General features: G+C 43.4%; 4 protein-coding genes and 1 long non-coding RNA gene across 6 annotated transcripts; 2 read left to right on the top strand and 3 right to left on the bottom strand.

Annotated features, from left to right (window-relative positions):
• Positions 1-5,869: 5,869 nt before the first annotated feature.
• RAB33B (RAB33B, member RAS oncogene family) lies at positions 5,870-11,729 on the bottom strand (the record flags this gene model as incomplete). Its single annotated transcript, XM_084262691.1, has 2 exons — positions 5,870-6,539; positions 11,481-11,729. The coding sequence occupies 2 exons, from the start codon at positions 11,727-11,729 to the stop codon at positions 6,096-6,098; spliced, it is 693 nt and encodes a 230-aa protein (XP_084118817.1). The 3' UTR covers positions 5,870-6,095.
• Positions 11,730-18,596: 6,867 nt separating this feature from the next.
• LOC311191487 lies at positions 18,597-20,739 on the bottom strand. 2 transcript variants are annotated; one of them, XR_014617284.1, is made up of 4 exons: positions 20,683-20,739; positions 20,318-20,564; positions 19,715-19,882; positions 18,597-18,803 (listed from the first exon to the last, which is right to left on the bottom strand). It is a non-coding gene; the product is annotated as an uncharacterized lncRNA (long non-coding RNA). The 2 variants fall into 2 exon arrangements; XR_014617285.1 differs by having other exon boundaries at positions 20,318-20,715.
• Positions 20,740-24,562: 3,823 nt separating this feature from the next.
• NAA15 (N-alpha-acetyltransferase 15, NatA auxiliary subunit) lies at positions 24,563-62,401 on the bottom strand. The gene is made up of 20 exons (XM_084263570.1): positions 62,343-62,401; positions 49,658-49,742; positions 48,652-48,756; positions 47,813-47,970; positions 45,194-45,328; positions 44,872-45,025; positions 43,470-43,589; positions 42,719-42,814; positions 42,475-42,581; positions 42,062-42,134; positions 41,121-41,290; positions 40,234-40,386; positions 38,030-38,158; positions 35,657-35,870; positions 34,323-34,516; positions 32,133-32,241; positions 31,468-31,566; positions 30,589-30,732; positions 29,467-29,564; positions 24,563-26,345 (listed from the first exon to the last, which is right to left on the bottom strand). Exons 1-20 carry the CDS (start codon positions 62,394-62,396, stop codon positions 26,145-26,147), a joined length of 2,598 nt encoding a protein of 865 aa, XP_084119696.1. The 5' UTR covers positions 62,397-62,401; the 3' UTR covers positions 24,563-26,144.
• A 452-nt stretch (positions 62,402-62,853) lies between these two features.
• NDUFC1 (NADH:ubiquinone oxidoreductase subunit C1) lies at positions 62,854-65,501 on the top strand. The gene is made up of 4 exons (XM_084262721.1): positions 62,854-63,193; positions 63,801-63,904; positions 64,538-64,620; positions 65,356-65,501. Coding segments are annotated over exons 1-4 (243 nt in total). The 5' UTR covers positions 62,854-63,138; the 3' UTR covers positions 65,357-65,501.
• Positions 65,502-67,229: 1,728 nt separating this feature from the next.
• On the top strand, positions 67,230-93,263 carry MGARP (mitochondria localized glutamic acid rich protein). The gene is made up of 7 exons (XM_084263642.1): positions 67,230-67,414; positions 69,141-69,244; positions 70,285-70,387; positions 74,942-75,154; positions 88,252-88,410; positions 89,116-89,164; positions 91,675-93,263. Exons 1-6 carry the CDS (start codon positions 67,330-67,332, stop codon positions 89,160-89,162), a joined length of 711 nt encoding a protein of 236 aa, XP_084119768.1. The 5' UTR covers positions 67,230-67,329; the 3' UTR covers positions 89,163-89,164; positions 91,675-93,263.
• Positions 93,264-101,581: the final 8,318 nt, after the last annotated feature.

The following is a 101,581-nucleotide window of genomic DNA, read 5'->3' as shown; positions in this document are numbered from 1 at the left end:
GTTTTTTCTTCCCCCTTAATGAAGGCTGAAGATGAAGGTTTAGAGTGCATTCAGCAGCCTGCACATCACCAACAGCCTGCTGCCTGCAGGAGAGGGAGGAAGAAGAGAGCTGAAGGAAACCTCCCCAGCTCCGGGGGTCTGTATTCAAAGTGGCAGCCAAGATTTGGGCCACATACCACTGGAGAGGAAAAAACGGTGCTCAACCACAGCCTCTGCTTTGCAAGGCATGATTTAGCTGCACAGTATGATGTTTTTAAAAGTAAATAGCTAAAAAAAATTTCATTAAGAGGGAGTTGACTCTATTGCCTCACAGCAGAGCCTTTTGCCTGCCCATGACCTTTCCAAATTGGCAATGCAACCAGAGAAAAATAAAATAAAAAAGGAAGTACCGAGCTAAGATCATGGTCTTATGACTCTTACATATGCTCACATTGACACTAGTTGTCGCTTCCTTTTTATTTAATAGATACCTCTGTGGGTGGGGGGTGTGGGGTGTGTGGTGGTGGGGGTGTGTGCGAGGATGTGTGTGTGAAAACTACAGGCAAGCTCTTTGCCGTGCTTCAACGTTCGTTCCTTGTTTTGAGGCAGGACCTGATGTGAATTTCCTGTACAGAAAGGTGGATTATGATGGGCAGGTAAAAGAAGAGTGGGGGCCCCTTGAGCTCTGTGGTGCTATCAAATGCAGTTGCTTTTCCTTTATCCTGTGGGAGCAAGTAACTACCTGAAGATTCAGGGAGGGGTGGTTGGTTTTAAAAGTGCAAGCCAAGTCTGTTTTCCAGCTCCATCTCTTAGTGGAAACAGACTGTGAGACCCAAGTGCACCCTGCAGGTTTCACAAGAAGATGCAAGGAGACAGGAAGCAAAAGCGTGCATCCCCTCGACGTTTTTTGGTTTAAAACTGGCCTATTTGTGTCAAAACCAAGCTTATAATTAATTTTGGGAGGGGACAGAACAGGCTATTTCTTTCTGAATGTTTGATACTGGAGATCCAAGGTCTCCTACAGGTGATGGTAAAGTGAGTTGCAAGTTCTGCTACTCAAAACAACCCCAACAGCAAAAAAAGAGGGAAAGGAGCTCAGCAGCACATTTTTGAGCTGGAGGCAGCTGAAGCTGCTGTCGCTGCTGTACCACGGGGCTCTGAATAGTGGGCATAGCCTGGACCGCTTCTGCCAGCACTGATCAGCGGTCACCACTCAGTCGCCAGGCCCCAGCGATGTTACGTCAGTTTCAGGGTGCTTTTCAAGGGTGTGAAGAAGAGGATGGTGAGAGGACTATGAGTTTCTTGAAATGATTATTGGTATTGCCAGGAAATTTGCTTTTCATGCACTTTAAATGATTAGCTAAGTAATGTGTCATTCAAGATGCTCATTAACCAGAGGTGATTCAGCGAAGGCAGAGAACAATACATGTAGATAATACCAGCACTGAGCAGGATTATGCTCCTCAGTGAACATCCCCCAGGTGGTAGCGGGTTTTACAGACCTTCCTTTGGGCTCTGGAAATCCCTCCCTGGACTGCCAGGAGCTGCCTTCAGCAAGGGCTTCTATAGGTGTCAGTCTCTGCGATGCTGATTTTGCAGCTGGGAGGCTGTACAGAGCTCAGCAAGTCCCGGGGCATCACTGCAAACCAGGATCAGTTGTTGCCCTTGCCATGCTGCTTCACAGCCCTCCCTGTGTTGCTGCTGATGCCATTCAGCTGGATGACTTCAGGCATCCAGTGTCAACAGAAGGGAAAAAACCCAACCCACCTCAAACTCAAATCGGCATTTCTTGATGAGTCTTAGGATAATGGTGGCTTCTAACATTATTTACAACTGCACATTTGCAAAACCAGACTGCTGCTTTGAAATGACATATGACTGTTTTTTTTATCTGGGAGTTGAGATGTTGTGGAACATCAGTCAACAGCCTTGAAAAACAGCACTAAAAAAAAAAAACCACAAAGCCAAACTAAACCCACTTGTTAGAATTATGTATTCTGGTGGAAGTGAAACTATTCACCAGGAGGAGAGAATATGCCTTCCCAATGAATTTAATACAAGGAGGAACTCAGTACATGGTCCGTCAGGGAAACTATTAGTGCAGGGTTACGATTTAAAGACAATTGTGCTGCATCATACAGGATGGAGCAGGTAACAAGAGCCTACCACCAGCTGCAAAATGGAGGAGTTGTCCTATTGTGTGGTTATGGGACACAAAAAAAATCCCCAAAATCCAGCAATTTTTGGTCCAAGAGTGTTGCAAGGCATAGGCCAGTGTTACACTGAGGAGGCTTGTCTTTGGGCAAAGCTCTGGTGTTTGAGGGAAACCTGTTACTGATGTTTCTTTCTGCGGCCCCATTTTGGCAATACAGGGTGGGAAAGTCCCCATGAGTCACAGGTAAATACAGTGAAGGTCAGAGGGAGGTCTGCCTCCTCCTTGCTGAACTGTCCTTTGGGCTCCCAGCTTACTCTATCAGTCAGAGGGTAACTAATGTTTAGATCACTGAGCCTTATTTTAGAGATGACGTAAGACTGAAGTGAAAGCTATTACCTTCATTAAGGGACCTCGCCTGTTCTCCCTACACCTGGAAAGCTGCCCTTTACAATTACCCATTAATGAAGCTGGAAAAAAGTTACAAAGGTGGAGCTCTGTCATCTTTCAGATTCCTTAATGACTCTGTACTTCACACCCTGTGCTGGATCAGCAATGGTTTTTTTGCTTTGGGGAAATTACAGTACACAGACACCCACTCCCCCCCAAATTTTGATGCCCCTCAGCTACAGCATCATGAGGAGTACTAGGACATACGTAGCATTTGTATGCTGGCCTCTCGCCTTCCTGGGCTGGGAGTCTCGTCCTTGCAGCTAGTGCCTGGTGAGGACCGGGGCTCACAACTGTGTGGTGCCAGTGATAGTGTCATCCACAGGGTCCCACAGCACGAGGTAGACACACTCCACAGACACCTTCAGGAGAAGTACCAGCCTGTGTGAGCAGCGATGACCACAATGGTGCAAAAACATCTCCCAAGGTGATGTTTGTAATATGAAACAGTAAATAACACAAGTGATGTGCGAGGTCCTTTGTGGGGAGAGGGCTCAAGAGTTACACAACAGCCAGTGAACTGCAATTGAAGCCATGCTCTGCGTGTGTGCACAAGCGTAGGCACGTGTAGGCACACATACAGAAACCCCCAGTGTTACCCAGTGAGGTAACAAGGTCCTGCCTGCGTGTGAAGTTAACAACTTTTACTTCTGACCACGAGGGGAGACGGGAGAAGAGGAATGGAGAAGATTGCCATGCATTCAAGGGTCAGCAATTCCTAGTTTTATAGCTGTTGTATCACTTCCCCTTCTTCTGGAACCTGAAATGAATGCTGAGCATGCCTCTGAGGCATCGGGGGGTGGGGGTGTGCTTCAGATGCTCCAAAGCAACTCAGAGCCCTCAAAAGAAAGCACTGCCAGCAGTCCAACTATTGTGACAGTTTTTTCACAAAATTGTCACCCACACGTACAGAAACTAGAAACCTTCTCCTCCCTGGGTTTTTTGTTGGGTTTTTTTTTGGGGGGGAGGGGGGGAGTTCTTTGTTTTTTAAATGCATAAGAAATTATGTCATCCTTCTCAGTGTAATCATGGACAACAAGTGATAACAGTCTGGGGCAAAGCCGGTTTATTAGGGTTTTGAGACTGTGTCTTGCCCTCCCCCCGACACATACAAAATAATCCAACTTTACAATTTGGTAAGGTGAAAATACATATACAAAGTATTCAGTACTTTTGACATCAACTCTGTGGGAGAACATCACCACTGAAAGCCAGGAAGCATACCGAGTCCTGTGTTAAGGATCATATTACTTTTATGGCTGAACCATTAAAACATGCTTTGTGCTGAAGACAAGATCACACGCTTAAACATTGGTTACACACGAGTTTCATGACATGAGGGCCCTTATTTACAGGTTGTGAATAACTCAAAGCTTAACAGATCTGCAGATGTTTGATACAAAAATCTAACAGTAACATTGTAGCTAGATAATTTCCTTACCTGAACCCCCAACCTGACTGACTTTGGAATTCTTCACTCTGATTTAAACAAAAAAAAAAAAAAAGGAATGCTTGCCGACATACTTATTATACAAATAATTAAGAGGGAGCCTTCTGACAGAAAGGATTAAGGACATGAGTGAAAAACAAACTGTCCAAGAGGACTGTAAACCATGCTTATTTACAATAGTATACACATATATTTAATTTCTTTAAAAAAAAAATCATTAAGGACACTAGTGTTAAAAAGCTGATTGTTTCTGAAAGGACTGTAAACCAAATCCTAGTCATGTAAGGTTCAGAGTGAATACAAAAGTTCCCTTTAACAAAGGCTACCTAAGCAAAATTACTGTCACAGTTGTAGCAGCTTTATACAGGAAAAAATATAAAACAATTACATTTTGTTTAGATTCTTTTTAAATATCGTAATCACATTAGACCAAACCAAATGCTCCTTCTACATGTAGGAGGAGACCGACGCATTTTTCTTTTGTCATTATAATTTGCAATATAATTACGTGTTATTAATCACCACAGTTCACAGAGTATTAGTTCTTTCGTTTCAATAATCTGTTTCTAACGGGATCACTAGGGTGGCAGCTTCCGCACCGGCCCTTCCCTTTAGTTTCCAGTCAGCATCACATGCTACCTACAGGCTGCAGATCAAACTCCTTCACTTTTACTCCAATGCCTTCAACAGCTAAGTCACCAAACACTGGCACGCCGTATGAATGAAGTCACAGATCGTGTTCTACGGCTTCCGTTTCGCGGTACGTAACGGCGTGCAACCCAGCACCATTTTTATTACTGTGACCTTCAGGCAGAACTGAAATAGCACGGTTGTGAATGCAAGAACACAGGAGATGGTTCTAGAGGGGTAATTTCCCACCTGACCCAGCCAACTCACGTTAGTCATGCCAAGGATGCCCAACAGAACAGCCATGACACAACACAAGCGGGTTTTAGCTCAAAAACCTGTGACAGATGGCGTATTTGTGAGGTTTTCTCCATATTTCGAGATCTAATTTACCTTGTACTCAGAGGTATTTTAAAGAAGTCCCATATTCCTAACATTTCATCGTAAGCATTTCCATCCCTGAAATATGAAGTTGGTTGCAAAAAGCCTTTTCAAGGTATCTGAAAAACATTCAGCATCAGTGAGAGCCTCAGAACCCCCTCCCGTTGAAAACCAGCCCGCTTCTGCCAACCTCACCTTCCGTTCACCTCAACGCATTCCCTACCCGCGCACACTTGACTCGAAGGCAGCGTCCTTAGAAACAGGCTGAAGTTTTAAGTAAGGTCAGAGGAGTTACAGTCCCAAGTTCACCCCACATCCTGCGCTACAGTACTTTCCATAAGGAGGAATGCATAGTTTAGTTTTACATGCTAACTGTTAAAAATTAATGAAGTTACAAGTATCAAATAATGGTCCAGAGGTAGGGACAAGTTTGTTAATTCTCTTCCCGATGCCATGAAGAAACAGACAAAGTTTACAGCAGAACAACAGGCCAAAAGCTAGCAGTTTGCACCTGCACTGACAGCCCAAACTTTATCTGACAGTCCTGGGGTTTCTTTTTAAAATAAGGACGCGCTCAATTAGCGATTTGCTAGTGGTCACAAAATATTCCTTCATGAACCAAAAATCTCCCCACTCGCTAACCCAAAAATCAAGCTAACCAGCTGTCACATGACATTTCTCCTACAATATTCCAATGCAAGTAGCAACCAAGAATGACAGCAAACTGGCTTACTATTGATGACCTTAACACAAGTAACGAAAACGATCTCAGGCAGCAAGAGCTTGAGTGGAATTGCTTTGTCAAAACTTCACTTGAAAGTTCACTTCCTCCCCCCCCCCCATATTTATAGTGAAACTTGAGTAATTCAGAAAGTACGATTACAAAGTGCAAGGACATGAGATGGGCACATCTACACCAGAATAAAAAATAAAATAACCACATTAAAGTGCCAAAGAGATTTCGTTCTAATTGCTACCAAAACCTGGAGCTTTGCCAAGACTGTAATTTTGAATTGTTTGCAAACAAGACAAGGTGACAGCTGATAACAGCGTGGTTTAACACCAGCAGGTCATGGCAGGTTTTGGTGCAGGCATTATATGTATTTCATTGCGATCTGGGGGTTGACTAAGCATTAACGGCTTGTGACTTTTAAGCTTGTGAGCCAGTGTCATAAATATGGCCTCCACATGGTCATTGTCATTGGGGTTTTTGGCAGAGGTTTCGAATAACGGCATACTGTGAGTATCAGCAAACTTCTGGGCCAAGTCCGTAGGAACCTGAATAGCGCTCCTCAGGTCACACTTATTCCCAACAAGAATCCGTGGTATATCGTTGGCAAGGAGGTGTTGTTTGCACTCCTCTATCCAGGACGGCAGACTGTGAAAGCTGGCAATGTTTGTCATGTCATACACAAACACAACGGCGTGGACATTCCTGTAGTAGTGCTGCACCATGCTCTTCCTGAAGCGCTCCTGGCCTGCCGTATCCCATAGCTGGATCTGAAAAGGGAAAGACAATGAGAGAAGAAAAAAAAGAAAGTTTTATTATTCATGTTGGGAAATAATATGAATTACCTGTAGCTAGGGGAGTCACACAATCACAGAAACCCACTCTGCTGAATTAATCATAAACTGTGCTGAGAAAACTGTTGCTTTTATACAATTTCAGAAACTTTTCCTTTCAAAACTGCTCACTGTTGAAGCCAGGAGGAAATTATGAATCACAAGCCTGAATTTCTGAAAGTTTATCGGAGCATGTATTCTCTAAGATTTTTTTACAAAAGCAAACACCGAAATCTTGGCAACAGTGCTTTTATTTGGAAAAAAAAAAATGTATTTCACAGCACAACTCTTAGCTGACACCAGGTTTTTTATTGCCAAAAATAATGTCATCTTCCCCAAAGTGCTGTTCCTAGCATGAAGTTAACTGCCTACTGTGGCACTACATAAAGGTAGCAAGAAGTCAAATCACCCAGGAACAACAACAACATCAACAAAAGCAGGACAAAAGAAGCCTTCCTCTTAGTGGAGCTATTGGAAGCAAACCCTCTGGTGATGAATCTCTCTACCTTAAGCTCATTTAACGCTTAAACTGGGACCATCCTGTGGTTTGTGGTACCAAAACATGCATAAAAGGGGGCAGAGGAAAAAAACAAAGCAACCTAAAACATAACCCCCCTGTTAGCTGAACACGACACTATTGTTTGCTGGCACGCATCATTCTACCCCAAACTGAAGCCTCCTCAGTGCAAGGGACCAGAAAACATCTGGGAGGACCGAAATGCCCTCAAACTTCTCAGGTGTGGGTTAGGACGAAACAAAACAAGCCCTGAGGCACAAGGAGATGTAAACAACAGTGAACACAAGTTTTAAATGTGCCCACCATCCCAGTACAACGGCATCCTGGGAGTCTCAGATGCACGCAGCATGCTGCAGAGTTGTGCACTTGCTGGGCACAGTGGTATTTTAACAAGCTTGGTCTCCAGGAGACATGGGACTGCAGTACCCAGCAGTCAGACCCAACTCACCTACAAGGCTAAATTAAGGCGCCTCCTATAAGTAGGAAATTCATCAGTTTGGAAATTGTTAAAATGGATGACGATCCAGATTCACAAGTCATTCATAGGACATTATGAATCACTAGTGTGACAGAGTGAAGAGGGAAAACAAGCAAGTGCTGTTTCAGGGTGATGTGCCTTTTCCTGAAATAACCTGGTCACCCATCCTCAAGAAAGACTCTGATCAGAGCAGATGGAAATGGCAGTTACGAGTTTGACCAGGGAAACTGAGAATTTACAGAGGAACAACAGAACAGTCTAGTGCAGGTATCTGCAGTTTGGTCCACAGACTTAGGAAGATCCATGTGCTGCTTCTAAAAGGGTCACTCAGATTATTAAGAAAAACAAGGCAAGTTGCCCTAGCCTCTGAACAGTAGTCAGCTGCAATCCATCTCATTTCAGAGCATATACCCATTTCTCATTGCCATGGTCTGTTGAGAGAGATTAAATATAGGCACTTAAGTTTGGGTAAGATTAATTTGCCTACCCAGATGAGAGATACTATTAGTTCTATGCACTTACACAACACGATAAAGTCAGAAGACTCATTGGAAATTTCCATTAATTTGGAATTTGACAGCTTTAGAGAGAAGAAAGCAGCACAGACTGAAGTAATCCTTGTGTTCGACAACACGATATTAAGGAATCACTATAAATTATCTTAGAAGATGCCATATCAAATAAATTTAAAGAGAGAGCTCATTTTCACAGGCAGCTCTGAGTTCACACTTCTCTCCCCACCTCATTTGCAAAGCAGAAATCAGTTATGCTTCACTTAAGCACAGATCCACAAGTGTACTGCCAGCCTCTGGTGCAGAAGGGGAAATTAAAGGTTTGCATATTCTCCAAGTTAAGCTTCAATTACAGTTCCTCCTACATTTTATTTATGCAGCCTTCGAGATTGCTGGGTATTATCTCAAATTAAATATGTTAATACCCTTGCCATGGAATCATTTGCACTGAGCGGCAAATCCTTCCCCAAAGATTGGTAATTTCACACTTTAGGAGGTCTTTTTCCTCTAACCAGGTGAGCTTGAAGAGACCGTTTCATTTCTGGACACCAAAAAAATACTTGCTCTACTGAAAATATTCACATTAATAGACATGTGTTAATGAATTAAGATTACTACTTCATCATTAGTTCAATACTGTCTATCTTCAAGAGAGCACATGATTTATAATACAGAATTAAAATGTGCAATTTGAAAGTCTGGTTTAGCAGCATAATTTAGCTAATAAAACCATGGACAGGATCACTTTGTCACACTCCCTAGGAAAGGCAAACAGCACTTAAATACATCGGCTCAGCTATCACCTCACACCTCCTGACTCCTTTTTGTGGATCCAGAAAGGCTGTTTTCTAAACAAGGGCTCCCTTAGCATGCACGGTTTATATGATGCTGCTAAAAACATAAAGGTAAAATGGCAAACTGTGTCTTGTTTTACAAGATGCAGGGAAACAAACCCTTGAAGGGTTCAAAGGCACGAGCATGAAGTTCAGACTTTCCTCTTTGAATTTCATTTTCATCCTTTGCTCTTTTAACGTAGGTCAGTGAAGAGTAACATCAGTTTCTTCCATTTTCAATGCTTGGGGCAATTTTTGAAGAGAAAAATTTAGAACGCAAAAGATTCATTTGTTGAAAAGGTTAATTTGTACATCACATCTAGGCATTAGCCTACCATACGAGCTACAAAGGAATACACTCGTCCCCCTGTCTTGGAATTCTACACAATTCCTGTGCGGGAGACCCCGGCGGGAAGAACTGTGCTTGTGTTCCTGTCAATGACACTGCATTTTTCCAGCTGCGAGGGAAGCCTCAGTCCTGAAGCAGAACAAGAATGACCATCCAGCTGGCTGGGGGAAGGGAGACAGAAAGAGAAGCCACTATTTTATGCCCTCCTGCAACACAAAGAGGAAAAACGCCTCTGCTCAGCAAGCCCTTCGGCGCACAGCAAGAACAGCACCGCTTCGCTTCAGCCGAGCTTCTCTCTTTCCTGGATCAATAGGCGCTGCTGGAGCTTATCGCTCCCAGCTCAAAGGGTGACGACGACTGAGTAGAGGTGGCAAAAACCAAAAACTGGTGCGTACTTGGTGACAAACAGCATAATCCAAATCCAGACATAAAGCTCATCCCTTCTAAAGCAGAAACAGAACTTCCCAGAAAGCGTGTCTCCACAGAGCCTCCTTCAGTTCTCCGTCTCCCTCAGCCAGAACCACTAGATTCGACAGGTACCACAGCAAAACAACCTCCCACAACACGTGGGCACAACAACCTATGTGAAGCATCTCAGAATTGTGGTTAAGGCGATATTCCTCCTCACTTCTCCCCATCAAAGGCCAGGCATAATCCAGGGGTGGTGAAAACGCCAGTCAGGAAGATGGTGCTGGGGGGGTTCTCTCTTACGCCATGGACAGCAACAGACCAGGGAGTACTGAATTCCAGCTAGCAGCCAAAAAAGTGCTACTTGGTGGTTTTATAAAGGGAAAAAAAAAGAGGAATGCTCTTACTAATTTTTCTTTTGAGTTGAAAAGAAGGACATGAAGTGAAAAAGAAAAAACCCATGGATTTATGTGCTCTCTGCAATTTCTTGAGTCAGGAAGTAAGCAAGGATAAACCATAGCTTTCAGCTACATGACTGTAAGCTGCAACTACAAAGCCTGGTGATAACAAATGTGAAAATACAACTACAAGAGTACTGTTACTCATTTTCTACGTATCATTTATTAACTTCGCTCACAGAAACAAACTATACCACAGAAGTAGAAGGGGATTCTGTTTAAAACCACGGTACTCCTAGAAAACAGACTGCATCTGAAAGCAGCTAGGAGGCTAATCTGCAAATGAGATCACCGCTAATACGTATGTATATATCAAGGAGATTAGATATATTTCATATACTTTTAAAATTTGCTTTACAGCACAAAGAAGGCAAGAGAGCATTTTCCATTCCATCCAATTTTTCACTAAAAACCAATGGTGAAATGTGAGCTAGGTATTCAACCTGTTACTGTCCAGTTCTATATATACCACATTTGCCTAAAAACCGCCCTAATCTGTACAGAAGCCAAAAAAAAAATGAAGGTAAAAATCCAAATGACAATTTGTTGCAGTCACTGATGCAGCGGCTCACTGCTGAACAGAGTTCGACTTCTTATTGGGGCATTTTAAAAGCAGAACACTCCTAACGGCAGAAGTTAAAGCCAATTAAGTGTGACCCTTGATAAAAGCCGGAGCAGAAATTCTGGGAGGTGAGGAGCTGCTGAGACCAGGAAGAGCCAACACTGAGTCGCTGGCAGGTAAGAGATCTCCCTGTCTAGCGGTCTGTTTTGAGGAGAAACTGTTGGTTAGGAGGCTGTGCCAAGGTCTGACCCACGGCAAGAAGATTTCCTCGCCGCAGAACCTCGCGCGGTAATTACACTTCCAAAGGCAGGAGGAGCTCCGAACAACGCTGCGGGGCAGGTAGGGCCGAGGCTACGGGCTGCATGCGCCGCACGATCGCATCGCACTCCTAGGGTACGGCGGTGCGACACGGGAGCCCAGCAACCCCACCGCCCGGAGGGCTGGGGCGCCCGCCCGCTCCTCGGGGCGGGTGGCCGCGCACGGCTGCCCGGGCCTTGGGAGGGAGGGAGGGAGGCCCACCGGCCGCAGCCCGTCAGCGCCCGCGATGCCGGAGCCGGGGAGCAGGCCTGTCAGTTCCCTTCCGCCAGCAGCCGGGTCGGGGGCCGAAGGCAGCTGCCCAGAGGGCGGCGGGGGACCGGCACCAGGCCGCGGCGGGCAGCGCTCCCGGCGCCAGCGGCTCTGCCCGGGGCTCGCAGAGCGGCGCACGGGGGCGGGGAGGGCAGCGGCCCCCCCGCCCTCGCCCCGTCCCGTCTCGGCGGTACCTTGATGCGCTCGCCGTCGATGGTGACGGCGCGCTCGCGGAAATCCACGCCGATGGTGGCCTCGGTGCGCTGGGGGAAGCGGCCGGCGCAGAAGCGGTAGGTGAGGCACGTCTTCCCCACGTTGGAGTCCCCAATGACGATGATCTTGAAGATGCGGGAGCGCGCGGGGGGCAGCCCTCCCGGGAGCGCGCCGCTGCCCGTCAGGCTCAGCTCCAGCGAGGACTCCAGGTCGCCCGCAGCGGCCATCATCGCTCCGGGGGGGGAGAGGGGAGGGGGACGGGACCCGGGCGGGCCGCCTCGGGATGGGGACGGGGACGCGGCCGCCCCGCTCTCCTGCTGCTGCTGCTGCTGCTGCTGCTGCTGCTGCTGCTGCTGCTGCTCCTCCTCCCGCTCCTCCAGCTGCTGCCGCTCCTCCCTCCCGCGTGCCACACGGGCGCGCGCCCCGCTAATCGCCGCCCCGGGGAGAAGCCACCGGGCAGGGCGCGCGCTGCCGGTCAGCGCCCCGCCGCGCCTCGACACGTCACGGCGCCTCGCACCGCTCTCTCCCGTCGGCTGGGAGCGGCGGCGCGAGCAGCTCTCGCGAGAGCGCGGCACCGACCGCCCCTCCGCCAATCCCCGGCCGCGAGGCCGGCTCTGCGAGGTCCCCCTCAGCCACGGGGGAACCGCTCGCCCGGGCCTGAGGGGAGGAGCGGGGCGGGGCGGGGCCGGGCCGAAGGAGCAGGGCCAGGCCCGTGCCGCTGCTGCCCCTTTTGTAGCGGCAGTTCGGGCCTGGAGTAGCGGGGTGCGCCTGCACGCCCGGCCAGGCGCTTGGGGAGGGCGCTGGGGCGGCGCGGCCTGGCGCGGACGGAGGTTGGCGAAGCGGTTACGTCGATGGCGAAGGGACGGAGGCGGGAAGGCCTGCGATGAGAGGAGGGCTGCGGGCAGAAGGCTTTGGGTTCTCTGCGAGAGAATCGCCAGGCGGCCTGTGGTGCGTGGCACAGCACCTCAGCCCTCTGGCATCCCTGAGCTGCCCGGTTCCTCGGCCCGAGGCTGCCGCGGGGTGGCTGCACTGCTTGGCAGGCTGGCTGTGGAGCTGGCTGTGGCATGGCAATGGGGAGGCAGGTCTTGGCCAGCCCCAGTGCCACTGCCGCACTCCAGCCTGACATCGTTCTGCTGTCGTTCACAGCAATGAGACGGCAGCAAGTTCCATCCCTGAACGGAGAGACCAAAAGTGATTGATGCATCTCATAGTAAGAAGGGAGGCATGGTGTTGCCTTAAGAATCCGTCAATAAACTTGCCCAGCCTAAGAGAGGGAGGGTGTAGGCATCAGGTTTAAGTAGCATTGACCAGCAAAATGTTTTAAGAGATTAACTCTGACACTGTAAACAAAATGTCGATGTGGTGGTAATTGAGAGAACTGCAACCCTAATGGTGGCTCTGTCCTGCAAACTGATAGCTGAGCCAGGAATCTTAAGGTTTGGATCATGTTCCTAGAAATAGCCCTTGCGACCCCTCCTCTGCCAGCTTGGGAGGTCTGCCCACACAGATTAAGAAATGGTCCTTGGATCATTGCTCCCTTACACAGCAGCTGTCATGTGGTTGAAGGCTGGGGCTTTGAGCAGCCTGTTATTGCTCATATATAAAACCAATATTCTAGATTAAATAATTAAACTAAAGAAGCCCTGAATTCAGAGCAACTTTAATTATAATGCCCATCTTTGTTGTTATTCCTTTTCCCCCTCCTTGGACCAACCTAATCAAAGACTGCAGAGAAGTGGCTTTACCCTTTAGTCCTCTTCTGAGACAAGATGCCATCATTCACACTGTCAAATAATTTATTCTGTTAAAGAGGAGTAGTGATTTTGTTTGGTGTGAAAGACTAGGGGAAGGCGAGGGGGTTGTGCCACCCTGGAGTTGCTACTCTCCCTTCTACTGAATTGCTCTTTGCAACCAGAATATAAAATACATTTGGCAGAGGAGCAAGCAAGCAAGTGCACATCTGTAGCCTAAAGGTTCAAGAAGTAGAGAAATCCTAATTCTAGTGGGGAACGCTCCGGTTTGAGCTCTGACTGGCGCACTAAAAGAAGAGCTTAACCAGCTGTTTGGCAGGGCCCACCAACAGCTCGTTTAACGGAGTTTGGGTAACGCCAGGAGGGCCAGACTGAGTTATAATTAGATCTGAGCTCTTAGGATCCTTATTTCGGCAGCCAAGGCTTCAGGCAGCAGGACCCACACTCCATCTGGTGGCTGAAGGCACGCTCACCCGTTGGGTGTGTACACTGATGCCCCAACACCTGGCCTGTGAACTTGCCTGTTGATACTGTTGACAGCCAGCCCAGTTCCTGTTTCGTTAGCTGAGAGAGAGTCAGAACAACCTTCCTGGGGATGTTCTACACCACAACTGGCTCCTGACAGAATGGACTTGAAGTAAATACCTTCTGAGAGTCACCACTGGCTAGTGCTTCCCATTGGAGAGTGACTGTCCTGGGGGAATCCAGCTTCAGAAAGCCCTTCGCTGCCATGGTGTGGGCTGGGCAGAGTTTAAATCGCAGCCCAGACATGGACAGTACATAAAGGCTTTTGCTCAGGGTTTCTGGGTACAGAACTAAAATACTCTGTACTGACAAAGCACGCTTTGCTTCAGAGAACATCCAGGGGATAAAATTTAAAGAAAAAAATAAAACAGCCTGTGTGACAAAATTCCAGTTTGTCAAAATTGTATTCTTTCTGATGGGAATGCATCTTCAGTGACTAAAATTCTCCCAGGAGAGTGTTCTGTGGTTCAGAGTGGTGTGTCTGGTCAGACTCGGAGCAGGGAAGGAGGACTAGCCGATGGCATTAGATCCAAAACCCCCTAATTTCAGTGTTCAGTGCCCTCCCAGGGACCCAGCCCGGAGCCTCCTGCAGAACGGGAAGCAGAACACGCAGCGTTTTCACGCCTGGCTGAGGCTGGCACGTACCCGCCCCACAGTGACCAGGGGTTGGTCCATTGCTAGCCCCACGCTTCAGCTGAGGGGTAGCAGGACATGTACTGGGTGTGCTGCACGTCCCGTAGCGGTGAAGGCCCACAGTTCCCGTTCTGCAGCCCAGCAGTACAGGGCGCCTGGTCCCTCCTGCAGTAGCGCCACAGGAGGACACCCTGTGTTTCTGGCTGGTATAGCCTGAGCGGTGTGAAGAGCTTCATCAAAACAACTGCTTCCAGTTGGCAGCCTGCTGAATTTTGGGTATGTGAACCCATGCAATACTGACACAGTGTTGTTTTGGTATGACAACTGTAACACTTCCAGCTTGGCTGGAGCAAAAATCCAGCTAGTGTGCTCTCCTGCCTGCGGTGGGGAGAGCAAACTTCAGGCTACAGGTGCAAGGGGAGGATGGAGCCTGCCTTTCCACACTCAGGACTTCTGCTGGTCTGTGGTGAGGGATTTCACAAACACTGACAATCTGCCTTTGCGCAAGTACAAATACTCCCGATACACTTCACCTGTAAATTAAAAACAATCTCAAGACTTACTTTAAATTTGATCCTGTGACTGGTTTAAAAGGCTCTACCAGCAGCTGTAGAGTAGAAAATCTGGTTTTAAAGCATTTTGAACTTAAAAGTGTATCACAAAATTGCAGGATTCTCTTTTTGAATGATTGTTATTTTGCTGTGCCTACCTAAGAGCAGCTTACAACTACACTTAATAGTTCAAAGGGTTTTTAGATCAACCTGTGCAGCTCTTCCACAGAGTTCAGTCGGAAGTACACCAGTACAGGCCACTCTTGCTTTTTGAGTGAGACAAAAAATAAAAATTGAAAAGGCTTTTGGTTTTCTTCTTTGGCAAGGACAAGTGCTTTTAATAGGCTGTTCAGATGTGCTCAGTGACTGAGTGTACAAGAGCCTGAGTTCACAGCTATTTTTATTCAGCAGGTGTGCAAGTTTCTGAAGGAAATGGATTCTGAAAATAGTTGCGAGTCTCTGGGCTCGCTCAGCATTTCAAGACCGGGTATTTCTGTCTCCCCTTGGAGACGTATTTTTAACTTGACAGTCCCACGACAATGCAAACTCTTCAATATCTCAAAATTGTGTCTGCTGGGTTTTAAGTTAATGAATAAACTAGGAAAGAATTGTAAGTATAAGACTGTGTCATGCTGCTTTTCTCTGAAGGGATAAAAAGTTTCCAGGATCATCCTGGTGGTTTACTGAGGGGCAGTTTAAAAACGCTTTTAATTTTTCTGCAGAGTTACTGTAGCCCTGACATCACAGTTTCTCTGGGGCCTTTGTCCTTTTGGGAGAGGCCTTGCGTCCTCCACTTTGTCAGGGAAAAGTCCCATGGCCTTGCAAGGAAAAACTCTGCTATTGTAAGGCTTGGCTATGCCTAAGAAGAGTTTGACCTCCCATAAACATATTCCCTTATGTGATAAAATACGGATGGCAGAGATGTCACAGCAACAAAGGGAGATGGGATTTAAGGAACAAAGGGAGATGGGATTTAAGGACCCTGTATGGCAGGTTCTTAAAGCAGATCAAAAAAACAAGTATTAACACACCCCCTTGAAATCGCAAAGCCAAACATCTCACCAGTCTTTGCAGTGACATGAAGTTTTGACACAGCTGCTTTTACTGCCAGCTCCTGGAATGTGACCTTCTCATTGGCTTCCGTGCCCTTGTTCTCATCAAAAACTATGAGCCTTGAAGGAAATAGAAAAAAAAAAGAAGAGTTTTTCCATTTCGGGGTTGCACCTGGATTTGATCCTCATTGCGTGCCCGGTGAGAGATCGGGGCTCTGATGGTCAGGGCAGTGCACGCTTGAGGCTGCGCGGGTGACAGTAAGTGACCTCCTCTGCTGGTCGCACCATCACAGCTGCTGTCTGGCAGCATCCTTACATCCCCCACCGTGAGGAGCCCCTGCCCAGCGCGGGCAGAGAACACCCAGGCCCTTAGAGTTAAAGGCAGTGCCGGCGGCTTGGCGGGTGATGGTGTAATTAGGAGCACCCACTCAACATCCCTGTCCATGGGAACTGGAGCTCCCGTGGGATGGCGTCTTCAGTGCTTGAAGCACTGCCTGGGCCTGTGTGGAAACGTAACCTCGTGCCGCTCCTGGATACCAGCAGCTGAAATAACAGGTCATTTGGCCCGTTACTCAGTGGTTATCACCGAAACGTGGGCTGTGCGCGCCCCAAACCCATAGAAGCGCTGGCTACCCGTGCCCACTCCCCCTGCTCTGCCTCAACCAAGGGGGGCACAGCACCTAACGGGGGGCATCTCGACAGCACCAGCTCTTCTGAAGCGTTGTGATGCGCCAAACCATGCGTTAAGCCAGCAGCCGCGTCCCTGCTTTCTCCCTCCCTGCAAGCGTACGTGCCGTGCTCAAGGGCTTTTCGCGTGTCCCGAAGCAGCACTGCAGAAGGTTCATCAAATGTCACGAAGCTGCTATATTTACTTGTCCGTGCCACGGCCTCTGATTAGTCATTCCCGAGCAGCGAGCAAATCCAGCCGAACTGCGCCCTGCCAGCGCTGTGCCCGCCTGCGTAAGCTCCAGGTTGGAGCCCCTGAGCCCCACTTTGGACGCGAGGATATATTGTGTGTTTTAGTTCCTGGCAACAGGTTTTACTTCAAAGAGGATGATAGGAGAGTGCAGTTTTGTTACTTCCCCAAGAATACGCTTGCCCTCTTGCCAGGCTCTCTTTTGTTATCGAGGGCATCGTCCTCCTTCTGTTTTAATTAAAACACCGAATAAACAATCCAACCTATGAACAAAACTGGAAACTGTCCCCAATTCAGTGGTAAAATCCCACTTACATCAGCAACATCAGTTTTATTCTCAGCAAGAATAAGATTGGGGGTTCCAGTAAAATTGACATTACCTTTATAAATAGTGAGCCCTTTCTCTGCTCCTCCCCTTTCCTCCAAGAACACCCCAAAGCATCCCCCAAAACATTGCACCTAGCTTTGGTTTCCATACAGAGGCTGGAAAACTCAACGGGCTGTGCTGACTAACCTGATTCTTTACCAGGAACGTGGTTGCACAGCTGTGCTGAAGGATTCCATTCCGGGATGTGTCCTCTGAGGGAACAGCAGTCATTGGGGTGTCAGCCGCACACATCTGCTTCCCAAGAGGACTACATATGAAAGGATGCTAGAAAACAAATGCCATAATGTATTCGTGTTACCGAAAATACTATCATCTCACCAGGAAGACTAATTTATAACGTACACAGGGAAAGGAAAAAAAACCAGAGATGGAGCCCATGCAGCTGGCAATACTGTTAAAGCAAACTTGTCCTTTTCCCAGTGGCTTCCTGAGATGTCTCTTCCGCTATCAGGTGTTTACATTTCTTACTGCGTTCGGGGTTCCTCTTTGTATTTATTCCTGTGGTACTAGGCTCTTCCACCCTTTTTCAGATCCAGGCAGAGCCAGGCCTGCAGCTGCACCCTCACATTGCTGCTCCCTCAGCCTGAACCTAGCTGTGGTGCACGGCTTCTCCTCTCCTTCTCTTCCAGGGTTCTGTGTGAAGGCAAACTTAGGTGACTGTATGGTATCGTGTGCATTTTATGTACCTGTCAATGACTTCCAAAAGGGAGAACGACTTTACTCCCAGGTCTCTTTTCAGTGCAACAAAACCACTCTCAAGTTCATTCACTGGGTTGGGTTTTTTTTGTGTCAAAACCAGTGTCCTGCATCCTTTTGTGCTCTCTGCCAGCAGATTTCCCCCCTTAGCCACATGTACCCCCTTGCACAGCGACTCCAGCTCACCTCTGTCAAGGGCATCCCCCACCCTGGGAAGCAGATCTCCAGCAAAGGGAATGGAGAGAGCTGGAGGAATACGAGAGCAGCTGCTCACAGAATCACACAATAACTAGGTTGGAAAAGACCTTTAAGATCATTGAGTCCAACCATTCCTGTTCTCTACTAAGTACCTCATTTACCCGTCTTTTAAACACATCCAGGGATGGTGACTCAACCCCCTCCCTGGGCAGCCTGTTCCAGGCCCTGACAACTCTTTCAGTGAAGAATTTTTTCCTAACATCTAATCTGAACCTGCCCTTGGGGCAGCTTAAGGCCATTAAGTTCCCTGGACCCCGTAAACTTGGTTTTCCTCTCCCCCCACGGCTTTGGTTGCAGTGGAAACCATAGAATAAAACAATGAGAAGAGACATTCTTCCTGTGCTTTATTTTGGAGCGGGGTAGGTGTCAAGCCCACTGCATTTGAACCGCCGCATGGTGGGTGGGTGGCTCCCAGGACAGCCCACCATGCTGCTGCATGTGACACTCGGCAGCACAAAGCAGTCTTGGCCCAGTTCTGTCAAACAGCTTAAAAATGTAAACGAAGGGAGTAGCCATCCTTCCATCACTGAGGTCCTGCAAAATTAAAGGGAAGGTAAAGGATGTGTGGTGGAAAAGATGCTCATCGAGGGACGAAATAGGAACTGAAAAGCACAAACACGTTTACTTCGCAGTAAGGTCAAGGCTGTTTTCCCAGTGCAAATGTGTAAATACAGTTCCCAGTTACATCTCTTTAAGACACGTATTGATATAGCAAGTGAGATGCAGAATTATGAACATCTGATGGTTCCTAGGAGTAAAAAAATACCCCAAAGCTTGAAATGCAAACACCCAGAAGCCAACACTTTCCTAAGACTTCACAAAAGCACTCCTGGATGAAAGAGACAACCGCAGGAAAAAACAGCACGTAATTAATAAAAGCAGGTTAATGTATTATGAGGGGTGTTTAAGGGTTTAAACACCATGTTTGTGTGAGGAAACAGTACAAAGTACATCTGGTGAAAGGGAGCTGTTCCTACGCTCGGGGCAGATAGGACATCTCTGTGGGGCTCCTCAAAGAACAGAGCCTCGGTTTTGAGAAGGTCAGGAGAAAAAGCCCTCACGAGCCCACAGTCTGCACTTAGTTACCATGAAGGTGCCAGTCTTACTGCACGAGCTGCTCGACAGTCTCGTCTCTGCTCACCTTTCCTTCCTCCCAAATAAAAAGCATTTACACAGCCCGTGGGGTCAGCTGCAGGAAGGGGAGATGTAGGAGCCAAGTCCACTGACTGCTTCATCTGCGTCACAGCTAAGGCACAGACCAGGTGGGATGCCTCCTTCCCCTGCTTCACAACATCTTAGGCATCACAGAAGTGATCCAAACAAGAACGTAACTTACATACGACATATTAAATAATTAAAAATAGAGAGCAGAACCCTGACCTTGCTTTGCCAACTGTACAACGAGCCAAACAGTTTCCTTTGGCTTCAGATGAATATTTATTTACCTCCAGCAGCACCCGGTGCAGTGTGACAGCTGCGGGAAGGGGCAATTAACACACCCCCCTGCAGTGCTTTGAGGGACAGTGTGACTGCAGAGAGGTGCTGTTTTCCTGGTGTTGCTTGTTGACCTTCAGAAGTTTCCAGAAGCATGATGGTAGGAAGATCCTTTACACCTGAATGGAATGGAGAGGCGCTGATGAAAAGTCAGTCCTGACAGATGTACAGAGATAAAATAATGAACTGCCAGGCTGCCTTGGCTCCTCCCATCTTCTGCACTTGGAAGTCCTCTTCCAGACAATCGTGAGGTGCTGTTCCCAGAATGGAAGGGTAAACCTTGGAAGTATTGGAAGTTCAAGGGCCGTTCCCAATGGGTAACGGCCCTTTCCTCTCACAAAAGAAACATGAAATTACCAAGGACACGTATAAGGAAAACATGCTCTTTTTTAGGGGATGCTGTTTTTCAGTAGGGCCTGATGTGTGCCAAGCAGCCCTTAGCACAACAAGGTCCCCTTGCATGCCCACAGGGGTGAGTGTGAGAATATTGCTGGAATCACTCCAGAATCTCAATGTCCAATGCTCCCTGTCCCACCCCCCTGCCCAGCACTTACAGCAAAATGCAGACCCTGCAAGCCCTGGAGCCCTTCATGCTCACTGCAGACAGTGTTAATCCGAGCTGCTCTTCATTACACACAGCAGATACACCATTTTTCTCCAGGTAATCTTGACAGGCACACGTTCACCACGGAGTATCACAATGCCGCGTCAGCTGCTAGCTGGGCACTCCTGTTCGGCTCATCAGCGTTACCGTATTGCTGTGTCTGCTGACCAGTCATAACCCCGAGGTATCCAGGGATCCTGGGTCAGGAAAACTTTGTGGGCTTAAGGATAAGGAAGAGGCAGCTAACGAAGTTTATTATTCTTCCTCCCACATCAGACCTGAGGTAAATAGCAAATGCTTCTTCACCCAGCTCACCTCTTGCACTTCTATTCAATCCTTCGGTAAGAGCATTTCCTAACTCCCTAGACTGGCCCTTTGTAGCCTGAAAGAGCAAAGGGTATTTCTGTATTTACAGATCAGTTTGTTGGGTAGGAAAAACAGCTCCTTGCCAAGGTGGCTCTTTTCCAGCCGAACTCAAAGGAAGCCACAGCCTTTCCCTACGGATCTTTCTCCCTTTCACAAGACACCCCTCACCCCACCCCAATTTACAACCCATCAGCATGGAAGGGGACAACGGGGAATTAAGGGAACTAGTCAAAGGCTTGGTTACTACAAAGCTGTAGGCACCTAAGGAAGACACAAGCCTACAAGGAAACACTAGCACTCATTTACAAACAGAACTCAACGTTTTTATTCATCGATTGACTTCCTGCCAGTTTCGATATTCACTACCACCAGAGAAGAGCGTAAAAACACAGTACAACATTGTGAACCAGTTCGGAAGGCTGGAAGGGAAAGCAAATCCCAGTACAATTGCAAGTAACTTGGTGGAGTTTATAATTAAAGATTTATTTTTGTTCTTGAACGGATCAGCAATGAAGCAATAAATTATGCTGCTGCACCGAACCAACAACAGGACTTTCACTAAGTTTGTGGTTTATTGCGTTACAGTTTAAAACTAAACGTTACCCATCGTCATACATTTGTTCACCAACCAGGTAAATGACACTTTTTTCCGTTATGTTCTATGCTAAATGGCTAAAATTATGCAGTAGCTGAACTAGACTAGGACTAGTAGAGGTAGATATTGAATGGGCAGTGCCAGGCAGAAATACCTTGGAGAAGTACTTTTTGTCTTTTGTCGTTAACCGTTAGCAGATACTACATTTTCAATTAAAACAACAAACATCTTAGGAAAGCTTTTCTAAGATGCTTTGGGTTTTCTAGTCATATTTCTCTCAATAGTCTTACAAACCCTTTGATATGGTCCCTTGTAAACTGGACAACCTTTGTCCTCAGATTTCTGCCACGATTTACTTGAAGACCAACATACAAAGCTAGAATCTTTGTGAACGTACTACTATTTGCTTGTACCACTCTAGAAGTAATACACGTTTACAGCTTCCTTGGCATGGGAAGGCTGCATTTACAATATTTACAGCTTCAGTAATCTTTCTAGTAGTAAAAAAGCTATTTTATACTTAATCTAAAATGGAATTCCTACTATGCCACCTCCCAGCAACTCACTCCAGTCTCCTTTCACGGAGCTGCTCTATCAGCTGCTCCTTGCCCGTCTCACCACTGGCTCTGGGGAAGAGGAGTCTCTGCCTGGAAGAGGCATTAAAACTGGGGTTTGGAGACTGCAGCTTTGATTTCTAGGAAATACAATCATGATGACACGACCGTGAGTCTTGCAAGAGCATACACCCTTTACTCCCTGTAACATCCAACAACTGTTCATAGCCAGAACGCTCCCAGAAGCAAATCTCTCCCCAAGCTCAGCAACCTTTTTCCCCCCATCTGGAACTTTATAATTTTCATTAATGAGCTTACAGGCAGCCTGATTTCTGACTGACAGGGCTGTTTAATCATACCACACTTGCAGCACTTTCCTCCACAGGAGCCCAAAGCAGCACGTTACCAGGCAAGGGTAAACTCCTACTTCCACATAGTTCAAGCTATTTTACATTAGCACTTAATGCAAACTGCACCTTCAGAGCAAACTTTCCCAGGGAGAAAGGCAAGGGAAGGATCTCAAAGCTAGCCAGCACGGAACACGTACAACTGATCGTGGAAAGGGAAAAGGGAAACCATTTTACTTCTGGTATGTTGAGCTGGATTGTTCTGCCAAGTGTTTTGTTGGCATCAGTGGCACACGGGCAAAGCGCGACAGGAAGCCAGTGCTGCGGGGAGGACGGCACCGCTGCTCGAACCCCCAGAGGCATCGTGTTAGAGCTCAAGTCGTCCTATCTGAACTTGCTCATGTGATACTGAAATGCCTGCACCTCTGGTTTCTCAGGCCTGATCTCACCCTGCTCTCTGACAATGACAATTCAGTCTGACTGAAGAGTCAGGTGCTACACCAACTTCCAGGGTCTACTGGAGCACCTCCGGATCTGGAAAAACAAAGCAAACACCAGAGGAAGACTTAATCAGCTAATAATATGTATCTCATCGAGCCCTAGAGAGCTCCCTGGGGAACTCGGCCTTTTCTCCCTGTGCTAGGTGAAACACTGGGCAACAGACTTCATTCTGTATTCTGGCTGACAACACCACACTCGATTCCTCCCCTATGTACACGGAATTATTAAGACCTCTACTGAAAACTAGGTAACTGTAGAATACAGAGACTTTTAAGGCATTTATGATGCAAAGAAACGAGCTAGTGAATGGGTCTTTTTGAGACTATTTTACCAGTTTGTTCACACATGTCTGAACACTCTGGTCTCCAACTGGAAGAAGCATTGAGTGAGTAACCTCACCTTGGGGCAACCAAGCACTTCCAATCACTTACAATTTCTGCCCACTTCTGACTCTGGCATTGCTTCATGCAGTGTGCACTTGCACCATCTACAGTCTCTACCTAGGGAAGATTTGTTGTTTGAATGTTCCCCCCACAGAGACACCCAGGGCCTGTCACCACCAGCGGCGCCGATGGCGAGAACATCTTTCTCCATTGAAACTCGTGAAGAATCGAAACAAACCATGTCACGTAGGCTGACATTCCAGGTCCCTCTGACCACAACTGCAATCCCTGCTCACCTGCACTGGCAGCCAAGTGCCAACAATTACAATTTTGGATCTCAGCATGCAAAGGAAAGTTTCCAGTGTAGCATGGCTTGTTGCGTACTGATTCACAAGAGTCCTTGCACTGGATTGTAATTTCACTTCCATCTCTTAACAGCTCTTCCTCAGAAGTTAGCACTGCATCTAATGGGAGAGATGTGAAGGCAAAGGACTAGCACTTCCTTTGCCAATTAAAGAACCATCTTCTTCAGGTGAAGCCTTAAGTTCATTTCCTGGGACTGCAGTCTTCTGGAAGGGGATGAAGGAACCTCTTCAATCTGAAAGCATCGTCTCTGAAGCACTACAGATGCCTTTCAGCAAGGTTATGTCTTTGGGGAAATCACCATAGATGTGTGGATGGAGGTTTCTGGAAGGCCCACAGAAATAGCCTCTCACTTGCATAATGGAAGATAACAAGTAACTTGCTTTTAGTTTCAATCTATTTCAATGCAAAAACAGGCGGTGAAAAAGGAAATAATCCCATTTATAGGCAGCACCCAAAAAACAGAATTTGGAGGGGAAAAAAGTAAAAACTGCTTGATGAAATTCACAATCTGTTAAAAAGAGTGAGCACTCGACTGCCTCCAGCTAAGCATCAGAAGCCAAGAAAACGGCAGCAATACTCAGAGGCAAGGCCAAAAGCTCATAGCTTGTGTAGGCAAGATTGAACCATCTCCAGTAGTTGCAGAAGGCATGCAGTCCAAGTATCTCAGGCTGCAGAAAAGATTGAGATCTAGACGTAAATACCAGAGTCAATGAAAGGCTCTATAGGTACCCCTAGTCCCTAAAAGCCCAGCAGATTAAATACACGAATATAGCAATACAACTTATATTTTGACATGAACTACATCGCAAACATACACAACGATAGCCTAACCATGAAAAGAAAGTGGTGCTGAATAAACAAGGAACAAAAACACCTGCTCTTCTGACAGCTAGAAAACTGCAAACCCCAGCAAGTCTTCCTGGATTTCTTAACTGTACGTGTCAATCACCGATTTCCGTGACGTGGAAAAGGCAGGCCGTGTATCCACGCAACAGATACTCTGCAACTGAACTCCTGCAGCAAAGAAGGCACTCACTTTATAAGCTGTAGTTTATTTTCTGCTCTGCTTTATATGATGAGCCTATAAAAAAACCAAACATTTGAGCACTTATCTATAGTATTAACACGGTAAGTAGACTTGGAGACTGAAGCTTGACGCAGAAAGTAAAATTCAGCGTAACATCCGCGGAACTTAAAAGCCAAGTAGTAATGCATTCTGTGATATAGGACTTCCCAGACATTCAGTATTTACATATAATGCATTTGCACTTTATACTCGACAACCACCCGTCAGCAGTGACATCATTAGCATAACTGGACAGCACAGTAAGCCAACCCTGAGCTGCGCTCGAGCAAACCCATTCGTTTTCAAAGTACAACAGAGATTGGTTTAAATATTCACACAATTGTTTTTCAAAACGTTTTATTGCATTATATTTGGTACCTTATGTTTGACAAAGGAAATTACATCTGTAACTGCAGGAATAAGAAGCTGGTCTGTTATTGAAAAAAAATCTTGGGCCCCTTAAAAGTTACAAAGTCTTGGGCTTGCCTGAAACAACTGAGCAAGAAATATATTCTTAGAAATGTAGGGCTTCAAGTATTACAAACCTGTGACACTGTGGAAAAGTTCCAGAGGTATCTAAACTGCAGCACTTTTTTTTTTTCTGCATAACGTGAACAAGGCCTGCTGAGGTTTTAAACTATTAGTCTCTTGATCAGTCAAAATGGTAGTCAGGAGTTCTCCTCTTTGCAACTTCAAGCCATAGTATGTTCTCATTTTGTTTTCACTCGGTGTGAAAAATGCATGCTATCTTTCTAATTAGTTGGTGCCACATCACAGTGCATAATTTTATTTGGTTCTTGCATTACAGTTTTAAAAAGTTTGGCCAACCTAATGCTGATAGGCTCATCTCAAGAACGGCGACATTGATTCTCCCCACCCCCCCCAAGTTAATTCAAAGAGAGACAGAGCTGTAACTGGTTCCTTCAGTTAAAAACTGTGGTGCAAGAACACCGAACTGATCGTGTACAGTGAATTTCAGAGACACAACAAGCTTATTGAACACACTATGTTTCTTAATTTTGCTTGATTATTCGTATGTCCCAGCATCCGCAACGCGGCGGGTACGTTGCGGGTTTCTCTGTATATTCTGATTCACATTGCATACTTCCTACGGACAGAATCATCCCCGTATCAAAATCAGTCAGATGCTAAAGCCCCAACAACTCTTTGTGCTCAGTGAAAGAATCCAGTGCTAAAACAGCATTTCTGCTGTCTGAGATAACAGTAATCTCACAAGACAAATTTAAAGTAATATTTCTGCCACACACCTGCTCCGAGGGCTTTACCCCTCCAGATTCCATATAAATTAGTTTAAAAACATGGGTAGGTAGGTAAGGAGAAGGGTTGTTTTTTTTTTTCTCTTCAATTTTAGCAGCTTTTAATTTTTAAGAAACTGAACCACCTCTATCCAGTAATATGTTAGATATTTTATATATATACTTTGTCAGCAGGATAAAAAAAAAAGTAAAACTATTTGAAGGCAACATTTTATTTTTTTTCCTTCTGTTCTCTGTGTAAGTTAGAACAATTCAGCAGGTGCGTGACAAAAATATTATACACCAGATATGGTCCAATGTCATTTTTTTCCAATAAAGTTGTTCATATTTCATTGGCCAGTTCTTCAGGTTCTGCAGAACTATCTCCATTAACTGTGATCTTCATATCCTCTTCATATCCAGGGGGCATGAAAGCCAAAGCATAAGGGAAAAGCTTATGACAATTTGCTCTGTAAGTTTCAGATGCTTCTTTACAGTCTCCAAGGCTACCGTCACATAAAGCTTCTAATACCTCCATACAAGTCTAATTAAAGGGAAAAATAAAAGAAGTGTTATGGTTTCTTAAACATTCATCTCAACACACACACACAACAAACACAATACTACGACAAAAAACTCCAAGTATTATTTCCAGGTTCCTATCAATAACAAGTTCCTTTTTCTTAGCTAGGCACAGCATGAAATACCATGTAGTCCGACTCAGAATAATGCCGTTTAAAAACGGGATTTAAAAAACAGCTACAAATTTTGACTGAAAATTAAGATACATGTTCCTTGTTATCCTAAAACATATTTCACAGAATCACAGAACTGTAGGGGTTGGAAGGGACCTCAAGAGATCATCGGGTCCAAGCCCCCTTCCAAAGCAGGTTCCCTAGGACAGGTTGCACAGATAGGCATCCAGACGGGTCTTCAGTATCTCCAGAGAAGGAGACTCCACAAGCCCCCTGGGCAGCCTGTCCCAGGGCTATGTCACCCTCACTGTGTGAAAGTTCTTCCCCATATTGGTGTGGAACTTCTTGTGCTCCAACCTGAGGCCATTGTCCTTTATCCTGTCTCCACAGACAACTGAAAAGAGGCTGGCCCTTTCCCCGTGTCCCACACTTCAGATATTTATAAACACTGATCAAATCTCCTCTTAGTCTTCTTTTCTCAAGGCTGAAATTTGATTCTTACTGGTTGACAACCGAGAAGCAGGTTTACTCGCAATCAAATGTAGTTTTTGGGTTCGTCGTGCCCCCTCCCCCCAATCTTGGGACACACTGAACATTCCAATGCCACAAAACATCCATCTGAATTTTAGCGTCTGCAAATAAAACAACGGATCCAGAGTATATCCTGGCAATTCTCTGATAATGACTTTTGTGAACATGCTTTCAGATACAGTTAGAAGAATTGTGGAATATAATTAGAATGTAAAAGTAGCAACAGCTGAGTAACTGCAATCAGACACGAGAACATTTCCAGTAGGAAAAGCAAACCATTTACATTTCAGGATTTGGGACTTACTGAGGTGTGTCTGCAACTAACAAATCAAATCACTCAAGATACTAGCACATCCTTCAGATGCATCTGCAGTTTCATATCCACTTCTGTTCATGGTTTAGAAGAGAGAAAGGTGGTTTCCTGTTGTGTTGTGGGGTTGTTTTTTTTTTTTTTTAAACTGGCATTCCAGACACCTACTGAGCTGAGCTAAAGCCCGGCAGCATTTAACATCCCTCCACGTTGTGTATGTAAGCATTAGGATAGGTGAGCTAGTCTTTTTCTACTCCTCTGACATTTACTGTAGCTTTTATTTGTTCTGTGTATTGAGATTAACTGCTCTGTCCTCCTGCTACAGGGGTTACAAAGTTCTCTTCCACAACCCTCACATCACCTCTTCGCAACACCAGCATCCACAGAAGCTCAAATATATCTAGATTAACGCCTGCGACGTGCCCCGAGACAGCCAGTCTTTACTAAAATGAAATGCAATAAATTCTGATCTCTTTGCACACAAGAATGCCTTTCAATGAATGCTGGGGGGCTCCTTCAGATTCTCATTTTTCAGGGTACTTTCAAATCCCCACCGATGAGTTCAGCAGAACTCCAACTCTCTGTGCTGGCACCAAGAAGGCTTTGAGTGAACTTCCTCTGTTGCACCACCACGCTGCCTATCTCGTTCTGCACTGCTGAGCTAGCAAAGGCTTCTTGTGGTCCTACCAAGATAACACCTCTGAAACCACCAGCCATTTCTGGTTACATTTTCACCTTTACCCAGTCCGATTTCCCAGAATCTCACCCTCCCACGAGACCCACAGCTACAAGGCAATTCAATGTCTGCCTTACGAATCGGATACTCCAGCTCCAGCTCTTTCAGATCACCTGAACAGTAACACAAACAAAACTTGTGTCCCATAACCAGATCAGCTAGAGACGATCTGAACCTGTGACATCCTAAGCAAGCTTATAAATTGTGGCAAATAGTCTGTTCTGGTCTTCTCCCCCTGCCCTTGTTTCATACAAAAATACTGCGAACTGAAAATCCTTCCCAATTAAATTTCTGTTGAACCCAGTGTATTCCCAAAGGGAAGGTTTTCGGGATTTTTTTGCTCATGAAAGAAAATTTTTTGAAGAAAATTAACCAACTTTCACTTGCAATAGATAAGAAAAAATAATTGAGTCTGCAGACATAAAAAGCCCAGTAAGAAGTGAAGTGCCAGGGAACTGAGAGTAACAAAACGTCCTGAAGTTTGCACAGCCTGCCAAGGAATCTCTCTAACACTTAATTAAATGTCCTGGACACTCTCACAGCGATGCCAAAGGGAACTGTTGGACTGGGATACGGAAAGAGTTTATAAAAGACTAGAAATAAAGGACATTTTATTTCTTCTTTGCTTTGTGCTGTCAGCATGTGGTCATAGGAAGAAAATAAACTCCAAAATACTTTTATTACTTCTTTATAAGAAACATTTGAAGCTACTACACCCTCCCCCTCCAGTTTGCCTTCTCTCGAAAGCTTGGAATCACAACTCAGAACTGATAGTCTTCCCAGATGGATGGGAGAGAGGGAACAGAGAAAGGGCCTGGGTGGCAGTGGCATCAGGAGATTATTCTGTGACTACCAGAATGGAGCAGAATTTCAAAATTTGGTGGGTCTTTTACTTAGCTACGTGCCACGGCCAAAATGTGCACGTGCACCTTTTGTTAAAGCTAAGATAATCCACACAGCTTGGAGAAGGATGAATACAGAAAGTTTCCATGGAGTTTGAATCAATCCTAGATTGGTATTTTTCTTGTGAGCAGTCACCTGTGTATCAGCTAAAGCTCAGAGAGACTACAGTAGTTTCTTACTGGGAAGCATCAGCATCTTTGCCATGTGAATTCTCTTGTGTTGAATCAGCTTTCACAATACCTGTGGCAATAACGTAATTTCTGCTGCCAGCTAACTGTTTTCATATTATGACAAAGACAAGTTAAACATGCAACAAAAGACATTAAACATTTCAGTTCAGATGAACCTGATATCCCTTTTTCTCACACAACAATCCAACCTCCCTATCATAAGGCACAGCTACTGTTTCAGCTTCCTCTTACCTCCATCATTTGCCTAAAGCTTCCATGGATATACTAGAAGTTACTTAGAACTTATAAGTATCTGTTACCTGAAGATTTCTGTTAATGAGGGATTCATCCAGGGTCATTGCCAGCTCCACTGCCCTTTTCTGACTTGAAGGATCTAAATAGTACATCATTTTGGCAGCTGTGGGAGAAAAAACAAGCCTTATCACCCAGTGGATGACCAAAACAGTTTTACACAAACATAAAACAGAGATCACATGGCTAACATAGGATACTTGAGACTACATCAGCAGTTCAAAACAGGAGCACTTGGAGCACTGAAGCTCAACGCCCGAGCAAGTAGAAGAGTTGCTTTAGGGCAATTCAATGCTATGCGAGGCACTGAACCATACAGGCACTGTCCACACTGTAGGGTAGGAGCATTCTGTAGCATAGCATGGAATCCCAGGCAGTGAGGCACACCACAGTTCCCTCTGGCACCACTGCCCACATCTCCTTCACACAGAAACCGGGGCGCAGAGGAGATGTGCACATGCAGCTCTTGTTAGAATATGCTGTCAAGGCCAGCTCCGAGTCCCAGGGCACAGATGTAGCTGAAGGGACTTGATGCCAGAGAAGATGCAAGAGTAAGCTGACTGCTTTTTCTGGCCAGGTCTGAGCCCAGACTGAGCCACAACAGTAATGCTGCTCCCCTAGATGCCTCACAACCCACTTCCCACGTGGTACCCACTGCACTATGGGATCACTACTGATGGATCGACTTTTGTAACTGATAACCAGCACCACCTAAGCTCCTCTTGGGAGGCACACCAATAGCTCTGGGCATTACCTGGCTTGCTGAGCACTCAGCACACTTCTCTTGGCAGTCAGCCTCTTGAAACACATATATCAAAAAAACCTGTGCAACTTGGCAATATGTATGAACTATTTCACTGATGCACTAAAAACAGTTAAAGTCTTATGACCCATCCATCATGCATCAGAAAACAGGGCAGAGGGGTCCCAAAATTTGTGTTTTAGCAGCATATAGAAAAAAATTAAAAACCCTGGACAACCTGGTGCTCGTGTTGTCTCAAAAACCGCAAGAAAAGAAAAACATTCCTGATGGAAAAAGTGGTTCTTACATCACTCGTGCCGATACTGAGGTGCCACTGCTTGATAAGTACAGAAGATACAGAAGCAGGGAAAGGATAAAGGCGAAATACCTGATAACCTATGTGGTAGTGAGTCATAGTTCTTTTTAAGGAAAGCTTCATTGAAGTTCTTTGGATTAGTCGCTCCAAAAAGCCGATTCATTTCTTGGTTTAACACTGTTCTAACCGCATCAGGCAGATCCTTACTTTCAGACACTATTGAATTGGAAGAAAAGGTTAACAGAGGTCAGCACGAGTAATCACAGTACAATCTACTTCATGCATTTACTTCTCACATTTACATTATTAATGTAATTGGGGAAAAAATCTTGAAGGAATACGTATGAAATTCAGAAAGGTAAATAACTGGATCTGGCTGGAAAAAGCTTTCTCATGCTAACAAAAAGCCAAAGCCTTTTACCTCAATACACTCTCTCCCCTACTGATTAAAATTTATTAGGCTCAAAGATTGAGGTCATACAAGCCTTTCCTTAAACGTATCGAGTCTGTAGTTATCAAAAGGAAGGGTGCCCCTTTGGGGCAATGGAAGGCAGAGAATCCTTCCAACCTTCTAAAAAAAAGGACCTAATTTTAAGCCCTCTCCTCGCAGGCTGACACAGGCTGTAGATAGAAACGCCAAATTCCTCACTCTGCAGCTCCTATTTCTTCACTCACTCTTTCAGGGATTCACTGTACTACTCACAGTCTTAAAAAGACTTACTAATATTTGTTGGAGTAACTTCTAAATCCTGGTGTAGTCGTAACAAACATACTTAATTTTAGCATGAATCAGTTGTTCATAAAGCTTACTAATATGTGCATTAAACTATGTTGAATTAATTGTGCTAACAGTTAAAAAAGATAAAGCTAAACTCAAGATCAATGACTGTATGTGGGTTAGACACCATTTAGAAGCAGGTATGGATGAAGTCATATCAAACAGCTACGTACCACTGCTGAAGAGATGAATCATACACTCGTGAAGCCAAGGATGACTAGAGTCAATAGCAAAGGCTCTCTTCACAGACTGAAGCATCAGAAGGAACTTCTCTGGAAAAGAAAGCATCGGAAAATGGTGAAAACCCTATGACTGGAGCTCAGGGCATTATGTTGCAGGAGTATTAAGTGTTTGAAATTGGAATGATGGGAAGAAATGAAAGCCGAGTGTGGAGCAATAGCTGGTTTTTCTAACACGCTTTTCTTTAACCAGTGACTTAATCCCGTTAAACGGGTAAGTAAATGTGAACATAAGTAGTTCTGAAAGCGTAATATTTCACTGGCAGAAGACTTCAAGAGTGTTTCAAAAGACCTGTTCTCATTAGCAACTGCACACCAATTCTTTAGGGTGTAGTTCTGCATACTGTTGATACAAAGAACTGGGGCAAATGCAAGCTGGGAGGACGAACTACATCCTCATTATTTCAGCACAGCCAAGAAAGCAGATAATTATCAAACGTTCAGACATTGTTTTTTCACAGGCAGCTCCTGGATGGGTTGTTGTGCAATGCAATGTTGTGTGTCTCAGCAAGGACTGCCTCCTCCTCTCTCATCAATTTTTGCATGAATTCTAATACACGTTTTTATGAACTGAAAATGGCTTTCATGAGTTCACCTACCTTTTCGAAAATAAATCTCAAAGGCAAAAAGATGTGTCTCTATTTTGTTCTTCACTAAATTCTTCAGGGGGGTTAAAAATTTAATGGCTTCTTCCAAAGGTGCTTCAACCTACAGATTCAAGGAAATGGCACACAGGTAAGTCATGAAGTTTGAACCCAATAACTCTACAACAGAATTAGCTGTTTCTGAGTCGCATCAGAGTTCCTCTCATAAGGCAATGTGTAAGATGCTCAGAACCTTTTATGTTACAAGCTTTGCATCTTCCCTCAATTTTAAGTGTCTCATTGCAGACTGTCAAGCCTTTAAAACTGCTTTGTGACGATTACAACTCACATTTTCCTACAGATACAAGTCTTTGCCTTCTGTGGCACCATAGTGGTAAACACAACTACAGCTGAATTGTTACGGGCAGTATGTGTCTGTGTGCTGATCTGCACACACAGCCCCGGGACCTTGGTAAGCAACTACTTTAAGTCATGACAGTCTGTCTGTTCACGTGAGCTTCAGAGTCGTTCCCAAAAGCTGCCAGGTCATGGTGATATTCCCAGCCAAGATACTAACAGCAAGCTCAAGGTAACAAGACACTGACTGTGGCCTTCGGGTCTTAGCTAGCATAATCCAGTAAAAGGACAGCTTTAACACAAATTAATTCTGTGCCAGGATTCTTTACAGACAGATTTCTTGCATCTAGATGCAAGGGGTGATTTGAACAAGACCTGTTTGTTATCCTTCAGATTTGTGTTTTTATGAATATAGGCTACTCTAAGAATCAGGCACGAAATTTAATCGTTGCCTGTCAGTAGCAATGTAGTGATGCTGAAGCAATATACTTCACTGCAAAAAACCAAGTTAAGCACAGTGAGAGACACCTTATAGAGCTCCTGCTAACCCTATACTACAGAAGCTTAAAATAAAAAAAAAAAAAGTGCACCAGTTGTACATGCTGTCATGAGTTTGCATACATCAGTCACAACCGTGCACTTAAACTATTTGGAACCTACAGTAAGTCAGATTTCAAAGCGATGACTCTAACGGCAAAGCTACATATCCAGCAGAGAAGTACAGGGTCAGCTGTTTCAGGAAAACCCTTTGCCAGACACCAGCTATGTCAGAAATGGTGTTCTGACACTAGGAACCAACTGGATTTGGAAGCACTTCTATCACACTTCTGATACTAAGTTTGGAACATAATTAGGAAAGACGTGCCAAAGGAATGCAACTGTGCCCTATAGTCTTGGGGACTGCACCATGATATTCCTCTAGTGTGTAACTCAGTTTCAGGACCTGCCACTGCGACCATTTCAATCTTGACCAGCACTGCAATTAGCGTGCTGCTTCTTGTGACCAGTGAGCTAAACAAATGGGAGTAACGACAAAAATCCTCAATGACTCAGCCAGTTTTTAAAGGCACTTGCTTCCTGCCCACAGAGCCTTCACTGTCTCAAGCTTTCACCTATCATCTCCCCAGGAGCCAATAACATTCACTGTACATGTAATGTGAAAAACAGCCTATCAGTGCCTTGGATACTACACTGCTATTACTGGAAATTAATTTTTCCAGCCTGTACTTTTTCATTACCTTTCCCCACATTTTTTGAATGTTTTCCTGCTCCTTGCATGTACAGCTTTTAGCACAGGAAGAGTCTTCCAGGCCACCTCCCCTGAATATCTCTCTACACATCCAGACCACAAACTCCACCTCAGTCTAGCCTACTGCTATTTCAAAACAGCTGCTTCATCCTTCCCCCTCCCAACTCCCCTTCAAAACAAATGCAAACAAATGCTGTTAAAGCATTAAATATTTGAAGGTCTTCTTTCACAGGTTGTCTACACTTAATAAATACAGAAGTGTTACGGGAGAAAGAGCAAATGACCTTACATACAGAATAGAAAGGCTTCCATCTGATCAACTAGAAATAGGGTATATCAACAAGTTAGTGTAACATACATGTAGATAATTCCACCTGCAGCAAACGTCTATGACTTCAATCACAGCTGTGATTTCATCACATTACTGACAGTGTATCTAACAAACTATCGCTGGAAAAAGAACTCTTTGTAAAATGCTGCCTGTGAAGAGAAGCCATACAAAAGATAAATGAGTTCTCTGAATGGCTTTCAAATTGTATACATGCTCACTGTAGCTTTTCTAGGAATTTCTACGACTTTATTATTACATTAGTAAGCACCTTTGCCAATTTCTCAGGGATAAGTTCTTCTTTCGGTCCTCCAATTTCTTCATCGTCATCATCTTTCTTCTTTTTCTGATTCCTCTGTTGCTTCTCCTTCTCAGCATTCTTCTTCTCCTCCTCCAGCTGTGCTTTCTTCTGCGCTCTTCTCTGCTTATTTCGTAGCTTCTTTAGCTCCTTGTCAGACATATTTGCTGTACACACGCAAAGGGCAAAACCAGACAACATTGATGTCTAATACTAGCAGTCGCAATCAGCTGTCAGATACCATCATCTTTTTTACACCTTACCTACCAGCTAGTAATGCTGCTGCCACATTTGTAAAAGTTTATTTACTATTTGGTCTAGAATTGATTATTTTGCAGTCTACAATGCTGCTTCATAATTCACAAATTCCTCTGTGAAATCAGGGCAACAGGAATTAGAACGACAGGGTTACATGCTGAAGGCGGGACAAAGTAATTACTCTGCATGACTGCAAATCCAGTGCCAGGAGTAGGAGTGCACACCAATACACACCGATTTATTCCTCAGGCATTACAGAAGTTATGTTCAACATTGTAATTAAATGGTGTAACAAAAATCAGGCGAAGCCGTTACATTTTGGACTAGACAGTTCTGGCTTTGCCTATGATGCTGCCCTACACAGATCCAGATCCTCGCCTCCTTCCAACCACAGCACGGAGAATTAATTTAACACATCAGAAAGTGGCTACAAGAAATTCCATCACACTTCTACTCGTCTTAAGCCTGAAGCCACACCAATTAACTGATGAGAAATATTAAAGCTTGACAAATAACTTTTGAAGGATTCCATAGCCTCTCTTCATACCATTTGAGATGCCCCAAGCCATAATCACTTAAGTTGCTCTCCAATCAGAGATGAGAGGGGAAAAAAGAAACACAGAAGTTGATGGATTTAAACATTTTTTACATCAGAAGCAAGAAATTATAAAATTGAAGTTGTTACCTAGTCAAATTTTTGCGGACTAATAAAATGCTTAGAAAGAGCTACCACCAAGCATAGCTACTTTGGTGTTATCTCAGAGACCAACAATTATGAGAATTCTGTTTTCTTGGACATTTCATATTCTGAAGTAAAATTTTGCTTGTGTTAACAACTGTACCAACAAAATCCATCACAGTTTTATAATAACCAGAACAAAAACAAATCTTAGCTGACTTTTCAGCATGCATGTCAAGGCACAATTTGCCGACTTTGAGTTGTGACAAAACCATTTTTGGCTACTAGAGTACACAGCTGTAAAGAATGCTAGGTCTTCATAAAACATCCACTAATCAGTGACATTTAATAAATCCTGAGGGTTAAATACCTGTATCTGCCTCATGTTCTTTATTTTCATCCGTTAAGGGATTATCATGAAGTTTCAAATATATCTCTATGGCAATTCGTGCTGCTTTGAAGTAGAAGGGATGTTGTCGAAGTACATCTTCTAGTTTTAACAAGTCCACATAAGACCTAAGGGTAATCTTCCTCATGCAGTAAGTGTGAAAGTCAAACTGGTCATCCGTGATTTCTACAAAATGCTAACACAACACAGGATAACATTATTTAGCAAGTATTAACAATCAGATACTAACTTTGCCTTTTTTTAATACACTCTGCCCGAAGGAATAATTTACTGAGCACCTGCTGCTTGACAAACGCACCCTAAGTTTTAGAAGTGTGAGCTAGCAAAGCCCTACAAAAATGAAGTCATGGCGAAAAGATCAGGAAGTATCTTGGGTCCGAAACAAAATTCATCCTCTTCACAACCTCTGACCAGTAACTACCCTCTGGCAATTTGCAGTTTAAGGGATAAAGGTTTTACATTGGTTGTATTTAATAGCACTTGAAGAATTTTTCCTCTATCAACGTCTCTATTTTTTTTCAGTCAAGTCTAATTTTGATTTCCATTACATACTGTGGCAATGAATTCCACACTTATATCACCTGTGGTGTGGGAAAGTACTTCTTTTTGTTCAAGATCTGCTTTCCTCACTGTCACCTGATGCCCCCTTGCTTTTGTTTGAGCAGCAGTAAAAAGTCACTCCCTCTTCAACTTCTCCATGTACTTAATGATCTCATACGACTTCACCCTAAACTCAGCTGTTGCTTGTCAAGGCTGAGGATAAAATAGTAAGCATGGCAAGCTAATTGCAATCTCTTCATAGCATGTATTTTACTAGCACATTTTTAAGTAGGTGTGACAATCAGATATAAACAGTATGACAGATTTATATAATGGAAGAAAGAGTACTACTTCTCTAGTCCCTTAATTCCCAACACTGTCCTTTTGACTACTGCTCCACACTGAGACAGAGTTTTGAAACAGTCTGCAACAGTTCTGAGATTTCTTTCCTGAAGAGCAGTAAATTCATGTGGGGCCTTCTGCTACTTATGCATGGGCAAAGAATTCTTCATCTCCCTCCTTCACTGACTATAATATTGAAGATCACATTTCATGTGCCATTTTATCATTTAGTATGGAGCCAGGTCAAGTTTTGTCCTTGCACTGTTCACACCCTTTCTGTGAGCGATTATGGATATATCGAACAATGGAGACCCTAGAGACACGCCTTTGTAATCCCCATGATAAAGTCCTGTTCTTGTAAAGGCTGACTGTTTGCTCCTACTGTTTTCCCAGCTATGAGCCAGCTATTAAATCCATGAGATCAGCTTCCTTTTTCTGAGACAGTTTAGATCCATTACAGCATGAAGGATGACATTGAACGTGTTTCTGAAATACAAAACACCATTTCATCAACTAGATTGCCATAGGCAGAACTGGCACCTCAAAAATACTTGAGGCACTGCTTTTTCTTGCAAAACTTTGTTGATAGTTTCTGAATACAACATCTTTGTCTTATTTAGACCATTACTACCCTCTTCAATCAATGAAGCCAACAAATAAACTTAGGGACTTAATTCCTTTCATATGTGTTTTTAGGGTGGCCTAAGTCAGCTCTTCATATGACAAGCTCTTCTGGTATCCAAGACAATCCATAAGACTTGCAGTTTCTCACACAAATTCTTTAAAATGTCTTTTTCAGAAGTTTATTTAAAGGATTTGTGCAAACAGAGTATGGTCCTGCCAATTCACTTTGTTGATTTGTTCTGAGAACACTGCACAGATTAGTGTCCTCTCCAGAAAAGCATCAGTGTTAAGATCAATTCCCTCTTTTTAGATATAATTTCTACTTTAAGAAGTCTGTATATTTATAATAGCTACTTTTAAACTGTATCTTAATTTATCTTTTTCCCCAAGGAGCAGCTCTTTACTATTTTGATAGGGTTTTTTTACATTTATTTTCTCCCTCTAAAAGAGTGGCTTAACAATAACCAAGCCAACACTTCTCCCTTCAGGCTTGTCAGCTCAGCCTCGGTTTTTTTGGAATTAAAGTACACATACTTTTTGTTTGTACCCAAAAACATGTGTTTATGTAAAAAATAAGATTATTCCGAGAGTTTTCTTTTCTTTCCTGGATCTTCAAATTACTTTATAGAATATCTTTATAATACACAGTTCCCAACGGCATTTTTAGCAGGAAATGTAAATTTAATCAACTTGCCAATAGCTAGCATGAAACAAAATCTCTCCAGAAGCTACCTGAAGTACACTCTTACTGCTCAGAAAGGAAACAACATTATCACAGTAGTCTTAAGTTAGCATTTCCCAACCTAGGCAGATTAACTAGATACCTACTCTCTCAATTTCATGGCATTTCTTAAGTGCTTCTCCAAATTTGTTCATTGCTTTGTAAGCTTGTGCACACTCTGTCTGAAACCACATGCACTGCATTTCATTCAAGTTCTCTACTGCCGAGGTTCCTTCCTAAAAGCAAAAACATTATAGGAAAAAAAAAGGTATAATTAAATTTGTTAACTGCCATTTCTCTTATCTCATTCTAATTAAAAAGCACAACTAAAGAGGCTATCAATATAATGCTACATTTCAAAACTGGCATCCTGAAAGTCAGGAACACCACATTTACCATGGACTTGCTTTGTTCATTAATAAAAAAATCCCCAACATACTCCTCTATGTTCCACTTGCTGGAAGAGCCAGAAATACACAAGGAAAAGCCAGGTAGTGACCATTTAATCATGACAATTCCTCATCTTTAGAATAAAACCCACATTCATTCATTACTTTTCATACTGTGTGCATGAGTAACACATTGCAGCAGGATGAAAAATGGCAGAAGAGTTCTAGCATGCAGCATGGCACCCCAAGGGATTTTATTTTCTTTTTAAACTAAAACTGCCTCCTGTGCCTTCTGGAGACCTCCTGATGAGCTAAGCATAGTCACTGACTGTAGTAATAGGTTATTACATGAGCAGTGCTAGAGACCAGTGGCAAAGCAAAACTGGCCCCTTTGGCACCTTCTGATTCCGAAAAAGGAGATCACAGTTGTCTTTCAAATCTGGGATGTATAGACACTTGCATGGATGTCACAACCTATAATATGCCTTTCAAGCTTTATGTCTGTGCAGGGTGGATGCAGCCATTCTGGCTACTCCATTCTTGCAAAAACCAGGCTACTGAAGAATAAAAGAGCCAAAGTGACACATAATGTTCAAAAGGCAGGGTGTAAAGGGAAGAAATGCAGACTTCAAACCAGCCTCATGCAGGCAGCAAAAAAAAAAAAAAAAAATCAGAAAAATTGTTAGTTCCTTTTACATTATGCTGAATTTAGGTCTTCTTTAATTATTGCTTTTTAATTAAGAAGCCTGTATCGGAGTACTAGACATAAGTTGAAAAAGAGTACATGGTTTAAACAGTTCAGTTTTAAGCAACTGGTATTCTTGCTTTTTCAACATCATCTTAAAGTTGCCGGAGGCATTGAGAAGAGAGGTCATTAACCTCGATTCACAGCAGTTTGGCATCAAAAACTCAGCATAAATATATGCTATGCTTACATAAAACAATTTCCCCTCCCTCTGTGTTCATATGCACACAGCCTCCAATTCATAAAAATCCTTCAGCTTCTCTAATAACCCTCCTCTTAATTCAAGCTACTTTACTCCCAAGTTTCTCCTGCAAAAGAGGGACAACCAAAAAGGACTACTTCCACAGGTAGTCCCAATACCTTGTTGCCCCCTCTCACTGACAGCACAAAAATTGTATTGCCAGTATTCTAAAACGATTGTTTGACAGATATTCTGGGAAGACTACATCGAGCTGTTTGGACTTTCAGTTATGGAATAACAGCAGCAAAAGAAGTCAATTTAAAAAAAACCCCTAACCTGTGAGACCAAACCTATCAAAACTGGTTACTGCAGGACGAAAAAAAGATGCATGAAATTAAGCAATCTGAATGATGCACATTTGCTGCCAGCTAACTAGTCATGGGTAAGCAGCCAGGGAAAAAACACAACCAAAACCCCCCAAAAACCAATACGCAGCTTCCCTTCATCACTGCTACATGTGGCCTTAGGGGTGAAAGCTTGTTTGCAAAAGGAAGACATTTCACCTTGCAGTCACACAGAAATTTTGATCCAAGAAAAGCCTTTCTTACTTACTGCCATTAGAAAATAAAAGAAAAAAGAAAAGCAGACATGGGCAACTTTATCAGCTCTTTCAAGGATCTTACAGAATCAGTATTAACCCAAAGACTACTTGAAAAAATATTTTCCTGAGAACTTATCTCTAAAACAGACATGCTGTGTTTTTCCTACCTGGTAAAAACCATCAAATCCAAGCTTTAGAGTTTTCACTTACTACTATGGAATTCTGCTTATCCAAGATTAATTCAGACCCTGATACTGGCTACCATGAGTGAAGCAAGCAATCAGAGTAAGTCTGACACAGAACTTAAAGATATAGAGTGGAGAGTTAACACAAAAAAGTATTTCACAAGGATTAGGCCCACGATGTTTAAAAAAGCGAAGTTAAATGCAACAAACCCTCGTAAACTTAGAGCACATTTCTTCTGCTTCTTTAATGGAGTTTGCTTTCAACATATATTTTGCACATTTGGAGTTGATAAATCTGTCTGCTGTGTCCAAAGCCTGAGCCTCATCCATCCACCTCGCAGCTTCTTTAATATTTCCAGCATGCTTAGAGAGACAGAAATTCAAGTTAGATTCAGTAATTATAGAACATGTGTTTTACCTACTCTCATTAATATAATTAATTTAGCGTTCTTTTTGGTTGGTTTTTTGTTTGGTTTTTTTTTTTTTGTTTTTTGTGTTTGTTTGTTTGTTTTTTTTTTTTTTAAATAATAGACAGGTCTCTTCAGGAAAGCCAGAGATTAAGAAAAAAAAAAAACCACAAAAACCCAAAAAATACTTTCCCTCCTTACGGAATTACAGGTTTTTTGGCACTAGACTTTTTCTGAGAATGCTTAAAGGACACTTTGAATAATCCTCTTCTGAAACAATACCATAGCAGATATGAGAATTGTTTTAAGAAGCTTAAAAAACCCCAGGAGTTAAGAACAAGATGAAGACATTTAAAATATCAACTAAACTTGTTAGCATGAATTTTATTATGAAAAAATGTAATTGTTAACTGAGAATTAACATATTGCTGTCTGTATGTCCCCTACTGGCTTTATCTTCATAGGGGCTTATTCATGTGTGATAAAAAAAACTAGCCAAACAACCTCATCTAGCAACTCAATAAAATTCACTAAGCAATCTCCCATGGAGTTTCCATGTGTCCTACTTAATACAAACTTAACACTTCAATATTCACATGACAAACATTACAGCAAAGTATAAGCATATATAAAGGTCTTCCATCACAACAAATTAATAACCTCTGGCCACTAAGAGTTAGCCAAACTTACCTTATAGATTTTTGCCTTCACAAGGAAGAGTTCTATCAAAGTTGGAGTACTTTCTATAGCAGCATTTATATATTCTAAAGCCAGGGATGGCTGTCCAATTTTATCATAATGTTGAGCCAAATAATACTGGACCCAGAGTAAAGTGGTTGGAGGTTCTTCTTTACCATCATCTGGAGAGAGAAAAATGAAGGGATGCTTTTTGTGTGTGTTGAGTTTATTAAGACACCATGCTAGAAGCTAGCATGATAGACATTGCCACTGAAGTCAATTCTGCCTCTGTGTCAGGCCTTCGCACCAGGCCTGTGAGTGCTCCCAAACACTCGGGCCCAGTTAAGTCCATTAACTTCTAACTCTTCGTTTTGACAAGACCTGAACACACACTGTTCCCTTCACATACTGGTGTTTCAAGGAAAAATGAGTTAGTGGCTCAGAAAGGCATTACATTTTGTTCCAAGTAGTCCCTTAATCAGGGAAGCCAGATGCACAAGATGGCAGTGCATGATGTCAAGTTCTTATTTAAAACATTTTTCGATTAAAAGCATAACAAGGAGTCCTGCTAAACAAGAAGTGTTGCACAGTTACAATGTAAAAGATTACAGCACACTCAGCATTTACAGGTTTTCCACCCATAGACTTAAATATTTTTAAACAGAACAGGCTGTCTGTTCCACACCACAGCTTTAAAGCCTTTGACAAATTTATCATCACTGTTCGCCTGGGCATATCCAAGAAACACTTCTTATACACAAATCAGATTGAAAGTTAGAGCTCTGCTTGAAATCCAAAATACTATTGAAGTCTTAAGTGTTAAACTCACTACTCAATTTTGACTATGGGGCATAGCGTTTCATCTCAATGTCTTCAGTCCCCACTGATTCCCACCCTCTGAACGCTAACATAATGCTTACACCAGCTACTTCCATGACAGTTTTAGCACTTACCATTTGGGTTAAATAACCTGCAGCTTCTTAGAGAGGTTTCATAACCTATCACAAGCTCTTCTATGATTGCCACCTACACATGCAAGACAAAACACAAAAAAATCTGTGGGCAAGATGGTATTTTAGTTCAGCCTGAATTACCTGGTGTTATCCAAACTAGTAATTTTTGGTAAGAGAATTCTATAATATCCTGAATTACAGTATGTGTAAGAATGCATTCAATCTCTCCTCTGTTTTTCAACAAAGAAAGACCAAGCAAGCCACCCTCAGTTAATACTTATGCAGCTTTTAATGAGTAAACCTTAGTTTTCTGTATTTACCAACTTGACATGAGATTATGTAAGCTTATACTTGATTTTTTTTCTAGATATAGTAGGCTGTAACACGTAAGATGTTTTGGGGAAGAAGCCTACCTTCTCCTTGTCTTTATATAATGATCTCAAAGTATTGAAGACTGGTGGACAACCTTTGCTGAAATTCATCCTTAGAAACTTGTCCAGACATTCCTTAAACTTGTCACCTTGAGAGGAAAAAGACCTGTTGATTTTGTTTTACCACACATTACTTATCAATTGCAGCCTGTTTATCCTGTTAAAACATGAGTATCTAAGAAATATAATTGTTGATTCCTACCTGGCTCAGCAAAAATGCACTTACCGGACAAAAAGTTTAACGGTAATCTTCTTGGAACTAGTCCCCTTGGGTATTTAGTCCAGGCCTCTTCATAGATCTTTAGCCTCTCCATCATATTAGCTGGAACAGAATTTTACAGCTTACTTTTACTTTCCTTTTTGTCAAGAAGGGAAAGGGGGAGGGAAGCAATTTATATCTGGTTAAAAAAAGAGTATTTAGCAACTAACAGCTATACATATCTTAGAAGAACATTAATTTCCATTTTATTATTTTTAAATCTATCACACTAAATGATTTCAAGTACTCAGTATCTGTAAATTCCTCTTCCAGCAGTGGAAGAGCAACTGGTTATCTTTCATCTTAAAAAGAGTTCCTGCCTTATCACCATGCTAAAATTTTCAACAACGAAACACATTCAAAGAAGAATTATGCCTGTTTTTCCAAAACCTGTACCACAATCTAAGATTAAGAAAGCAGAGGCAGTGAAAGAAAAATTCTAAATGAAAACTGTCTTCTATGAAATAATGATTTTTCATCCACACATAAAGATTGCTGCATTTTGTTGTTGTTTTGGTTCAGTAAAACCAGGTAAACAACAATAAAAGAAATACTTCTAGCCTTTCTTAAAGTGAACAGACATTGTATGACAGTAAGTAAAGACTATGACTAAAAGGCAACTTAAATGGGGACATTTTTAAACAATAATTCTATTTAAGCAAAAGCAACTTTTGATATATCAATAAATTCTAAATGTGCAGACATATCAAATCATTACCTGGCTTAAGTGCCTTTTCTAGGCCTTTGTAGTAGGCCCAGTTTTCAGGATTTCTTTCTTGCAGTCCTCTGTAGACTTCAACTGCTTCTTCAAGTTTGCCAAGCTGAAGCAGGAGTTCTCCTGCGTGAAATACAAGAAGTTTTAAATTAAGGTAACAAGACACTGAAGCAGTGTAATATTAATCGCTCTACAGTAAAAGATTAGGTAATCCTTAACTCCATACAGATTCTGAATTTTTAGAAAAAGCGATCACAGTGGCTTTTACTGCAACAACAGCTGCAGTTATGGTAAGATTCTACAACTCAGCCAGTACTCCTGAAACTTACTTGAAAATTTAACATTAAAAGCAAGATGCATGTGGGGTTTTTTTTTTCCCCTCACTTACTGATGCAACTGGTTACTTTCAGCAGTTTTTACTACAGAAGGCAATTAAAAGCAGTACACAGTATTTCATCTATATAGCATCTTGAAAACCCCATTGAAATTGCAGGGCTGTAAATAAAAGAGTGGTTCTTCAATCTGGCATTTCATAAAACTAACTTAAGTGTTTTAAATCAAGCCATTTGGTCTGATTAACGAATTCTCAGGGTTCTGCAAGCAATGTTCTTTGTTCACATTCTTCCTGTGAATGATACTTCATGGTAAGATACAACTGTTAAAGTGAAGTCTAGATCTAACAACTGTAGAGAGCATCTTTTCTGATGCTGAAGTGGCAAAAAAAAAAGTCCATTTCCCATTTCACAATGGGAGCCTGTATTTTAAAGCTTTGCTACTGGCAAACGTTACGTAGGTACTAGAAGTATTACTGGAGGTAATACTATGTCATTCTAGATTAAGGTAAGATTTTCTCATCCAGTTTCAAGAGGAAAATGTGAGTCAGCATTACCTCTGTCCTTCCCTGTGTCACACAACTGACAAGTAATTTTGTCAAGAGATGCTGCTTCCCCCACAGACAGGATAACTTGAAGACTACACGCAGTATCTAATGCCAGGGAAAACATCAACTCAGTAAGAGGCCTGTGTTGGGTTCCTCAGCTACAGGGTGTATTTGTCATACACTGCAAGAGTGACCAAGTGTAATTAAAAACCTTCTACTTCACCAAAGATGATTCTGTCCTTTCAGTGGTCTCCCTGTCAGAACCACTATCAAAGCTGTAACAAAATGTGTCTGGGTACACTACTCAAAGAGAATTTCAGGTCATCAGCTCAGAACAACCTGTCTGAAATGCCCATCAGCTCAAAAGTTTTAAAACAGTTTGTCTGTACTCTACTGATGTCTCATCAGCCACATAAGTACATAAATAAATCTAAAAACAAAATCAGAGATGAAATTCCAAGAGATATGAAAAGCTGACAGTACAGGCATTCCACATACTTAAGTCTACCTTCAAAAAGTCATTACCTTTAGTTTCTTCGACAGCCAGTTTATCACAGATCTGCTTTTCATAGGTACAAAGATGCTCCAATGCTTCTTTGTATAGTCCCGCCTCCCGGAGGACTTGATTTTGATACAGCAGCAGCTCGCTGTACTCATAGTCCACTTTATCAGGTGATGTCTACACAGGAAAGCAAGACACATGACAAAGTTCAGCCTTCTAGAGTGCTTTTGGGATTTAATTAATTTCACTAAAGAAACCGCACAGTTTTCACATCACAAAAAGAAAAACTGTTTTCTCTGCGGCTCATGCAGCAATCCACAGAGGAATTCCACGTTTTCCTCTTACCTGCTGTGTCTTCCTAAATTCCTCTAAAATTTTTGCTGCCATTTCATAGTCTTCCAGCAGATGGTAAGCAATGGCATAACCAATCCATGATGCTCGCTGTGCAGGTCGGAGCTGAAGCAACTGGTATCTTGTTTCCTGAAAAAAAGTAGCTACTGACTTTTCTGACTTTATTCTGGTGCTCTGTAGAATCCATTATGTAATGTTCTGCCTCCAGTATTGTAATATTTAAGGAACATTACAAAGAAGTCATTTTCCATAGGCAAATGTTTTTGGTTTTGTTTGTTTGTTTTTAACCAAAAGAAAGAATAAATTTTAAGACACTTGACCAAGTAACATCCCCTCCAAATAACATGTCATGTCCAGCTGAATACTGATGAGTCAGGGTAACTCTGCTAATGTATGACAGGTGCGCTTTTCCTGTCATACCGCTTGTGAACACAAGGCAGTTAAGGACACTTTGGTTTGAGCTCTAGAAGCATCTCTATACACTGGTGTTTCAAATTCACCTTGCAAGTACATACACATTACATCATTACAAGTGCTGTTAGGAAAAGTAGGTCATGCAAGTGCATCCCTGTTCTTTGGCACAAAGATAATTACAGCTGGAAGATGCAACAGATTTGTTTGGTATCCTGCTGTTTTAATCTGAGGGAAACATTACTGGCTTTGTTACAGACTTCTGAAAGGCATCTTCTAGTAATTTAAAATAAAGGAAAAAAAGTCACTAACTACTGAAAGAGCCCAAAAAGTTAGAAGTAGGGGTTAACAAAGAACTAAAACCAGTGACAGCAGTTTGACTAGCATGAAGTCAAACTCAAAATACAAAGAAGTAGGAGACGGTGGAAGTTAAAGCAAAAATAAACCCAAAACACAGCCTTATTCCTGGTATTGAGAGTAAACTCACATTCTTCAGAAACCAGCATATGATCAGTCATGAATTGCTGGCTTCAAAGCACATTAACATTTAATCCTCAACACATTCTGTAACCACGTGTTCATTGTATGTTTAGCAATTACACATCTGCATTCACATTTATCCAGAGGCCAAGAGGACATACATTTGCAGATGAATTTTGGCACCTATGCTAAGTTTCGGCTATCTTGTCTCAGCAAGAGAAGAGTCACATTTCTAAATGACTAACATAGAAAGAACAGTGATTAAGAAATGTCCTAACTCAGGAATAAGGTGCTGGAGGACCCACGTCAGCTGACAGTTCCACAGGATTCTGAGAAGGAAGCTTGTTCTCACCATACTAACATGACCCTAACTTGAAAAGGAAATAATCTGTGAAGAGATCACCTAGTGTGTTTTAAGAAACACATTTGAAAGGTGTAAGAAAAACCTGAAAAGATGAAAAATAGACATATTATCCAAGGTGTCTCACATAAAAAAATCTCAATCATTTCTTTCTTCCCAGCAAAAAGGAATACCTTATTGCACCAGTACATGTCCACTGCCACACACACAAGTTTCCAGCCACAGAAAAAATTCTTTGATTGAGGGGTTACCCCCACCCTAATTATTGTTTGAATTATAAATACTTCAGGTGACCACTGTTATCTTACCCTTAGATGGCACAATAGGAAACAGTCCTTCTGTAGTCACTGTTCTGTCTAATCCTAAAGTGAGCCATACATAGATCACAGGCAGCAACTACAATTTAGCTTAAACCACATAAGTACCTCTGCAATGTGCATACTGAACAGAAGCTGTTACTTCTTAAGAAATAAAGGTATTGGCAAACGAGAGTCTCACACTTCAAGATGACAGAGAAGAAATCTAACTACATTAGAAACATCACACAGAGAAGACAACAGAGAGTTTGTACTCCTTACAGAAGCTGTGACGCTACCACTTCGCAATGGCTGGTTGGCATGAAACATTTCTCACGTGAGAAACACAGATAAATCACACAAGACAGCAAGTAACTGGGTGCTGCAGTCACAGGCAGAAAGAGGGTTCCATGTAAGTTACCAGCTTTACAGCAAAAGTTCAGCTTTACTAAAAAAATTAACAGGAAAAACCCCAAGATTGTAATTTGGTATTAAATCAAGACAGATGAACATTCAGGAGTTCTGATTCATGGTCTTGTAGCTCACAGGAAACATAAGGACTCAAAGCAGCTGTCTGTCACCAATGTCCAGGCTGGCTAGGAAGCAAAATATGCTTCATGCAGCATACTGCTTGCTTTGTATTGCTTACCCACTGGTGGCCACTGGCTTAAAGGAAGAGGGATATATGGTAAAAAGTTATTAAAAAATAGAAACATTGTTCCTGAATAAGTAATCTTCTGGTGACCTTGTCTTTTACCTGCAGAAATTCTTCCAAGAATAAAAAGACCAGAAATTGTCTATAGCTGGATTATATAGCATTAAGAAAAACCCCACCTGAACAGTTCTACACTGAGCTGAAGAAGTATCATTTAATATGCCACTAAATCTGTCTGCTTTATGGAAAGCACTCTGTAGCATGCCTGCTTTTACTTTCATAGAGTACTGACTAGCACAGTTTGAACAGTCTGGATCCAACTCAGTGTCTTTTTAAAATTTCATTAAAACACATACCACCTTTGCTGCAGAGCTCTGAAATCCAGCAATAAACGCAGCATGTATACTTACCCTGTAACCTTCAAGATCCCTCATTTGAATCTGCAGCAGAGAAAGATCTCTCAAGATTTGAAGATTGTCTTTGTCCCATTTCAGTGCATTTCTGTAGCATTTGATAGCTTCGTCATACTTCTTGTCTGACCTCTGAAGGAGGCCGTAGACATGCCAACCTGGAAGAGTCTGTTAAGGATTCTACTGTATTTGAGCAGGGAGATCTAATGTGACAGCAACAGAACGGTTAGTAAAAAGCTCTTTGGCTGTTTCAGAAAGGACAGTGCTGTTATCACAGTCACTGCAATTCTTTCCTCAGCTGTTTGCAGGTTATACCTATAGGGTGCATACAATACGCTGTGAACTGTGCTTTTCACAGACTGGGGGAGGAAATTGAGTAACAGGATCTCCAAAAAGACCACCAGGCTTACTCCAGCACATTTGAGTAAGATCTTGTATTAGACAACTGAACAGCTTGCACCTCCTGCATACCAAGTATATGACAAGCCCTTATCAATGTAATGGCAGCCACTAATGTTTTTAAAGCAAACCACATGTTTAAATGCCTAGTTCAGCCCACCACAAGTTTAGATTTGCAGCTTAATGATAAAAAATAAACAATGCAAGCCAAAATAATATTTGAGTTAAACAACTGCAGCAACAGATGCAACACATCCGCCCTCTGGACAGCTTAGGCAAAATATTCTTATGTACTGGGTGGGGGGGAAAAAAAGACTAAATTCTGAACTTCCAGTTTGAAGGCTAATGGTACTGGCTGTCGTGGCAATTCTATAAATCAAGTGGCTGCAGAAATAACCTTTTTCCATTTATAAGCATAAGCCTTATTTCAAAAAGGATACAGACATGACTTTTCAAGTCATTCCTTAGGCCTCTACGCACAAGTTCATAAGCTTCCTCTTTCTTCCCTAGACAGTTTAATGTCAGTCCTTTCATTGCCAAGGTTTCTGAAAGAAAAACACAAAAAGAAAAAAAGTTATTAATTTCCATAGGTTTTTAAGCTTATTGAAAATTTAGACTCAGTTAACAGCATCAGGATTTTGTATTCTTTTTTTTTTTCACTTGGAAACCAATCCTGGCAGGCTCCTCACTTAACTGTATCATACATCGTGTTAAAATTTTATGAACTACTTCCGCCAGAAGGTGAAGCAGCATATTAATTTAAAGGCACTAAAAACTCTGCTCTGCCAACATTTTGAAGAGAGTTTTGTTGTTTGTTTGTGTTTTTTTTTTACTGTAAAGGAGCATTATAACTATTTAAGTATTTATTCAAAACACTGAGACTTCCATACATCCACCCATGCCAAACTAGTTGGCAAAGAAAACAAAACATTTCTGGACAGTGGAATGAAACTCTCAACTCAGTACTAAGAACCAACTGAAAATACAGCAAGACACACAGACACCTTTTACAGCAAGACCTCAGAAAAAGCAGCAGATCAGAGAGCTGACAGACATCCAGTGCTGAGTAACATTCAATCTCTTCCTTTAGTCTTTCAAGTCTACATGAATGAATATCAATTTCCCCTGAGAAGTGACGTAAACAATGTACATGTGCATTAAGAAACTTGCACCATGCTATAATGAATATTAGACTTGCAGCCTGAAGATGAAGAACTGCAAGCTTTGACTGCTAACTACCAGTAATACCAGTCTTTAAAATGACAAACCTTACCAACACTAAGTGCTCAACATGGTGCAGGTTTCTGGGAATTCTTACTGGTTTATGGGCAAAAGGTATAAATAAAACTTAAATTATTACTCTACCCTAAAGTATGGGGCAGGGGGGGGACAAGGCACACACGACGGGGGGAAGGGGAAACGAACACATGCCATCAGAGAACTTACCTCCATGTTCGGCAAATTTTGGGTTAGAAAGGATCTGCTTACAGAACTTCAGCCCATTTCTATACTGCTTATGTTCATAACACCTCTGTTGAGAAAAGCAGAGTACATTTATTAAAAAAATCTAAAGTATTTCTGCACCCCAAAATTAAGAATCAGTACAGGGTTAGGCTTTTACAAAATGTACTCATATTTCATTAAACCCTGTTTAATGAACTTCCTGTGATTTAAAAAGTCTTTCCATCAACAGAAAAGACACTGTATATGAGTAAGAACATTAATTTAAATGTGTAACTGAAGACACATTATCACTCAGCAATTTCTCAGATAAGATACCACAGGAAGCACATGTGCCTACAGAGAATTGACTTTCCTTTAACATAAAGGCAAACCTTATGTCCTAACGTATCTTGGTAAGCAGTCAACTCACTCTGCCTCAATTATTTTTCACCGAAATACCACCAGACAACCTCCAACACCCATGCTGTCAGGAAAGGCAATTATATCACTGGAACTCGGTTTAAACTATCTCTGAAAGCAACCTCTCATGATCAATCTGAATACCACCTATAGCTCACATAGACACAACCTTTCAAAAGCAGTATACTCTAACATTATCCTGCCACACTGGAAATTAAAACAGCTCTCTACATTTTTATTAAATCCAACTTTATCAATTCTCTTGTGTCCAGTTTTCTCTTCCAAAGCACAGATGGAAACACTGGTATACCACTGAGCGGATGTATTATTTTCTAGGTACTAAAGTCACACAGCTAAAATACTAACGCTGAAGACCAAGAGGCATCACAAACCTTGCTCCCCCTAACCTGTCAGCACCCTTATGGAAAGGGAATCATGGGAAAGGAAAGAGTAGGAGAAGCAAGATGGACTCATCTTCAGAGTCCATCAACAGAATGCATCAAGAGAAGAATTACAGAATGGTTTGGATTGAAGGGACTATCAAAGATCTCTGCCACAGGCAGAGGCATCTTTTACTACATCAGGTTGCTCACAGCCCTACCCAATCTCGACTTTGTACACTTCCAAAAGACAACTCCCTCTATCGTTAAGGACAGGAAAAGTCAGCAGGACAACCACCCAGCAAAGGAAGATTAAGGGTTAGGCAAGAGGAAATCTGTATAGGCGTCTGTTTGTTGGTTGGGGTTTTTTTGCTATTAGACTTGGCTGGTTATTATTTACACCTTTTAGTCATCATCTGCTTTCAAGTAGCTGGCTGAGTCACTTTAATCAGCCACCGGTCAGAGCTGACAGAGGGCTTACAGGTGACAACACAACAGGAGCAAGCCTTTTTTTTTTTTTTTTAATTTGAAATCATCAGTCACAAGAGTCACCGCCCAGGCCTCCTCCCTGAAAGCAGGGCTGCCATTTGCTCCCACCTAGGTAGGTGTGAAAGCAGCAAAACCTGTCACAAAAGCAGTGCAGCCACAGGAACTTCAGAACACATCTCCAGTATAATGAAGGCACTGTCACAAGCAGATGGGGTAACTTTGGGGCTTCCCAATTTGCCTTTGAGTACAGCTGCTCAGATACTGACCATGAACATGAAATCTTATCTCCAAACAGTCCTGTTTTACATACTCTAATAACCAGTCTTCCACCTTGAAGTTTAAGGGAAGTCAGCCAAGATGGTACGCACGCTGGAGACAAGAGATATCTACACATAGGTTTTTCTGAGTCACACAGAGCTTACAATGCAAGGTAGTTTGCAACAGAGCAAACTCACTGAGACTTCCCCCTTTAGGCTGCAGCCAGGAAAACTTTACAAATTTATATTCACTTATGTCTACAGAAAAGTTCCCATCAATACGGAGAACACTGGGTAGGGCCAATAAATTATCAGGAACTGATGGTGTACTTGCATCACCTGAAGTACCAAGCGAAGAACTAGCCATAGCTGCATATATCATCCCCAGCAAAGCATCACAGGTCTCCACTTCCCAGTGTTCTGAGATCAAGGCAAACTTGAGTGATTTCCTCTACACAATTTCTCCACTGGTTCAGGTTAATACTTTGAGCCTGTTTCATTCTGTTAACTGCAACGTTTTAAATTCTGTCATTCTGTGTACTTCCTCATTCTATATATATATGTATTTGATCTACACCTTGTATGTTTTCAGCAGTGGAAGGAAGTGAACAAATGAAATCCAGGTCACGTTTTGCCCTGCTTCAGAAAAGGAGGATAGTTATTTCATCAAAGTGGGTCCAACAGCATCACTGAGATTCCACTGCTTTAAGGCACATGTATCTCCTCCTCTGAAGAGGATATGGACTAACAAGCTTAAATAAAGGTGTGAATGAGAGAGAAGGAAGTCTGGAGTACAGCGTATGTCACCATGTCTGGTACAAACCTTGGTGAATCGGTGGCTTCAAGGAACAGAAACATGAAAGTAAAATCTTTTAAGAAAAAGGAGGCAGTAAACATTGAAAAGGATAAAGGAAGTTAAGGATGAGTTAATACACAGCCTTGAAGAGAAAATCCTTAAGGGAGTAAGTTGTTTCTCAGAAAGAGGAAAAATACCCCACAGTAACAAAATAAATACATAAATAACAGAAGCAGAAATGGTCACATCTCAAGTGTTCTTGGGACATGAAGACATAGGCTTGCTGGAGGCAGAAATGGTCTGAATAATTTGTTTCCTCCCAGATGAATAGCCTGCAGTAGTCATTCCCAGGCCTCCAACACTTACTCTGGGACAGCTGTTCTGCACTAATAATATATTTCTCTGTTTCAGAGACAGCTAGAAGAGCATAGTTCCCTCCTCTAACACTTCCAAAACCAGCAGTCAGAGCCTGCTTCTGATGCTTGACAGACAAGTGCTCCAGCTACGGCTTGTGACATCATGCAATGAGAAAACATAAAAGCTAAACTTCTAAAAAGTGAGGTTAAGACAAATGCTTTACAAGAAAACAATCTGATTATCAGCACTGAATCTCTAACACAACTTCGCTGCCCTTCAAAGCTTTTCCTTTAATAAGTTACCAGATGTTTGAAGGCATCTACCAAGCTTTTCTATACATGCTGTGACCAGAATTACAGTCTACTCCAAACACACCAAGATTCTTCTTAAGACCCTTTAATTCATTTTCTATTTTTATAGCAAGGAAACAGCACCTGATTTAATACAATTCTACAAAGAATTAATAAGATGAGGCAGACTGAGTATGACTCCTCAAAGTCATGCAAGACCACAGCAGGTAGGAGAGAATTTGCATTTCCACTGCTCCCCCACCACCTACTTATTCACTGGATTTGAATGCATGGCGATTACTAGACAAGAGACTGACAGTGAAATTGTAACAAGCCCGTATTCTCTAGAATCTCAAATCTGAGGTGGAAGGAGGGTTCCTGTTCTAGTGTTGGTACCCCTGGCCTGCCCTGGGGCGCTTGTGCAGAATCACTCTTAGGCCAGAAGGTATCTTAGGCACATGCCCAGCATGCCAAGTGTGAATGAATCCTCTGTGTGCCTCCCTTGAAGGCTGCCATGAAGAAAGGCAAACAAACCTTGCTGTTTGAAGCTCACCTTCATCTAGGCAGCTAACTGCTGGATGGAGCTTGCGTCCCCCTCACTCCACTCTTCCAGCCTTGAATCTTCCCTCTCTAATGCATCTACTTTCTAAACCTTGTCAGCAAACCTACTGCCAGCAAGACTTACTTGGATCCTTAAGCAACTGCTCTAGTTACTCAAGGCTATCCCAAAGGCTGTGCTACAGATTACAGCTGCACTCCTAAGGGCTGCTGACAATAGCACTGAGATTACTTTTATCCAACCTTAATTCAGCATTGTTTTCTTTACATACATTTTCACAACTGCGTTTTAGAAATGCTACAGCTGCAAGTTTGAAACGTTCCAAGGTAGGCTCTCAAATTGTTTGCTACTTGTAAGAGGGCAGCACATTTTACCTCTAACATACTCATCCCTCCCAAAATAGACATTTTAATGGTCAAGTGCAAGGGCAATAGTCGAGTGCAGCATTTCACCATGCAGAAGTGTACCTCAGCATCAAACACACTGCGCACGCAGACCAAATCCTGCCATGACACATGAAGTATGTTGTGCATATTCATCTCCAGAAGCGCAGATCCTCTTTATCCAAAAGCAGCCTTCGTGTTCTGCAAGCATTCAGTATCTAAAGTAGATAATTTAATAGCTGTCCCAACTTAAATTTGCTACTTGTAAGACGTTTTATCATCACCGCACCGCAAAGTGTCCTGTGTGTTCAGTAACACGAACAGCAGCTCTAACAGCACAACCCCAGGGTTGCTGCAGGTCTCACTAGAAGCTTCACAGCGCAATGAATGTACACTGCCACCAAGCAGGACTCAACCTAAGCAAAGAATCACCTAGACCACAACACAGAAAGCAGAAGACTTCCTTTCTAGCAGGGGCGTTTGAGAAGATGTCGATGTCCAATCTAGCTAATTCAAGAGTGCCTTAAAACCACTTTGCAGTGGTAAAAAACCCAAACAAAAAACAAGCCTCACGGGAGTCCATGCAAGTTAGATTCTGCACCTGATTAAAAAGGTGAGAAGCAGACCCAAGTGTGTCTCATGAGTGAGCTGAAGTCATAGGAGAACAATACAGAGAAGCTGCCTTCTGTCTTCTTAAGTGGAAACATGCAAAACCAGCGGTTTTTCCTCAAAAGTACCAAAGCAAAGAAGGTACTGGTTACTCCCTAAGCTCACAAGTGGGAGCACTGAGGTGCTACTGACTGCTTTCTTCTTTTCTTACTTGGAGGAGCACAGCTGGTTACACAGAGGAGTGGGGTGAGCCTATAAAAGGATATAGCAGACCCAAGTGTGTGGAATGGGACCACATTCTCAATCCTGATGGTCTCTGAACTGGAACAGTAATAAAACAATAGTGTAAAAAGAGAGAATTTTGGAAAGGAAAAAAAGTATTAAACACTTTCAGCTGTTTTCTCTTAAAAGATGACGTATTTTCCTGGGTCACAATTTTAGCTTCAACTTAAAGCCATTTTTTTAAAAAACTCCAATATCTGCAAATTAATTGAATTAAAACAAATACACAATTGAGTACTTTAAAAAACAACCCAAACCAACACCTAAACCCCCACAGGAAATCACTTCTCACTGACAGTGACTCCATTAAAGCAAGCTTCCTAATTTAGTCAACGCTAGGTTGGACTAGCCAAAGAATATAATTTTCTTCACTAAATGAGTGCCAAAATTCGTTTCAGCCCCAAGATACAGTGGAGATGCAAGCTTAACTTCTCATCACTGGGCCACTGTGCCTAGCCTCTTCCTTAGCAGGTGACATGGCCTATGTTATCATCAAAGGCAATACACTGCAGACTATTCCCCATTGTATACAAGGACTACCAGATGAGGCAACACATGGACACAGGTCAACTTTTTACTTGCATCTGAAGGCCCCCAGGAGAAAGTACAATGGAGAATGGGCTGCATCACCAGAACAATTCATGGATTCAACACACTGCTGTACTATCTCCTGAGGGTTTGTGAGGCTTGAGCAGAAACAAGGTGGTCAAATCCTGTCAGCTACAGCAACATGTTCCTTAGCGGACTCCCTGGTTTCTCCCAGTGGCAGCCAGGAACAAGTGCACTTGTGGCACTGCTCAACAACGATGGACACTACCATGCCCTGAGACCTTTGGCAGCAGAACATGTCAGCATACTTGGCCTTAGCATTAACTAAGGTGTGTGCTTACAATGCATGATATGCACGCCTGCCCCTGAGATGCTATCTGTTTCTTCCAGCACAGTTCAGATGCAGCAATGTAAAAGGCAGCAAGTCCCAGCGCCGCGCAGCTCAAGGCTGTTTTCCAGCACAGTTACTCTCTCTACAGCTCGGCTACATCAGATCAAGTCACTGCACTGCACTAATTCAAGCTAAACGTAGTAAAGAAGATTCTGAAAGGTACAAGCATGGAGCAACTACTCACCATGAATTAGTGGGTCTTTGGAGCACTAACCATATCAAACAGCTTAACAGCTCTGGGCAAAAGCTTCTACCACACTGAATACAAAATGTATAAACCCAAGGACTGAAAAAAGATGAACCTTACAGACACATTCATGCTGAAATCAAAACTCTGGGGCACAATTTTTTGCTGTCAAATCAAAACCAACCAAACCAATTGCTCTGCACTGTTAATGAACAGAACTGTTTTGTATATGAAACAACTTTAGCAATTGTTTAATTTAAGGGACTAAGACATGGTCCCTTCCCTTTTTGGAGATCAATACCTTCAGAACTAGCACCGCTTGATAAAGTATAACCAGAGGAATAGAACAGGTTCAAACTGAAATTAGTTAGGAAGAAAAGAAAAAGGTGCACCTTTCCATTTAATACCAAGGCAGGCAATAAATCCGTATGTGCTTGTGAACTGGCCTCATTCCTGCATTCGACAAAAACGCAGTCAGAAAGAACTGCGCACCAATAGTTACAGCTTTTCTAGAGGCGAAACTAGAAACCCTCAGTCACTGAAGCAAGACTTGCTGAAAAAAATCCATTATTCAACACCAGTTCTGTTGGCAATTACTTTAATCTCTCCTTCTTGGGGACAACTGTCATGAGTTTGGCCATGACAACTAAATTCAGCTGACTTCCATCCATTACTCTGGAACCCCTATGTTCAGGCTTCAGCTCTGGATATAGCATTAAACTGACCACACCTCATAAAAGAACCAGTATGCACAGGTTGCATTTGGGTTTTAGTGATCATCTGAAACAGCTAAATAAATCAAATTCCAAGATACGGCAAGAAAAAGGGTAAAGCAGCCCACACAATGGGTTGTTATGGACTCACATGGACATTAAATCAGCTGGATCTCACAATATAGACCAAGACATGCGATGGGGCTACTGACTGTTATGTCCAGAGGACTCTTCACCCTTAGCTGTGATGAGAGATGTTGTCTTGCAGAACCATTGCGAAATAGTTAAGTGTGGTTAGTGAGATAAGAAAAGTTGTTCTTCAACATTACAAGGTTTGCTAGCTTGATTGTGTGGTATCGGAGAAGCCACAGAAATCTGTGTAACAAACCTCACTACTCTCAGCATTAAGGGTGGAAATGAATAATTCTTCATGTTCTCTAACCCTCCATCAGCAAAATCAGAAGAGACGTAACTCCTTTATCATCGCTCGTCTCGTGTGGACACAGTACTGCTGCGGACAAGACATTTAAACTTGAGATGCCCAGAAAAAGCAATCAGCACAAACTCATTAGGAAAACCTTTGAAAAAAAGGAATGAATAAACACAACTCAACCAAATTCTAACCAAAATAAAAGGTAGTATCATATAAGAGGACAAAGCTCACTGTCCCAAATAAGACTGGTTTCATCATTTCAAAAACCACTTTGTGTTCAGCTAAGACTATCTGTAGCTGTAACAACACAAATCTATCCACGATCTTACAACTGTGCAGAAATTAGGATGTGTTGCTATTAATATGCCTTGTATTTTTATAACTGAAGCAGGTAAGGATCAAGATTATGCTGCTCCTTGGAAATTTACAGCAGGGAATCCTGTTTCTAAAATTTCAGACAGCCCCAATGACAACAAACGCCCTAATTTGGTGAGCAGGCTTTAGTAACAGCAGCATTGCTCAAGTGATTCCTTAATGGCATCCTAGAGTCTCAAACAGTAATTAATTTCTTTAGCAAGTTTGAGAAATATTTCAGAAAAACAAGAACAGTGACTCTGCTGAAAGCAGCAGGTCTGGTCTGGTCTTTACTTCTATTCCAATGTTTCAACGAAGACATCATTTTTATTACTACTTTTGGCAGGGCCAAGTGGGCATTCCTTCTGGCAAAGGAAATATGAGTGATTGCTATCTCAACAGCCAAGATACTGGGACAGCCTTGTTAGCAATTCCACGTTTCAAATGAGATAGTATGTGGTGAAACTCCTGTGGCGAGCAGACCTGGTTGCTGTACAGTCATGCAAATGCAACAAGTGCACACAAAATGTGCTAATTTATTTGGTCACTGATAACAGTCAAATTCTGGAAATCAATTTTTAATCTTGAATCAAGATTGCTTAAGCGACCTCTGCCACCTCAGCAACCTTAAAGTCAGCACCTGAACTTCTATTAGACAGAACTTTAGAGGCCCAGTGCTGGTAAGAGTACAGGTGAAGGAGCAGCACAGGTCTGGCTGGTTTGAAGTAGAGGGGCAGGGAACAGATTCCAGAATGAAGAAACAGGAAGATGGCCCAGCAGGAGGGACTTGGCATATTTACAGCAGAGGCATTGAAGAGACGCTGTTCAACAGGCTTTTTCATCATTAGGAAGTTCCTACATCCTTTAGTAGGACACTTATCAAAGCCAGCCAGCGTGGAAGATAAGACAACCAGCTCAAACAGAAATACCCTTAAGCACACCAGTGTTACCTTAGAAATGACCACCTAAAGGTGAAATTCAACCCCTCTCCCCCCCCTTCCGCCCCCCATATCAGGCGCCACGGTTATTGTAATGTCCCACTGGGAGATACGAGTCCTGGCCATGCCAAATCAAGCCTGCCTAGCACATAAGGTATCTGATATGGAGATGGTAGGTGTATGGCTCTCCAGACATCACGAACACCACGTATCATCAGAGAAACTCTGACGTGCCTGCAATGTCACATACACAAGCCCTGACAGGCATGGCACCTTGCTGCTTCAGCACGCTACTTCTACAGTAGGTACTAGAGCTATGAATCAGTAACACTACTTAAGCCAGGCCTGAACACATCTAGTTCCTCACTTGAATTGTTTGTTTGCAGCATGAAATACAGTGTTTCACTTCTTAAATACTTGGACTTTCTTTCTTCCTGCTCAAACCCTATTCAGGCTAAGCCTGCTACCCTGAGAAGTATTTACAGCATCTTAGCCTGTCAGAACACCGTGACTCCAAGAACTTTATCCTCTGCTGCTTAAAAGAACTGAAAAAACTCTTCCACATAACATATGGCACCTCTAGTAGCTCTGTATGTAATATTTCTTCAATACATTTTCAATACATTTTTCTCCATCCAAACAAAAGCTAACTGAATAGTCTTCGGGATTTGTGAGATAAAATATTAACACATTTGATGAATCATATCTGCCCGGATATGATGGCAAAATGCCAGGAAAGTTCATCAATTATACTTCATTAAGAAGAAGAAAAAATGTCACTCCCACTTCCTGTAACTACTAGTCTTGCACTTGTTGTTAAGGGGAGGGAAAAAAATAATGGAGTAAACACCTTTTTCTATTACTTCTCAGTGCATCCGGTCTCCTGGGTGCCAAAAAATTTAACTTCTCCATTCCTTCAACCTCTGTGTTGACTAATCAACCCTCTGTCTCCACCTGAATTCTTCTCAAGTAATCTCTGGACTGCCTAGAGTTTACCGGTGTCCAAAAGAATAATACTGACTCAATTGTAGATGTTCAAATAGATCGAAAACAAAACCCAAAAAACTTAAGAGATCCACTTTTCTTCTGAATTCAGCAGAACAGGAATATCCACCTGCAGGCTTCACAGCAAATAGTTATAACTATAAGATCAATATAAGCTAAAAAGTTTCTTTTTAATGGGAGTGCAAGTTTAGGCCAAACAGTGATTGATAATCCTGTGGGTGGTTATTTTTATTCAAGCTACTCATGCTGGTCCCTTCCCTCTGCACCACAGGAAGGCTAAACTGTAAAAATGCCTTTCAAATGGAAAAATGTTCTAGTAGAACCTCCACATACCTGTAAAGTGACTCGAAGAGGTTAGTCTAGTTAGTGTGTTGCAACATGCAAAGGCAAAGTGCACACGCTTCTGAACTCAGAATTTGTCAGTTGGGTGGAAATGCTGGCTTGCAAGCAAATCCATAAGCAAAATAAATTCACTGATCATGTAAGATGTTTATGACAAAATGAACAAAAACCCCCTGAAAGCTTAATTACTGCCTTTTGCTACGAAAAGCAGGGCAGCTTGGTATAGTTTTTGCAAGACTGTAGCGTCCAACATTTGTGTTACAGGCACAATTCTTAAATACGGCCAAGAAACGAGGCCTCAGGAACTTAAAGCACCCACAAAACAGGTCTGCTTTTTTTTTTCCTCCCCATGTTACGCCTCACTTACAAAAATACAAGGCCGTTACCCATGGGACTCCTGTGTTTACTACCTCTATGAAAATGAGAATGCGAATGACCTGATATTTCTGTAGACAGCCCGGGAACCAGCAATTAATTACATATTTGAAGGGTAATATATCCTTTCAATACCATTTGGGCTGGTTCCCAAAGCATCTGCTGAAAAACATCTCATCCAGGCACGCTCAACAGAACAACTGCAGGGCCTGCCCAGGGGGCCAGGAGACAGCAGGTGCCCACCTAGGGCCAGGCAATCAGCCCACCCTGTGAGCCAGCCAGGGGCTCGGAGGTTCCAGCGGGGAGCCGGCTGCCCAGGCAAGACTCAAACTCCTCATGCTGCTTGTTCAGCCACCCATGGGCCAAAAGGAAGAGGCAGCAGAGGATACAGCATAATGAAGGGTTACAGTCTCCTGAAAAGAAGGTGTAGACTGAAGAGAGGCTGCTGGAAGAGACAGGCAGAGTGAAGGCACAGGAATACGGAAGCAACATGTCTTTGGACTTGCACTGATACATGGGGCTTCCTAGAAGATGTCTAACTAATTCAAGTCAAACACGAAATCTAAACTTCACAGAGTAAGGTCATTATCCATAACAAGGCAGACAAGTGTTTCATTAGGCAAATTTTCAGTGTGATGAAAACTAACTTCAAGCCTTTCCTATTGAGCACACTTTACAAAGATGCCTGATCACTGGTCAGTCTTAGCACCTGACTACATAGAGATCACAGACTCATCCCTCCACAATACAGGTCAATATCAAAAATGCCTGAATAACTTTTAGCCTACCCAGTACCTTAAGCACTTTTATTTTTATTAAAGATTTTCAGTTTTTAAAAAAGGAGAAATTAAAATTACTTCAGCCCACAAAAATCTGCTTGGACTGGAGCACGCCCTTCTCTCTCCTGATCTGAACCAAGCTGCGAAGCTTTATCCATCTCACACGTACTGAGCCAGCATTTTCTCCAAACTGTTATTCTTCCCTCATTCCTGCCCTCCATACAAACACTCGAGACAGCCACGCACCAAGCCCAGGAAAGAAAAACACCGAAGTCAAAATCAAAATCCCAGTCGGTTTTAAACACAGAGAGGCTCCTTGATTCAGTTTACCTCATAACTATATAAGCCAACCTCAATGGAAAGGAGGATGAGTGAATGAACGACGAGGCTACTACTTCCCAGCTTGTAACACGTCAAAAATCACACTTAGTACAAGGTCGTACAGCCCCAAAGCAGGGCTGGATCTTTCAGACGAGAAATTTTACAGTTCACTTCACCCGCTTTCTAACCCAAACTGAAGCTGCCTATCTTATGGTAAGATGCCCGTACACAGGGATTTTTACTTTTATAGATTTATCCCACTTTCAAAACACATTTTTAAAAAACAAATGACAGAAGATTATATGCATATTTCCTTCCTGCCTTTAAATGGCAGACATTTATAGTGCTTTTACTCCAAGAGGAGTATTCATCTTACTTCTGATCTCTGGAGGGGTCCAAAACACTAGTCTAAGCCTCTTTGGAAGAAGACAGAGAATTTTTAGACAAAACGGACTTTTTTTGAAAGAAAACAATACAGTGCTTGACCCAGATAGGAGAATCTTCTAAATAAAACCACTGATTTAATACAAACGTTAGTTGCTCACTAAGATCATTTTGCCATTTTCAGTTCACCCCAGCTCCTTAGAAACACAAGGTCCCTGCAACACCACATCAAAGCTGAAACAAGTTCCTTCAGATGCAAGCAAACCGTGCACACTTTGGCGGTCCTCGGGATTGCACCCTACCTTCACCTTATTCTAAACAACAGGTTTTCGGCCTCAACTCCACTGCAGTTTCTTTCATCTGCATGCCGATTACCACCCAGAAAACGGGTTGTCGGGCTTTAACGAGCGCTAGCTATGAGCTACGCTTCAGAAAGACTTCAAAAACCTTCGCCCTTCTCCACTTCCTCCTTCGAAAGGCATCACCCCCGCCGACCAACAAGCCTAGCTACCAGCTACGACAACAGCCCGAGCTGTTGGAATTGAAAAAAAAGAAGGAAAAAGAAAAGAGAAAAGCAAGGGAGGGTGCTGAGTGGCAGCAGACGAGGGAGGGAGGCTGAGCAGAGCGGCAGTAGGCAGCCAGCCGATGAATGAAGCTGCCACAGGGGTCTTTTCACGGAGCCGCTGCCGAGCCGCGGGCAACGCCGGCCGGCCCCAGGGGCCTCTCGCAGAACCTCCGGAAGGTCGCGGGACGCCGGGGAACAGGGCAGCCCCTCCGGCCCGGGCGCGGCCCCGCCCGGGAGCAGGAACCGGCTGGAGGAGGCAAGCGGGGAGACGCGTCCGGCCGCGCGGGGACCGCGCCCGGGCGGGACAGGGAGCGGGTGACAGGCGCCCCTCGGCCCGGCCTGCCCGGGCAGGAAAGAGCGGGCGGCCAGAGCACGGCGAGGGCCGGGGTGGCGGCGTTAGGCCCGCGGGGCCGCGTCGGGGCTCCGCTCCCCGCCATCCCGGGGGAGGAGAGGGGACAGGGGCCGCCGCCTCTCCCCCCGCCTCCGCGGCCCGCCTCGGCCGAGCCCGGGCCTCCCGCCCCGCCACTCACCAGGATGCGCTTGAAGAGCGCGTTCTCCTTGGGCGGCAGGCTCACCGACGGCATCCTCCCTGCCGCTCCCGCTCCCGCCGCTGGCTCCGGCGCCGCCGAGGGGCTTCAGGGAGGGGGGCGGGCGAGCGGGCTGCGTCCCGTCCCCGCCGCTCGGTCGCCGCTGCCGGGAGCCTCCCCGCCGGAACCTGGCTGCTGCTGCTGCTGCCGCCGCCGCCGCCTCCCCACCCCTCCCCAGCTCTCCCGCCCTCCCTCAAACGGAGGCACTCTCGCCGGCCGCAGAGCCCGGCCCCTCCCGGCCGCCGTCTGCGCGCCGGGCTGCCCCGCGCCGCGCCGAGCCCCGGGCGGCGGCTCACGTGGTAACTGAGCAGGCCGGAGAGAGGCACCGCCAAAATGGCCACCGCGAAGGGCTTCCCCAGCCGGGTCACGGCGGCCCGTGCGCATGCGCCGCGACCCCGCGCGGTCCCCGCCCTGCCCGCGCCCCCGCTAGGTGTGCCGGGCCGGGGAGGGAAGCGGCGTCCCGGTCCGCCCCGCCCTCTGAGTCAGGGCCCGGCGCGCTGCTGCCCGCAACCCGCTGCTTGTGCTGCAGGCCGCGCGGCGGCTGGCTCGCCTTGCGGGGCGCAGCGGGGGAGCGGGCGGCGTATTACCCGCGCCCGCAGCGCCAGCCCGGCCTCGCGGGGCCGGCTCCACGGGGGGCAGGCAGCGCCGCGCCGACAGCACACGCGTTGAAGGGGGGAGCGGGGCAGCGCGACCCCTCGCGGCGCTTGGGGAAGGGGCGGGGCCCGGACGAGCTGGCAAGATGGCGCTGGCGGCCGTCAAGGGCGTGCGGCTGGTAGCGCGGACACCGGGCCTCGGTGAGCGGCGTAGTCAGAGTGGGAACCGGGGTAGCGGCGAACCCGCGTTGGCTCGGGCCGGCCGGTCGCGCTCTGTCAGCGGGCTGGCGCCGGGCGTCGCGGCCGGGGCTCCAGCAGGCTGCGGTGGGCGGTTTCCTCCGTCTCGTGGGCTGGGGGGCTGGTTGGGGCTTTGAAAGGCGAGCGAATTGGTCCCGTAATTCCGCTTTTGCGTTAAGCTGGTGCTGGTTCCAGACCGGGGGAAGGGCCCGCCGGGGCTGAGCTGCCGGCTGGCCTCGGGAAGGCCGTGCCGTGCATGGGGTGGGCTGGGAAGGCCTGGCCGGAGCGGGGAGCTTGCCGAAGGGCAGATTTAGCAGAGGATGCGGTAAGGGCATGCATGGGCTGTGCGGTCAGAGCAGAGGGGAGAGGTGCTGCGTTCAGCAGTGTGCAGTGCCCCGCGGCCCCTCTCCCTCCCCCTCAGATTTGTGCATGCCGCGGTGTGTGTACAGGCAGGTGAGCTATATCGGTGTTACGGGCTGTGTGGTAACCGGGCTTGTTTGGGATGAGTGTCAGGAATTGACTTGGTGGACCCGAGGAACGTTAACATGTTTGTGATCTTCTGCCCTTTTAGCTTTTACTCGTTCTGCGTTTGTTGCCAGAAAACGTAATTATGACCAACCAAACTGGTTTGGAGTCGGCTTGGCTTTCAGCACCAGTGCTGCCTTGTGGGCTTTTGTAAGTGTTTTCATTTGGGTTTTGTTGAATTTAACTATTCCCAAACCATGGTGATCTGAAAGCAGTAACTGCCATTTATTTAGTTGATGGGGGTGATGGATAGTCATACCAGATGCCAAGATTGAAGCACAATATGCTGATTAGTTTGTTTCCCCAAATCTGTGGTGGTCTTTATAAAAATGGACAACCGATTCAGCTTCTCTCCCTTGCAAACTTGAAACAGCCACAACAGAAGAATTAATTCTTCAAGCCTGTTGGTTTAAGGCCTTAATGTTATTTTCCCCAGTGTTGATACTACACCTTACTTGCTCTCACAAAGAAATGTGTGGGATAAGCACTGCAACCAGGATGACAGCACCTCTCAAGGTGGGGTGCCATCACTGTGAGGCTTTCCCTGTTTCTGTGTGGTTGATTGACAGTGGGAACCTCCCTCTCTCCCTCAGCCAGCCAGCAGAATATACTTGAGAAAGCTGTAGTAAAAATGCCTCTCTGGACAATTGATAATTTACAGAGTGTTTACTTTGCATTGTCCCAGTTACACATTCCAAGAATGTGAATGCTGCACAAATCTTTTTGCTGTCTGGTTCCAGCTGTGCATTTTATAGCTGTTTATTGCATACTGCTATTTTATAGCTTTTCAAGCAACATAATGAAGATGTAATGGAATATGAAAGAAGAAAACAAGAGCGAGGACATAAGTGCACGGGATGTTCATAGTAAGTGTGTACATACTGATGCCTTGGACTGAGCTGAACACAAATTCTGCAGAGCCTTGGTTTCTGTTAGCGATCGGGATTTTGGAAGGACTTATTTTCTTCCCTTCTTTTCCTTAATACTTCACATCTTGGCTCTTGCTATTCTTCTAACTCATTCCCAGTTTTAAAGTGACAAGGGGACTGGTTGGTATTTTCATATGTTCATTTGTGTGCATAATCACCCACAGCTTTCTGTCTCTGACACGCAGACTTTTGGAAAATAACACATCTTTTATAATGTCTGTAGTAGATTTAGGCCACAGAGAGAATACAAGTGCCTTAGTGGCAAGGAGATCAAGGTCATGAAACAAATTATGGAAAAAAGGCAATGATAAGCTATTTTTAGAGGTTTGTACAGGGAAGCGCTCTTCTTCTTTTTCACTCGTGTACGACACGTAAGAGTGGTATAAAGTCAGAGCCCTTAGACGTGCACTGTAGCACAAATCATGTGTGGTGGGTGTCCTCTTCTGTGTAAAAACACGTGTTTGTGTTCCTGCTGGGTAGAAATTCTCTGTGGCCTCAGAGCAACTAACGTGCCACATGAAAGAACTGCTTAAAATAGGTATAGAAAAACTTGTAGTGCTGTGGTTATCTTTCCCACAAATACTCCCTTCTGGCTAAATATACAGCAGGTTCTGAGGTGCTTCTAATCTAATTCCTTGTTGCTGAAGCTTTTTTTTTTTCCTTTTTCCTTAGGCTGGCAGCACACTTGGTAAGAAGCAGCACAATCACCAGTTGACCTACAAATAAGTGACCACAGCAGAAGTACAAAGTATCTAAATACTTCCATGTTCATACATTTCATGTGCAGAGTTAGGAAATAAATTATAACCCCTGGAAGAAACTTACAAAGACTTCTCTTGCTGTTTATACCTCATTCTACTGGTCTTGAGACTCTTACGTGGTGTTTGTTTCACAGTTTATCGATGTTACTTTTCAGAACTCTTTCAGAAGGTGTATTAGGAAATTAGACGTCAGTTCAGAGAGAGTTCCAACAAATTTTCCAGAAGTTAAGTGTATTTGTGCCCTGCCATCATTCCCATTGCCAAATTTATAAAGTAAGAAAAGAATAGGATTCACGGGAAACATCATAAAACTCATCTGCACAAATTGCCAAAATGTGTTTGCTACTTCACACATCAAAGAAGCAGCTTTCAACTTAGCCTTGACTGGGTAGGCTTTAAAAGCTTGACCTAGTGACTTTTTGAGATGGCAAGTCACAGACATCTGTTCCCAAGCTCGATCCACTCCCGGAGTGCCGTTGTCCTCAGTCCGATGTAGTCCAAACTAATGACTTATTTTTTTCCCCTCTCTAGAGCAGGAATGAAGCTTTGTCAGGGACAACAAAACTCAGAGGTGGCTGGCTCTGCGTAGTTCTTAATTATTTTTCCTTGCCAGGAAGTTTGCTTTGCTTTTGCTACGGCACTTAAATTGCATTCTGTATTTTCATAAAGCAAAGGGGACATCTTCATCTTGAGTTTGGAGGCAGCTTAACTGACCCGCAGCCCATTAGTGTGTCCCTTTTTTGGTGGCTATTGGACGCACCTTTGAGCTCTATGGTGTCACAGGGAGGAGTATCCTCCGTCCTTCAGGGATCTGTTCCTTGGAAATGCAGGAGTTGAGAGCTGATGGAATAGTACCAGGTTTTCGCTGCTTGTTAGGGTAGTAAGAGGGGGACTCTGCAGCTGTACCCTGGGCTGTGCGTGGTGTGGAGGAGAGGCTGGCTGTCCCCTGCCTGCTTTTTTGGAATCCTCACTGCCTAAGCCCTGCCCACAACCTCGGTGCTGTGCTGTAGTGTGAGCACTGCCTCCTCAGTATGGCTCAAGGTCAGTCAAGGTCAAAAGGCACAGTGACAGTGGGCAGAACATCATGAAGTAATCACCCAAGAGAGCATCAAAGCTGTGTATGGGGAAGGGATGGGTAAGGGGGCAACTGCCTGTTGAGGTGGAGAGAAGAGTGGTGGCACAGGTCTGGCCATGAGATGCCCATGGCTTTCACAGGCAATGTGATCCCATGGGAGTTCTTCTTCACGCATTCTCCTACCAGCATCACGCTCCTTTGTCCCAGTGTTCCACCTCCGTGCCCTCTGCTGTGGATTTAATTTCTTCGGAGCTCTTCCCGGGATTTGTTGGCAAAGGAAGAGGGAGACCTTTTGCTTTAATAGAACTGCCGTGCGTTCCTCACCCCGGTAACTGCCCCCCCCCGCTGGCTAACGCAATCCCGGTGTTTTTCCTCATAGCCTGGGCCTTTACAGGGCCGCAATCCCTGCCCCCGCCGCCTGCGTGAGGCGGAGTGCCCGCACCCCATTCCCCGGCCAGCGCTGCAGCGGCAGGTATGGCTGCCTCCCGCGCAGGGCCCCGGGGAAGTTCGGTGCCCCCTCCCTTCGCGGCGCGGGCTCCGCGTCCCGAGCAAGCCCGGCCGCTCCCCCCCGGCTTCGCCGCGGCCCCTGCCGGGAGCGGCACCCAGGTGCGCCGGCACGCGGCCCGGGGGCGGGGCTAGCGCCGGCCCCGCCCGCTTCGCCGCGGCCCCGCCCCGCCGCGCAGGGGAGGGGAGGGGAGGGGCGGGGCGGGGGCGCGAGGAGGCCGGTGTCCTCTGCGGCGGCCGCAGGAGCTTCGCGCTGTCAGGCGGTTCGCGGTGCTCGGCGCGCTGCGCTCACCGATTCTCGCCACCATGTATCTCTGCAGGGCCGCCTCGCAGGCGCTGGCCTCTCGCCTGAGCAGGGCTCCCGCTGCTGCGAGTCGCCTCAAGCAGCGCGGTACGCGGGGGGCACACCCGGGAGCCGGGCCCGGGGCCGGGGCTGGTAGAGGTCAATGGGACGGCGCGGGGGGACGCGCGGGGCGGGCCGGGATGGGACGGGGAGGGTAGAGGTGACGCGCTGCCGCCTGTCTGCAGCGGGTGTGGGACACGGGGACGCGCGAAGGTCGCGGGCCGGGGGCTGTGGCGGCGTGGGGGGGGGGGGAGAGCGGGGCCGGGAGAGGCGCGGTGGGCTCGGGGCGCAGCCGCGGTGTGAGGGGGCGGCGGGAACCGAGGGCGGCTGCTCGCTCATCCCCCGCCGCCGCTGGGAACCGGCTGCCTTGGAGCCTCCGTCGCGTTCCGGCGGGGAAGCCCGTGGCTCCGCCGGGCGGGGTACGGCTCCGCTGGCCGCCTCGCCCTTGGGAGAAGCGGCGGTGCCGTCCCCGTGTCCCGTGAGCCCCCCCTTCCCTGGAAGCAGGCTCGGTGACTGGCAGGTGCAACCCCCCTCCCTCAGCGAGGCGGCCGCCGGTGTCTCCGCTCCCGCCCCAGCGCCGGCAGCGCAGAAGGGTTAAGCCCCGTTCCCGAGACGGGTACCCCTCAGCGGCTTCCTCCGTGGGCTGCGAGCACCGGGAGGGAGCGTGAATCAGCCCGGCGCGGTGCAGCCATGGCTCTTGGCGCGTCACGAATTGTGTAACCGGCACCCAAAGCATCCCTCGGCCCCGCTGGGGGATGATTGCAGGCGCGCAGAGCGCTCTCCTGACTGTAAGGCGCAGCCTTTGCAAGGAAGGCGTTCATGAGAACCTTCTGTAGGAACGCAAGAAGACCCATTAGGCTGCCTGACTATCGCAGTCTGCAAAGCGTGTCACGCGGCAGATGCTGCTAAACATAATCTGGCACCCGATGGCAATATCCTGATACCGAGACTGTTCTGCAGCTACCGACTGCAACGCTCAGAGCCCCATTTTGTGTCTAACGAGCAGCCTTTCGATAGGAGTTTCGCATCTGTGCTGCTCGTCTGGGATGAAGTCACGAGAGTCTGCTGAAAGCTTTCTCGATTAACAGCGTTCTGTGTTGCTTTTTGTGGCATCTCTGAGATGTACAGAAGAATCCGAGGCTATAGCAGGCGTCGGAGTGCAGAGATGGTGACAGAACGGAAATGGCAAACGCTGCTGTTCCAGGGAATGCCTGTTCGATCAGGGGTAAAATTGTGTAATCCTGCCTGGCTGCCCTGTTGGCCAATACTTGAGGCTATGGGTGTATATCTATGTGTCAGCACTCTGATTGACAATGAAAGACTGTGAATTCAAAGGAAAAGGTGGAGTTTTTTTGTTGGGTTTTTTTTGTGTTCTCTTATTAAGCTGAAGAGGATTTATGATAATGACTTCAGCAAAACTGAATGAGGACAGTTTAATTTGGTTTTTTTGTGGGCTTTTTGTTGGCTTTTTTTTCCCCCATTCCTTAAGTAGTTCCTTCACCTGTATAGCCTCCATCTAGTACTCAGAAGTTGCAGGCAGCATAGCTTGCAGAAAATCTTGCACCCTTCAGAAGAGCTCAGCTATGTACCTGTTTCAGTCAAGCACCACGTCCTGCATTACTCAGCTGTACTAAACATTGCTAAGCTGAACATCTCCATGTTGCTGCAGCTAGTTAAATCGTCTCTTCCCCTACCGAGCTCAGCTTCCATCATTCTGTTTTGTGATGGTATTTTAGCAGCACTTTCCATCAATGTCAATAATGTTTTTTTATAGCACCTCATCGCCCGATGTCATCTGGGAGCGTTCCTGGCTCTTCTGGAGAGAGCATGATTTACTACGTCCTTGCTGGCGTTGCTGCGTTCGGCGGTTTGTTCTATGTAAGTGTTTGGGAGCGGAGCTGTTTGTGCTGTCTGAGTCTACATGGTGTGTTCTGGGTTAAAGAATACGGCCAAGACACAAACCCTCAATTGAACGTGGATGTCGTACCATATAATCAAATACAGCCAAACTTTAATTTCACATAGTTTTAGACAGATGTGTTTTCCATTAAGAATGACCATGGCACTGGATGTCAGTTAACAGTAAAACAGGCAAGTGATAGGCTTGAGTTTCACTGGTTCTCTTGAGCTGATTTTGTGTATCCAAAGATGGGGAAAGGCACCCTTGCCTCCTCTTATCAACCACAAACATTAAGAATATATCAAAGCGGGTGAGATGGATGTGAAGTTGTCTGAAGCCACGAGGGGAAGATTACGAACCCCATTAACTGGGGCACAAAGAACATTAATGACTTAAAGCATGTTAAAGTTTTGTAAAGATCTACTTTTGTCAAGTTTCTAGGTAATCATTCTCTTCCTTGCATTTAAATGTATCAGACCCTGTGCATCACCTCCCTAAAGTCTCCCATTTCATAGCTTCCTCTCACCCCCACTAAAACTTGATAGTCACTAGCACATCCCAGAGGGATACACATTTCCCTCTCCCACAGAATAATTCTCTTGAGTGGCAAGTAGCTTCTGCTTGTTCCATGTATCAAACTTGTGTGATTGCCTATCTGAAGGAATAACACATTCTCTTGCTGTCACCTTTTTACTGTAGTTTTGTGGGGTTTAGGAATTTTTTTAAAATTTTATTTAAAGAAATAACCTGCCTGCAATTGTCTTTTAAAATGCCTTGTTCAGTTCCTCAAACATTGCAGCATTCCAAAAGCTTGCTTTCTAACAGTGAAGAAATGTATAGATGTGTTAGTGTAACAGATGTGTTAGTGGTGGGGTTGTGTTTTTAGCCTTGCTTAGCATAATTTGGTATGCTTTACAGCACGAGCAGTAGGACGTGCTTAAAAACCCTTCTCTCCCTTCTTTTTGTTTGGTAACTTTGATGGGATGTGGCAATAAGTTCAGGTATGATTTCCTTTCAGGCCTACAGAGTAGTCAGCACATCCCGCAGCAACTACATTGAACACATGAATATTCTTCATGAGAGAGCTGAGGGCCGGAAAAACAAACCTTGGTCAAGCAGGGGTGAGTTGCGCTCTTCTCTCTTGTTCCCCGGGTACGTGAGGATCTGGAATGGATTTCTACATTGCCTAATGAGGCCTCGACCCCATCCAAGTCCTTGTCTGAGCTCTGCGTGTGGGAGTAAAGACAAAGGTCTCGTGCAGTGTTCTATTAGAAAGCCACTTCTGCACAAATTTTGGGAATGGGCTTAGTGTTTAGGCAGCGAATCTGGCCTGTGATCAACCCGCAGGAGTCTCCTGGGATGGGGGGAGTCGATGTGTGAACCATTAATTGTATATTGGGTATTTGCATTTGATTTACTGGAAGCTTAATGAAACTTGACTGAATGCATAATGCTGTCAAAATCACTTCTGTTCTTTTGTTTGTTGAGGGGAGGAGATAATATCTTTTTCTCACTCAACAGTTTGGCTCCAGGCCACATGCCAACAGGGAACACACAGTTCCATACCAAAACCTATTTTTGTTTTTTAAAAAAACCCCTGTAAACTGGACCCATTTCCTATCTGACAACTTTGATTTTGCCCTTTTTTTGGGTTCTAATTTAGCGTAAAATAAAAAGCAGACACCACCTGAATGTATGGCAAATCCTTATGTAGCTTTGCCATGCCTAAATAATTAGACCATGTTTGTTCAGATACTCGCAATGGAATGTGGTCTCTGTCTACATCAATTAGTGTTATGGCAGTGTTAATATAAAAGATGGAACTTTGGCAAGTGGGGCCTTGCTAGGAACAGCAATTAGAAAAAATAGCTTTTTAAGGATCTTTATATTTTTATTTAGTTGTTATTTAAAAAATAAAGGAATTCATGAATCCGTAGCACTTGAAGCTCTTCTGTATTTTTTCTGACACTGATGTCTAGAGAATTAATTTAATATATTTGCATGCACAGGAAGAATACATTTAAATGAAGTATGTTGATCTTAAATTTTGTTTCCAACATGATAACATGCTTTGAATTGTCTGCCTCTAAAGTGCTTTACTTTGAAAGTTGTTAGTCTGAAGTTCCACAACATATCCTCTAGTTTTAGAACTTTAAAATTACAGGTTTTAAGGTTTAAAATGGAAGAACACCTTCATTTTCTTGTTCTTAAGCAGCTGAAAGCCATGCCATTTTTAAACTTAATTCTTTAAATGCTGAGAGTTTGCCCACAATTTTAACGTAATCCTTTCTTGTCCTTGAAATAAAAGAATCTAACCAGGACCAAAATAGGTATTTTCTCCTAGTGACCCGGTCATCTCCTGCTTGGGGAAGAAATGAGGGTTGTGTTCATTGTGTTCTGACTAAGGTGTTCAAAGGAACCTGGTAGAAAGGAAAGCATTAAGCAAACCTTCTAGGGCACTCAAAATGATGCCAGTTATGTATATATTCCCTCTTTTCTCTTAAGGATCCCTTCTGCAAGGTACTGAATTTTAACCCTAGTCTACCAAAATGTTTGGGTGGGATACCTGCAGAGTCAGTGGTGCTGTTGACCACCCAGGGCTATACCTGTGTTGCCCAGTACTGGGGTAAGAGTACTCAAGTGCTCTGTAATTTATCTCATTCTGACTTTGGGTACTCTCTAGGCATCCTATAATCTTGTGCTGCTTAATAATTTATGTCAGTGTCTCACAACCAACGGCAGGTGATTGCTGCCTCCCTTACTGTTGACAGTAAGAAGTCCCAAACATTTGTAGGGCTATACGGTGAACACAGTTGAAACTTGTTTCCAGTATTATTTCCAATATTGGAACTCTGAGTAAATGCTCAACCCAGAGTTTGTAATTGGACTTCCAAGTAGCTAATTCCAATTCACAATGCAAAACTACTGTTGAATCAGCTCTCTCTAAAATCCTCCCTCGTTCCCAACTGTACCCTCCCAAAAGAGGTTTCTGTTCTTACTTTTCCTGTGGAATCCTCTGTGTGCTTTCTCAAAGGAATTGACATTTCTCTTTCTCCCCATTTTTTCCTGCTGCCTGCATAGTCATATATTTGTGTGTACCTTGTCACAGAGTGTTACCATAGTTTTGCTTTCCCCAGAGGCGCCGCTGCTCTTTCCCCACACATTCTTTAGAGTCAGGTAACCCTGATGCTTTTCTTCACAGTAAGCATTGCTGATAAGGGCAATTAAAAATTCTGTTCTCAGAGTAATCCAGTAGTGAAGGTGACATAAAATCAAGCTTAAGAGGAAGATCTAAACCAGTGCTGGTAACAGTGTGAAGTGGTGGCTAAAAAACCAGCAGTCCATACAACACATTCATGGCATACATACTTACTGTGTGTCCTGTCATAAGAGAAGAACTTTATAGCAGGGAGAACTTAATACGAGGGAGCAGCTGATCAGAGAGAAACTTTCCTGATCCACATGATTTTTAGCTTTTCTTATCCCAAGGATAGTTCTCCCCTTATGCCCAAACCCAAAATGTCTGTAAAGAACTACATGTAGCAAACAATGCTGTCAAAACAAGAGAAACAATCAAATGCTATTCTATGCTTGCTTGTTTATCAGAGTTTAAATGATACTCAATGGTATAAGATGATTTAAAACAGATCTAATAGCAAATTTTTTGGTAGTTCTTCATAAGTGAAAGCTACTCTCAAATCTAGGGAGGGATTTAAAAAAGCCCCTGGCAGAAGCCTGACTTGAAGTACCAGTAGGGAATCTGGGACATCATTTGAACTGTAAAATGATGTTTGCCCCGCAGAACATTCTACTTGCTTATTTAGAAAGTACTAAATAATGTCTTCCATTTGCATGTGTCTTCTTTAAATTTGATCCTGACTTCCTTCATTTTTTAGCAATGACTTTTCTTTTTAACTTGATGCAAGCTGATTCAATCTTTCTAATCTATACTCTGCTTTTACACTTTCCAGACTAAAATACAAGGGAAATCTCTTTCCAAACCTGAGGAAGTTAAATAGAAACAAAGGACAGTCGTTCACCATTGCGTACCTTGCAGCCTACCTTGGGATGACTTTATACCTTCTATTGTAAAACTCCTTACTTGTGAGACTTTATAAGAGCTATCTATGTTTGCAAGGCCAAACCATATTGAGCTTATTACTGAATCTGCTTTGTAGAAGGCAGTTCTGAGATGGAGAAGCTGGCTGTTCTGAATGAATGCACTCTATACTTGACTGTCCAATAAAGTGTACTGAATGCTGAGCTTGGCTGTTAGTCTGTTCTTTGTGTGATCACTGTAGTTTTTTGAAATATAGCTTTCTCTTAAAGGGACATGATCAGGTTGCATGATACAAACCTTTGGTTTTTACTGGGTGATGAATAGACTTGTGTTTAAACCCGAATGCAAAAAGATAAGCTTGCACTAGCATAAGAAAACCAAGATTTAAAATTGATCTGGTTTAGTTTTTAAACATATAAAAGAATAAAGTAGATTCTGACTATGTCTCTTTAAGCTCTGTCCTTTCTATTCTCACTTAGTTTACACTGTATTACAAACTTTATTTCCAGTTCTATTTTTCACGTGGCGTGTTGGTTCTAGTGGTAACGTTGCAGCGGACACTCGGTGTACACCTTTCTCTGTTAACGTGGTCCCAGTGCATGTTTGCATGGTGGTTGTGCACCTGGGCTGCTCTGTGCTGTTAGTTTTTAATGACTTGTCTCAGCTGGGTCGGGAGTAACGCATGGATGGGAAGCGGTGGGGTTTTCAGGTTCTACAGAGTCCCACCCACAGCAGCACCAACAAGTCTTTAAAAAACAGCAAGAACTTGTAAGAAGAAAACGGTCAGTCATAAGTTGATCATACCTCCAGTTAAGTGTGCTGTGACTGCCTAAAATTAGCAAGTTATTTTCCTCCTTATTTACAGATAGTTTCAGACAGAGCCCCCTGCTTCATTCTGCCTCCCAGATCTTGCCATTCTTACTTGAGTACTGTGGCTCTTGTGGGGTCACAGTGCGTTCAGCGTAGCTTTAAAGAAAGCAGGGTGAATAGGAATAGCGGGAGTACCAGTGGCAGCATAGAGCTGAGAGATGGCACCCAATCCACCTGAAAACTAATCCCTCCTTGGGCCTGGCACAGCTGTAGCTGTTGCCAGCCGAGTTAGCCACCTTGGGAATAGCCCTGTGCAAAGGGAAGGTGCATCTTGGCTTGCAGCACTTCTAAGCTGTGAGTCTACTGGGTGATTAACTCCATTGGAGCTTCAGTATGGGAGCAAAGGTTTTATTCCCAGTGTGGTAACTCCACTGCTGGGCACAAGCATTGTCACTGGCCCTTTCAGCACAGTGGGTTTGAAACAGCGCTTATTTATCCTTCCCTGCACTCCCACCTCTTGCAGTCACTTGCTTTAAGCCACAGTTTCTTTTCTTACTGCAGTGAAGCGGTTATGAGACTCGGTAATTAAGAATATGGTTTCCTCTTCTTGTAAACATCCTTTTTGGTGCCACATTAGACAATATGGGGGGGTTAATTATCGGTTTCTTGACTTTGTAAATTCTGATCGCAAAGCTTAGCTTTCCATTTTAAATTTGAAGGAGACCAGTGGTAAAAAGTATTTGGTGACTTTGTGTTGCATGCATGCGCTTTACTCTCTTTATTGTATTAAATAAATTCTTAAAAGGTGATGAAGAAGAGATGGCTGAAGTCACCGAAGCCGAGACAGCTACGGAAGAGGCCGATGCAGCAGCTGCTGCTGGACCTGCAGCACGGGATGAGAGTGCTGCGGTGACCCCAGCAACCGGAGGGGAGAATGACTTACCGGCTCCCGATGCATCCCCTCTTGTGGAGGAAGCACAGCAGGACACTGCTGCTAATTCAGAAGCTGCAGCACAAGGTTAACTTACCGGTGTGGGTTTTACATGCGTGTGCTGTGCCTTGTAAAACTGCCTCTTAGTGCAGGACATTGAGAAGGAATGTAGGTATTCCTAGTGGAGTTTGTCCCACAGTGAAAGCTAATTCAGGTCTTCCCTGATGGGAGCATAAGTGAATTAAGTTGGTTTTGAATCGGAGTCTCTCAGGGCATCCTGCCTCTGGCACCAGAGTCTAAAACCAGGAGGATGAAAGGTTTATTTTACTACCCCATTCTGTTTCTCTTCCTTTATGTGAGAGAATGATCTTAATGCAAGATCTTTAAGATCCTACTTTAAGCTGTGTAATATGATCAGTTAATCATTTGTTTCAGTGACCTGGTTCTTATAAGGGTTCGTTAAGGAATCTGAATGTTTTATTGCACTGCCTGTTCCTAAGGTACTCACACTAGATAATCACGGCTGTTCGGCCAAAGTAACTTCAGCAGAATCTTGCATAGCAACCAAAATGTTGTCATGATCTCAGTTTTAAGGATATACTGGGCTAAAACTTAAAAATTCCATACAATTTCAAATTGGTGTTAAACACTTAAATTGATTAGTGGCTACATACTGAGCATATTTCACTGTCAGGGTATTTTAAATACTTTTGTTTACTGCACTTTAAAAAAAAATCACAAGAATACAAATGTAAACCTATCCATAAGTTGCACAAAATACAGGATTTTAATTTAACTTGACTTTTTTTTAATGCTCTTTTTTCCCTGCTAGCCTGTAAGGATAGATCAATGGCTTATTCCCTTTTGATTTGTTCAGCTGCAAGTGGAAGGGACACACATAAAGCAATTGGTGTTTCTCAATGGATAGGAAAGCTTTTCAGCTTGACTTAAAACATGGAATCTTTACTTCACATGTGGGTTTGACTTACTCTGAGAAAACAAACAGCTGCTGGAGAGCATATATCTAAACCACAGGTCAGACTGTGATTAAAGGTATTTTGCCTGCTAGTCCATGAGGGGCAATCACAATACCTTGAGAAGTATTAGCAGGTTCTGGAATTGGTTTTGCCTTTTTCCTTGGTGACTCCAGTAAGGAAAAGACGCATCTTAATTGCCTTTTTAACAAATGAACTTGAGAAATGGTGCAGCACTTCAAATGGCTGACTTTTGTGAAAGGTCTAGCTACAAAGGCAACTTTAATTCATGGGTGACTAGCTCCTGTGCTTGTCTGCAAAAGAATCCATAACAAATAACATTTTAAAACAATACTGGGTCCAATCTGTACAAGTAAGTACATTTGTAGTGGCTATTACAGAATCACAGAATTGTAGGGGTTGGAAGGGACCTCCAGAGATCATCGGGTCCAACCCCACTGCCAAAGCAGCTCCCTAGCTCATATTGCACAGATAGGCATCCAGAGGGGTCTTGAATATCTCCAGAGAAGGAGACTCCACCACCTCCCTGGGCAGCCTGTCCCAGGGCTCTGTCACCCTCACTGTGAAAAAGTTCTTCCGCATGTTGGTGCGGAACTTCCTGTGCTCCAACTTGCAGCCATTGCCCCTTGTCCTATTACTTGTCCTATTACTGTCCACATAGACAATATATTTATGATGTAGTTGTTAAAATACCTAGAGCTATAAAAAACTCCATTTCTATGGAATATTTAAACCGTTTGTTTAGAAGGGAAGTAGGCTGATGTATGTTAACATTAGTGAATTAGTGCTGTTAAGAGATATAGATATTTTGAAGTGTCTTCCCTGTTGCTCTACAGAGCAATAGCAAAATTTCACTTTAAGGAGTGGGCACTTGGCTTTCATCTTGAAGGGGTTGAATATTCCTTTTACAATGGTTATCTAGGAATGTTTGTCAATTGTTGGATCTTCCATACGGTAAATATTGCTGCCACTCAGTTGAAGAGGACATAGCTAGGATCTTCCCTGAGAAATGTTGTGTGTAAGTGGATTAAGTCTGAGGATCTAATTCTGGATGTGGTGACTTGATGTAGTCAGTGGTCACTATTTGTAAAAGGAAATATGTCTTGTAACTTGTAGTTACTGCTGGTGTTGGCTGGAAGTGGGCATGATGATTTAAAAATCACTGATTTCTTAGATCTGTTTCCTATGGCAATGTACGTACCAAAGAAAACAGCACTAGAACAGCACTTCTGTTACGACTTCACTCACTAGCTAAAGCATTTCATATCAAGCAGCAGCAGCTGTACTTCCCCTCGGTAAGTACTAATTTCTGGAACAAAGGAGTGTTCTTCCTGATGCAGCATTGCCTGATCTCCTTGGAGTTCAGCTGGTCCTCTCCTCCAGACCGATCTGCAGGAGGGCAGCACCACCGCTGAAGGGTTTTTCCTCTCAGACCTCTGAGGAACTGACAGGGGCCGCTGGCTCTTGACTGCATGAAGGGTTTCACAAGCAGCACATGGTTTTGCACATACAAGCTTCAATCAGTATCCCTTTCCTTTAGGCTGTGTAAAAGCTTGGCATCGTTCTGAAAATACGAGCAGATGGTATTTTGATTCAAAAGTTCTCTGTGCTATATACCATTTTGTTCAGCGTTTACCTGTGCTCAACAGCTGTTTGTGTTTTTTAAAAAAATCCTTCTGGAAACACCTTTCACTTTTGTATTTAACCTTTTTCATCATTTGTGTGCTCTCTGCTTGGAGAGGAAAAAAAAGCATGGCTGCATTTTTAATGGGGTAGAGAATTATTTTTCTTTTGGAACTGGCAAGAGCAATGCAGGCTCACTTTGAAAAAGAACACTTAGTTTTGTTGGTAGCTTGATGTTATTCCTGCAGATGAAGGTACAGGTGTTTTTATCATCACCAGAAAACCTCTGCTTCTTCAAAGGCGATTGTCTCTTTTCATCTAAAAGGCTTTCTGTAATGTGCTTGGAAGTGCGAGGTGCCAAAGGGCATTTGTCTCCAGCTCCAGTACACATAGATTTGTATCTATTCAGATAATATGAACGTGTGATTATACAAGGATGTGCAAAAACCCCCGAGCCAAAACAGGTAGGTACTTGGTACTTAACTAGAGTAACTTTCATTTGTAGAAAGTTAATTGCAATTGTACCCAGCTGATATTTCTCTGTGCCTCGATTTAAGCAGTTTACAAACAACTACTGGTATCTGAAATTCTGTGAAATACTATTGTCAAAAGAAGTATTGTGCCATGTAACCCTGTTCTCAAGGTTTGAGTTTCCTTGAAATTCTACTTTTCCCTATGTTTTTTTTTTCACTTGAGCTGTTGCTGTCACTCTTGGTTACTGCCTGGTGCTGCTAAGTTTCATGCTGTCCTCCTCTTAGTGTACTTCGTGCTTGGGGACCATAAACTAAGATCAATTAGTCTTCTAATTGAGCAAACACTATAAAATGCACAGATTGGCAAGCTGCTCTTTGCATCAGGCAAGGCTGTTGCCTCTGTGACTTTTAGTTTTGGACTGTTGCTGTAAACATTTCTCCAACTCCAGTACTGAGGCTTGAGATTTTGGCACTGCCAACTGGCAAAAGCAACTAGCCCAAACCCGTCCTTGCTTGGGCTCCTGACTTCTATAGCATAGGTTGCCTTCCGATTTTGTAAGTATTGAAGCACCTGCTCCATTCTCTGCTATTTCAAACACCGTTTGAGTGAGTAACTGGGGATTGGGGAGAGTTTGTGCATGAACACCCCAGTGTGTTCCACACTACACTTTGAACAGCATGGTGATGCCAGTTGTCTGCAGCCTAGAGAAACACGTAGAGGCTGCGCTAGGCAGGAGTTACTGCTTGCTGGACAGGACTTGTGCGGACCCAGTTATGTGGCGATGCCAGGCAGGCAGAAAAGCACCCGACGTGATCAGCGTACATTGTTCCTGCTTGGTAAGTCACCAGACTCTGGGTGCTTATTCAAATGCTCTGACACTGGGAGTATTTTGAAGAGTGCTGAAAAGCCCTGCAAGTAATTTGCAACTGTTCATACTTACTCAGAGGCTTTTGGAATGATGCTGCTCCGTAAATAAATGCATCCTTCTAGGCATTGATTTGTGTGAGACAGAGGAAGGGGGGAAAGCTCTGCAGCCTGCAGCTCATTACGGCCTTAAGGGTTGGGGTAAGATCTGCATCTTGGGTAGGACTGGGCAGACCTTATCCCTAGTTCATAGTTGGACCTCTCTTCTCTCGTCCTCCTGTTTTATCTTCATAAAACCCAGCTTGTAGATGAGTTGTCACAGCATCGCTGGAAACTCTCTGTAGGCAGCACATGAACAGTATTTTGAAAAGACTTATGTGAGCATCTGAGGACACAACTGGGTAAATGGAGAGGTGGTTTGGCTTTTGTCAGCTTAGTTGAAAAGAGAACTTTACAGTGTGCACTGGGCTGGGGAGGAATTCCAGAAAAATGGAAAAAGCCCTAGAACTTCGCAGCTAGGAGTACAAACAAATCGGTTCCTTTCTGTTTGTCTCTTGTAGAACGAGGGGACAAGCAGCTTCTCAAGAAAAGATTAAAGCTGGTAAAAGGGCGTAAAGTGAATAATGCCTAAATGATTGTGACTGTTAAGGAGAAAGTGGACTTGCTGCTTTTTACTAATAAAATAATTACAGTTCATTGTCAAGACTTAAAAAGAATCCTAAAATAACTTTATTTCTTTAAATTGGAAAGCAAGAACTCACTTTGTTAACAAAGCCTGTTAGCATTTCCGTTACCTTAACTAGTATTACCTGTGTTATTTGAAAGTTCTCTAAATACCACACACAGGGAATGCTGCTAGCTGCCTGCTTTAGAGGAAAAGGCATCACCTCACCATTCTCCTGTGGCAGCAGGTGAAACCAGAATGCTCACGAGAGGGGGGTTTTGTACGAATTCTTGGGCCGTGTTTCTCATTGCAGAAACACCCTTTTTAAAAACCAGCAGGCTGAACTTTGCTCCTTTGAGAGCAATGTAAGCAGATAAAACGGTGCATTACTTTTATTTGACAAGTGTTTAAGAAAATGCCTGACTTGAAAGTTCTCTTAGACTCCTGAAGGATTTCATACGTCAGGTTATTAGTCCATTTTCACACACGCTGTCCATGTTAACTTGCACTAGTTTTCCCTGTGATCCGTTCCAACAGCCAACCAGTGAACCAATGCGAGTTGCTTCCCTTTGCTACAAATCCTTGTGACAGGATCTAGAAAGTCATACTTGAAGTTATGTGCAGTATTGTAAGTTGTTGTGGATTGACGTGGTATTATGCACTGGTAGGCATTTCAGACATCTCTGCATCTTCATTTTTACTCATCCCTTGTTGAAGAAGCTCTGGAAGTGAGTCTTCTGGCCATTAATACGAGCTATTGATGCTTTTCTTAGGAGCTAGTGACCTATGGCACAAACCTCCTGTGAAATGTTTGGTTGGGTGAAGTTCTTTCTTTTCTTGCTGTATGAAGAAATGATGTTTTTTTCTTAAAACTGTGTTTCATAATGCCATAGCTTATGCTCTCAACTTTACCCCATGTTTTTTTATCTAGATTACTTACAGATGGCTTGCAAATAGAAAAAGCCAGTGTGTTTTTGTAGTGGCAGGGTTATTGTAAATCCCAGCCTTCCTTTGCTTATCAGACATTGGGCTCCAAGCCTCTGGATCAGGTTTATCTTATGGAATTGCCGAGATGCCAAGGGGAGAAATCTCCCAAGGCCTGTGAGTGTGAGCATGAGCGAGGCATTGCTGGGCAGAGAAGGCTGAGGCCGGACCAGGGCAGTTACACAAACAATTTGAGTGCAACGTGGGCTTCGGCTGCTGCCAGCCACTAGTTTCTGTCCCAAGAATTCAAGGAACTGATCAGACTCAAAACCAGTCAGTGCTTTTCTAAGTGTTGGTCAGTTCCCAGATTTGGTGTAGCACGTAGAGCTGATGAGAGGTTTATTTTATTTCCTGCCCGAAGCCCAAGCGCTGAGTTCAGTGACGGAGTGAGGCGTTGGGCTGTGGTTAACCACCCAGTAGACTTTTCCCTTTTTGAAGCCAAATATTTAAGTGCTTCTCCTTTCTGAAGAGATGGGGAACTTCCTCTAGCTGGTGATAATCTTAAATACTCCCTGAATAAGGTGTCACTGAGCAGACTGTGAGCATTTCAAGTTGTCCTGAGTGACGTTCCTATTCTTGGGATGTTGCAGGTCTGCAAGCCCTCCATGCTGAGCCCCTGTAAGCAGGGGGAGGAAGTTGCTGCACCCAAGTCGGCCGTGCCTGGGACAGCAGGTGGCTTCCAATGGGAGGAAGGGAGGGGACATTAGCTGTCACCTCAGGATTTAGAACAGGGTTTGCTGAACAAATTTCTTTTACATTTTCCCTAAAGCTGATGATGGAACCAAAATATTTAAAGTTTGCCTTTAAGGGAATTGTGGTTTCTTATCACTGTTGCTGGTTTCTTCCCTGGATTAGATCTGGGGGGGGGGGTGGGTGGGCGCTGGTACCCCCACCTCTTGTGCTCTACTTTGCAGCATCCCAAGAATAGGAATGTCACTCAGGACGACTTGAAATGCTCACACTCTGCTCAGTGACACCTTATTCAGGGAGTATTTAAGATTCTACTCTGCTGTCAGTTTTCCATTAGTAAGTCTTCAAACTATGAAAAGGGAAGATTTTGCTCTGCCTATCCTAATGTTCCAGGGGACATCCTGAGTGGACCCTACCGAGGAGAAGCTTTATTTAAAAAAGCCCATCGCAGAGTGATGCGATGTATTTCATTTACAGTCTTTTAGAGTGATTCTCTAAAAGGCTGTAAATGAAATACTGTTTCTGGAGTTACATCTGACACCCCTCACCTCCTTTTGGAGTCACTGTATGACATTGGTTATGTTATAGACAGTTTGAAACATCAAAGCCTTGTTTGTTCTCCAGCTTTGGTCCGTGTGCCCCAGGCAGATTCCATTTGTATTATGCAGGCTAACTTCTATTATTTTAGCTTTATAAAGCCAAATTCCTCTGCAAATAATATTTTTTAATGTAATTGAACCTGACGTTGTGCATTACAGATACCAGCCTGGTCTTGACTGCTTAAATCAAACAAAAAAATCAGGATATGAAGGATACTGCTGTAAGTGAAAAGCTTCACTCAGGAAAGTCTATTTATTTTAATATCTAGAAATTGCAGTGCCTGTTCAGGTTGTTGTTTCTGACTGGAAATATCACTTTTAAAATGAATCAAAGGAAGAGGATTAGAATCAAATTTGATAGTTTTAAATGTATTAGTACAGACTGGGGGGAAAAATAGACTGTAGTCAGCCTAAGAAGACTGGGCTATCTTTCACGGTCTCGTTAAAAGCTTCCCTCGCCTCTCCCCACGTGAGGAAAATAAAAATTGAATGTAGCTGTAATATTAAACCCTGGAATAGCCATCTTCTCCATATCTCTTGTAAATAAAGAAAATGTACTTACAAAGGCACTTAAAAGTACCAGGCAAAAGCTTGAAGTCCAGTAAGATATAAAAATATGTAAGTTTAATTATACCTACCAGCAAGTGGTACGGGTCATCTCTGAACTGGTATCAGTAGGTAGTAAAAACAATTAAAAGCTTCAACACAAAAGCGCTCTGAGCAAGGAGCGCTTGTAGTGGCGCTGAGCTGGATGGCCAAAGGTGATTCAGGCTTGCTGTGGGAGTGAAGTTCTGAGTTCCAGGAATGCCCCATGCTTTTTTAAACCTCAAACTTTTCCTCCTTTGAGTGTTGCTCTGGGAGAGACGGCTCCCTATTTTTACTGTTAAGAGAAAGGTATGTTTCTTTCACAAGGTAAAGTGCTTCACCTTGCATGAGGAAAGAGGAAAGCAGTTCTTTCCTTTCTATATCTAAAATAGGTTTTCTTAACAATTAATTGCTAATTAGTTGCTACTCGTGTGGAAGTGTGAAGACCTAACCCTCACATTTTAACATGTTTGAGTTTTTTTGAGGGGCTGCTCTGAGTTTTAAAGCCACGCTGAAGAAACTACAGCATCGTAGCAAAGGGAAGGTACTTTGCTCCCAGAGCAGTCCAGGTTTGCTTAGATGGAGGAGCAGAACTTCTTGTACTCAATTCTTCTGCTTCCTGCTCTTGGCAACGCTGGCATGACTGTAGGTGTGTTTCTTCTCCTTGATCTCATACGTCCTATCGCTTTCTTCGGAAATTGTGGTCAGTGAAAGCTGATGTGTGAAATAATACCTGTGTGTTGGACAAGTGGTAGTTGACTTTGCTGGCTTTCACACGTGGTGTGTGGCACCAAACACCGCTTGGAAAACCCAACGTGGTGAACACCGAATGCTAAATGACAGTGTATGCCCTGTAGAGATGCTGTCAGAAACAGCATTGTCTACAAAAATTCTTGCAAGAATTCTTGGCATATTTCAGATTCTGCTTAACACCATCAGCACCAACTCAGGTTGTTCCATACCCCTCTCCCACCTGCCTGCTTCAAGTACCTCCTGTAGCATATTGTTTCTCAGGTGGCAGGACTTGACTACCAGCGTGAGCTGGTTGAATTTTGAACTAGAACTTTGTATCCAGACAAAAATCCAGGCTGATTCTGCATAAAATCTCCCCCAGGGAAGCTGGAAAGCTCATTTTAAATGTTTGGCAGCTTTCAGGGAGGTGGCTGTGCAAGCAGAGGTATCTAGGTTCTGAAAGTCGATCCACGTGGGCGGGGCTTTGTGTTGTTTTGTTGGTTTTATTGTTAATAGGAAAAAGTCATGGGGGGTGTATTTTTTATTATTAGCTGGAGCAAAGTCAGTGATGCAGAGCATGCAAGTCCCAGCTTATTGTGCTTCTCTATTCTGTTGGGGAATACTGAGCTCACTGGAATTCAGACAATTCAATTGATCGGCTTGAGGATGCAGCAGCGCTCGGGATTTGGTCTGGTTTATATTCTACTGTGAATGCACAGCAATGTGGAGTCCTGTGCTCTTAGTGCTGCAACTGAAGCGCTTGTAAGAGTAAAAATTGTGTCTTCAGAGGCCACAGGAATAACTGCTTTATGCATAAACCAGCTTGGTGGTGCTTGTTTCGTTGCCCCACCAAATGATATGGACATTTCCCTAAAAATCATCTTTCGAGATGGAACTAGATGTTGGATATTGTGCTGACAAGCTGCTGGAGCTTCCCAATGCTGCACCTTGACTTTACAAAAGTCTAAACCCCAAATGCTAATTTCCTTTTGTCTGTGAAATCAATTTCCTTTTGTCTGTGAAATCAATTTCCTTTTATTTATTTACTCAACTCGAACCAGATGTGTTTTCATAACATAAATGTTTGGTATTGTGTGGCATGCTGCTGGTGCTTGCCCAGTCACGTTCTGTTCTTGCAGGTGCTATCTGGAAGAACATTCTTTCTTCTCAAAACCAGTTATCTTGTGAAGCAGAGGGGCTAAAGACCACTTGAGAGTGCATATACCTGTCCTGGGCAGAGGCAGGCGATGTTTCTGTTAGGGTTCAGCATTACACATAAGCAATGACATTGAGTGAAGTGCTGATGGTTGCATAGTGGAAATATGTCAGGGGTCTAACTAGGCTGAGGGTGTTTGTCCTCAGAATCCTCCCTCTGTTAAAATCCCTCTGAATGCTTTCAGACCAGGTGCTGTTGCAATGTGCAAAGCCTAAGCGCTTGCCTACGTTTAGTAAATGCAGTTACTTTGATTGCTCCTAGACTTGGAGGTCTTTTATGTTCCCTTGTGTTGAAATCACAAGAAGGTTAAGATTCTAATTCAGATCTCGTAAGTGCAACAGCATGTACAAATGCCCAGCAAAATCAAAGAAAACTGTAGCTGCTGATACTGGGATTTAGCTGCTTATCCCAGGGCAAAACTTAAAATGGACAAATGCCCGGTGAAGAAGCGTAAGAAAGAGAAATACCAAGTTTTCAGAAAAAAATAGCTGATATTATACACTAAGGCTGAGATTTTGCTAGCCAGTATAACACCTTGTGTGAAACCAGGAACTGTATAGCTTCTGTGGAGTAATATATCCTGCTAAGGTGGGGAGAGGGGACATGAAGCACAAAACGCTCAATGAAACAGTGATGAAGCCATTTAACTCCAGTGCTGTTGACGAATGATGTGGGGGCTTTTTTCTTCTCCTGCAGTATTAAGGAAAAACCAAACCAAGCCCACTTTTGTGAATATAAGAAAAATAACCCTTCAAAGAAATCCAGAACGTTCCCGTTTGTGGCAGATTTTGAACTCTGTGGGTCAGGATGAATCATCATTTGACAGATCGATTTGACTGGAACGTTGTGAGCGGGTGTTTGGCTAAAGAAGTTAAGGACCAGAAGTGGTGTCATGTAATATCGACAGTAAGGCAGCTGGGCAGTCAGCAGAAAACGAGACATGAACAGCACTTAAACACCATGTCTCTTCATTGCAGAGGAGCAGTCGCATAATGCAGATTATCTTGTTCAGTTAAAGCCAGCTGAATCTGTAGGAAAACTGGCATAAATAGACAAATGGGTTGGAGTCATCACTGCACAGAGAAATATGGGGCCTTCAGACTTTCAAACTGCTCACTGTTCAGAAAACAACACCAAACTGGTTAAGATGCTGTAACTCCTCAGCAACTCTATGTGAAAAAGTACAGCAGCTTGTATTTTTTAGTATTGGAAGTAATAAAGGTAAGGAGTGATTTCAGTTACATCTATTAGTTGCTGTAGAGTTTTGTGACTGGGTTATTAACAGCTTTCTAGCAATTGAACAGACAGAAAAAGTAAAACCCTCCTCCTAAGGATTATGGAAAATGAGTCATCATTGTACCAGATTAAAATCTCTTTTAGGAAATAGGGTGTTACTGCAGGGTTTTACATGGAACAACTGCAAGAGATTAAGCTGGACTGAAAAAATATGAAATACATTCAGATTTTAAAAATAAAAAAGGGGGAGAGGGGTAGCACTGAGATTAAATTTATCATTCAGGGAAACAAAAAGAAGTTCTTAAACTGTGTAATGCTTCATGCTATCAGCTGGTCAGTATGAGAGAGTGAGAGGGAGTGAGGCAGGATGTCTGGTGCTCCTTGCAGAGAAGGGGCTGTCATGTGGCAGTCCTGGTTCTGCAAGAGGTGAGGGACTCATTCCCTGCCCCCTGGGTCATCCTTCCTCCAGCATTGATCTGTGATGATGGCAATTCATTAACGTTTTGGCCTTGTTGAGCGGGATGCAGAGTGTTTGTTCTGAGACTGGTCTTGGTGCAAACCACCAAAAAATACACCCAGATTTGTTTAGGTATGTCACATTATGGTTATAGACTGGTTCTTGTTTTCGTGGTGCTCAAAGCACCAAGACACTTCGATAGCTTGCTGCAGTTTGCAAAAAGCCAAAGAAATGATGCCAAATGATCTCTGTGAACCTGTCTGAATCCTTGTTGGAGATAATGCCTTGAGGGGTGGATAACAACCCAGCACAAGCTGCCATGTTTGGTGCTGCCATCAGCAAGTGTGTTTGGACAGCCAGCTATGGCCAGCTTGCTCTTCTTGAAAAAAAACCCTTGAGCTGAGGCACCAGAAAGGTGCCTCCTGCTGCACTGTAGCTGCCTGTGCTCAAGGAACCAATGTGAAAGCTACTGAGGTAGAAAAACTGGCTGGAATTTTCTGCAGTAACCAAGGACAATTATCCCTACACATGTGTTGCCAGTCTCAACAGGTGCCTTTGTGTTTTAGGGAGTGGAAGCTACTCTGCAGAGACCTGGATGAACATGTAGGAGTCTGTGTTTTGTCACAGTAGATTGCTTCCTGGTAGCCATAAAGAATATTTCAGACTAGAGACACACTGTTCAGTACAAGTGGTTTCAGTGTTGATGTTTGTTTTTCAGGCAGGTAATCCTGTAGGTGACAAATACGACTCCCATCTAAAGGAACAGCGGTTTTATTAAAAAGCTGGGAAGTCCCTGCTGCTCCCTCTACTTGCTTACCAATCACTCAGAGCAAAAGAAATTAAAACACTGAAACATCACAAGTAATAAACAGCAATTAGCGCAATGAAATACTATGAGCCAGAGAGCAATTATTTTGGTAATAGAAACTGAATGTTTGATGCTACAGACTCAAACCCAGCAGGCTGTTACAATAGGAAATGTATTGCAGTACATCAAGTGATGCTAGCTATAAAATACCTGATGTGTCGAATTTCAGATGTACTGCTTTTCTTGCATAGCTGTTCCCTATAAAGACAAAGGCAGCAATTCCCAATTGCTTTTTCCTGTCTCTTCTTCAAAACTCGGTCAGTATTCTGCAAAATAAAGCCAAATAGTTGCTGTTCGGTATGGCCTGTATTTAAGTAGCTGCAAGCTGGTATTTGAAAGAAGGTATGGGATGCTACCTCTACAAAACCCGTTTACTGCATTTGCTGAACTTGTAAGGAAGCTGTTTAGTGCCCGTGTAGCTTAGGATAGGGTACAATTTGTAACAGCAAAGTTCCTCCGAACCTTGGCCTGCCGAGCAGGTAAGAGGTGTGATGATGGAGCCCTCCAACAGGAAGGTTAGAAGACCACGGTAAGAATGAATTTACTCTAAAATTTCATGTGGAACTGACAGACAATGTGTTCAGCCTCCCTGCAGAGTGTAGCTGTATGTAGACGCATTACCTATTACTGATATTTCATACTCATAGATTGCTTTATCCTTAAGGAATATGGAAAAGCAGCCAGTTGGCAATCGTGCTACGCTGGAATTGCAGCCTGAACTTCAGCCTGATGTTAGAACATTTCTCCTCTAAAACTACCTGTGACATCTTCATGAGGTTACGTGGAGCATATGTGTAATGTCTTACAGTGTTGATCAGACTTGGAGTATTTCCATGGAAACTTTACCATTAGTATCTTGCATGTCATTAATAGTTTAACAGAAATTGGAAAAATAAGATGAGGGTATCTGCAAGAGAATATACATGTTGGCGAATGTTTCCCTTTGTCTAAAGACATGAAAATAGTCTAAGACATTCATAGTTTTCTGCCCCAGGGTTGGGGATTTCCCTGGACTTCTACTTGCAAACTTTTATATACGTGATAAAATTTAATAATCCTATAGATCCTGTTGCCCTTGGTCACTTCAAACATGTATGTTAGGCAGGTACTTCATGCTTTGTGAGCCTTGACTGCTCACCCTTCTTTATGGTGGTGAATGGAAAGACAAGACAATTATCTCTCTAATTTGATTCATAGAAACTGTGAATGAAGTCTTGGATGTTGCAGCTGCTTCTGCCCATGAGGAAAACGTAGACAGTGTCAAGGAAGGAGTAGCCTCAGCAGCTCAGGAGATTTCTGACACATCCCCCAGGAACCAGGATGCTGATGCTGAGGAGTCGGGGCAAACGTCAGAAGGTGCAAGAGTGCAGCTGGATCTGAAATGTTTTGTCTCTGAAAAGCCTACACGGCCGCTTGCGCTGAGCTAGCGGCTGGAGCATGCAGAAGTCAAGTGATGTGATGTGGCTGCCAGCGATGACTCTGTCTGGCATCACAGTCTTAGCAGAAATATTGACTGTGAAATTATTCCATGCGGTAGAAATCGGTGTCAGTGAGTCGGATGGTGGGGGCATTTTGGGCTCAACGCTCTGCTGGGCGGCTAAAGTTCATTCTCCCCTGTGCTGCATGTGATGTAACACACTTTTTTAACATGTCACTCAATTTGAAAGGTGGAAGTTTCTTAAATTACATTGCTGAAAGAAAAAATACAGAGCATGTGATATATATATGCATATAAAAACCGTACAGTGTTTCAATGAAGCTATAAATGATCTTATATTGCTATTGAAGTTGAATGATGTAATTGGATGCAAAGAAAGATGTGTGTTAAAATCATCACTGTGGAGACTTTCAAAGGAGTTTGGAAGTTTGGCCTCTCAACCCTTTTACCATTAGAATTAGAAAGCTAACAGCAAGAATGTCTGTGTACCTAATACAACTTTGTCAATTGTATCCCTTTAGTCCAAGGGATCCTTTGGACTAAAGGAAACAATGTCCTTGACTAGATGTCCTCGAATAAGTTGTTTCCAATTATTCTCATTGGTGTTTCATCTCCATTTTCAGTTTCTGTGGAGGAGGAGAAGCCTGAAGAAGTTGCTAAGGAACCATAAAGGTACACAGCACAATTGCAGCATGTGATTTCCTGCTCTTCACCCCTTTTCCCCCACTCAGTGGCAATTGCAGCATGTGGTGAGTCTGCACATGCATTCTGATGGGGAAGTTGTCTTCCTCCTCCCAACAAGTACCCTGCACAAAAGAACTTAATGCAAGTGTTTGTTATTGTTTGGGAGTCATTGCTGGCACCTTTTAGAAGCTAAGGGCAAAGCTTTTTTACTTCAGTTGTCATGCTGGGTGTTTATGGCTTTATCTCAGTCCATTGGATCAAGACCCAAGAGCTGTAGCTTTCTCCCTGGCAAAAAAAGTTCAATACTGGACTGCCTTACACACGTGAACCCTTCTCTGGTTACCCTCAGTGCAAACATGGCAACATTGTAACCTTCTGAACTGGCTTTTTTCCTTTTGAAAAAAAACTTTTTTTCACAATTGGTCTCTCTGCACTTTAAGTTCGTGCTAATGAAAACCACTGAATATTCTTACACTGTTGTTAATATGTCGCTCAGGTGGCCTTATTACTTTACAGAATAAAAAAAAATATATCCACAATATACTTACTGCTATTCCTGTGACTCCCCTTTCCAAAATGGGCTGTAGGATAGTGATAGGAAACTGAGGGAATAAAAGGTTTGGTTGAAATATGAACACAAATCTTGGTACAAGAGATATTAAATAGAATACAAAAGAACTGAAAATTAAGCAAATAAACCTCTCAGGTCAGTAATTCTCGGGATTATTTGCTGCTAGTTAATGATTCATACACTAATTCTTGGAGCAACAGTGCCAAGAGGAGAAGGAGCAAAGAAAGTTATTTTTCATTCTATCCTAAACTGTATATTTTAAAATGCAAGTGTATATAACCTTATCACTATGTTCCCAGCCCTTTGCAAATGCAAATTTGCTTATCATCATCCACTGCAATATAAAATAAGATAGCATCTCTTATCTTGTCATAAAAGTTGAAGTGTTCTTAAACCGCATGGTCTTAGATCTCTGTGTTGTTTTAGCATTCAAAATGAAGAAGAAAAAATAAAGCCAATCCCACAATTATAAAGTAATTTACAGAATGATAGTGCAAGATATGTACCTCTGTCAAATAGAATTTCTGTGCTTTATTGGGAATAATGGTGTGAGGAGGAACAGTTATTTAATGGATGTGGGTGAGATGTGCAGAAAAGTTGCAAGTGTGTGCCTCTCAAAGCTGTTATTTTTGCTCAAAGTAAAAGCTAAGGGCACCTAAGGATATCGCATCAGAAAATAAGTTACCAATAAATTCTCTCTGCTCTGGGACACAGATAAAGAAATAGTTCAGAATATTTATTTTTCCCAGTAAAAATAGTTGCACTGTTACTCCAGACTTTGATTTAGACAACAAATGCCCTCAATATCCAATTCAATTAGTGAAGGCAGGGACAGTCACTGAAAGGATGGGAGTAGAAGGAAAGGCAAACTGTAGGAAGCAGCTTTGATGTAACAAACTGAAATCAGGTAAAAAAAATAGATGAATCTTCTACAGGAATATACATCCAACCTTAAACAGAAGCATCACAAAGTTACAAAAAGTATCTCTTAACTACATTCCAATTCAATCTTGTTGGGGGAAAAAAGAAAATAATTGTTTATCAAACATTTTACTACTTGGAGCTGGAAGATTGCCACTGGATTGAAAGCCAGGCTGACTTCTTCCAATTTACAACTCACAAGCCTTTGTCATTCCCAGTTAGGAAAGAATTTCTTTATTTGTTTAGTGTATGTTTTGATTGTAAACACTTCATAGTGTGGACCTCAACTTTCAGCTAGCATTAAAACAAATCATATTTTTGGGGAATCCAAAATAAAAAAACCCAAACTAACCAAACCCACAACCTAACAAAAAACCAGGAAAAGTTGATGTGAGAATCAATTTGGGATCCAGTTAGCTTTTTTTTTTTAAATATAAAATAGTAATTATTTGGTGAGGAATAGAAGTCTTAGTAATGGGTTAAATCCTCAGCTGAAGCCTTGGATTGATGCTGAGCATGTGCCTGAGTAAGAATATACAATTGTTCTCCCTTCTTTCCGGAGCACAGCAATTCTTCTGTGTGTGGCTGTTGGCCCCAAAGTCACATCGCTATGAAGCTACTTACATCAGTAATCTCAGCAAACACAATTGGTTTACCTCATGCTTAAAGTTAAGCAAGTAACTATTTGTAGAAGTAAGGCTTAGTGGAAGGTGTCCAGCATGCAGAGGAATTAATTTATACCTGGGCAACACAGCTGAAGATGAGGGATTCCTTGAAATTGGGCTTTGGTGGTGGTAGCAGAGCAGGTTTTCACATGCCATCAGATAAGCATGATTTATATGGCAGTAGTATTTATATGCTGGAATTCACTGAACTGATAGCCTGCAGTCAAATTTACAGTGTGCTTTCAATGTTTGCATAGAAAGACCAATGAATCGAGTCTGTTGCTAAACATCATCATGTATTGTTGCTTCCTCTAAACCAGATTCTCTTTTCTTTTTCCCAGTAAGCAGCCCCGAAGCCTTTGAAAAGTTTAACGGAAATTTTTGTGGCAATCAACCAGCTGATTCCTGTGTGAAGCCTCATGCTCTTCCTTGGAGACATTAAAGAAACTGGGCAGTTTGTCATACCACAGACAGCTCGTTAGGACCAGTATTCATTGCTGCAGCAGACAACCTAATGCGATTTAAGTTGGTTAGAGAGACGCTTCTGTGATTAACATCTCTGCTTTAGAAAGTAGCATCCAGTAACAAGTGTCACAGCACCACCCAGCATGTAATAAATACATGTGCTAAGAGAAGCAGTAGACTTAGCTGAAACCATGTCAGGTGGACTCCTCCTAGGTCTTTGTTGTCTTGTTATGTACGTTGATAGCTTTGGTCCCAACTGTGGTGCGTAATTATTCCATTGTGACATTCCGTGCTAAAATATATGCAAAAGATTTTAACTAAGTTAAAATCTTATAAAAATTACCTGATAGTATTTTTAAATTGGGTCACTGGGAAGTATCACCCTTGTTTGCTCCCATGTTTGGATTTGAAATTGTAAGCATGGGACATTTGGCTGTACAAGAACTAATTTTCCCCCTGCATAAATATTTTAGATGTCACCCTTCCTAGCACAGTAATATCCATGAGTAAACGTTTTTAAGGCTCCTGCTTTGAGAACAAAACCTGTTTGAAAGTAGCAATAGGTACTTCATAGGATGGAAATCAAAAGAACACCAGTTGAAGCTCATCATCGGTCAAAGAGGTGGCTCCTACCCTGAGGCTGCTGGGCTCTGTTCCTACAAACCTTATTCAGCTTACTGTAGTCTTTCTGTGTCATTCTGTCCTAGAAGTGATGTGCAGTGGTGGCACAGTGACACAGAAGTTTGAGAGAACACTCTTGTACAAATCACAAGTGACTTAGGCTATCGTCGAGCTCCTCTCCAAGCGCTCGCAGATGGCCAGCAAAATTCCTGTGGAAGGCTATGCCACAGGTGTTCAAATGGACAGGGATTCTTGGGGACTAATAAAGAACAGAAGAGATAAATAATCTTGTCATGTTAGTATTACCTTAATAATGAAAAAATCTATAACAAATAATGGGTTTGCATGACACCTCTCCCAGACTTCCGTCGTGCACGTGCATGGATGTGCTTCTACCACAGAGTTTTTCCTGAGACCCCACCAGGTGAAAAGCATTGCAGCCATCATGGAATGGTGGCAATTCCAAACCAGGGCCACATAAGGTATAATGCACACAGTTTATATGGAAAGCGGGAATTCTAAGGTGTTACCGGCTGCTTTCTCATCAGGCAGAATTTTGGGAAAATATTGAAAGGAAAATTACAGCATTATGACATCCCTACCCATGGCACAAAGCGACACATGCTCCTCCCCACATCATAAAGCAAATTATAATGTCATTCTAACAAAAATGCAGCCTACTGCCCCTGTACCTGCTTAGGAATAACTGGAATGACGCAGAGGCAAAATCAGGCTCCTGAGCTTCAAGAAGCATTCTGCTTAAAGGATAAGGGCACTGTGATTAAAAGTAATTTCTGTAGACAAAGCTACTGGAATAAAGGTCTTAGACTGATATTTTGTTGGATGAGAGTCTATCTTTGTTTTTCTAGTAGATTAAGCCTCCTATGATGGATACACTAATTCCTGGTGAAAGAAACCGTTTCTAATTTCTGCAGCTGGCAGTAGGGTTTCTGACAGAGGCTACAAGGATTTGCTGAAGGTCCCTTTCTCTTTGGTGCATGGAAAAAATACATTAGCCTTTGGGAACAGATGGCACAACCTATGATGTACTTTCCAAAGCTTTTATTTTTTCTGATTTCAAAGAAATGTGAGAGTTCCAGGATGGCCTGTGCATATGCTTTGTGTCAGAGATTCTTTTTAAAAGAGAAAAAAAAAAAAAAAAAAAGAGAAGACTACTCCTGAAAGCCAAAGGAACTTGGAATACATCATAAACTTTAGCTGTGATAACATGTAACAGAGCACCGTCTGCTTCAGCGCTTCATGACCCTAGATTAACAACAGAGACATCTCACAATTAGCAGAGGGCTGCTCTTCAGAATAAACAGTCAATAACTGACGCAGAATGTCTTGTGGCTTAATCCGAAATTCTTTGTCTTACTGGTCTAGGTGGTCCCTCACCATCACTGATCATTTCTATCCTCAAGTTAGTCTGGAGTCCAAGTACTACGCAGATGGATATTTTTTCTGTCCTTTACCTCCAGAACAGTGAATGTTTGAGTTGCTAGACAAAGGCTGTGACACTGTGGTGTACTGGTGAAAGAGTGTGGGCCTCTTAAGGAGAACAAGATCACAGAAGAGAGCAGACAAGATGCAAGACTGAAGAGGATGGGGGAAGGTTTGCTCTTGGCAACACACTTCAAAGCTCAGAGCAAAACCTGAGATTCCCAAAATTTTTCCAAACTGTCCCTCACTCCTCTGCAGTCAGCAAGTTATCTGTGAGACCAGCTGGCAAAGCATTTCACCTCCCTCTAGCGCTAGTTCATGTGAAGGATGACAGCCCGTTGCTGCCAGCAGCAGTTCACTTGGCTGCAGTGCTGGAGACAGAAGAACCCCACCAGGCAGTTTCAATTTTGCTCTGCCTGTGTTGATGACAAAATAGAATTTTATTTTCATGTGCTTCTTAAAACCAGAAAACAATTACTTGAAAATATCATTCAAACTGCAGTTTGGTACTCAAAATTTGGAAAAATTGAAAGTCAGATACTTTAACCAGGATTTCTTGTGCCTGTGCAGCAAGCTTTGATGATGTAATAAAATATTATTTTTTATCTTTTTTTTTTCTGGAAAAAAACAAACAATCAAAAAAACACACACAAAAATTTCATAAAAACCCCAAATGAACCCAAGCCAAGCACTGAGGTTGTGCTTCCCTGACATTGGTCTCTCCCTCAAAAGTTTGAGTCAACTAGCCAACTCCAATTTCTGTTTTAGCTGAGGTGGGTGGGACACAAAGTTCCTACCAGCAAGTGAATCAGTATCTTATTTTGTGGTGTTTGCCAACAGCTGAGCAAATGCAGGTATATGATGCAGCTGAGTAGTGCTTTGGTGGCTATGATTAGTTATGGGGGTGTTATTTCTTCTCTGTGAGTGGTTGGGGGCTGAAGGGTTGAGCTAGCAGTAGTGTAGGAGGTGAGGTGTTGGAGATGTGCAGGGGCAGAAGCTAAATAGTGTGAAAGGCTGTAGGATTTAGCATTGCTTGGTCAGCTGCCTGTTGATAAGCTTGTTTCTGTGGAGTGCTGTCTACTCCCCTGTGCAGGTCTGCTTTTAGAAAGGTATGTCTTGGTTGTATGCTTGGTTCTTGCTCTGCTCACCTGCTGCAGGAGGTGAAAGGTGTGCAGGATGAGGGAAGTAAAGCCCATCCCAGAATGGCAGGTACCAAAAGTCATCACAGGTAACTGTTTTCTCCTGCATTCTGGTCTTTGCTTCTCTGTCTGGAATGCTGTGGGAAATAATGCCTCCTCCTGCTTTATTGGGATGGGAAGAAGGGTGAGAGCTGGAGGATTCTCTGCTGGAGTCGTTCCTGCAGTTTGCTTGGGCTGCAGGTAACTAAACAGCTGGCTGAAGGTATGTGACTTGCTTTCTGGTTTGGCTATCTGTGAGTGTTTCCCCCCTTCCTCCTGACGTTACCAAACTCAATTGATGGCCTTAGCAAGCTCTGAAAGGTTCTTTGTGATTGATGTTCAACTGCTCCTGCATAACAAATGTATGGGAAGCTTTGTGGAATAGAAGACTCCTCTTCATGTGGTTTGTTAATTATTTGTAGCAGCTTTCTGTGCACATTCAATGTCTCTTAATCACCTAAAAATTTTGCTTGTTTAGTCATAATTTTTCCTTATTTTAAGCCTTCATGACTTAATGATCTTTCAAGAGAGATGTGTGTGATCTCTGCTCTACCCTAAGAAAAGGGTTATGCATTGCTGTAGTCTCTGCTCTGTCTCAGGAAGCTCAGCTGCCTGTACTTTGTCTTCTCAGTTTGGCATTGCCTGCAGTATGCAAACCAATTAAAAGGGAAAGCATAGTGAGTAAGTGAAAGAGGAGAGACAGTAATATGTATCAAGATCATATTTCCTCTCTCTTTTTCCCTCTCTGTAATTAAATTACTGAGCTCTGTGGACATTCACTTACCACCTTCCCATAATGTAATTTTGTTTGTTTGTTTGTTTGTTTTTAGTTTTTATTTTTCCTGGCTTCTTTCTTCCTGCATAAGGCTAATTTTCTTTCTCGGTAGTTACTGGGAAATGCTCTTCTCCAGTGAGGGCTAATTGAGAATAATTAACTACTGGGCAACATGCACTTACATTGTTAAGCAGAAGAGGGCACTAAATCAAAAGCAGTATGGTTACTAAAAGCCAGAACAGACACTCCTCCATCTCTCAAACCTGGAGCTGCACGATGCAGGAAGAAATGATGAGTGTCCTTTATTCACTGGAGAAAATTGGCTGTGTATTTTTCTTTTAAAGTTTAATTATAGTTTCGAGAAAATCCAAATCATACAGGTTCTTTTCTTTCCACGGTGGTAGTAAGTGACTGCTTTCCAATGCAAAGTACTTGGTGCTGAGGCTAAACCTGGAGAGGAGCTATACCTGGAGTTCACAGTTTGATGGTTCGTGCCAAAGGTAGCACGATGAGCCTGGATGTGAATGTCTTTGTTTCTGTTTACGTGATTAATGAAGTTCTATAAAACCAAAGTAACTTCACTCTTGCCCCTTATTACAAGTACCAGCGGTAGGAGGAGGCTACACAAAGTATTCAGTCCTGGCTCTAAACAAAGAGGGAACGTTTGAAGTTGCCACTTCTTGATTTCCACCCTCTGCTTTCAACACGGTTCTTCTCCCAGTCTTGTCTTCTATACCAGCACCGACCACATAAAGGCATTTACTAATTGGAAAGCTTGGGTGTTCCTAAATGAAAAGTAGTTTCCAATGCTGAAATAATATGCTATGAAAGATAAATTTGTCTTTTGAGGACAAAGATGTTTAAAATTTCTATTTGGAGCAAAACAGTTGAAAACAATTTAGTCTCCATCAGAAATTTCTTTGCACAAAACACTGCAGTTTCCAAAGGCTTTTTCTGTACTGAAAAGGTCTGTGTTCTGCCATGTCTAATTTAAGAAAATTAACAAGTCGTGTGCATTTTATTTTTGAATGAAAATTAGGTAAAGTCCTCTTCCACACTTCTAACTTAGATTCTCTTTTATAAAATATTGCAGCTGCTATACTTTAAAATGTACCTAACATACAGGAACAAAGTGCTTTGGTCTTCCCCCCTTTATATCCCTGTAATTCCTTCTTTCTTAAAATCAACACAAACTTATTCAAGGGTAAGATCCTGCCCCAACTGGCTTTTTTTCAGGACTGTATGGCTCCCCTGCTCTAATTGCATAACTCCCACGTAATTGGTGGCATTACAACCCCTGTGATGCTGAGGATCAGAAGCTTCTTGTGCTTACCTACTTCACAAGCAAAGTAGTACTGTATTTAGGGACGGGAGGGTGTGTGAGGTTTTATTTTCTTTTAACTTGGATGCCATTAAGGGGAAGTTTATGAAGGAAACGGAATGGATTGAGTAAAGATTGGAATTAGGCAGTTTAAAGGATTTTAAAAATATAAGCTGCTTTAATAGTGTACAGCATGAATAAAATCAAGGGGTAGATAGGAAGTTTAAGTAAGTTTGAGCTTAAATTGACACCAGCCATGTGTCTTCATAGCACACAGTCTTCTTGCATTTGGGGTCATCAAGAAGTCTGAAATTTTGCCTTAAAGCTGGCAGATCTGGAATTTCTCACAAGTGGAACCTTTATCTGGTATTTTATCTGGTATTTATGCTTGGCAATACAAGTATGTGAATGGTCAGTTCTACAGATCTGAGTTAGGAAATATCCCTGCAGAAATAGCTTCAAAAGCTGGTGAGCCTTCCCTGAGTGTGCTGAGTTAACCTGGTGCCCAACCTGAGGTCAGGAAGGTGTTCTCCCTCTCTCCTGCTGGCGGGAAGTGGGATGCCTGCCCCTGGAAAGTGTCAATACTGACTTGCTTTCCAGGATTGACCAGTAGTTTGACCAGCACCTTGCAGGGACAGGGACTGAAAGCACTGATGTTGTTCTTTGCTACTTCTCTGTCCTGTTTTGTGCATCTTTTCTACAAAGTATCATAGGACTTGGAGACACACTTGTTACTTTGACACAAATGAAATGTGTACCCAGTGATGCTGTCCAGATTCAGTATTTCCAGTGTTGCTACTCCCAGTTGCCTGGGACTAAAGATGTGTTCCAGTTATCCAAAGTGTGTCCTTCTCCATTTTGGAACTGTCCAACTTGGTCCACCATGAAAACCCCTGTTAACAGCATGGATGAGGAACCATTCTCCTGACTTTTGTGCCCAGTCTGCAGTGGGGTACAGTGACTCAAGAACATGACGCTGTCCAGATTACTCCTGCTTCTCACCATTTCTGAGTGATGTCTTTCCACCAGTGACAATCTTTGAGCTCTCAGCTCACAATATCATACATTTTTTATGTTAATGCTTTCTATGAGGGCTTGGTAGGGACTTAAGATGTCATTTTGTATGCAGGCAACACTGTTCAAATGTTTGAGTTATGCTAGTGAAGTGATGGCTTCTGGAACAAATACACCAACAAGTCCAACCCAAACTGAGCACCAGGAATTTCTTTCCTGCTGGCAGAGACAGCTTCAGCAATGTGTAAAGCAGCAGCTGGTAACATCCCTTGTAGCAGGCTGACAAGGAATATCCTGGAAGCCAACTGCTAGTTTTAGCAAGCAGAGGGATTTTTGTGTCTGACTTTTTTTTTTTCTTTCTTTCTTTCTGGATTATTTTATGCTTAGAGCTTTCTTGCAAATGCTGAGTTTATAGGTTTGCAATGGAATGGTAACATGGTATGTATTTGAGACGAAGCAGGGCTTCCGCTAGGATGGTTTTAAGTGCTTTTAACACACTTTGCATGGTTTTACATTGCCCACGACTATCTATAAAGCAAGCTCTACTGTAACACCTGGTTTGCTATGGATTTGTGGTCTATACGGAAGTTCCCTGGTCATCTTTATCTCTGTAATCCTGTGTGGCCAGCTGCTGCCCCCACATCAGGTCTTCCTTGTGTCTTCTAACCCTGTAGTGCCACCAGTTTTCCATTACACCTCCATATACCTCAAATGCTGCCTTTTTCTTAGCATGGAGAACGCAAGTCATCTAAGCAATAGCATGTGTGTGTGTATATATAGCTGTAGCCAGTATGCAGCTATATGTATATCAATACTTCAACTGGCTGCTCTAGGTCAGCATAAAAAAAGAGTCACTTTTCTGCTGGGGACGTGCACTGGTGTTTGGTCTTGTCTGCTCTGATACTTGTATTCTTGGAACTTAATCTTTGAGATCTCTGCCTTTTTGTGAAGTTGAGCTGGAACTGGCAAATAACATCAAAGGGAAAGGATGACAGAGATGGACAGGCACATGGATAGCTAGGTGTCAATAAAGCTTTTTTCATCAGACTTAAAATGTAGTTTAATATAGTGACATTGGAACACTGCACAACAAAAATGAGAGGTTCTTCTATGACTTCACGAGCACAATATGGAATCTATCGAAAGTTCGTGCAAGAAGAAAATTTTCTTATTTTGGTAATTACACCTTTTGCCATTGCTCTGTCTTTAGAGCTTTCACAAAATAGCCTGTATGTTCTGCAAATCTATCCTATTAAGGAAAAAAAAACCCTAATTACACCTGTAGAGTTACTGCTACTTCATTAATAATGATTTACAGAATGGACTGACTGACAGAGGGTCGTGGGACCCTCATTCCTTCTGGGTCACTTCTTGGCCATTTCTTCTGGGTCATACTTCTGGGTCTGAATCAGTGTAACTTTTCCCTTTCATTAGAACAACCAAAGGCAGTAAGCTCAGCACATAGAATTAGATAGGCTACAGTCTTTTGAGGACCAATGGTTAAAAAGCTTCTCCACCCCTTTAGCATGTAGAAAGCTGCAGTCCACATTGCATCTGTTGAACTGCTGACCTCATGTCATTGCACAGCAGTATCCCAGCAATAGCTGTTTGGAATTGGCTGCAGGTCTATCTCTTGAGTAGGTGAAAAGGGCCCCATTATTCATTTTTCTTTCAGTTCAGGCTTTAATAGCTGTGTCACCTATATAACTTCAAAAATCATCATCCAAATCTCTCAGTGTGCCTGCATCTTTTATTTTTAAGCTGAATATTTTTCAGCATAGCTTTCTGATTATCTCAAGATAAACCAGAAAGAGCTGTATCTGAGAGAAATACAATTTACTATGTGAAGGGTTAATCTCGTTTCACTACAAACCCCCAAAACAAAAGGAAGAAGCAGCAGAGAAAGAAATGAAGATGCCATTGTGATTATCTCAAAGCAGTGCTGTTTTTCTTTGCAGAGAAGCACAAGTCTCTCTGGTCTGAGAGCCCTTGCCACATCTCCACCCCAGAGAGGTGCTGCTGAACTACTGAAAATGGCTGCACAGCTTGGCTCATCAGGAGTGAACTAAATAAAGGATGCAGCAATGCTCATGCCACAGCATCCAAACAGAAGACCGAGAAAAATCTAATAAACAGAGGACTGCCTGAGGTGGCAGGAAGAGGAACATCAGCATTACAAGTCTACCTTTAGAGCACTTCTAGGTAGTGGCCCTGCCACCTCATGCCCCATGACTCCATGAAGGAGCTGCTGAGATGCACACAGTGGCTTTGGTTTATATGGCTTTTGTTCAGCTGGCAGTGGGCCTATGATTTGAAAGCAGCTGTCTGTTCTTAGCCATGAAAAGGATCATGGCAAGAGGCTTTCTTCTGTTTCTGAATTCTAACTTGGACTCAGGGGAAGAAGAAGAAGAAAAAAATAACTACAAGGATGCCGAGTTGGGACTAATTAAGTACTAAAGATGAAGCTGACGGCACTTACATCTGCCAGGCTGCAAAAACTTGGTATCAAGGGCTAAGACTCCCACACAGCTACTTATCTCCAGTCTATAACATGGAAATTTTTGCCAGGAACTTCTTACTTTTTTCTTCCCCTCTTCTTAACTTGCTCTTTGCTTTCATTTATTTGATACTGTTAATTGCTATCTCAAATCTAAGCCCAAGATCTATAGAATGTGAACTTCTGTCATCCACAGTCCATGAGACTTTAACTTTAAATTTTGTTATTACAATTTGCATGCCAGAAAACTAAAATAATTGCATTTTGTAGTGTGCAAACACTGAATGCTGTGATTTCTAATAGCAATATGGATGCCAGCTATATTGATAGTAACATATTTTCCCCATGTAGTTTGATACTTTCTTTTAAAGATGGAATCTAAAAGATACTCAATAACAAATCAGTTTTGCTACAATGTGTGCTTCATTACTAAGTGATGGCTGAGTTTAAGTTTACACCTCAGTAGCAGCTGCTTATGTATGAGGCTGCTTTTATTTATTACTAATACTCCCTGACATGTTTTCAGATTGAAAGAATCTCCAGTGTTTCCTTGCCTCAGTTCATACAGCCCTGATATTTTTAGGGTTACCCTTTATTTTCAGGGAAATGTTTGTGCCATCCTTGGGAAAAATAACTGCCCATGTTTCATATCCTGGAAAATTCTGATTAAGTGGCCTACAAAAGCCAGTCAGATTCTATGGCTTAGATTCCTGTGAAGGCTCTTGTTTCACTGGGAAAGGAAGCTGATGCCCCAAAGATACTGAGGGAAGAAATAGCCAGTTCAAACACATAAGGAACTGGAACCAGATTTGTAGAGCCTGAGGCAGAAACTGAGGACTGGAAATTGGACTTGCTAGAGGAGGTGAAGTGCCAAGGGAGCAGTAGATGTGGATGGTCAGATGGAAATTGAGATGTTGCAGAGAAGTGATTTTGC

This window comes from Gallinula chloropus (assembly GCF_964237585.1).
Source record: "Gallinula chloropus genome assembly, chromosome: 4".
NCBI classification, from domain to species: Eukaryota; Metazoa; Chordata; class Aves; order Gruiformes; family Rallidae; genus Gallinula; species Gallinula chloropus.
This window is presented reverse-complemented; position numbering and strand designations above follow the sequence as displayed.

Bases quoted from the DNA above. Each gene is read 5' to 3' on its own strand.
- NDUFC1 (XM_084262721.1), top strand. From the start codon at position 63,139: ATGGCGCTGGCGGCCGTCAAGGGCGTGCGGCTGGTAGCGCGGACACCG. The intron at 63,194-63,800 runs GTGAGCGGCGTA...CTGCCCTTTTAG, and splicing joins AGCGCGGACACCGGGCCTCG to CTTTTACTCGTTCTGCGTTT. The intron at 63,905-64,537 runs GTAAGTGTTTTC...GCTATTTTATAG, and splicing joins GTGCTGCCTTGTGGGCTTTT to CTTTTCAAGCAACATAATGA.
- MGARP (XM_084263642.1), top strand. From the start codon at position 67,330: ATGTATCTCTGCAGGGCCGCCTCGCAGGCGCTGGCCTCTCGCCTGAGC. The intron at 67,415-69,140 runs GTACGCGGGGGG...GTTTTTTTATAG, and splicing joins GAGTCGCCTCAAGCAGCGCG to CACCTCATCGCCCGATGTCA. The intron at 75,155-88,251 runs GTTAACTTACCG...TTTGATTCATAG, and splicing joins TTCAGAAGCTGCAGCACAAG to AAACTGTGAATGAAGTCTTG.
- NAA15 (XM_084263570.1), bottom strand. From the start codon at position 62,396: ATGCCGTCGGTGAGCCTGCCGCCCAAGGAGAACGCGCTCTTCAAGCGC. The intron at 47,971-48,651 runs GTATCCTTTTTG...AGACTCTTCCAG, and splicing joins TGACTTGAAAAGTCATGTCT to GTTGGCATGTCTACGGCCTC. The intron at 45,329-47,812 runs GTAAGTATACAT...ACTTTTTTTCAG, and splicing joins GGGATCTTGAAGGTTACAGG to GAAACAAGATACCAGTTGCT.